Source organism: Hoplias malabaricus, chromosome 17, assembly GCF_029633855.1.
Source record: "Hoplias malabaricus isolate fHopMal1 chromosome 17, fHopMal1.hap1, whole genome shotgun sequence".
NCBI lineage: Eukaryota > Metazoa > Chordata > Actinopteri > Characiformes > Erythrinidae > Hoplias > Hoplias malabaricus.
In genome coordinates, this window is record NC_089816.1 from 11,520,180 (window position 1) to 11,664,358 (window position 144,179).

General features: G+C 40.4%; 7 protein-coding genes across 19 annotated transcripts in view; 4 read left to right on the forward strand and 3 right to left on the reverse strand.

Annotated features, from left to right (window-relative positions):
• Nucleotides 1–12,637: 12,637 nt before the first annotated feature.
• cxcl14 (chemokine (C-X-C motif) ligand 14) lies at nt 12,638–19,192 on the forward strand. The gene is made up of 4 exons (XM_066649505.1): nt 12,638–12,982; nt 13,871–13,976; nt 16,094–16,207; nt 17,625–19,192. Exons 1-4 carry the CDS (start codon nt 12,916–12,918, stop codon nt 17,638–17,640), a joined length of 303 nt encoding a protein of 100 aa, XP_066505602.1. The 5' UTR covers nt 12,638–12,915; the 3' UTR covers nt 17,641–19,192.
• A 4,922-nt stretch (nt 19,193–24,114) lies between these two features.
• fam13b (family with sequence similarity 13 member B) lies at nt 24,115–59,915 on the forward strand. 6 transcript variants are annotated; one of them, XM_066648880.1, is made up of 24 exons: nt 24,115–24,288; nt 28,650–28,811; nt 29,337–29,517; nt 32,061–32,273; nt 33,378–33,555; nt 33,742–33,886; nt 37,296–37,411; nt 45,976–46,017; nt 48,618–48,737; nt 48,932–49,049; nt 49,887–49,993; nt 50,431–50,485; nt 50,565–50,685; nt 51,299–51,364; nt 52,851–53,061; nt 53,284–53,422; nt 53,616–53,697; nt 54,036–54,179; nt 54,802–55,019; nt 55,314–55,397; nt 55,581–55,676; nt 56,003–56,289; nt 57,079–57,180; nt 57,544–59,915. In XM_066648880.1, exons 3-24 carry the CDS (start codon nt 29,367–29,369, stop codon nt 57,665–57,667), a joined length of 2,919 nt encoding a protein of 972 aa, XP_066504977.1. In that variant the 5' UTR covers nt 24,115–24,288; nt 28,650–28,811; nt 29,337–29,366; the 3' UTR covers nt 57,668–59,915. The 6 variants fall into 6 exon arrangements, with proteins under 6 accessions (XP_066504977.1, XP_066504978.1, XP_066504981.1 ...); XM_066648881.1 differs by having other exon boundaries at nt 50,568–50,685; XM_066648884.1 differs by lacking the exon at nt 55,581–55,676.
• An 870-nt stretch (nt 59,916–60,785) lies between these two features.
• klhl3 (kelch-like family member 3) lies at nt 60,786–75,097 on the reverse strand. Of its 2 annotated transcripts, XM_066648866.1 has the most exons (15): nt 74,717–75,092; nt 73,760–73,879; nt 73,066–73,172; nt 72,606–72,727; nt 68,839–69,001; nt 68,639–68,748; nt 68,096–68,212; nt 67,827–67,976; nt 67,050–67,167; nt 66,777–66,974; nt 64,686–64,787; nt 63,619–63,747; nt 63,381–63,521; nt 63,024–63,167; nt 60,786–62,592 (listed from the first exon to the last, which is right to left on the reverse strand). In XM_066648866.1, exons 1-15 carry the CDS (start codon nt 74,728–74,730, stop codon nt 62,564–62,566), a joined length of 1,764 nt encoding a protein of 587 aa, XP_066504963.1. In that variant the 5' UTR covers nt 74,731–75,092; the 3' UTR covers nt 60,786–62,563. The 2 variants fall into 2 exon arrangements, with proteins under 2 accessions (XP_066504963.1, XP_066504964.1); XM_066648867.1 differs by lacking the exon at nt 60,786–62,592 and having other exon boundaries at nt 63,027–63,167; nt 63,415–63,521; nt 74,717–75,097.
• A 3,200-nt stretch (nt 75,098–78,297) lies between these two features.
• On the reverse strand, nt 78,298–81,813 carry hnrnpa0a (heterogeneous nuclear ribonucleoprotein A0a). Of its 3 annotated transcripts, none has more exons than XM_066648875.1 (4): nt 80,923–81,813; nt 78,711–78,809; nt 78,562–78,629; nt 78,298–78,440 (listed from the first exon to the last, which is right to left on the reverse strand). In XM_066648875.1, exons 1-2 carry the CDS (start codon nt 81,743–81,745, stop codon nt 78,751–78,753), a joined length of 882 nt encoding a protein of 293 aa, XP_066504972.1. In that variant the 5' UTR covers nt 81,746–81,813; the 3' UTR covers nt 78,298–78,440; nt 78,562–78,629; nt 78,711–78,750. The 3 variants fall into 3 exon arrangements, with proteins under 3 accessions (XP_066504972.1, XP_066504971.1, XP_066504970.1); XM_066648874.1 differs by having other exon boundaries at nt 79,197–81,813; XM_066648873.1 differs by having other exon boundaries at nt 78,711–81,813.
• Nucleotides 81,814–81,899: 86 nt separating this feature from the next.
• Nucleotides 81,900–87,561, forward strand: dpf2l (D4, zinc and double PHD fingers family 2, like). 4 transcript variants are annotated; one of them, XM_066648872.1, is made up of 11 exons: nt 82,571–82,709; nt 83,318–83,478; nt 83,576–83,683; nt 83,794–83,990; nt 84,078–84,167; nt 84,259–84,343; nt 84,431–84,562; nt 84,752–84,883; nt 85,065–85,177; nt 85,288–85,369; nt 86,595–87,561. In XM_066648872.1, exons 1-11 carry the CDS (start codon nt 82,678–82,680, stop codon nt 86,675–86,677), a joined length of 1,215 nt encoding a protein of 404 aa, XP_066504969.1. In that variant the 5' UTR covers nt 82,571–82,677; the 3' UTR covers nt 86,678–87,561. The 4 variants fall into 4 exon arrangements, with proteins under 4 accessions (XP_066504967.1, XP_066504966.1, XP_066504969.1 ...); XM_066648870.1 differs by lacking the exon at nt 82,571–82,709 and adding an exon at nt 81,900–82,268 and having other exon boundaries at nt 84,259–84,562; XM_066648869.1 differs by having other exon boundaries at nt 82,570–82,709; nt 84,259–84,562.
• A 743-nt stretch (nt 87,562–88,304) lies between these two features.
• On the reverse strand, nt 88,305–94,430 carry chrm1a (cholinergic receptor, muscarinic 1a). Its single transcript, XM_066648868.1, has 2 exons — nt 93,579–94,430; nt 88,305–89,406 (listed from the first exon to the last, which is right to left on the reverse strand). The coding sequence occupies exons 1-2, from the start codon at nt 94,302–94,304 to the stop codon at nt 88,669–88,671; spliced, it is 1,464 nt and encodes a 487-aa protein (XP_066504965.1). The 5' UTR covers nt 94,305–94,430; the 3' UTR covers nt 88,305–88,668.
• A 23,152-nt stretch (nt 94,431–117,582) lies between these two features.
• psd2 (pleckstrin and Sec7 domain containing 2) overlaps nt 117,583–144,179 on the forward strand; it is a 41,421-nt gene continuing 14,824 nt past the window's right edge. The window contains exons 1-3 of one of the 2 annotated variants that reach the window (XM_066648855.1): nt 117,583–117,692; nt 131,212–131,771; nt 133,177–133,884. In XM_066648855.1, the coding sequence (XP_066504952.1) occupies nt 131,299–131,771; nt 133,177–133,884 (1,181 nt within the window). In that variant the 5' untranslated portion in view covers nt 117,583–117,692; nt 131,212–131,298. Of the gene's footprint in view, nt 117,693–131,211; nt 131,772–133,176; nt 133,885–141,456; nt 141,765–144,179 lie in introns of those variants that run through there. The other variant, XM_066648856.1, reaches the window with a different exon arrangement.

The window sequence follows — 144,179 nt, forward strand, 5'->3', positions numbered from 1 at the left end:
AACTTTACCGTCACATCTCCATGCCGTAAACCAAATTATCTGAGTGAGTATCTGTCTGTTGTTTATGCATGTTATTTCCAAAATGATACTTTTCTAATTAGTGTGTTCAACTGATTTAAAGTGCATCTACAGTCTGCATATAAAAGTGTCGCTAATAAAACGAGACACTCGGGTCCCCATGCCCAGTGCCAAGTGTTATTCCAAGGGGTGTCAACTACCCATCACTGGGATGTGCTGCACCATTCTGACTGTGTTAATGCCCTTGTGACTGAATGTAATACCTTCTCCAAAGCACAGAATCTGATGTTGCAGGCAAAAAAGGAGAACAGATTCCCTATATATACCCTTAATTTCAGAAGAAACACTGGATAAGTAGGTGTCTACAAACTCTTGGGCACAGTGTTTGTGATGAGTTTGCAGCACTGTACCATAAAAGGATTACGCTGACTCTCTCAGCAACCGCTGAATTGCAGCCACCGCCATATGCTGTGTGAACTGACTATGAGTGTAAAGCACTTCAAAAAAGGTTTAAAAATAGCTTCTCTCATTAAGAAGTCCAATTTATCCCCTCAACAACTCATAAGGCTTATTACATCCTAAGAATTATTATTCAGAAAGCACATGGACTACAATGCAATTCATAAGGTTATTATTTTGTTTGCAGGTTTATGAACTGACTTGGACCTTTATGGACTTTGGGTGGCTAATTGAATATAATTTGGTGCATCTTCAACAGGGAACAAACTTAACTATGAATAAACTTTAAAAAGCTGAATCATAAATGTAGTAGAAGCATATTTATGTTTGCTTTCCAGTTTGTTGAATCCAGACCCCTTTGTCTATGGTGCACTTGGTGGGTCATGTTTCTGAATGTTGTGTGTTGTATTGAGAAACGTTGTTTGTTTTCTTATTTAGGATTACTTTGAAATATGTTGTTCCACAGCTCTACTAACCACATAGAGGCTTCAGGCCAAACAGCTCTGTTCTGCTTAACTAAGCCCTTTTTTGTGGTTATGATTATGATGGTTATAACTAAATCACAAGAACCGGTTTTAAATTGAGCCTTACCTGTGGTTCAATGTTGAGAGGAATGTGCCAGTTGTGATTGGTGTTTGGTGCATCATGCTAAATGTCAGTGTTACCTGAGGGAAGCTGAATTCTTCTAATGAGCTGGAACTGATCTTGGTTCAGCAATGCTGACCTTTCCCTCTTAAAGCCACTGATGTGCTTTTCAAAGCAAAGGGTGTACCATGAACTTTAGATTAGCAGTTAACAATTATCCAGTAACGCACTCATCATATCACAACCCAGGCCTTCTGCTGTTTTCCTAAATAGAAGATTGACTTGTCTTGGATAATTATGAGTTATATTATGTGAACATAATTTTATACCTGCACATCATCTCCTTTCAGATCACAGATCAAAACTGGGAGGGGTTTTTGTGACCAGCAGATGGGATGTCTACTGCTGAAAGTGTTACACTCAAAGCAGGATTGATGAATTCCAGTGTTTATAGGGAAGCCAGTGCTTCCTGAAATTGGAGGATTGGGGGGACTGGTTGCATGATCTTCAGGGCTCCAGATGGTAAGGACAATGCTTCAGGCTTTACAGAAGTCTAACTATATTCTGTATCGTACCACAGTTAATCCCACATTTATTTCAAATTAACCTGCACTATCCTGCACACTAATTTCATTGCTGGCCCACATTTTCATTCCGCAGGAGTGTCTTCTGACTCAGCAGCTCTTTTCCCTTTTTTATAGATTGTGCAATATCACCTCTTGCTACATAACACCATTCTGAAGCCTCCAAGTTAAGCCTAAGGATAAGCTGTGGTTAAGTGCCTCCACATATCTCCGCTCAGAAGATTTTAACACCTCTCCACTCAAAACTAAACCACGAAAAAGAAGAGTCCTACAGTACCTGCCCATTTACAAAAAAAGCAAGAGCTATCTTTGGTGGCTATGAGGTTGCGCTGGTTTTCCAAAGGTATTTGGTGAGATAAGACATATGTTTTGTGTGTGAGGTTTTCTTCTTAGATTTGTCTCCAACTGTGCTGTGATGTTGTATTTTGTGTTACGTCGTTTCTGATAAAGTATGTCAATTATCTACATGTGAACAGAAGTAGAGTCTAAATCATCATGATGAAGAGAGTAAGCATGAATTCTGTGATTGACATTTGATATAATGGCAAATTCAATGGAGGATGCATGGTCCATAGAGGGTCCTCTAGACTTTTGCTCATGAGCCAAGCTCCAACATTCGGAGTCGCTTTGTTGTTGCAGCTCTACTTTTATTTTCCCATATCTTGAGAATGGGAACCAGGGCATTTGCACATCCACGCCATGCATGGAAGGAGTAATTAGCTTCCTACAGCGGATGCTGGCTTTGAGGGAGCCTCCCCTGCTGTGTGCAAGAGGGTATGAATGTCCTGACTCCTTGCCCACCTCTCCATATTCTAATGAAACTGTGTCTCTACTGTGCCTGTCTCCTGCTGTCTGGCCTACATTTTTATTGCCTTTATTGCTAGAGTCAGTGAAACATAGTTCTGTGTAGGTCAGTGCTACTGGCTTCAGTTGCACATGTTTTGTTTGAAATATGTTAATCCTAAACTGATGGATAATCTATATACAGCAGCAGAGATGATCCCTTACTGTGGTTGCCATTCTTTTGATGTTTCATTTCAAACTTGTATGAGAGCTTTCCAGTGCATTTCTACGTCTCCATGACGTGTTTCTTTTGTCTGAGTGGAGAAGGACCATGTCCTACCCCTCAGTTCAACTGTCTACCTCTTTGTCTGTGATTTCTCCACCTGTGACTTTCTGTTGCCAATGGAAAATTGCTCGCTCTCTGCCAGAATAACTGGGAACAATATTCGTCCTGACCACTGTAAGACAATACTGGTGAAGAGAGGGATTAGTGTAGGCCTTGGCTTTTTGATGGAAGCTGCAGCAGTTTGACATGATGAAAGAGTTGACTCCCCATATCCCCTCCCAAACCCACAGGACCAGGTGTGGCCATTACGCATGAGAAAAACAATTTGTGTCTAAACACCACACCTTTTTAATACAAGACAACTACCACATACAGACTCAGTTAAACTGCAATGTAGTGAAACTTGAGACTGCAGTGAGAACTGAGGTAAATTCTGCCTTAACTTTTTACCTAAATACTCATGACCTGACATGTGAGTGATTCAGTGTTAAACGTTGATGTAAATATGTTGTGGGTAAATATGTGTCCTAGGCATGTGAGGTTTTGTACTTCTTTTAAATTCCTCCATTGAACCTGGAAAACATTCAGTTGGCTTGCCTTTGAAGTTCTCTGTTGTCAAGCTTGAGGCAAGCTGTGACGCACGGTTTCAAAGAGACAAAGTCTCTAGCGGTGACTAATGGAATGCAGCATCTCAGTTCTGTATTGTTATCTAGGCAGTTACATGGATTACGCAGCTCTCCAAACCGGAAGAAATCTCCATTGTCTTTTCATTGTGTCTTTTCACAGGCTATGAGCGTCAGATCTCTACCTCATAGTTGTTGTTTTTTCTTGATCCAAATCACAAAAAAAATCTTATTTCACGTAATCTTAGGGAAATGAATCCTGACTCATTCAATAAGAGGATTACAGCTAGTAAAGCTAATTACTGACTAAACCCCTGTGACAGTCCCTCAGTGCATTGATTTAGACAAGACGATGTCCTTCTTTTGATTTTTCTAAGTGACAGAGACGTTTTTTTCCTCATCCCAAACGCAAGGGAAATCAACCAGGAAACAACAGGTGTCTGTTATTTTAGTTTAATAACTGGAGATATGATATTAACAAAAACACAAAGGTGAATACAGTAATATTTGAACAGATAGGCAGGAAAATGCTAACAAAAACTGGTAATCTGTCATTATCTGTCATTTATTGTCACATTTAACATTAAAGCCTTCAGATTTTCATTTAATCACCAGCTGTCCAGCGCTGTTGTTGTATTATAGCGAACAGGATTAGGAAATAAAAAGTCATCATTGCAGTCAAAGCTGCAATGGCTTTATCTTCTAAGTGACAGCATCTGGCTTTATCTTCTGAGTGACAGTAGAGAAAGCTTTGTTTGCTGTCACCTTTTCTCCTACAATTATTTTTTGAAGGTATGTATGTGCATGTGTCTGTGAATGTAGCAGATTTAAATACATTAGTAGTTTTAAGGTGGGTTATTACCTCTCATGTAACACCTGGTTACTACTAGTTTCAAGGGTACTACTAACAGATTTACTTGTGCTTTCTGATATTGTAGTGCACACTGTTACTTCATTCATTCATTATCTGTAACCCTTATCCAATTCAGGGTTGTGGGGGATCAAGAGCCTACCTGGAATCATTGGGCGCATGGCGGGAATACACCCTGGAGGGGGCGCCAGTCCTTCACAGGGCATACTGTTACTTATAAACATAAAATGGTCATTAATAAGGACAGCATTTTAGTTTTAAGGCAGTGGCTACAACTGGTTTTGACTAAATAAAGATCTGTCGTTCATTTTAATGACTGATTTGTTATGGAAGCGTTTAAATTTGTTATTGAAAAAATTTGTACTCCTCCACACCAGGATCTGATGTCAAGATCAGACTCTTCCACAGCGCCGAATTGATAGCTTTCTTGCATTTTTAGAATAGGTATTCAGATGTCTTATTCATTCCTTCCTGTACTGCGAATGTTTCACGCAGTACTGTCCATAATGAGGGGAATATTTTGTGACTTCACAGACGTCAGAACCTCCTCTCAGTTGTAATAAATAGCCCTTTGTCTTGTAGTTATGTTTCCTACAATTTTCCTTTCATAGCGTAGCTGTGATTACACCGTAAAACGAGCTGTGTCTCTGGATGATTGGGCTGATGTTTCATGACTTATAGTCAGGGAAGTTGAACATAACCTAGAGAAATCAGGTCATTTGGAATTTCATCGGAATAAAATGTTTCATTACTTGTAATCATCATGAAGTGCCGGTGAAAATGTACAAAGACTGCACGTACTCAAATTATGCAATAGTTGTGTCTAAGTTTATGACAGTGGCATGCTGCTGTGGGTGCAATTACACCAGTTGGCATCTGCTTTCTTCCCCGTGCCACCCATTCCAAGTAGGCTTCCCCAGGCCTGGAGATGAGTGCACAAAGCTGCCATTATAGCTTACGAAGAAATGGCCCTCCACCCTGGACGCAAACTTGTCTTTGGATTTGTGTCTCATTCACAAATAGTTTCCGCAGCAGGTCAATGGCAGTTGCTAAGATCCTGTTCTGGCTGCCCATTAGCACTGCTACGTCTCGGCCAAGGTCAGACTCAGAGCTGAAAGAAAAGGTGCATGCTTTTTATTGCCCATGCAGAAATGCTTCATTTTAGTGGATGTTTTTTATTAATTTTTTTACCTGTGCTCTAGATAATCACATTGTAATTGATTATTATAGAAGAGTCATACTTTCATCTGTTGAAAGTTGAAGGGAACCATTCACACAGGATACAGGAGAAGCACGTGGACATAGCAATTCAGAGATGCGTGGCATCATGACAAATTAGTAATGGTATAGCAGAGTCAAGTGACAAAAGCCCACAAAAAGGGCTGCCTTACACACTGCAGTGTTGTCAAAAATAGCTCCAGGCGAGAGAGGTTGGACAAGGAGAAGGACTTTAAAAATTTACCACTTTCATGCATAGCCAATGAACGACGAGCTGAATGCACAGCCAGGAGCAGTTTATTTGAATGGCAGCACATATTCTTTGAGTTGTATACCTTACACAGGCAATCCCCATACTGCCACAGTCCTTTCAGGGATATCCATTTACATGTCACCTTAACTATTCAAGACTTTAGTCACGTTTCCCTTGTGTTGTCTGGAAAATAAAATGTTATTGACCCATATTCTATTCACAGTTTACGGTGCTTTAATTTCAGGACTTTTCAGTATTGCATTTCAGTAGTTAAATCCCTATCAAATGTAAAGTAGCCTATACTTAAAAATGCAGATACCAAAATACAGAACTTATAAGTAATTGATTTTTGTCAAGAAATATATATGAAAAAAAAAAAGAACAGCATTCTGAAGCTGTTCAATTGGGTTATTAGAGCTTATTGTCACAGCTGGTTTCCAGTGACCAAATGGCAAATGACAAATTCCTTAAAATGTGAAGCTTCTTTTATGCCACTAATTGAGTATGTTGTCACAGAGTGATCCACCACCAAACAAAACAGGTCTTTTGAGATGATTTCCCAGTGACAGAACTGTGTTTATGTGGGAGAAAGCAAGACTCTTGTGTATAGAAGGCTGAGCCCAGTGAGATTAATCAGGTTTTTAACCGCTGTTTATTTACACTGCAGTGTGATGATGTTCTGGGCTGCCTCTCTGACAGCTAAAACCTGCAGGGCTTCCTTTCCCACAAGCTTCACTAAGCTCATGACACATGCAGACTGGATTATTGTGGGCCTCTCTCCAATAAAGCAAAGGCCTGCAAAGGGCAATCTGCCTCCAGGCCCTTCTTAGGCCAAGAATCTATTGCAGCGTGCCGGTGCTTTTGACGAGAGCAGAGTTTGAAGTTTGAATTGCAGGTTTTGAACACAGATGGCTTTATTACACCATTCCAATGGATTGCATCATGCCTGTATCATTCCGATAAATGTTTTTTGGTATTAACAGGTTTAAACTGAGAGATGTTCCCGATCAGGAGTCATCTTAATCTGTTGGCCAGATTTACAGAGCACAAGAAAAAAAGTTGACAGTTTCCCTTCAGCTCCTACCTGCCTCCTCTTGTAAAAAACCTCTGGTACCCTGACATTACATTAGTGCTGTATATAAATGGCATGAACCTAACATTCCTCAGCAGTATAGTTTAAAGTTATGTGCAGTCCCAGAGCACTCCAGTCTCAGGAGGCTTATCATAGCTCTTTGGCTGACTGCTGATAGAATGGCAGGGATATAATACCACAAGTGGGAATTGAGGGGTAGAATTATCATGGGAAAAATTACCCAGTGCAGGTTCTGCATGAAAGCATCCATTGTTGCCCCCCTCCCCCTGCCCTTCTCTATTACATGATTAATGAAAGCTGATTGTCTTCCATGATAATGCAAGGCCTGATATCAAAGGTAAGTTTTAGTATCATTATATTTCCTTTGTAAACATCAGCTGATCAAGTGCCTGATTTATCTTCTCTTTCCAGATGAGCCTTAAAATTCCCATACTCTCTGGGTCCATTTTTAGATGTGCTCGATGTTGAGCCAACTTATGTAACAACAGCAGTGAACCTGCGCTGACAAACACGGAAATACCTTCAGAAAAAAAATTTGATCCATGAGCTGAGACGTGATGATTAGTTCCACAGTGGCTAAATCTGTGGTTACATAACGTTATCAGTGATTAGCGTCTTCATCCTTGCGCATTAACCCACTCAGTAACAGGAAAACTAAAAGTAATAATAAAAAAACAGAAATGGACAAGATGTACAGAAATCGGCCAGTGCAATGCAGTGTAGATGTAGGTGGCTGTCTTCTAATGCTCCTTCTGGTTGTGTGTCAGATGAGTTGTGGGAACTGTGTGGTTATGTCTGCAATCTAAATGGTGGGCCCTGAAATAAACTGTTATGTAGACCAAAATATATTGGTAATTGCAAAAAAAAGCCTTGAAAGTGAAGGTTATTGTCGTAAACAGAGATCCGTCTGCAATTTGCCATTGCACACATACGTGTGCAGAACACCGAAAGTGTCTTGAGTTAAGAATTTGTCATGAATGCCATTTCAAATGCATGTCATCCTCAGTGCTTTCACACATGAAATTCCTCACTGGCAGCTGTTGCCAAGCAAAATCAAATAAAAGGAAAGAATCTCACAGCCTATGGGCTATATTGCCTCGCCAGAGCTAAAATCATTATGTGCAATTAACTCACATCACCTGCTTAACACAGGTGCCTTGTGCTGACATGTTTGATGGGAAGGAACTTAGCTTCTGTGATATTTTTCAACTGAACTTTGAAGTTTGGTCTGTATGCTTATTTTAACATTGAAGTGGATGTTATATTTCAGTAGTTAATTCCGTAGACCAGAAGAATGGATTTTCGTATAGATGCACCAACCTGAAACTACTACTTGTCATTGTATAGCATATCGTTACTGTCCAATAATAATAGAACATGTATCACCATTCTTGTGGATGTTTATTTTGCTACATCATTTAAACCCAGCAGCTGTCTGTGTTGATGAATGATGTTGAATGAACCAATAGAAATGCTCCAAAATTACTTGGAATTAAATTTTTGACTTACATTGAAACTTAAGATGGTTTTTTGCTAAAACTAAAGTTGCTACTTTGGGAGATGCCATGTTTTAATTGGACAGTGATTATATGAAAATGCACCCTTAAAGCTCTAGTAAACTAATTTCAATACGCTGCAGTGAACCAAGTTGTTTGCTCTGGTGTAGCTAGTCTCAAGATGAATTGGGGGTGTTAGAACAGGGGAAACATTACTGTTGCTTGGCTGTCCTTGGCTGTCCAGATGGATAGAGCTGTTTATCAAAGAGAGACACCATCACTAGGTCATTCTGGACATTAGAGTGACATGCCAACAAAGCTGATGGGAAAATTACTGTTTCACATGCTTAAACGTCTAATTACCAGAGAGGACAATCTATGGTTCCCCTTGCTCAGGCTAATTAGGAGGGCATAGGAATTGCTTAAAATCAGTGGTATTTGCCAAGATCAGCACTGGCGCAGTTCATGCCTGATTTTGACAATTATCTCTGACAGACTTGCCAAAACACACCTCGGTACTGTCCCATTAAAAGTTCCTCACTTTAACTGTTCAACACTTATGAGTTGGCAGTGTCTTACTCATAGTCACCAGCTGAGCTGAAATGATTAGCATCTCATGGGACAGAGTGGGAGTCTGCTGCATTTCCTCGGTCATAGACGAGACGTCAGACAATGGGCTCTCGACCAGCAGCAAAGGTGGCAGTAATCAGTGGTCAGTTCTTGGTGGCTTTCGTGTGCAGAAGAAAAACTCAGTGGACAGGAATTGTGACATTAATCACATATTTTGAAATGCAGAATTTGACAAAGCTTAGAGCTCTGACAAGGACAAGGATCATGAATTCATCTTCTGTAACAGCTACATCTTGATCAGGGTCACAGTGAGTCAGGAGCATGCATGGAATTGCTGGAAAGGCAGGAACACACACACACACACACACACACACCTGTGGACAATTTCACATTGCCAGTCCTCCGATCAGTATGTTTTTGGATTGAGGGAAGGAACCAGAGCACCTAGAGGAAACTCGTTCACACTGAACCGACCCTGGACCCTCGTGGTGACCACATGCAAATTCCAAACATCTTTGTACAAATGACCACATAATTTTGTCACAAGGACTGATCCTTCACTATAATAAGAGGTTTTGACAGGAGTTTTCGTTTTCTTTCATTGCACAAAACCCTTCAGTATTATGGGCAGAACATAGCACTAAAAGTAATAATACATTGTAGAAAAAGAGGAAATATTCAGACTTACAGTAAGTTTGTATATTGAATATAAAATTTGCTAGCTAGCCTTATAGCTATTTATTAGTAAAAGATTAGTTGTTATGTAGATCTAATAATCTAGTGTAATAGATTGGTTTATATGTATGCTAGCTACCTAGAATAGTAAAACTGCCTCCTTTAAACACCATAAATAGCGTCCAAACATTCAGACTGAAGGATTTCCTTTAACGAAAGGCCCCTTATTTAATACTGCAGTAAACCTGTTTTAGAAGGTGTCATTTTGTGTGCTAAGAATATATAACAATTCAAACTGAGACAAGTTTAGGAAAACAGATGTGTGTGGAAAACCTTAACCTAATATACAGGTTTTTAATTTTAATTTTCTGTATTTATTTTAAAGACCTGCTGTGTATATGAAGTGGTGGCACCATGGCGCAGCAGGTGGTGTTACAGTCACACAGCTCCAGGGACCTGGAGGAGTTGGTGTGTTCTCCCCGTGTCCGCGTGGGTTTCCTCCCGCAGTTCAAAAACACACGTTGGTAGGTGGATTGGCGACTCAGAAGTGTTTGTAGGTGTGAGTGTGTGTGTGTTGCCCTGTGAAGGACTGGCGCCCACTCCAGGGTGTATTCCCGCCTTGCGCCCAATGATTCCAGGTAGACTCTGGACCCACCGCGACCCTGAACTGGAAAAGGGTTACAGATAATGAATGAATGTGTATATGAATCCATTTAACATTGTTCCCTTTCCAAAACTCCAAAATGACTTAATCAATGAGAAAGCTGCAGTGAACTGCCTTTGTGTTTTGAATATTGTGAATTGACAGTTCAAGTTTATTGGGTTTTGCTGAAGTAGTGTAGCTGTCTGTTAACATTACACATCCATAAAACTCAAATTTTTTTGCTTGGCTTTTGATGGCTGCCCAAAATTGCACCCATCATGAGGGTCAGACTGTGAGTAGTATGGAGCTTCACATTGAATTATAATGCTTTAAATTTCAGCCAGAGATTGGCCAAAGACAGGTGTCTGATGGGCTGTGGCTTGGCTGTGGACAGCTGGGCTAAGGGTTTGGCTGCAGACCTAGGCAATGGAACAGTGTGCCCGGATGATTCAATCTTGTGCCTCTTATTATCAAGGCAGGAGCAGTGAGGCACATTTTTCTCAGGGCTATCTTTTACAGGGAGGAATTCTGCTAAAGACACATGAGAAAAAACATAACGGCTTCACTCAGGGTTAACCATTGTCCTTTACTTGCTTCGAGAAAGGAAACTGGCATCAGTGAAAAAGGCATATATTACAGGTTCATGCTCTAAATCTGTGCCGCATTGAACGTGGATTGCTCGGGGATAAGGCTCAGTGCTACTGAAATGATCTGACATCTGACAATAGTCAAGTCCTGCCATCGAGATTTACGTAACCGGATTAAAAGATAACCGATCACTTTGCAAATCTGTGCCACCTACAATTGGCTCAGTTTTGCCCCATAATTGTCCCATTTAACTATTTTCACACACTCATGAATAAACACAATATTCCTAAACCTTTTTCTAGGGCCTGTTTACAGAGGCTGTTTTTCTTTAATCCATTAATTGGTATGAACTCAAATGAACTAAACATCACATGATACATTATTTTAAGCTAGCACCAGGTACTCACACACTTGAAACAGGGCAGTTATGATGCACTTGCAACTGTTTCCTAATCATTACAGCAGTTCAAACAATCTGTACGACAAATGCCAGCGATGACTCAGTGGAAGGGTGGAAAGATTACTGTCAACTCTGCACAATAGACAGCCATGGTGCCAGTGTGTAGGCTGACAGTTTTATATTTACAGCAGTCAGATGTACAGCATAAGGGATGTGGGACAATCAGCTGTGACTACAGGTGAATTTTGCAGCACATTGTTTTATAAACCACACTTCTGTTAGTTAGATAACAAAACAGGGTGAAAGCGTAAGACTGTAAAATGTAAAATATGAGCTGTTGAATAAAATATCCATAATATAATTTATGGTAATGTTTGCAACTTATCTGGACTGGTTGTCACCCTGATCAGGATGATGTTAAAGATAATGCATGAATGAAGTATTGTGTATTTTATGCTGAAAAATGTGAATCAATCATCAACAGCTTTTTTTTTTACCCAATAAACATTTAGCCTTGATTCAACGTTGAAATAATGTAATGACTGCAGTCTAATCAACGTTCTCTTAAGGTTGAAAATGAAAGTTGAAAAGACGTCCAAACACAGACATTGAAAAGACGACTATTAGACGTATTTTGGACGTCCATTGACGTTATTAACTGGTCCCGAAATAAATTACTTGTATAAAACGTATATTGGACGTCCACTGACGTTATCGATTGGTCACCACTTAACTAACTTATTAAGATGGAATTTGGACATCCATTGACGTTTAAAATATGTTCTTGACGGACAGACTACTTTTAGACCTATTTTGAACGTCCAGGGACATTCCTTGTTTACTGGGTAACCTTTATTATTGCAATCGATTTTAGATTAAGCAAATATTGGCACTGCTTCGAGAATTACAAAATTAAGTGTTAAACAATTTAATTTGTATGTGTAATTTTAGCATTTTATATATGCTATAAATATTTATAGGACAATAGCTTGGGACTCAGGCCTGTGGACTCAGGCTGTTGACATGTGAATCCAGGTCACAACAAAAGTGGGAGTCCTTAATTATATTAGCAAGTATACATCAAATTAGCTTAAGCTGTTTTAAAGACTGTTTGTTGGGGAACACGTTGATTCTGAAACAGGTTTCGCGTTGTCCATCAGTCAACTGTGGTGTCCTACTGTCCCCACGAATCCAGAATGCGCCAAACCACCAGCGCACGTAATGAGAGTCTGAATCGAGCTGAGTGAAATGTGTGAGGCAACAAAAAGGCGTAAAATCCTATCTAATTATCTCCCCTAACAACGAGCTAACTCCTACAGTGAACTTTTAAATTCAATTTCACTGCTTTTCTCCCTCCTCTTACTGCGCTCGTCACTGTGAGAAATATAGCCGCCGAACTCGTCGGTTAGCTCTGAATATTAATGAGGCGCGAGGAGCTTTTTTAAAAGCTAAGCGCTCAGCGGCGTTCCCTCACACTGCGCGCGCACACACACACGCAGATACACATACTTCTCTCTCTCTCTCTCTCGCTCTCTCACACACATCGACATACACGCACACTCGTGTACACATTCTCACAGACGGCGAGCAGTGTCTTTAACCTGCCCGACCAACTCACTGGATCTCAAAGAGCTCCGAGAGAAGTGAGAAAGTCACCTTTTTGGAGGGATATCGACACTTTAACGCATATTGAACTGTATTTTTAAGTGAAACTGAACATTACCTCAGTTCCGAGGAGCTCCCTCAACATCAACTTCAACATCTGCTGGGATGATGAATCGCTGCACAGCCGCCTTAATTTTGTTGGTCATTGCTATATACTCTCTGAACACAGAAGGTAGATGTGTTTTATTTTTGCCTCCGCTTCTTATCTTACTTTTTTTAACCCAAATGTTTTACCAAGAGCGAAACGGTGTGTTTTCCTCTGGGAACTCTGGTGTCCTCTGCTTGTAGGTGTTTTTGAGTATATTACACCAGCACCTCTAACGGTTGTGGAATAACGCCTGAGACGGTTAGGGCTGATTTCAGATCAGTCTAAACCATTATTTGTTGCTGTTGTTGATGATGATGTTCTGAGAACTTAGTGGTACTGAAGTTAGCCGGCTGTAGTGAGTGGTAGGAGAAAGGCTTTGTTTGGGTTCAGTTGTGCTTCGATTTCTGGACGATGTCTGAAGGGAACAGGAGAAGGTTTTTATGAAGTTTAAGATGTATGGCACACATCAGCGCCTTTTATTTTCAGAAACACACACAGCCGCTCACATTCCACTTGGTCTCATGACGGAAGGTGCTAGAAAGCGTTAAAAGGTTTTTTTCAGTGACGGAGTGTGGCTGGTAGTGTCCTGTTCCCTCTGTCAACTCTCTCTCTCTCTCACACACACACACACACACACACACACACAACAACAACAACAACAAAGAACAATTTTTAATTTTATTACCACCAAAACACGATGGAACGTTTGGGAAATTTAGACACAGGAAAGGACAGCAAAAACTCATAAAAATCGTCAAGAGAAAACGTTTAAAAACGTTAGCGTATGTTTATAGCAGCTTAGAAAAACATATTAGGTTCCAGATTTTGCCTCTATGCCGCCAACTTGTAGCCTATTTGTTCAATTTAACAAGCAGTAGCTCTGCATTTTTACATTCTGCCTGGAAAAACTTATAAATAAATAAATTCTGTTTGATTGTGTACCTCATAGAGTTGTGTTTTCTTTTTTTGCAGCCTACAAGTGCAGATGTACAAGGAAAGGCCCAAAGATACGGTATAAGGATGTGCAGAAGCTTGAGATTAAGCCCAAACATCCATTCTGCCAAGAGAAAATGATATTGTAAGTTCTCTCTCTCTCTCTCTCTCTCTCTCTCTCTGCCTCTCTGTCCATTTCATATCCAACTCCGTTTCCTTCATTTTTTTCCCGTGTTTATAAAAACAATACAAGACAACACTACAATGCACCCTGTTAACCCAGTCAGTTAATGTGAGTTTGCTGTTAATGGCAACAAAATGGCCATCTGCATCACTCAGAGCTGTGAAACTTTGAGAGGTGCTGCTTACCACATTTATTATTGATGTGACAGTACAGTGAAGTTACTGAGACGCCAAATGGGATGACCTTAGACCTTCAGATTTACTATACAGTTGGTAGAAACAATTAAGCCATCTATTTCACTGTGAGCTACAAAACAAATGCACTTTTGCATTATTTCTGTTGTGCAGTTAGGATTAATTAGATTTATTCTAGACATTGGTGCGTATTAATAGGAATGGTCTATTCATCTAAACACCAAGATGCTTTTCTGCCTTTGTTTACATTCAGCACATAGGCTAGATGTGAATAGAAGGATATCTATTGAGAACATTACTCTTATCCTTTAATAAGAATGTGCACACCGCTGCCACCTGCTGTTTATGGAAAGAATTATAATGGAATAACAAACATTAAAATTAGCAACAGTTGTTACATATTTAAGACATTTATACCTATGGCATTGTTATAGATAACTTCAAACATAATGTATATTTTTATAATATACTTGTGCTGTAGAATGAACTAAATATTATATATATATATATATATATATATATATATATATATATATATATATATATATATATATATGTGTATATATATATATATGTCTTAAAATACCTTAAATGTACCTACATATGGATTTCTTATGAAACTCTTCAGTACATTTAATACACAAAAATGTGCCCAAGAACATAATATTCCATTTGTAAATTATTCAAAAGTCAAAACAGTCCAAATAGCAGACCTCTTAAAGTCAGGAAAATCATATAAATTCAGGAAATTGCTGCCATTTTCCTCGTGATTAGCGGCTTATCGTGTAGCGTAGTACTGATAATCATATTTATTAATAATTATAATTAGTGTAAATACAAACAAGTCCATAACAGAGTTGGCTGAAAACAATTAGAAGATGAATTTAAAGTGTAAATGAAAACGTTTTAAATCTTGTAACAGTTAAACTTTACAAGCTTAATTTGTCTATCTTGTTTTTTCTCGACGTTTTAATTTACATGTATGAGATGATAGGCTCTGTTCAGAGAGGAAAAACAATCCTGCAGACTGCAGAAAGAGAGCTTTTCTCTGTGTGTGTATCTGGCAGCAGGCTCTCTCTCAAAGTTTAGCATTCTGGAAGCCTCCTCAGCCCCATATTAGTGCACTCTCTGCTCTCCAAATCTAGGCATGGTTTGGAGTCAACAGAATGCCCTTCTGGTTTACAGGTGAATGATTTCAGTAACAGACACAATAACATGAGTTTAAGCCTCTAATCATGTGAAAGAGGGCAGCAATTTTCTGACTTCTATAACTTTTTATAAGTCAGCTATTTGGATTGCTTTGATTTTGAATCATTTAAAAATAAAATATTATGTTCTTGGCCACTACTATGGATAGCAACTGTTAAGCAATGTTTACTGTACCAGTCTGAGGACATAGTGGAGTACCTTTGCACTACTTGGAAAATAGCCAGCTTTAACTACATTCTTTGCAGGCCTCCGTTGGTCTGTTTGATGTCCTTCAGAGTCTCACCATTGCTTGTCATAAATCATGTGCGCAACAATCTCACATAACTTCATACTTCAGTAAAGGACTGGGGACTGAGCACACTATATCACTGCTTCTCAACAAGAATATAGGTCTCCAATGCAGTAATTTTATGGGAGGAAGGAAAAAACAATGTATGGTTTTGTCCCATGTCATTTTATTCCAAATGATTTTGGGCTTTCTATATTAGTCAGTTCATCAAGACATATAAAACCAAAAACATGACAAGTCTTCATAATACAATATCAATAATCAATAATGAAATATGCATTCGCAAATAATATTGCAGTTTGTGGTCGGTATAAATTCTTTGTTTTTTTCTCTCACTTGTGTTTCTTACATTTTTCTTACTCTCGCTCTCTCTCTCTGTTACTTAGCGTCACCATGGAGAATGTGTCCCGTTTCAAAGGTCAGGAATATTGCCTGCATCCCAGACTCCAGAGCACTAAGAACCTGGTAAAGTGGTTCAGAATCTGGAAGGACAAGCACAGGTAAGCTACACCAGCAACAGGAGAATGTCAGAGGTTCAGTGCATTTGCCCTTGGCTAGACTACCTTGCCCCACCTCAAAAAAATACTATACTTTTCATTGTATTTATGCCAATGTGTTAGCTTTTTGAAAGTATCCTACTCGTACATGCACATGCTTATTTTTCATAGTTAGAAATATTAAAGCTACTCATGCAAATTTAGCACAAACTGTTCTGTAAATGTACACTTCAGAAAAGATTCCTAAAAAATTCATATTGATGAATAAGTGCGGCATAGTGTCGTCACACAGCTCCAGGGTGCTAGGGTTGTGGGCTTGAGCCCTGCTCCAGGTGACTGTCTGTGTTCTCCTCGCGTTTGCCAAAACACACGTTGTTAGGTGGATTTCAGATTTAAAAGTGTACATAGGTGTGAGTGAGTGTGTGTCACCCTGCGATGGACTGCCGCCCCCTCTAGGGTGTGTCCCTGTCTGGCGCCCAGTGAATTCGGGTAGGCTCTGGACTTACCACGACCCTTAAGTGGATAAGAAGTTACAGACAATAAATCAATGAATGAATATTGAGCAATAAAATTTCTTGGTTAACCCCATTATCTGTAGTTTCACAAGTAAAAATAGAACCTGTTACTTAAAGAAGCATAGATTCCCTACAGGCTAAAGTCTATCAACTGCATAAGCACACTGTTATGTATATAATAACTGCAGGGTTTTATGTTGTTTTACTATTTCATTCTTCATTCATTCATTCATTATCTGTAAGCGCTTATCCAATTCAGGGTCGCGGTGGGTCCAGAGCCTACCTGGAATCATTGGGCGCAAGGCGGGAATACACCCTGGAGGGGGCGCCAGTCCTTCACAGGGCAACACAGACACACACACATTCACGGACACTTTTGAGTCACCAATCCACCTACCAACGTGTGTTTTTGGACTGTGGGAGGAAACCGGAGCACCCGGAGGAAACCCACACGGACACGGGGAGAACACACCAACTCCTCACAGACAGTCACCCGGAGCGGGAATCGACCCCACAACCTCCAGGTCCCTGAAGCTGTGTGACTGCGACACTACCTGCTGCGCCACCGTGCCGCCCTATTTCATTCTTCATTAACTGTAATATCTTTATATTTGGGTTTGGGTTTGGGTCCATCAAACACTGCTTGAGTTGCATTTACAAGAACGTGTATTTGAATGTCTAACAGTCTGCGAGGGTTAAACTTGTCAACACTAAATCCCTAACACATCAGTTAGCTTTTTATTACCATTATTTGTAACTAAGGCTTGCAGCCTTTGATTTTATAGAAACAGAGGTATTTAAAATATGAGGCATTAAATATTTAATGAGAATATACTGTACATTTTATATAGATAAAGGTGAATTTTTAATCTCTTATTAGACCTGTTAACTCCTTTGTTTCTTAGGGTGTATGAGGCCTAAAGTGCCACGGTGTGAAGACCTAGAGGCTGTAAACGCTGTGGACTGTACAACACCACCAGTGGAACTGTGGATCAGAAGGAGACCAGCTTTCAGAGAATTATGAGTCATTTACTCAGAAAAGCTTAACAAGCACAAAAGACCTTCTCTTCAGGAATAATGTCTAGAAAGACTTCTGTACAAAATACCATTACCTATATTTCAAACATAAACGTGGTCAAAAACAAGAGCTATGTATTTATTCGAAGTGTTAGACTTGCAAATGTGACAGCGTAAGGAAGTCAGAGTGAATCAGATTTAGATGCAGAATGACCACTATGTTTTAAGATGGAACATGTCATCACCGTGATGTGTCACTGTTCTTGGTCTGATTCACCGTATTGTGGCATGTAAAAGGATTCTACAACACACTACTTCACCATCCCAGAGATGCTGATGTACTGTAGTGTGCTCTCCACATAGTTCCACCAATGAATCAGAAAGGATTGTTTTCCTTTTTTCAACAATTATTTTATCTCTGAGTAAAGCTTTTTTCAGTTGTGGTATATAACATTTGAATCATCCTAGGGGTAACCTGAGAAAATGATGCTCTTGCGAGGGCATACCGTGTGCTATGTCAACATTGAGCTGATTACAGAAGTCAGAATGCAGTTTTCTGTGCTTTATTTTGTTTAGCTAAGAACATCTATCCAGATTTATTAACTCCTCTAGTTATCCCCATTTTTGTAGCTTTGATCTCCTGATCTTTTCTTGATGAACAAGATTCTCTCTGATATTCTACACAGTTATGAAAACTGGAATGGCACTTCATTTTGCAGATGGTTTAGTTGCAGTATGAAAAGCAACATGTGTCGATGGCACTCATGTTTGTCCTAGAAACACTACAATGGTTTACTCCTGTTTACATGGGTTCTGAAAGAAGACGAGCTGAACTTTTAGACACCTGCAGTAAGTCTGATGATTTACCTTGAAATTTACTCAGTAGTAATTTTCCTCCACAATATGGTATTCACAGACACCTTCTGAGGAGTGATACAGTTTTGCTGTATTTGGAATGAAAAGTGTCTTTTTTCCACTCATTTTAATCTGTTTGATGTGTAAATCATCTGCCTAAGCCTGTGGTGGTCTATTCTGGTCCTGAAGTATCCTTTGCCCTTTGGTAGTTTTATTTGCCCCTCACATTCCTGATTTGTCTAGTCACATAAGATACTTATCCAAAAAAAACAAAAAAACAAAAAAAAAAAAACACAATAGGTAAATTCCATAGGACAGGGGTTCCTCTGGATCAGGGATTGAAAACTGTATACGCGAACACTTAAATGTATTGTAAATACAGAACATTTTGTCTAGATGAGTTAATTAGATTTTCATAGTCAAGCTATATACTGTATTACAGCATTGTTATATCACTATTTAAATATTCTGTAATGTTTATTAAAATAAATTAAAATAATATGAATGTTTGTGTTTGGGTTTACCCAGAAAACATTGCTTCTGTTGCATTCCAAGGAGTGTATTCTACACTCCTTGGCACAGCAATAACAGCAATCAAAAAAGCACAGCAATAAAAAAAATTGAATAAGTGTGGATTTGTATTCATTGATTAGTGTGTTTGTGAATTTTTCTTTAACACATCTTACCTCAAGAGACAGCAGGTGGCTGTTTACAGGCTGCATGCAAAACAGCATACCGTCATATTACAGAATATCAGAAGAGTATACCATCATTATTATAGAATTCAATGTATACTATAAAGGTTCTTCCTGTATTTAACCTGCCTTCCTAGAGCATGGGTGGAGCACCAAAATGTGAGGAAGCTTTAAAATGGGAGCCTAATAACGGGCTGCCTATAAAAGCGTGTGTTTTCAAAGCGGCGGATCCTTAAAATGGGTGCCTCATAACGGTGTGACTAAAAAGGGCAGTGGTGCTAAAATTAGTGAGAAACTTATACAGGTGTATAACAAAGGCTTGCCCAAACATGGGTATGGTATCAGAACAGGGAGGAAACAGGTGGAGCCTAAAAACCCTTTTAAAGGCATCACCCATTTCAGGCTCCAACTATTTTAAGGCACCACCCATTTTCGGGTTTTTGAAGTCGCCACACAGTTTAAGGCTCCACCCGTTATGGGGCTGCCCTTCATTTTGGTACCACACCGATTTTCAGGCACCCTCTTTTATGAGGCACCTGTGATAACGCTCCTCCCTCTTTTGGAACCACACCCATTTTAAGGTTCCCCTCATTATGTGAACACACCTGGTTTTAGGCACCCAATTGAAGGCTCCCCCTGTCTTAAAAACAACAGCAGTTATTAGGTTCCCCCTCCAGTGGTGTGCCTGTTTTAGAGATTTCCACCTATTTTGTTATCACACCTATTTTTAGGCATCTTTGTTCTAAGCCACCCGTGTTAAGGTTTCCCACCTATTTTTGTACCACACCCATTTTATGGCACCGCCTGTTATGAGGCACCTGTTTTAAGGCTCTTCCTGGTTTTAAAACCACACCCATTTTAGGCACCCACTTTGGGTTCCAACCTTAAGCTTCCCCTCATTCTGGCACTACACCCAATTATTGGCACCCCCTGATGTTAGGCGATACTGGCAATACTTCCCAATCATGTGAGACTTGAGTGGTTAAAGAGATTTCTTGATGAGCAGGTAACTGAATGCAGGTGTGTTGTTATGGGAACCCTGTCAAAACTCTGGAGATCCTGACCTCTGCTGGCCAGTTCGGGGTGTACACTAAGGGGAAGGTGAGCCCCAGCACTCCTATGGCATGACAGGTACTACACCCATTCTTGTGCAGCACTATTTTTAAGGCTCTCACTAATTTGGAACCACACCCCTTTTCAGGCACCCAATTTGTGCACCAACTTTAAGGTTCCCCTCATTCTGGTACCACACCTGTTTTTTGGCACCCTCCATTATTAGACAGAGCCAAAAGGTCAAAGCCAAACAACACAGTCCAAAAAACAGACCAAAAGTACCAGCACAAAAAGCAGACTCAACAGGCAGGCAAAACGTCAAAAGCCTGAGCACCAAAAACCACAGACACCCATTTTAGGCACGCCCTGCCATAGTGCACCCATTTTAAGGTTCCCCTTGTAATTTGGTACCACACTGTTTTTTGTTTGTTTGTTTGTTTGTTTTGGCACCCCTTGTTATAAGGCACCCATTTCAAGACTCCTCCCTGTTTTGGAATCACACCCACTTTCAAGCACCCCATGATATGCTGCACCTGTTTTGAGGCTCCCCTTCATATTAGTATCAACGCAGTGGTATCAAGTGGGTGCCCCTTAACATGAGATAACTATGAAAGGGTGTGGTTCCAAAAGAGGGAAAACTCTAAAACAGGAGCTTCATAATAAGGGATCCCTGAAATGGATGTGTTACAAAAAATGCAGAAGAGATTAATAAACTTAAACATGTTATCAAACAGGTGCTAAATAATGGTGTGCATAAAAAGGGTATGTTAATAAAATAGGAATGAACTTTAAAACAGGTGCCTCATAACAGTGGGGTGCCTAAAAATGGGTGTGGTACCAAAATGAGGGGGAACCTTACAATGGGTGCCTCATGACGGGGTGACTGAAAACAGGTGTGGTACTAAAAGGAGGGGACGCCTCAAAACAGCTGCTTCATAAGAGTGGGTGCCAAAAAAACAATGTGGTACTGAATTAGGAGGAGCTTTAAATGGGTGCCTCATAGTTGTCAGTGCCTAAAAACTGGTGTGGTACAATAACGAGGGGAACATATTATGGTTGTACAATAGCGGGTGGTTCCTAAAGATGGATGTGGTTCCAAAACAGGGAGGAGCCATTAAATGAGTGTCTCATAACAAGGGGGTGCCTAAACATGAGTACGTGGGTAAACAAGTGGAGCCCCCTTGAAGCACCTCTTCCTATAAGGCCACCCTACTGGTGCCACACCCATTTTAGATCCCTCATTATGTGAGGTACACATATCACCACCCCTATTTTGGTACGGCAAACATTTTTGAGGCAAACATTTTGGTGCCACACATGGATTTAGGCACCCCCTGTTCGGGCACTAGTTTTAAGGCTTCCCCCTTAATATTGTAACACACCAATTTTTTAGCAAACCCCTCGTAATTTTGGCACCCCTTGTTATTAGGCACCCACTTCAAGAATCCTCCCTGTTTTAGAATAACACCCATTTTCAGGAACACACTTTTTTGAGGCACCCATTATAAGGCTCATCCTTGTTTTGAAATCACACCCATTTTAGGCACGCTTGTTTTTATATTAAAAAAATATATAGATATATATATGCTTGTACTTATAGGTTTAAGCGCTTATTCCACGCCCTGCTTTGATGAACCCATTTTAATGTTGCCCTCGTATTTTGGTACCACATTATTTATTTGGCACCCCTTGTTATTAGGCACAAATTTCAAGGCTCCTCCCTGTTTTGGAACCACACCCATTTTCAAGCACCTCATGATATGCTACACTCGTTTTGAGGCTCCCCTTCATATTAGTACTATCTCAGGGTTCAGGCACCCCCTTTTATGAGGTATCCGTTTTAAAATTCCCCCTCGTTTTGTATTACACCCATTTTTAGGTATACCCTGTTCTGAGGCACCCATTTTAAAGCTCACCTTTCTATTGGAACCACAGACACCCCTGTCATAAGTCTCCTGTTGTAAAGCTCCACTCTATGTTTTGGTGCTACACCTGTTTTTAGGCACTACATCTATGAGGCACATGCTTTGGTGCTACACCCGTGTTTAGCCACACCCTTTTATGAAACAACTGTTTACAGGCTTCACTCATCCCTTTAGTAGCACACTAAGGCACCTCTGTTATGATCCTCCCTTATTAAGTTTCCTCATTTAGGTTCTAGCCTCTTTTTGGGCGAGCCTTTTTAGTGGCTGGCAATACTTCCCAATCATGTGAGACTTGAGTGGTTAAAGAGATTTCGTGATGAGCAGGTAACTGAATGAAGATGTGTTGTTATGGGAACCCTGTCAGAACTCTGGAGACCCTGACCTCTGCTGGCCAGTTCGGGTTGTACACCGAGGGGTAGGTGAGCCCCAACTCCCTTTTATGAAACAACTGTTTAAAGGCATCACCCCTTTGGTACCATACTAAGCCACTCCCTGTTATGATTCTGCCTTATTATGTTTCCTCCTCATTTGTGGTGTTAACCTTGTTTTAAGCGAGCCTTTTTATGTGGCACTTGTTTCAAGGTTAGACACACACTCATTTTTAGGCACCCTCTGTTATGAACCACCTGTCTTAAGGCACACCCTTTTTCTGTCATCCCGTTATAATGCACTCGTTATAAAGCTCCCTTCTCTATTTTTACTGGGCGAAGCCTGAAAACGACATATGCCGAGAAACAACAACAAAGAGGCGGGGCAGTAAAATGAGCGGAGTCTGAAAACGGGTGAAGCCTCAAAACAGGTGGAGCCTTAAAACGGGCGGAACCCGAAAAATGTGTGCCTCACACCACTTGGTGCCTAAACATCGTTGTGGTACCAAAGCGTGTTGAAAGAGTGATTAGACACATCTTCCTCGTTGGTCCACTTTGTAGATGTAAAGTAAGAGAGTTCATCTGTTGCTGCACAGTTTGCGTGGTTCGTCCTCTAGTCCTCCATCAGTGAACACAGGACGCCCGTTGATTAGTTTTGGTTGGTTGACTACTCTTAGTCCAACAGTAGCAGTAGAAAGTCCACCACCCGAATAATACTCGGTGTGCTCGGTGGTGGTCCTAACAATGACGAGCAGGGCGAAATGGGGATAAAGAAGCAACTATCTGTAATTGTAGAACTACAAACTGCCCCTGTAGAGCTGATAAAATGGACGAATACAAGGTAAGCGTTCTTAATCCAGTAATCATTCAGTGCAGGATGTCGCATGTTTATTTTGATATAAGACATCTCAGTGTTCATCTACAGTACTGGAGGCTGCAGTTTGAAGATCGCAATTCTAGAACCATGTGTTCGCAACACTGCCCTCTACCAAAAAGAATGATACATATATTTACTTACTTTTTAATGCATTTATATATTCAAAAAAATATATTGTTCTATCAATAAAAATTGAAATTATTCCACCCCAAATATATAATACATTGTTTATTTATAACTTTGTAAAATTATACATACTACTTTATCTTGGAATTCAACTCAAAGGGACTTAAGGGAAATATAGAGTGTAAATGATAGAAAATGGTTTTCCACGTTTGCTCGTAAGACCTATACATTTGAATGAGAACACATTTTGCAACGTCAAATCCGTTCTTACGTGTCCATTGGTTTTGCTGTGTATAATGAATATAAAGATATTTATGTGCTCAGGGTTAGCGACATTTCTAGAAACTGAGAGAGAGAGAGAGAGAGAGAGAGAGAGAGAGAGAGAGAGAGAGAGGCGTGGTTAGAATGAGTTTTTCTGGCAGCTCTAATGCCGTTGTGGGTGTGTAGGACTCAACTGTACGCTACTCGGTTCCGCGACGAGCTCCGGAGCTTTATCTCCATTTTTAACGAAGGAAGAAACAGCCAATGCTACTCAGTATGACATCCGACTGCCGGAGCTAGTACTTTCCCTCTCTATCTTTTGTAGAGGACCTTCTGCGGACAGGGTCGCAGATTACATTAATCGCTCTGGATTGGTGTCGGATTTTTTTCTGGTGAGTATGTCTCTCGGTTCTCGGAGGAGGACTAGCTAGCTCTGTGGCTAACGCTAGCCGCTGGTGGCGCTAGCATGCTAAGCTTTCGACTTGAATGACGAATTAAAGTAAAACGACAGGCTTTTAGCGTCATCTTGTTTTTAGACAATTATCTAGTTTTTAGATAATTAACCAGTTAAACAAATAAAGGGTTTTCTTTTGCCTTTTAGCTGCGACTGTGCAGTGTTTGAATGTTGCTTGGTGTCTTTTAGCGCTGCGAGAAACTGAAACTGACATTTTTCAAACATCTAAAAACCGACTTCGAATCCCACGTTAACTGTTTATAGTGAACAACACCTAAACAATTCAGAGGAACAGAGAATTGCAGAATTATTTATCGGGCTTTTAACGGTTCGTTAACAGAGCTACTATATATATTTATATATATGAAACCATTAGTGATATATAACCACCAGGGCAGCAGATATCTGGACGCATCTAAACTGGAATTTATCTCCTGCCATCAGTAACTCACAAAAAGCCTAAGGATCTGGGGCTGGCTAGGTGTGCTGTACACTGAAAACATGACGGGTTTTCGTTTGACGCTGTCTGATTTCTGCAGGGAAATACTAAATTTGTGTAAATATAGAAATTACGTGTTGTAAGTTAGGAGCAAATATGGCACGTACATGTATACCAGTAGATCCGTTTAAAGCTCATAAAAGGCCCAAAATAGATTTTAAAAGATTCTGAAATTTATTTTTGAAAAGTTATGTGATCTGTTGTCACTAAAGGAAGAACTGAACTGGTCTGGCACACTGAAAAAACTGCCCGTATTTGCTGTATTTTATTTTTATATGTGTTGTGTGTTAGTGATTATTTTATTTTTCTGCTTTGTTAATGTCAATTTTCTAAAGACACTAATTTTTAAAATTCTGTTTAAACCTTGACATTATCTTTGTGCAGATGAAGTTGTATTTGGAGAAATCATACTATTTGAAATCATTATACAGTTATATTTCCTTAATTAAACAGGCTGGTGAAAATCCCACACCCTATGTCTGAAACCTAACAGGTAACCTAAGTATTAGAGGTCATAGTTTATTTTGTCTGCTTGCTTGTTTCATTTCTTAGTTTATTTATTAATGAATTAAGAGCGTTTATTCAAGTTTGTTCACCCACCAACCCACCACCCTGGTTTAGTTTCTTGTGAAAGATATTTGTATTCTAATACCCAGAAGCCAAACAATCAGCCAAAATCCCCTGTTGAGCCAAGGACAGAATGTCTGAAAGACTAGACAAACTCATGCATTCACAGCAGCATGAGAGCGGCTCACTTCCCAAAACAGAACTGCGGATGATAGAATAACTACTTCTTGGAGACGATGAGTGTAGGGGGTGGATACTGTCCTGATGCCTGTAGCAGATGCTAGTCAAAGGTGTGCTGTCCTTTCAAACCTGCTGAATGTGTCTTATAGAGATTAGCGCTAAAGCCAACTCTCCTTGAGAAGATTCCACTTACTTGGCTCAGATGCTGGCCTTCTCACCAACTGACAGATTCTCTTCAGACTCATCTCACCGTCTGCCATGGAAACAGTTGGAGTACCATATGGTTGTGTGCTAGATAAGGGTTAGCTGTTTTCTAAGATAATGATATTCAAATGAATACTAACGATTCTAAGTTAGCTGGTACTATTTGAATGTAGCAATAAAACCTGTATATATTGCTGCAGAAAATGGCAGTCTTTATCTGTCACCTCAATGTTGTCAAATTATTTTCCAAATAATGAAAGTGAAATATGACCATACTACATGTTATCTATGGGAGAATATTTTCTTGCCTGCTGTTCCATGGCATTATAAGGAGATACACTGCCAAAAGAACTGATCAGAATAGAGCATTGTTTGACTCTCTTGACTTGCACACCTGCTTATGCAAAAGAAAAATAATCACATTAATGAAACAATTTTAGTGATGTAACTCCATGATTAGTCTTGTATGGACATCAGGACATTATTTTTTTTTAAATGTTAGACAACAGGTATATGTTTTCACCTGCGATGTTTAATGTGCAGAGTTCTACACAAAGATGGCACAGTTATGATCTGTCTTCCCAGCATCTTCCTGGTTAACATGACTCAGCTTTCCCTGATAGAAACTATTCAAATGGGACTTCCCAAATAACCCTAGTCACAAATACATATGTTCTGATTTGCATGGGAATCAAACACAACCTTTTTGTGTCCGTTCACAGTTTTTCACTGTCAAAAGCAAAATGTTTATCTCCAATATAATTACTTTATAGGAGAAGGGAAAACATTAATCAATTTTAATGTTATTATTTTTTTTATTGCAAGTAATTTTGGAGCATTTCTATTGCTCCAATTATCTATTAATTTTCACACAATGTGAAGGACAGCTGTTGTGTTCAAATTATGTAGTTAACTTAAACTAAACAAAAATGAAGATACATGTTTTTCTTTGGAAATTGTTGATATATTTATATATTAATATTTAATACATATGGTACTTGTCTGAGCATTACATGCACTCTAAAACCCTGTGTTGTCTATAGGCCTCTATAAACCACAGCAAATATGAATGTGAAAATGATTTACAGAGAAAGGTACAAGCGAAGTCTGACATCCAGTTAAAAAAAAAAAGGAAAAAAAAGTTAATGTAATATAAAAACAACAAACACCAGACCAATTATATTTCTGATTTCATTTAGCACTGGAGATCAACTTGTTAAATATACCACTTATAAAAAATTTTTTTGCCTTGCATAACTAAGCTGTTAAATTGAACACATTTAATTGTGTTTTCTCTTAAGTGTTAGTGTAAGTATGAAATACCTTTTCAGATAACCTTCCCAATTTCCTGTTTATTGATTGCTTTCCTCTGCTGTTCTCTTTGTGGCCTGAATGCTGTCAGAAAATGATCAGCAAAATTTCCCTGCTTCTATTGCTTGCATACTAATATTAGTGTTTAATTCTGTGTTGCCAGGGACCACCATAGTGCCAATTTGGGCTCTTTGCTGCATAGTCTGAGCAGGGGTCAGTGCAACAGTCTGGAAATTTCCATGTACTGTGTAGCAATTCTACCAATCAATCTTATGAATGTCACTGTATAGGCAAGCTCAGGTGATGCGTTTACATGTCAGAATTCATCTGAGGTGTGATGAGTTTGATTTAAGGAAAATTGTGTTCTATACTTATTTGTTTATGGATCTGCTTTGCGTTTACTTTATCAAACCAAATAAAATCAGTTTGTTGTCACATCACATTAACATGCGAAAATTTAAGTGAAAAAGGCGCACACTTCTTTGCGCTAGCAAATACTCTATCTATCTGTCGATCTATTTTTTTTTCTTTTTTGTGTCCTTTGTTTAAAGAATCTGTCATAGTTGCTCATCTGAAATCTCTTTCAGCATGACAGGAGTTGGACGTTCTTTACACATGGCACCTTCACTATAGAAAACAAGTTTAGCATACATTCAGTTCTGAGCACATCAGTACATATTACCTCTCCTAGTGTGTGTCACATGCTTTGCTCTGTTATAGCAGGCTTGCTCTTGGAAGAGATCCATAGTTACTAATTAATTACTGGCATGCGAGATATGGTCTCTATTGGAGGCATGGTTGAATTCAACTATTTGAAGTCAGTGGGTAAATGGGGGGTAGAACTCCATGGCCTTGGAACAAGGCTGGAAATCTTTAATAGTATTGTTAGTTTGTTTCTATAAATTACATTGAACAGGCACAGAAACAATAAATTAACAGTGTAAAATCCACTGGCATACTGTCAGCCTCCTGAACTTCTACAACAATAGCTGACATTGTGAACTAAAAGGTCATTGCATGGCATGTGTGGGCTTAGTAGCAGTGCAAATCTCTGTTGCCAGAAAGCCAAGATGTTTGCTCGTATGGGTCAGTTCACACATCTTTCCATTTAATTTTAGGGAACATTCTGTCCTATGTTTCAAATGCTGATACTGAAGAGCTAATGGCTTACAATGAAAAGGAATGATCTACCCATAACCAAACTGAAATGTGTATTTAAGTCATTTGTATGCATGTGCTATGGGATATTTGATTAAAGAACAGAAACTTGTTTGAAGACGGGAGTAATTTAGTAGCTAAGAGAGTGAAACGTAGGCAGTATTCCAGAAGTTGAGAATGTCCAGTCATTCCGGCTGGGCTCCAGAATGGAAAAATGAACACAAAGCAGATTTAATACATTAACTTATTTTGAATTTATTTTTCTCAAAATTTTATTATTGAATTAGTGGATGTTGAATGTAGCAGAAGTTATGATGGTTTAATGTGTCTGTGCTTTAAAGCACATTTTAATTTTTTATTTTTTTGTTTTTAATTTTCAGCTTTACTACTGAAGTCCTGAACAGGATTTGCGGTCCGTCAATGAGGAACTACAGGCTCATTTTTTGCCATAACCTGAAGCAGCCATAGATGATCCTTCAATTCACTGCTAGTGTGTGGAGCAGGAGATAAGTTGAACTTCTGGGCATTTGAAGTAAAACACAGTGAGTAATGTTGTATTTCACATATCTATTTATCTTTATTTATTTATATATTTATTTAACTTGCATTTTAAAATGATAATTCAAAACCAGATATTCTTGGCGCTCTGGTAGAACAAGTCAGTATCTTTATGGAGCATGATGTGTTTCATACGTACTGTCCTCTGATGGATTGCAATTTTACACATTTATCTTTTATGTAATATCTGATAGTATCTAATAGTGATTTGTCATGATATGACCATTAGGCCTGCAGTCTGTCCTGGCCTGTTAGGTTCATCTAAAGTGCCCTACATACCCTGTCACTTTTTTACTCATGACGATCACCTCACTTATGTAACCCTTCTGTCGTGGACTCTAGGCAAGATAAGAAGTCCAGCTCCCAGGATGGGAGTGGCCCCTGTCCAGTTCCAGCTTGTTTGGTTTTCTCTTTTGTGTTTGTAGTGTTTGCTGTGCCCCGCCTGCCGTGGCGAGTACATGTTGGTGGGCTCATTGGTGTGACTGTATTCTGTGTTTTTGCACATGCAGAGCGACTGAAGCAGCCTGGCTGTGGAAGCGATGAGGAAGAGCCTCTCTCCTTCTCTCACCGACTCCCTCAACACAGCCAGGGTGTTCGGCATCCCCTTGGAGGAGGTGCAGCAGAGCGGTCAGCCAGGGCAAGAGGTCCCCCTACTGGTCAGGACAATTGTAGAGTACATAGAGGAGCATGGTGAGTGCTGTTATGAATTCTAATAGACAGCAATGGCAGTGTTTTTAAAATTTTGATGAACAAGGGTTCATATGTTGGGTTGTAATTGTCAAGAAAATCTCCACCCCCTCGACGCTCAAGTGCAAATTTATTTGTACATTATACAGTTGTTTTATTATTGTCACGTTATTTACTAATTGATCAGAGGAGTAGGCTATGTTTTTGAATACTTTGCACTTGTGAAATAACCAAAAATGTTATTTGCTGTAGATATCAGATAAGCAAGGCCTCACACAATGTCCTTCTCTCCAGTGTAACATTGCTCCAGTGTTAGATTCTTCTTATCATGAAAGCATGACCAGGCTAAGAACAGGCCTGTTTTGTTGCCATAGTACCTGGTGTATATGCTTAAAAATTATGGTTCTACAAGGATTCTTTATTAAAGTAAATGGTTCTATATATATCCCTGAATACTCAAAAGAACCAAAAGCAATTCCTTTATTGATACAGGCTTAACATCATAACAATAAAGAAACTGTTTTTGGTGCCATATACAACAATTTTCTAAAAGGTGCTTTATAGAACCATCACATTGTCCATTAAATTGACAAACTCTTTAATAATGCAAAATGTTCTTCAAGTGTTCTGGGTTCTATATAGAACAATTTTCTTTACCAAAGAACCTTTGTAGATCCCTCATTTTTAAGTGTTTACTTCACTTTTGATGGTCTCTGAATGAACAATACTTTAGATGTCATGCTGGTGGCTTTTATACTTTGAAGCTGACTTAAGGATTAGCCTATGTTTTTAAGAGTCCTGTGTCAAAATAGATATACACTCATATTATAATAATAGCATTGGAATAGTTTTTCTCTAAGAAATCTTTAACTTTAAGAATGGTGCTTAATTTGACTTTAAAAATGGATTATGGCATGGCCTAGTAATGGAGGGAGTTGACACCTGTGCTGTTTCTTCCACCTGTGATTTTTAAAGCAGTTAAATCTATTCTCAAATAATAAGCCTATTGCAAGGCGAAGTGTTGTATACTGCCACTGTATAAATGTATCTTAGTTTCTTGTAATGGAGAAGCAAAAACTTCCCGCATCATCAGCAGTGCATTGTTTTTCAGGTGTCCACATAAGTGACGTTATCTCTTTGTGGTATCTGGAATATGAGGAAGCACCTGCTGCATAAGCTAAATACTTTCTGCAAGCCAATTATAATTCAGTTCATACTGTTTGAATACCTGAATCTGAGACCCAGCAGAAGCATTGTAAAGAAAGCTTTTATGTTTGAAATAAAAACTTAAGTCTTTACTGTCAAATGTGTTCAACCAAACTTAAAACCAGTTATATTCAGGCATTCTAGGCACTTGCACATGTTGAGGGCTAGTTTCTGAAAATGCAGGCTGATTTATTATATGTATATTTTGGTCTTAAATTCAACTGTTGGTATACGATTAGTATTTAACAAATGATTAAAAGCTGCTTGGTGTTTAATAGCAGTGTGCCATGCTCTGTCCATATTCAGGTTGGCCAGTGTCATGTTTTATTGATAACGTTATACTATTTCAAACAATATTGCAGTATAAAGTATTATTTCATGGCACTTCAAGGTGAATGTTGTTTTTTGGAGCTCATTGAGCGAGTTTTAATCGCATCAGGGTGGCTTGCCAAGTCAGTTTTAATCACGCTGGGTAGGTTTTGCAGAGATGGTGCAGCAAGTTTTAATCTCCTGGGGTGATTGCAGAGCTGGGAGAATATAAATCAATAGCACTGGGGCAGCTCACTGAGTGAGATGTAATTGCACTTGTGAGGCATGCATACCTCGCTGAGCCAGATTTAATTGCACCATGGCAGCTTGAGGAGCTTGCCAAGCAACCTATATTGTGTGGAATTTGTTAGCAAAATTTCTCTAGCCGTTTTTCCCCCCTGTTAAAATCAACATGTGGCACCACCAGTAGGGAAGACAGCAGTTGTGTTCCATTTCATCTATTACCCCACTAGATAGCGTGCCAATTAGAAGTACATAATTTAGTATAGCATGTAAAGTAAAGAAATACATTTTTTGGGATTCAGCCAACTCATTTTTGCTGTAGGTGTTCCTTTCTTACTTTGAGCCAATAATTATAGAGCAGGGCATTTCTGTTGGGATGTTCTTGACTTATAGGTACACCATTTACTACCGTGTACTAGATTAATATAGAACAGAAATGTGTGTTTATAATTTCTGTATACAATCATCATTTTCAATTCCAATAACTTTTTTTATGAATAATGCATGATACAGTATTTTAAGTGACTTCAGTGTCATCATGAAAAATCAGGTTTTGTTTTGTTTCTGGTAGAAATGCTGTTAACAGGCTGATGTTGGAACAGTGCTTAATAATAATATTTATATGCTAAAGCCAACTTATGTTATCCATACATGTGATGCAATGTAAATGAATTTCACTCCTCCTGTCTTTGATTGAGAGTTTAGAAATTCCAGCATTGTATAGCAGCAAAGAGATAAAAAGAAATGGGAATGTAATGTGCATGAATGCGTTTTTGTATGCATTGTAGGGGGTCTGGACTTAGAGGGTCTGTTCCTGGTGAATGGAAACGCTGAGCATGTGGAGTGGCTGCGGCAGCGTTATGACAGTGGTGAGCAGGTGAATTTGGAGAAGGAGGCAGACCTTGCCTCAGCCGTCAGCCTGCTGCGTCTCTTCCTTCAAGAGCTCCCAGAGCCTGTAATACCCAAGGGCCTGCAGACACGCATACGGCAACTTTACCAGGGTAAAGACCTTTTATTTTTTCTTCCTAAATGTTTCCCTAGCTTCATTATTGCATTAATACCACTAAGGCTGGCTTTACAGTGTGAAACTTTCAAACAGGTTGCTCATAATTTCCATGATTCAAGTTCAATTTTGTTTGCATATAATGAAGCATTTTGCAACATTTTATGGAGCAGATGTTTTTTCAAAATGCCAATGCATCATATTCCTATAAAAAATAGTATTAGATGACTGCTCAGTGTGGTCAATGGATGAGAAAAATCAAATGATTAACGAGAACATCCTCCTGACTTATTGGTAATTTAAGACGTTGTCAGATACATGAGCCATGACAACCAACCATCTTGATTTCTTTGCTGCCAATGTTTCTGTAACAAACTGGATTAACTGGCTAGCAATCAGTAACCTACATCAGTGTATACAGTTGATCTTTTCTTGATGCTACCTAATTTCATGCCACATGCAGATTACTCTGAAAATCAAAAATAAAAGCTACAGATTTATAGAAAAGCATACATAGAGATTATGCAAATATAAATAATGTGCCACAGATGATGCATCAAAAATGAGGTTTTTATTTGGCTAAATATTTGTCTACGGTTTTTAGATTGCTTTGTCCACATGCCAGACTGCACAGAAATTATTTCATGGAATTAGTTGCATGGAAGTGTAAAGTGAAAAGTCAGCATATTATTTATTTTAATGACACTGAGAAATTGAAATGAAAAGCTTCATGCAAGTCTTTAGGGATTAAGGTGTGTGCCTCTTACACCAACTCTCTGGCTTATTGTGATTTAAACTGTTTAAAATTTCTCCTGCCATTTTGGTCATGTATATCATTTATTAATCATCATGTAAAATGTGGTACAGTCTTAAATATTCTCTATTCCATGTCTCTGACTTATGATTTCCATTGTGTGTTATGATTTGTCGCTGTTTCTCTTTGCATGTTGATCTTACATCATGTGTCATACCCGTCCGTTCATATCCTTTCATCAGCAGTTTAGCACATTCCTATTCAAAATCTCCCCAGATCTCTCTGAAGAATTTGTATTTCATGTGACTTTTATTCTCAGTCTGATCTCTGTGTTTGGTCTCTGTTTAGAATATAGCAGCGAGGAGGAACTTGCTAGAAACATGAAGTACTTCCTGCAGCAACTTCCGCAGGTCAACTACAGCCTCCTTCGCTTCCTTTGCCGTTTCTTGTCCAGCGTAGCCTCTCTTCAGGAAGAGAGCTGGAGCGTCGGTGCTCTAGCTGCTGTCTTCGGTCCCGACATTTTTCAGTATGACTATAAACAAATCTTAAATTCTCTCTGTGCTTTAAATGATTACTGTCACAACCTTGCTATAATTTGCACCAATAAACAGTGTTTTGCTATAGCTTCCAGTGAAACAGTGATGTTCTCCATTAGCTAGTTTTGAAGGATTTGACTGAGGTGGGCTCTAATAGTCCCTTTCTTGCACTACAGTTTAGATACAGATGTGGAGGACCTTAGAGAACAAGAGTCAGTGAGTCGCATCCTGGCTGAGCTGCTGGAGAACCAAGAGGATTTCTTTGACACAGAGGATGATGATATATCCACCACCAATGATTACAGCTCTATTAACGAACAGGTAAGAATTGTGACCCTGACAAAATATTCACCTGATTCCACAATGGTTTTTTTTTTCCCTCTTCTCTCACCCTCTCTCACTGTATCAAAGTGTTCTCCTCTGTAATTCCACTACAGCTGGTGCTGTTGGTTGCAGTTAATTCATTTGATCTGAGTTCACAAATTTGCCTTAAGAGCCTTTATAATTGTCACTATTGCAGGCTAAGCCTGTTTTAGTGAACTAAATGATTCAGGGAGTCTTAGAAAATATTTGTTTGGTGCACCAATTGCAGTGCTTTCATAAACTTTTTCTACATTTGCTTTGAGACCAGACTGAAGTAGGATTAAACCCAGACGGATATTGTGCAGCAGGACAAAAACAAAGGCAGTATTAGAAGGTTATTATATTTGTAGGCTTATGTAACACTCCTCCCAAACCTTTGAGTAGCATCCAAAGGTGTGTCTCTCTAATGTCTGTTTTGCAAAGTATTGCAGTCTGCAGCCTGGACATTCTCTCATACTTGTGGAATGACACATGTTTTGACTCTCAATTGCCTTCTATTGCCATTCCATTTCTTTTGTGCCTCTCTTGTGTGGCTGTCGCATATATGCCATATCTTGGGAAATGTAGACCTTTTAAAACAAGATGACTTTTAGACTGGTCAGAAAAAGAAAGTGTTAGGAAATGAAGAAAATGAACATAAACTGATATAATCAGCTTGTGGAAAGATAAACCTGCCACCTGCACATATCTATAAACACACGTCATTTGCGTAAGGAACTAAAGGTTTTTAAAATTCTTTACCACTCTGCTGCTCTGCCAAGCTCGGGCAGTCTGTGCCACTCAGCGAGCCTGGTCTAGATGAACAGAAACTCAGGTCTGCAGTCAGATGAACACTCATGGGCCTGAATGAGCTTTTGTATTTGTCATGTTTCAAGGTCACAGATTTTACTGAAGCCGTCTTCACTTTCCTGGGGTGCTTCAGGTCATACTGCAGTATGCTCAGAAAGAGGGAGCGTGTGTGCACATAGTGAGTTGTCCCATGTAGGTTCAGGCCAGAGACTTAAGTTTGCATCAGCTTTTAAATGGTTAGCTGTAAGGATAAATCTTGAGCTCCTGTATCTTTATCTTTGGGGACTGTCCCAGTACATCTAACATTCCTTATATTCAATTCTCCAACAGCCAAATCTCTTTAAAATATAAAGGGGAATTTCACAAATGTTTTTATTGCTTTTTACTTCTGAGATGAAAAGTAAGGAGTAAATTGTACTTGAAAGTACTTTGAGATGTGATATTGGTCATTTTAAAATATTGGTACTGCATTTAACTTTCAACAGTATTTTTTTAATAGTGCCACATATAAAGGTATGGTTATGTTCCACCTAAAGTATATTTTTGTTGATTCCATGTTTCTTTATGGCCGTGATCTGATTTACTGCTGCTCAACTTTCGTAATTGATTGACCTAGTGTTTCCAGTGGAGTTTAAACACGTGCTTCAAAGTGGGGTTTTGGGTGGGGTTGTGTAAATAAGGCAGAGCAGGTGATTGCTTTTGTTGCTGTTGTGGTGGATGTTGCAAACCATGTATTTTTTTGGTTTAGGGGCATTTAGGTAATCGTGAAATTCAGATACCCCTCTATTTAAAATCACCTTTCAAGTTCTGCTCTTACCATTACGTTGGTGCTCTAGCTGGTCTTCTTTGAGGCACTAATCCTATGTTCAGACTTGATGGATGAAACAAGCCCTTCTAAGGAATGGTGCAAACATTGCTGAGTGCTGCCCAGGCTCCGATCTCCCTGGCAACTTCTTGCCGGTTCTTTTCCCAATTTGGGCAACTGCAAAAAGCCATGCCCCTTTGTTCCTCACATTCTTAGCACTTCCCACTTGCTTGCTGTGGCTAAGCTCACAAAGACAGAGAGAGTGCACTTTCTTTTTCATTTTTTCTTTATCAAAAAAGAAAGAAATAGGTCACCCACCAGTGCCACTGGAACTTTCCACACATGCACGCAGGCAGCACAGCCTGCTCTTCCATCCCTCAGAGAGCTAGAGCACTACAGCCTGTGTTTGTGTGGGTTATTCCTGTTTGCTTGACAGCATTTTCCACATTCACTGTTGAGAGTCCTTAATTAATCACTGCAACTCATAATTAGAAGGCGAAGCTGCTGTCTCTGCCTTATCTTTAATGCAGATGTTGCATAATTGAAAGTTTTACACACACCATAACACTGCCTCTCAAGCCATAAGAAATTTAGTCTCTCCAACCTGTGACTGTTTGCAAGAACCTACATGTAATTAACCTTTGTCAGAGGTTTTCTTGCAGGTCAGATATTTTACAGTACTCTGGTCTATTGTCTTGAAGTATTGGAAGAATAGTAGCATGTTCAATTTAGGATTGTGCATTTGAATTTCTTTCTTATTAGTATCCAGATGAATGTTGGAAAGGACATAATGGATAATCACATCTGAATTATCCATAACCCTAACGCTGACCTAATTACATTAATGCAGCAGCACAGAACTTGAGAATGATTGAATGCCAAATATTCAAACTATATTCATCTTATACTTTACCTAGCTAAATAGCAGGGAGAGTGAAGGAATCTGAAAAAAAAAAAATACTCACAGCTAGACTGATTTGGTAATGGCTGTAATCCTATAGAACCTTGTGTTTTCCCTTTCCCAAGCCCACCCATTACACTCACCACATATGACTCATATCTGCTTACATGATGTGCAGCAACCACGCTCAGCCAATGAGAAGCTGCCAGAGTAGTCACCATGGCAACCTGCTGGTGACACTGCAGCAGATGTAGAGGACGAAGCAGAAGCGTTCAACCAGACTGTTGGGGCTTTGTTACATACACACACAAGGCTTTATACTCTCTTTTTCTTTGATTGTCATACAAGAGCTGATCATTGGTGAATTATCATCAATTCTGTATATTTTAGACTTCATTGCAGATGTTATGTAACCTACCACAGCTATGCAGTCATAGCTAATTCATGTAAAAGAGATGAAAGGTTAATGTTAGAAAAGCATTTTAATATGAAAAAAAGGGAATACATTTGCAATGCTTTTTATTGTGTACATATTTTGAAGATTTAATGGAACATACAGGTTTACTTCATGTTTATTATGTAGTAATAGATTGAACAAAAAACTGTTTGTTGTGTTACAAACAGCAATACATATGAAATTGTTCTGCAGAAATAAATTTTAAAAGTTTGATAAATATGTAGCGTAATAAAAATTCTAAAATGCCCTGGTAGGTGAATAAAAAGATTGATAATAAAGAAAGCTGCTAAACATTACATATTATTTTGTCTTGTATCTTTAAAACATTTACTATGTGGACTGAAATTCTTTATAAGGTGTTTTACAGATGAAGTCTTATAAAACTCAGGGCTAAATGTGTCCCTTTCTAATGTAGATCACTGAGCTCCTGGATGATGAGAAATTAGAAACCTGTGAGGAGCTTCCACAGGATGGCGAGGATGGCCCTTCTTCAGTATCCCCTAAACACCCCCATATTACCCCCTCTTCCAGGTAAGAGCACTTATTTCAGGGCTAGAGGATATATGATGCAACATAATTATCACTATAAATTAATATAATAATTGTTTCTGGCAAATTTGTTCTACTTGAAGAACAGTGATGCACTTTAATGTAAAAAGAAGTGGTATATTTGGCTAAGGTTTTGCTCTATTATCAGGAGATTCTGTTTATGTTTGATACTAAGATCTTTTCATCCACACTCTAGATCACCCATATTGTTTGCATCTCTATCCTGTTGGCCATTCAATGTTTGTTATGAATTAGGACAATGAAATATGGGAAGTGACTCTATCAGATGGCTTTCTTATGTTTGTGCTCCCCATTTAGAACTATAGTACAAGTAAGGTAAAGCAATTTCAGCATCATCTAAAAAGTATATAAAAAAAAAACATTATACCTGAGAATCCCATACAGTGACACTGCAAGCATTCCATGCTACATGATGGAAACTAGGCAATCCTAGTTTTGCTGGACCACCATTAGCCATACAGTCATTGTCACAGAGGTGTTTCTGGCATTTCAAAAACAGGAAAGCTATACCTTTGTCATTAGAAGGTCTGGAGAAGCTTTGGTGCTTCATGTAATGTGTTTGTTTACATGTGGTTTTCATTATGTGATTATATTGTACAGAAAATATGGAGTAATAAATACAGAAATGAAAAAAGAAGCACAAAGTTGTGTTCATATAACGCAGAACAAGTGTTTTTCTTGGTCATTTTATTTTAAAATAAATACTAGATGATCCAAGCTGAGCTTGTGAACAGCAGAGAAACGTAACCAACTCTGGCCAACGTGAATGGTGTCGCGCCAAACACAATCCCAGAAACACACACAAACAGAGTATGTTCTTGTCTTATTTCCTATTATTTATTTATATGAAATTTTGTAAATTACCCCGTCCAACCTTATTGGACGATAACTCTACATTTGAGGCTCTGAGCTCTTTCTTGGGTTACTGAACCTCGACACACCCATGACCAAAGCCATGGTTTGTACAAGGAGAAACTCCAGCTGGAAACAAACTTTTCTGGTTTGCGAACCCATTTATGTCAGTGGAAACACACCAAACAGTTCCAAATTTAGTTTATGAACTGGAACCGTTCCTGAATTTAAGTATGGCTGAAATAACCACAGATGGTGTAGTAACAGCACAAATTGTCTCTGTGATATATGATGGAACTAACTGCAGAAGGAATAATGTTCCTACTTGCGCATTAGCCTTTCAACATTAGCAGTCAGTCAGTAAGAGAAATAGCCAAACAACATTATGAAAAGTGTAGTCCATTGTTAAAAAAATACATTTCATTGCCTAGTTTTAGTGTAAAATGATAAATTACAATTATGAATTAATGGATATACTTGCTTGTCCATACATACATGGACATTATTTTGTTATTTTGGGAAGAGAAGAAGGGGGACTCCCACACAAACAGAAGGTGTTTTTGTAATTTTTAATATTTCTTGCCTCAGTCCAGTTTGATAGGTCTACATGCTCTCTCTATTTACCCCCTGTGTAACCCAATATGACCAACTGAATGTTTTATTGATAGAGGTCACTGACACAGATGTTGCTTTCAGAGACATCCCCTTCATATGTATGTCACATTCCACACCATCTGACTTGGCCTCCTGTTGATGTTTTCTCTCTGATCATTCCAGTATTGGAGACCTCTTGTTTGTTAGCTTATAACCAGTGCAGTCAACCAGAATCATTTTGTCATTTGTTTTCATTTTCTAAACACTGCCGCAGGCATATGAAGGACACATTTTTTTATGGAGAGAAAGCTTTGCTGCTTTCTTATTGCTGTATCTGAGCTAGTTGCTTTTCCACTGTCAAAACTCCTTTGATCCTTAACAGGGCTAAAGGGATGTGATCTTGTTAAGAAGTGGGTTGATGCCTGGAGGTCTAGACCAGAACAAATCTGTTGGATGTCTGGGCCCTGATCTGTGTTACCTTTTGTTCCTCTCCTCCTGTTCCCGCTGTGATGGCAGGTGAGCAGTCTGGACCTTTTGAGATTTGCTCCAGACTGCCTTGTCCTAAATGTCAAGCTGCCGTTATGTGAGAGTAATGTTAAATCATTAAGAGCATGTATATGAGAGGCCGGTTTGAATAGGAAAGATTTTCACATTTATATGTTTTATGGGTCTGTTTTTAATAATGCTTCAAAATGTGAAAATGTTTGAAAAAAAAAAAAACAGGGACAATACAGACTGAGGCTCAGGTTAATTTTATTACTGCCGTGCACAAGAGTTAAACAGATAATGTATTAATTGCATTTTTGATTCTTGTATGAACACAGGGACATTATTTTCCATGTCATCATTTGTAGCCCACACTGTTAATGGGCAGGAGTGGGTTGCGGCCTTTTCCTTCTCATTCTTAATATTATTTGGTTCTCAGAAAAATGTTTTGAGCTCATAAATTAATTAAATTTGGATAAGTTAGTGTTATAAAAATCTACAAGACTGCAGTAAGTTTCTACAAATCTACTACACCTTCTCTAGTGCTACAACATCAAAGTATGAACCAGTGACTGTTTAAGGTGATTAAGTGCATTAATCCTTAATCTGCACAAACAGGTTTGTGTAAGTGCTGCCTGGGAGGCTGTAAAATTTGTTCTATTTTAGAAAGCTCATTTTTGATATTTTATTTTACTTCTTACGAACTATTGTTTAATCTCTGAACGTCTCTTTCTGCATTATATTGCTGTAGTTTGTTTATGAGCATGGTTAATACCATAAGACTTATGGAATAATAACTATGGAAGTGGCTTACAGTGCTTGAACAAACAGTTTTTGTTCATTTTCATTGTTTAGTAGTGAAAGGCATGGATTATAATGTTATGCATATTTGTGGTAGTCCCTTTGATCTTTGTATTTGAGGAGTAGTATGAGGAGTTAATTAAGAATGCCCTTACGAAGGTGTAGATTTAGGTGGCAGCTGCTGCAGAATTAGGGCCCAGACAGGCTCATGTATTCAGTATTATCTGCCTTAATCAGTGCTGGTGGGACACTGGGACGACCCAGCTTAACTCTTAATGGGGGATTTAAAACTAAATGCCAGGTCTGCTTTTAAAATTTCTATATTAGTGTAGTACCATTAGAGATTAGATGTTAACTTTTACTTTTTAGTACCAAAGCTGCTCTTGATTGAATAATAAAATGTAAGAATTTGCAATAAGTACTAGAACTTGACATCAGATCAGTTTAAGATGTCTTTAGTCCAGCAGCAGTTTTCAGTCTTGGTCAAAAAAAACTCTTTACAGGTACTTAAACTTGCTCAATTAACAATAATTCATGTGTTGAATGATTATGATCTCCTTTCTGCCATGCAGCATAATCAAGGTTAACTGTTCAGAACAGTTTCTGAAGGTTTTTTATTTTTATTTTTTTTTGTGAGTTTTGAACAAAGAGACATTTTATTCTCCTGACACTATTGCCTGTTTGAATAGAAAAAGATTTTTAATATATTTGGGGAAAAAAGTCTCAGAAACACATGCTTGTTGTTAGAATACATGGGATCATGCTTCTACCCAATGACTGTAGAAAACAACAATGTGAAATTTGAAGTCAGAACAGGTCGAGTGCCTTTTCTGGCTGGGTATAGTAGTTGCATGTACCTCCATATGTTTTCTGTGCAGTCACAGAATGAATTTAGCCTCTTTTTAGAACTCTCCCTTCCACCTTAAGATATGCAGCAGTTAGTGGTGTGTACCAAATTTTCTTTCCCACTTAAATGGTACAGCAATGACACTCTGGCATCCCATCTTTTCTCTTCACCTTAAATAGTGCAGTAGTTATATTCTGGTGACTACAGAGCTTTCCATTCTGCCTTAAAGGGAGCAGAAATGACTTGAGCAGTGGTAAAGATATACCTTAAAGGCTGAAGGATTTATAATGTGCTACAAGTTGCAGCTGTATCTTATATGTGAAATAGTTTAGTAACCATTCGTTCATTCATTCATTGTCTGTAAGCGCTTATCCAATTCAGGGTTGCGGTGGGTCCAGAGCCTACCTGGAATCATTGGGCGCAAGGCAGGAATACACCCTGGAGGGGGCCACACAGACACACACACACACACACACACACACACACATTCACTCACACACTCACACCTACGGACACTTTTGAGTCGCCAATCCACCTACCAACGTGTGTTTTTGGACTGTGGGAGGAAACCGAAGCACCCGGAGGAAACCCACATGGACACGGGGAGAACACACCAACTCCTCACAGACAGTTACCCGGAGCGGGTATCGAATCTACAATCTCCAGGTCCCTGGAGCTGTGTGACAGCGACACTACCTGCTGCGCCACCATGCTGCCCGTTTAGTAACCATTTAATATTAAATGGAACATATCACACAATGAATTTCAGCCTTGTGGGGTTTTGTTTATCAAATATGTAATCTTTGTTTTTTTTTTTTTTTTGTTTTTTTTTTTTTTTTTTTGTGATGTTTGAAGGGCTTAGTTAATTTTAATGCCAATCCCTAAAAATGCTACTTGCATTACGATATCTAAAATGGCTTCTGAAGCAGTAAGTAAAATTTCAGTTTTAAGTATTTCAGGAAAGTAGAACTTAGCTGGACAGGCTTGTTTTTGTCCATGTCCAACAGCCCTCCTCTTTTGTGCCCCTTTAGAATTTGACAGGCCAACACACTTCAAAGCTAAATTTAAGCCCCAACATATATCCCTTTCGCATGCTATGGAAAGTATTTTTCATCTATCCTCAAAATAAACAGAGGGATGTTGACGCGTGTTCTTGAGACTTTTTGTTGGCTGTGACCCGGCTGTCGGAATGTGTGAACAGCTGTTTCTGAAAAGGTAGCTGTTTGTGAGAGTTAAAGTGGTCACTGATTCACACTTGCACCATATAGCAGATTTACAATAGCACAATGGATCTGCCGTCATAGTAAAAGTCACAGGGCTTTTTAAGTTCTCAGTGAGTCCATAAACTGAACAGTAAATTACTTTATGGCTTTATTTATGTAAGGAATGTGTAACATGCATGCTCGGTTAGCTTCTGTACCAAATGTCACTCTCCTTTCATATAAGTTGAAACCCAACCTCCATCATGATCCCCCTTCTCAGACTGAAATGTTTTTAACAGCTTGCTGTTCAGCCACCTGATCATATGTTGGGTCATCAAAACATAATTTTTCTTGGCCCAACATTTGTGCCCCTGGATCCTATGTACAGCCATGGACTGATAGCTGGTAATTTATGTCCACTCGTCATTTTTCATGTCATGTTCATGTCTGACTCACATGTCTTCCTCACACTTCTCATGTAACTTGGTGTCCATGTGACAGTACATGCCACAGCATATGTTGCATGTGTCCTACATAGAAATACTTATGTAGCATTATCTCTGAACCATCAATAGAAAATAATCTATAATTACTTTATTGCTTTGTTTCCTTTAAGTAGCAACGATTGTATGCTTTTAGTATAATTCACTCTATCTGAAGGAAGCAACTGTTGCAATGATAAGTGAGTCATTGGAAGTGAAAGCAGATTTGTGCTAGTCTTTAGTTTTATATGCATACTCACGTACATTTTAGGGCTCTTGGGAAAGGACAGGAACTTTCTGATCTGCCTTAGGTGACTTGGGCTTTAAATAAGAATTACTGTATTACCAAAATAATGTGGTAATACATGTTCTTGTTTGGTTATATGTTTAAACACCACAGGAAATGGTGGGTTGAGTGTCAGAAAAATGATGACGCTCCATTTAAGGGGTTAACATTGTGTGATACCCAGGTGCCAGACAGATCTTTTGGTGATGAGCAGGTTATATAAAATGGTTAGCCTGACAGGTGCTGGATTTTGTGGCTTTGGGATTTCTGCAATATGGAGCTACACTGAGTGGAGGAGGCTGAAAGAGTGCCCTCCTTAAGGGTGTGGCCATTGGCCTAGAGGGCTTCTATCAGAGCTGCGTCACACAGCCCTGTATATGAGCAAGGGTCCTGCTTGTTTACTGCAGCACTTTTCCAGGATAAGTGCCGAGCCCCACACACAGGCAGCCAGCACAGACTGGAGTCTGCAGGATGAGCACCGGCAGCCTGTGTATACTGTTTGACCTCCTCATACAGACTCTAGCTCCACAGAGCGCTCAGTCCGGATAACCAGAGGCTCTGCTGAAAACAGCTACAAATCCAGAAACGCCTCACGCGTGCAGAGCAAACCACTGAAAATGGCTTGTGAAGTCCTACTGCACAGGTATTCTGTCAGTGAAGCTGCGGATTGGGGAATGGGATTCTCAAGAGAGAATGGCTCTTACGTAAGCGTGCTGAATTACTTCTGAGGGGCTGTGGATATTGAAGTAGAGTTTTATTCAGAGCACTATTCTCTGGAGCGTGTTCATTTATAGCTTCTTATTGTTGTCAATGTCTTGGCCGTAGCTTGCTGATTTATCTGTTTTTGCCAGGGGTTCAGGTGAAGTTTGAATCAGATGTGCTGTTATCCACTAGCCTAGCTTCGCAGTCAATAACAGCTGTTTTTTTTTCATGCATGACAACATAAACAGCACCAAAAGACGTAGCATGTGAGAATAAGTATCTTGATCATGTATATTTTGGTGAATGAATTTATTACTGATTTTTTGCTAAGCTACTTCATAGACTACACTGGTAGCATTTGTAAAATTGCTGAATCATTACTAGCTTTTGATCTGACTGCTTTATGCCACACACAAACATTTTTTGACAGTGTATGTAGGTTTACTAAAGTGCAGAGTCAGAGGAATCCTTTTCTTCCAAATGCTCATTCATTCTGCCTTTAGAGACTGTAACAGGGAAACAGCAGCTCTTTGAAGACAAAACCAGAATTGAATATTAGCCTAGTGTTTTGACATCCAGGAAAAGAGAAATATACCTCTCCACAGAGCGGTTTTTATTTTATTTATTTATTTTTTTTGTTCTTCCTAGAGACAGAGATTTGTCTCTATAGTTTTCACTGGTTAATAATTTACTCTTGATTATATGAGCATAATATGTTCTGAATGTTAAGGTCATTACTGAGGCAACATCATCTGAATATTCGATTCGATTTTTGAGTTCTAAACCTGATATTTGCAGAGTTTAAATGCATTAAAAACATTAACAGTTAATTTATATATCTCTGCTTTTAAAGAACAAATCAATGGGATATTTGTGTTCCTGTTTTATTTTAAATTATTGTTTTCTTACTCATATTTCTTAATGTTTTATTTTTGTGCTTGTATTGCATTTTCTTGTTTTTATTTGTGTTGATTCTATGTCTTATTATTCCTTTTTACCTTACGATTGTCCTTTGTCACTTGCCAGACCACCATGTAAAAATATAATGGCCTACCTGGTTAAATAAAACTTTTCGTGTAAGATTTTCCAGTAATTTGACCTCTTAGTTAATTAACTGGTGATGATCTCCTGGTTGTTTTTGATAGAAAAGAGATTTGTTTTGTTTTAATTGGGGGATCAGAAGTATATGAATCAAAATCACTAGAATGAACATGTTTATATGGCATCATGTAACGGTCATCTGACCATAAATCAGCACTTCTATTCTGAGATGTTCCAGAGTAGATCAAATTTCTTTGAGTAATTCATTAACCAAAGGCAAAAGGTTAAAGGAATCCATCTTCAACTTCCAAATTAGTGTTATTAAATCTATTAAAATGGGTCTTTTTTTATTGCAAAGCTTACCAAGAATTCTCTATCTTCACATTGTTCTTCACATTGTTCTTCACAACATACATAAACTAATAGTTCAACCAGCCTGTGCCACCAAACTCTCAACTCTGAGTAATTTTGTGTTGGTTGTTTCATTCTTTTTCCATTTATAATCATCCACTTGGTAGGTGAGAATTTTAATTTGCTTATATGGTATTTATTAGTGATATACACATCTCCAATATGTTTATGGTTGAAATAATTGTGTTAATTAAGGCCTAAACTTTCTTAATCATGTCAGAATATATATTCTTGCAATATATTTACACAAGTGTTTATTTGTGTGACCTTTGGAAATTGCAGTGATCCCCGGTGTCATGGCTGGTTTTAGAACTCTTGGCCTGTCTGCAGGCGGCCTTGTTTTTCCCCCCTCTGGGAACCACAATCCAAATTCAGGCACCAACATCAGCTCAGCTGTTAGTTATGTAAGCAGCATTCCACATGCCAGACCATGTTAATAGGATAGGGAGGACTGCTGAATCACTCATATCCCCTACACTTCCTGTAAGACATCTTCTTCTTGGTCTGTTTACTGTCCACTGTGACATTTTCATGTACACGAAATGGGAAAGGACAAAATATGGTGTGTTCTGAACAGCCTACCCCTGGTGGCAAGAGTATGTGTTTATAGCTGTCTGTGAAGGAGTTCATGAGTGGTGTCTGTCTTTAGGGGCACTATCCTTCAACAGCAGCAATTGCACTCTCAACCCTGTCAAAATGTTATATAACAAGGCTTGGTCAAGTACTGGTACAACATAAGGTCAAGGTCCTCTTTCACACACAGATATGCAAAGGCATTGTGTTGTGACATTGTTTCAACATTTGCCTTTTTTCTTTTTCAGCTCACATATCTCCTCCATCAGCATTCTTCCAGGATCTGCAGAGTAAGTGCTCATTAATCCTGTTTTTTTACACAGCAGCACCAACTGTGTAGTGGGTCATTTAAAAAAAGATACTCTGACACTTTATCGAAAAGCTTTATAATACAAAATTGAAATGCATTTGTTTAAAAATATATATGATTCAAAAAGCAACAAATTTTAACCACAAATTTCATTTATGACCTTGATCAAATCAAGACTAAACTTTTTTTAAAAACTTGTGGTGCTTATTAAAAACATTTTTAGAAAGCTTGGTTATACACAAGGGGCATAAAGGCGTTTAATCAAATGGAAATCACAAGTAACTTAAATGGTAATTATGTTAGAGAAGTAGACAAATGTAGCATTATGAGCCTTGTTGAGGGACTCTCTCTTTACAACATGGTGTGCTCACCTGTGTTGGGAATCAAGCCCCATCTTGTCTTGTAGACAGCAGTAGTGTTACCCACTATAGTATATGAACCACTGTAACAAGAATAAAATATAGAAATGCCTCATACAGTAACTTTTTTATAGGATATCCCAATTTTTTGTTCCACAGAAATAAAATACCAGTGTGAAACTAAATATCTTCCCAAAAAAAGAAAACTCAAAGCTTAAATAGTGGTAACAGATTTTACAAATGGTACAAAAAATGGTAGTAACAGAGTTTAATTCTAGGAGTAATCAAAAGCTTCATAATTTCATATTTTAGCACAAATAAGAAAAATGAACAGTTATCTCTTGCATATTTTTCACAGCTTAATTATGCCGAGACTAAATGACAATGTTGATTTTAAGTATTGCAATGTTAGAGATTCATAGCAGACCATAAACTCTCCTACTGGGTTGATGGGAAGTGAGATGAAGCAGAATAAATGAGATTATAGGCCTTAACCCAGATTACCTCAGGCTTTTTATCATACTGGCATGGGACTGGAGAGAGTTTCAGTGCTGTAAAACCAAGAGGGTATTGTGGTTGTAGTTAGTTCAGCAAGAAAACTGAAAACTAAAATGCATTCAACAGCACAGAATTGTATTCTTTGACCTTTTCTACAGTACAAGGTCAAAATAAATCGGTTTTGCCAACAAAGGGAGGGAAGTCACTGTAGTAAAAAGTATGGCAAGTAAGTAATGGTTAACAACATAAAGGTAGATGTGTTTATTTTAAGGGCTGGTTTTGATTTTAAGGGCTGCTATTGTATGTGCAAGGTTTCATATGCTGTCTGTGTGGTGTTGCTGCATAGCAACAAACCAGAACAGTGAACAATTGAGTGCTGCTACTGATATATTGTTTTCCAAGAGGGAGATTGCCGTTATTACACTGTCACAGCAGGGAGTATATTACTGTTTCAGCTGGACTGTGCCATCGGTGCGGACAGTGCATTAATCTTGTAACTGGTGTAGAGGTACAGCATACAGTGTGGCTTAAGGCAAAGCCCATGGATCTGACCCTGAGTTTGGGCAGCGCTGCATGAATGTATAAGAGGCCTGGGCCATGCTGGCCTGGGACCAGGACTTTAGTGATTGCCACAGCAATACAATCGGTAAACAAAGCCCCTTTTGAGAGATGAGTAATGATTTATGCCGTGGGCCTTTTGGCATGCAAAATGACAGCATGACCCACTTTGGGCCAACTTGGACATGTATGTCTTTGAGACCAGGGGGCCTGCTGGGGTTTGCGAGTTCTGTCCAAAGACCGGGAGAACTCGTGACCGGCCCACAGCCAGGTCCATGCCTCACTTTGCAGCTGTGCAGATCACTGCCCTAAATGGGCAGTTTGAGTTTCAAACACTTGGCTGTGAACTTTGTGAAAGTGTAGCATGCCCAAAATACACTCATTGCCAGGCACATTAGAGCGAGTTGCTTCAGACGGTTTGTTATTGAGGAGTTGAGGTTCAGCTGACATGACTTCTTACTTAACTTGATAGTAAAGCCCTCTTTTTAAATCTAATAATCATATATTCCAGCCTAGACCTGAAAGTGTGGTTTTAACATACATATTACTACAACAGTCTTGAGTGTCTTAATTACATCGGTCTTGAGTGTCTTTTAATCAAAGAACTTAACTAACCATGTCCAAGTGTCATGCTCAGATTTTTCACTGTCTGAGTCAATGGATCGGTCCCCAAACCTAGTGAGCTGCCTAGGTAGGCACTGACTACAGAGGCAGATGTTTAAGTACACAGTGTTCTAACATCTGTTCTCATGAGGCTGATTATTGAGATGCTCTAGTTAGAGAGCATTTGAATCACAGCTTATCCCACTACATGCGACTGTTGTTTACTAACCTCAGCTGCTAGTGGTGCCTCAGCATTTCAGTGTAATGGATTCTGCTCTTCCAGTATTTATCTGGATTTTTAATAATTTTTTGCAAGAGCAAAATAGATGGGAGTTGGGCTTGCATTGCATCATGGGATTGCCTTCACGGCTGAGGAATGGTTTGATGCTGCCTTAAAATCTGGCCTTCAAATCTTCTAAATGTAGCTTTAGAAGATTTGCTCTAGGGTACATGTTGTTCAGTTTTTGCGACTGTATTTTGAAACAGATGGATACCCACCACTTTTGGAACCGTGTGCTTTAATGGACATACATTTATGATGGCTTTGTTTCTGTTTCTGCAGGATCCTCCAGAGGACCATCCGTGCTGCAGTCGAGCAGCACTTGCTGGATCTGCAGAGCTCAATAGACCAGGGCCTCAACAGCTATGAGAGCCAGAGCTCATCCTGCCACACTGATCAGGGGTGAGTGTGTACAGACACATGCAATAAAAAAAACACACTCTAGCAGAGCATGACCTGTTTACTTATTTCTGTCAGTGTAAACCCTTGAGTGGGATTAGGACAATATGTGAGGGTAACTGTTTTCCTTGGCAGGTGCTTATCTCAGGCCTCTGTGGATGTAAGAGTGTTTGACTATAATGTATTTGCCTCCACAGAGATGGAGCTGGTGAGAAAATGACAAGGTCAGAAGAGCATGAAGAAGATCAGGCTGAAGCTAGCACTTCAGCTGCTACAGAGGCAGACCTGTCTGCAGAAGGCAATGAGGGTTGTCAGGTGGGTTCTTTTTTAAGTTTGTTTGTGTGTGTGTATGCATGTGTTAATGCTCGTATTGATGGTTAATACGAGCAGAAGCCTAACCAGTGCTCATCACAGCCAAAATCTGTACATCGGTTGTTAGTTTTATGATGGCACAAATTGAAGGCCTAGCTCTAAAAGCCTCTGGTTTGCTACTTGTGCTTGAATCACAGCAGCACAGAAGTCATGATGTTTGAGGGTCAGACACACATCCAGTTTCAAGCAGTGTTGCACAGTAGCCACAGTGTCTTACCAATAGATGTTCTCTATGAGCACAGCTTAGCCTTATCTCAGTATACAACAAAGATGTTCCTCATGCAGGCCTTCAGAGGAGAGTGAAGCAAGAAAGATTTTGTCAGACAAACAGGCCACATGCTGTTTTCAGCAGGCAAATGGAAGCTTGGAAAACATTATAATGCTGTTTCTTTGCTCTCTACACCACCACCAAACCTGTGGAATGCCTCCAGGTCTACACATCCGTTAATTGGGTCACCCTCTTTTAATAGACCAACCCAAGAAATGACAGCAGCATGTGCACAGCAGCACCACATAGACACACTAAGGTTCATAACACTAGAGCCTTCTAATAATAAGTTGACCATGAAAACTTGCAATGACACTTGCTCAGTTTTGTCTTATCCCCTTTATTTACAGTACACTTGGAACAGTTTGCCTTGAACTCTTCTTGAAATCTTCTGTGTACTCATTGTTTGTGTAAATCCTATAAAGTCACCCAAGCATTCAGTCCTGATTCCTGCTTAAGCTTTCAGAAATACACATCTTTATACACAAAGCACAATCTTTTTTTTCCTGTAGGTGTTTCTGGGCTGCCAGACCAGCAGGATTGCAGCAGAGGACAGTTCCATAATGGACACTGACCCAGAGTTTCTGGTAGATGCTGAGAACAACATCAAAACTCCAAGGTTAACTGTTACCTTTGAAGTATTAGTATTAGGAATCGCTTTAGGAACTGCAGTAGTCTTTAGAAGCTTAGACTTTGGTTTTATATCTTCTAAAAGAAGGCTTGATTTTGAGGAGGCTAATCTCCACAATCCCGAATCCAAAAAGTATGTAACTTTGGTAAGGTCTTTATAGGGAACAACAATGCTGGTTTGTTTATAATATAACAGTATTCAGATTCTCTGAAAAAAAAAAAACTCTATTTGAATAGAGCTGTGAACCTCAATGGTGGTTTCCTTAGTATTGAGCTACTGTGAACATTCTTATGACATAAATGTTTGGGAGTGGAATGAAATGAAAGTGTGCAAAGTGACCAACGTGCAGAATGTAGGATTATTAAAAAAAATAAACATACACATATGATAAATGTTTTTAAAAGTGTTCTTTTTACTTCACATAGACTAGAAACCTACCCAGAGTGTGAACACATGGACCAGACTAATGTTACCAACTTTGTAAGTATACTGTCAGACTTTAGGCTAGCCCTTATTATGTGGCTTGATCCCATGACTAAATCAAATTTCTCCTCCTTAGCAGTCTGCTCTTGATGTGCGTGATCCGAACGCAAACACAGAGACCACACAGGAGTCCAGCCAGGACAACAGCATCAACCATCTAGAGCTCAGCTCTGTTTTCACCGATGGAGAGTGGGAAGGTAAATAAGCTTGTGTAGCTAGTGATGTTTATGAACATCAGTCCTGCTTTTGTTAGTTGATGATTAGGTTTAATGGAAATTCCCTTATGGAAAAATGCCTTTTCTTCAGGTTTGATTTGAACAGCACTTATGCAAAGTGCAAATTCATGCCATTTTAGTTTACACATTGTCTTGTGACGAGATTAGCTAGGCTGTGTATTTTTTGCACCTGCCCGTTAGAGAAGGTGACACTGGAACGTTAAACATGTAGAACAAGTAGATTTAATGGATCAGCTATTAATGGGTGAAGGGCAGTTTTTATTAGCTAGTTGAGACAGTTACTTAATGTTTCCCTGCTTAATATCTGAATAATTTTAACAATGACTACAGGTAGCACATGCCCATACTCTGGGCGTAAAAAACGGTCATTTTCATTTTATTCATATTTCCATGCCATTACATACATACATATTTATATGTGTATGCATGCTTGTGTGTATGTGGCCTGGGGGTGTTAGATGGCGAAGCATAAAGCTCACCATGGTATTCTTTGCTATCTTTTTTTCTCTCTCTCTTTTTCTCGCTATCTTTTTTTATTTTTATTTTCTTTATCCCCTCACCCATGCCTGACCAGCACCATGCCCCAACACTTTACCCCTCATAGACTTCACATGTATGCACCTGCAGAGGGAAGGGCACGGTAAGTAGTAGCTCCACAGCCACTTTCCTCTTCTCATTCCTCTCATCTTCATAAAGAGTGTTAATCACTCCTCTGAGATCACCACTAACTGTGCCCCTCTCTGCTCCTCTCAAACCCTGTTAATGTTGTTGTTTCCCACTGATTTCAGACTGCCCTCCGTAAACCCATCAACCTTCCCCTAATGAATAGTCCACCTAGGACATGGAAACTGTTAAGTGGACTGACTAAGTTTCCATAGTGGTGGGCTGCCCGCCAGTGCATTCTCTCTGTTCAGGGAAGCTCTAGGGGCCTCTCAATCTCTGGCAGAGAATCTAGCTCTAGATCTCCCTGCTTGCCAATGTGACAGGGTTAGCATGCTTCACTCACCTCGTGCTCAATAGCAGCAGTTGTCCAACCATTCCATTATGATGAATGCTGAAGCCCTCTGCTGGCACTGATTTTTCTAACCTCGCTGATTTGTTTGTATGGTTTTTGTGTCACCATATATTTTACAGGATGATTTTTGTAGTTTTAGCTTATGGGTGAAATGTGTGACTAATATATTGGGGAGAAATTTGGGTAAAACTAAAATTAATCACTCTAAATATATGTATTTAAACATATATTTAGAGTGATGGGTGAGGGCGGCACGGTGTCGCAGTTGCACAGATCCAGGGACCTGGAGGTTGTGGGTTCCTGCGACAGTCTGTGAACAGTTTGGTGTGTTCTCCCCGTGTCCGTGTGGGTTTCCTCTGGGTGCTCTGGTTTCCTCCCACAGTCAAAAAACACACATTGGTAGGTTAATTGGCGACTCATAAGTGTCCATAGGTGTGACTGTGTGAGTGGGTGTGTGTGTCGCCCTGTGAAGGACTGGCGCCCCCTCCATGATGTGTTCCTAGGTAGGCTCCGGACCTACCACAACCCTGAACTGGATAAGCAGTTACAGACAATGAAAGTATGAATGAGTTGTGGGCTATGATTTCTCATTAGGTCGAATTTAACACTTTGAACGTGGCTTCCCAACTCTCATACATTTTTGGGTGCAGCATGGATAGGTTTATTGAATAAAGATTTATTTTAATATGTAAATCATTGCTGTTGTTTCTTTTAGTGCAGTGCAGTTATCCAAATAATCCATGGCCTTCAAGTCCCAACCCACTCCTTGACTCTTTTCTCCAGGGTAGCCTGTTTGGGTTGTGTTTCCAGCAAATGTTCTCAGTGGACTCTTTGTTCCACCTGATGGCCTTGTCCTTGTGTTGTCCTGGCCCTTAATGCCCTTACCTCCTGCTCAATAAGTTATCCACAGTGGCTCTAAAGCAGTGAATCCCCACACCCTCCTTTGACTCCCTACCTGGGGCTTTGCATGCAAGCTGTACATTAGTGCCTTTGTGTATCCATGCAAAACATTAAAAAAAATGTTTTTCTGTTTGAGCTTGCTAACTCATTTTAACAATGACTTTTTATTTGATTGCAACTGAATTTGTCTGTCAATCTATTTGTGCTATAGATCCTGTGCCAGTGTTCATGTCATGGCAAGAGGAGAGTGAGTCTGGGGAGGCGCAGCTGTCTCCGTTGGCAGGTCGCATGCTGCCACTACCTCTAGAAGAGGACACTCAACCGCTGCTGGCCCGACGCTTCCTGGACTTTGGCCACAGCCAGCGCTTCCTGCAGCAGGATTCTGATGCCACTTCCCCCACCAAAGCACTGTCTTGTGGGAGGTAGAAACCATTCAGAATTTATAGACAAGTCTAATTATTCAGATATATACAGTTCATAGATAGCCTTCACTATTCCCATACTTATCATCCGTAGACAACCTTCACTGTTCAGCCTTCACTGTCGATAAACAGTCCTTGGGTTTTCAGACTCTGATCCTTCTGAATTTTCACTTTAAATAATGTTAACTGTTTAGGTGACCCTTTGTCTTCATTCTGTTTCAGGCCTCGCAGGGCCTCCTTCAGTTCCAAAGAGAGTGTGAAGGGAGACACTGTCTCTCAGCAGCTCACCAAGAAACTCCAGAACCTCAAGAAAAAGATCAAGCAGTTTGAGGAGCAGTTTGAGAAAGACAAGAACTATATGGTTGGTACTGTTATATTTATTAGCCTCTATTCTTTTAATAATCAATATTTGAAGTTTAGCACATTAGTTATCCTTTCAAAATGCAGAAAGTGTGTTTTCTTTGGAGAATGCATACTTATTTTCAGTTCTTGAAGGTAATTTCACTGTCTCAGTCCATAGAGTGTTAAAGCTTATTTCAACCATTCGTTTTCAGCCGTCTCATGCCGACAAGGCAGCTAATCCCAAGGTCCTGAAGTGGATGACTGACCTCACCAAAATCCGCAAACAGCTTAAAGGTAAGCCATGAGAGAGTAAGCAAGTATGTGTATATGTGTGTGCACGTGTTTAGAGCAAGAGGGGTGCTGGGTCTCGAGTTGGTGCTCGGGTAGGTGATTAACAGTAGTGTGTTGTCAGTGGGCAGTGTGATCCTCAGACAGAGCGGAGTGGTCTCCCCATCACTGCTTCATCTCACACTGGACCCACCCACTCGCACATGTGTTCGTCCATTGTGATTGGCCCCCCTCCAACCCTTTCCATTATCCATTTCCATTTGACGCCCCCATGTCAGGTGCACTGCCGAATAAGTTTCTCTCTCTCTTTAACTAAACTCCTCTCGGACGATCCCCATCGGCAGGACGACAGCACCTCTTACCCAAAGGGTCCTTGAGGCACCAGGCAGTGCTTCAGTCACACAGACGTCACTACTCCTCAGCCCCGAACACACCCCATTTTACACTGTCACGCCCCCTCACTGCCTCTAGACAGGCACCCCACTTCTGTAAGTACTTTCAAGCAGCAGTAAGTAGACATGAGACCTTGCCTTATTGAGCTTTTTGTGGCCTTCTCTGCTGTTCTTTTCCTTGCTTTTGTTTTTGACCACGGCTTCATAGAACAGTTCCCTGCATGGGAACTTGGCCACGTGTCACAGTTTCTTTAGTCCAATGTGAAGAAAGCTTCTTCTTTTCTTCTTTTTTTGTGTTTTCCTCTTTTTCTATGGGAGTGGGTTTTAATGGCTCCCCCTCCGTCTTTTTACTTAACATCAGAGTGCCACTGTTGAATAATAACAATGTTAAAGTGCACTTGAATGTTGTTATTTTTCAGCAGTGGCACTGCAGCCTGAGACAGTACTATAGAACTATTAAGTTAAAACTGTATTCTACACTTATCCTGGCTGCCTACGCCATTTCTCATTACTTCAAACATAGCTTACCCAGCTCTCTCTCTCTCTCTCTCTCTCTCTCTCTCTCTCTCTCTCTCTCTCTCTCTCTCTCTCTCTCTCTCTCTCTCTCTCTCTCTCTCTCTCTCTCTCTCTCTCTCTCTCTCTCTCTCTCTCTCTCTCTCTCTCTCTCTCTCTCTCTCTCTCTCTCTCTCTATCTATCTATCTATTAATCATGGCACAGATGCCAAACACAAGACCGACAGCGAGCTAACTCCACAAATAAGGCCTCGCAGCAACACGCTGCCTAAAAGCTTTGGATCCACACTGGCTCCTGGGGGTTTTGTGGATAAGGAGGGAGAGCCAAGGGGGCTGCAGCCCACACGTGAAGAGACACTCGATCTCGTCCAGCGACGTATCAAAAGCAAGAGAGAGGAGAATGGATATCCAGAAGACGTCAGAGTGAGTACCAACACATTGCTCCACACATGCTTTATGCCCAATGTGTGGCATTTAATAGGTTATTTTGTCGAAATATGGCTGTGCTTTACTAAAAATAATAGTATTGGTAGTGAGTTCACTCTCCTGATAGCTGCTGTCTAAATGACATCAAATCATTATTGATATTAACAGGGGCATGAACCTAAAGGTTGAGTAAAGTAAAATATGATTAAAGAAAAAATAAGTAAAGAAAAATGTGTATTCGTGGCATTTTGTGCAATACGTGTTTATGGAGATTTGGATTTTCTTTGACAGAAAATGACCAAAGAACATCTAGCCTGTGAGAAGACTGTTTTACAGAAGAACCTGCTGTATTACGAAGGATTGCATGGTCGTCCTGTAAGTTTGCGTCTGTCTGTTTGTCTCTCTCTCTCTCCCTCATGTGCAGAGGGAGGAGTTCTATCTAGCACAAAAACATTTTACTTAATGACACACACGTTCTCTTAAAATGAATCCTGCAGTTCATGTACAGTAATCTCTGTAGGTCAGTTCTGATCCGTGCATATATATGTATTTCTGTAGGTGACTCGTGAAGAACGTCTGATAGTCAAACCTTTGTATGACAGATACCGGCTGGTGAAACAGATGCTCACCCGCGTCAGCATCACACCAATCATCGTAAGGCTCTCTTCTCCCTGTCTACATTTACATACATACATCTCAACAGATTTAAGCTATTTTTGGATATTTGCTTAAGTACATTTTGAAATCACACTGGTTTTAAAAGAAACAGAGAGTGGACAGTGTCTGTCCCTCTGATTTATTTACAGGCAGTTATAAAAACACCTGCTGTCTTGCTGAATGTGTAGCTGAAACCTCTGATGATCTTCCAAAATTAAAATAGTTCCAGTGATGCTTTATAACACAATTTGAATCTCACGTTAGCTGCCTTGGGGCCTTTAAAACGAGCTGTTTTATCCCTACCCCCCTCTTTTTCTTTCCAGGTGTCCCCCTCCAGTAAGAGACGCAACCAGACCCTGCAACCCATCATTGAGGGCGAGACTGCCCATTTCTGCGATGAGATCAAGGAGGAAGAGGAAGAAGATGTTGAAGAAGATCAAGAGATTGGAGAAATACCGAATGAGGAGTCAGAGATCATCCTTGCCTTGGACCCAGGCCGTCCCAGCTCCCAGCAGCCTCAGCTCGAGGGCATCCTGAGGCCCAAAATGGAGGAGAGCTCAGGAAAGTTGACCCTGGATCTACGTCTATCCAGTTCCAATGCATCATCCATGTAAGTGCAAAGACCCGCATGGACCCACAGTCGTTTCATTTTGATCCTTAACTAAATTGTTAATGATTAAAGCAAGATGCAGCTTATCATTTTTAAATCTGCTTAGCTTTTGCTTTTACTACATGTAGCTCCACTGTAATGAGAAGCAGTTTATGAGGCAAAAGCTGCAATCCTCTTGCACACACATCATATGACACAGATCTGGTGGTTGCTAAGAGTCACTGACCTCAAAGCCTCAAGCTGGATAAGGCAATAATCCCTTTAAAAGGAAATGGACTACATGGGCTGTAAGACCTCCAGGCTGCTTCAGGTGCCACACAACCTTGTCACCTGCTTATCCTCATACAGCACTACCGCTCACTCTTTGACCTTATTTGCCACCCATATAGTGCTGAGTGAGTAAGAGGTCCTGCTGCGTTCTGCTCAGTACGACATAGTTTCCAGCCTGAGCCCACACTTCCTGCAGCTTTGACACTAGGTTTAAGATACAACATCACAACAAATGTTCACACCAAGTTTGACAAATGTCATTTATTGGGTTCTACGGCATATTTCCTGTTTGCTACAAAAGTGAAGTGAAAAATGACTGAAAAAGTACTACACTATCTTAATGATAATATTAATAATGCATTACCAAAGCCACAGACCACATGTTTCTTCCTTTTGTCCACCTTTTTGGTGAAAATGAATAAAAATGGTCTACCATTATTTCCCAGAAGCTAAATAAGCTGAGCATTGCGTAGGAACTAAACATTTAATTATTAATGTAACTCCTCCTGTGTCTCTCAGGCCTGAGCTCCTGGAGCAGCTGTGGAAAGCCAGAGCAGAGAAAAAGAAGCTGAGGAGGACCATCCGTGAGTTTGAGGATGCGTTTTATCAACAGAATGGAAGGTATGTTTCAGGTCCTCTGTCCAGAGGGTGCTCAGAGTTGTACGGGTTTGAATCTGGGTTTCATCACAGCCAGAACATTCTCGCAGAATTTAGGGCTTCTTCTCACACACAACACCACACACAAGCTTTAACCTCTGGTGCGGAAAGTGTCAGTTCATTGTGTCATTTTACAGTTCAAAATTGGTTGATGTACCTCCACTTCTGAAAGGCTTTAATTTTTGGTTTTAACGTCTGACAGGGTGTCTTTTTTTTTGCATACAAGTATGTTTGTAGTCTGAGCGATCGAATGCAGAACTGTATTTAGTGCTGCATCAGCCCCCAGTGTGTATGCCATCATTCAACTAGACCCTGCTCTTTCGACAGGAACGTACAGAAGGAAGACCGCATGCCCATGATGGATGAGTACAAGGAGTATAAACGCATCAAAGCCAAGCTACGTCTGCTTGAGGTCCTCATCAGCAAGCAGGACTCCTCTAAATCCATCTAGAACCCAGGGAGCCAACTCTGCTGCATCAGTTAAGACTTTATGCCGTCCTCCAAACACCCATCTCAACAAAATCTCCTTAATACCGAGGATCTGCCATCATCTAATCCCCTTAACACAGAACCTCTCTGTCTTCCCTTTGTGCAAGAAATTCAACGTTTTCTCTGGATCTGCCTCCATTCCACATTGGATCTTCAGACTTTAGGTTCTTTCTGTCTCTTATCACATTGACTTATTTCTTTTGAAGCAGAGAAACTCTGACTGGAAGTCAGTCTATCGTTGAAACAGAACTTACGACCGCAGTAATGGTCAGCACCTTTCAGACTCATGTCTGGATTTACGCTACCTCTCCGATCATCGGGGAGCTTTTATGGAACTTGGAGTTGGTTCTTTTGGACAGAGCTGTGTGTCTCTTCACTTGTGTAAACTCATACTGTATGTATGCATAATATATTTGTGTTACAGTATGTCCTTTTTTCTTCAATAAGAAGTTACTGACAGACACGGTACTGTAAATGAATGTCTGTTATAATTGTTTCTTGGCTTTTCTGTATCATATAAAAACAAAAGGATAAGCTGGTGCTCATTTTTAGTTTTAACGTACGTGTGTTCTTAGTCACCCAAGCGTTTGAGCAGAAAAAGAGAAACAGTCTGATAAGACTATTATATAGTAGACTAACAATGTTTCATTAGATGTATATTTATTTCATGTCCTTTGTTTGTTTGTTCAGATTCCGATTTCTGTTGGATCTGTTTATGACTTTAATGGACTACTGACTGTTTAGAAACATGAATATGCCAAATGTGCAGGTGCAGATGGCATGAGGATGATGATTAGGAGAAGGGGAGAGTCACAGTCAGTCAGGGAATTATTTTGCAGTGAGTTTAACTTTGTTGCTAATAAATTTGCCTGGAGAGTTAAAGCCACATGGCTGCACTTAAAGTGTAGAGCAGAGTGGTGTAGTTTGGTACAGAGCAGCTTTACTAACCCAGTACTCAGTAAACACTCTCAGCCCTGGTTAATGTCAGGACTTGGCTCTGGAACGTCATGCTGAAGAATTTGGTCATTTAACACAAACTGGCCCAACAGTCAGATCCTTAAAGAGTCACAGGTGTCATCCAATGACATAAACCTACATTCCATCAACATTATATAAGCTAAGTGAGAGTGTAACACATCACCATGACTGCATGACATGTCCTGATGTTCTGGTTTTGTTTTGTCTTGTTTTTTTCCTCACTTCTGCTTTGTATAATGGAGATGTGTTGAGAGTCTGCCTTCCCCTGGAGGAGAGTGTGTACAGATCAGAGGCAAGGTTTCCGCAGTTTCAGTGAAACTCCAGCTAAGGGGAAGATCCTCTAATTTCACTATATCTTTTTACTGTAATTTGCTGCTTGGAGGCCGTAAGGCTGTAAGTAAGTAAACACGAATTCACAGCCTTGGTAGGACAGCAGTCATTTATCACATTGTCAGTTAAATCATCAGCCATGAATATAGAGCTGTTCATGTGTAAACTTTCTGTGCTCGACTTTAAAATGAAGGGTACTGTTGATAATCTCATATCAAGCTCTGGGCATTATGTGAAGAGACAGAAGGCACTTGTAATAGCAGTGAATCTGGGGAAATGTGGTTGAACAATTGAGTTTGCTAAGACATCTGTGAGAGTGATCTGTGTAGTCGGGTAGAAATGCGGCCAGCTTTACCCCGGCTGTTTTTTTTTTTGTTTGTTTGTTTTTTTTAAATATTTGTAGCTGTTCTACCCTGTTACAGCCCGAGTCTGTTTCAGAATGTTGCTTTAAGGTGAGAGGAAACAGGATGAGAGGAGGAAGGCTTTGGAAGCTAATGAACGCTAATTGCACAGCATTCTGAGAATGCAGCCCATTTTTTGTGTATTAAAGTTATCTTGTGAACTGAAGCACTTCTGCGTCTGAAGAATGTGTTTGTGATTTCATGCATGTCAAGCCCCTGTTGTATCACTGTGATGGTCCTATGAGGATGTTCTTTTTTTGTAATGAGCATTATTTTATACTCATTTTTTAAACCTTCACTTTCAGCGATACATATACACAGTGTAGTACCTGTATTTGCTAAGCCTCTGCTTGTTGTTTTGTAAATGCTTGTCAGTAGTGAGTTTGCATGGCAGAAACTTGTATTTCAGATTTTTGTGCCATAAAAAAGCAATAATTAGCACTGAGGTCTTCATCAATGGAACGAGAGGCCTTCTGTAATCCAGTATGTGCATTTTCAATAAATGGCTTGTGATTCACTTCTCTTTTCATTCTTTTATATATATTTCTTAACCCTTTGATGATACCAAAGCTGGAAAAAATGCAACAACTGTTTTTGATGTTGTTGGGTTTTTTCTGCTTAACGTATAGAATGATTGGAGTCGACGTGGCATTGTGTAGTTTTGTATGACTTGCAAATAAATAAACAGGGACACAGCTAAAGGAAGTGGGATCTAAAGTGAGGAGAGATGTAATTCTAATACAGGGGTGGCACAGTGGTGCTGTACGTCATGTCACTTGAACGCACAAGCCCTGGAACTGCAGCATGACCTACACCACCATGCGACCCCTGTTCTAGAATTATCCACGAGAGTAAGCAGTTTGCTGTGTTTTTTCCCATGTCTGTGTCACTTTACTCTGGTTTCCTCCCACAGTCCATGAAAGGTGCTGGTAGACGGACTGGCCATAATTTTGGGTATTTTAGGATGTCTCACCCTTTAGTGATTCAGATTTATTCATAAATGGAGGACCATCTATTAAAAATAAATAAAGACACCACATATGATTGTTGGATTTTCAAAAAGTGAAATAAGAATAATTCAGTTAAGTTTCAGAGCCTGAGCTCTGGGGTTTATCATTTGTAACTCTAAGTATGCTATTTAATCTTTGCTTAAGTCTTTTTATTTTGGCAAAACTTGTAAAATTAATGAAACATTCATTTTTTACAATTCTCTCGCGCTGCTGTTTCATGATGAAACTCAACTGGCTGCTGCCCTCTAGCGGCCCGCAGCGGAGAGGACATAGAGATTCATTTCAAGGCATTAATATACTGAACATTGCATTGGAGAAGAGAAGGATGAAGTGAATAATGAATTCTTCAGGCAAAGCTTTTAATCATTTATTTAATGATAATGGTTTAGAAATACAATAAAATCTATTGTGCACAAAACCTAAGACTGCAATCCAGAAACCATAGATTACACACCGTAATGTCATATACAGAACTGTGAAGCTTCTGAAAATTGAGTTTAAAAACCCTGTTACACTCACTATCAGTACTGCATAGTCTTCCTGTGCTGAAAAAGGAAGGACTGAGATATTAATGCTGCTTCTCAAATAATTAAAGAGATTAATGCATATTGCAGAAGGAATTACGACTTCAAAAACCTATCAATGTGTTCCAGTCACGTAATCTCGTAAAGATTAAATTCTTCAGTGCACTTAAATAAATTAATGTGGTTTTGAGTGAATTAAACTGCATCATTTAAGTAACTGTATACCGGTCTGTAAAAAAACAAACTATGCAAATCCGATATTGTAGTGATCTAAAATCTCTGGAACTCTAGAGCTCACCAGTGAACTTCAACTTCCAAATCCTCCCTAGTGTTACCACTGCAACTCCACAAACCCAAACCCTGTTTCCACAGAAAACCAGCTTGTTTGAAGTACATTAAATGCTGAACCAACGCCTGACAGAACCTACAGGCAAAAAAGAAATGCATGATATCACAAAGTTAACTGTGCTTCCTCTACTTTTCACTGACTTGTTTAGCTAGACTGATTTTATTGCCATTAAAAAATACTGGCTTCATCAAATTCACATAGAAATGAAATTAGTGCAATATACTCAGTCACTGCTGCTCAGTTCGTCAATCAATGAGTGAGCCCTCAACTCAAAACAGAGATCTGGACCCAGAAATATGTGCATCAAATGTATGAAATCTAGACCAAGCATTTTCGATTACTGACAGCATCACAAAAGTGCTTCTGTGCAGTCGGAGTTTTAAAATCCATGTTATATTTGGCACATTTCCCATATTTATGAGTTGTTCCCAGTGCATTAAATACATATGGCACCAAAAGCAGCTAGCTTGGCTTAAGCCGCTCTCCAGTTTGTGTGTTTCTTTGCAGTGTCGTTCCTACAGTACGTCTTCTTAAAAACCCTGTTACCAATGAGTCAAACACAGCCTCAGAGAAAGAAAGAAAAGGATAAACCCCATTGTGAGAATACAAACAGAGCAATAGTAGTGAATTTGTATTCTGGTCCAGTTTGGTCGTATTACTGCAATGATCCAGTGACACATTCTGCTGCTGCTGACTGAGCAGGCGACAAATATTGTGGCTGCAGAAAAATAACGTATTGCTCTGTTGATCACATGAACCCGTTTGAGGCTGACCTTGAATGCCCACCCAACTTTTATAACTGGATGAGTGTAGCAGCTTCCTCAGTGTGATACAAATCAGTAGTAGAGCAGGGACTGAGTTGACATGCTGTGTAGCAGCATCAATCCAGCCCCAGCCGTCTCATTTCATTTAGAGCATCCGATCCAGTCACTCGGGACACTTTATCTGAGAACTCGTTCAGTCGGACACGGAGGTCTTGAAAAAAGAGCAGGGGTGGCATGTGGCCTCTCAGATAATCATTGTCGGCTAATGGCACCATTAGAAGAGGCCACAGGGCTCCGCGTGTGAGCTTCTGCTTGCGTTTCGGCAGTCGGTCTGCATGATGGCGTTTTGCAGTTTTTATGGTGAGCACAGGGTCAGCGTGACCAGAGCAGGGAGAACATGTTCTCAGCACTTCTGTCCCACAGACCAGCTTCAAATGACTGTATGTCTACCACAGCCGTTCTCTTCACTTGTCAGAGGGGCCCTGCTCACCAGGGCCCTTAGTCATAACGGCTTGTCAATAACTGATACCCCTACAACGAGAGTAAAAATGTGAGAATATACAAACAGCTGGCTTTGTTCAGCCTCATCTCAGACTGCAATTACATAACTGGTCCATTATTTAAATTACAGTATGTACGTGTGAATATGAATGACACCATCATTATGAATATAGTGAAATGAAACAATCATTTAGGCCCTTAGTGTACGTTCACTGAATATATCCCATTCACATTCACACGGCCCCTTTAGACTTTTAGAGAGCACCATATTCATGAAGAGAGAATATAGAGATGGCAATAAATGAGATCATCATGCTTGCAGTTATTTCTCAAGGTGTTATGGTCTGTTAGCGGTAATAAAACAACACATACAGGCTTACATAAAGCCTCCAGTTAAATAATATTACAAGTGTAGAAAACTGAATTTAACATACAGTATTTTTTTTTTAAGTGAAACTGACCTGCATAGCTGCGCCCGTTGCTCATGTTGGTGGGAATGAGGCTCCATTTATCTGTGGTAGGGTTGTAGTACTCCACTGACGACAGGTTACAGGAACCATCGTCTCCTCCAATCACATACAGCAGACCATTTATGGCACATACTCCTACATATAAAAACATAGCTAATCAAAACACTGTTCCTGGACCTGTTCAGTTTGCTTAAAACATTCACTGTAGCTTCATACGTATGATTAACGTTGGCTACCTGTTTAGACGGAGCTCAGTGTTGGACTGACTATACTTTCCTTGAGTTTCTAAATTATGCAAATAATTTCCTGGCTATTTCCTGATCTATTCATCAAGGTGAAAGTCCTCACCTGCATTCCTCCGACACATGTTCATGTCACACACCTGTCTCCAGGTGTTAGTTGCTGGCTCGTACACCTCTACACTCTTTCTCACCAGGGGACCATCATGGCCTCCTGCAGCATACAACTGCCCATTCAGCACTCCAACTCCTGCACACACAACAAAAATTGTATACACATGTCCAAAGTCAGATCCAGACCGCTGGAGGATATATACATGACACAATCATGAATTAGCAGGACATACCTGCTCCACTCCGCCTGGTACTCATGTCAGCGACATAGCCCCATTTATTACTGACCGGATTGTACTCTTCCACAGTGCTTAAACACTGCCTGGATGCCCCATCATAACCCCCCACTGCATACAGCTTCCCTGCAAACACAAGCATAATCAATATAATGTTTATCACAGCACAAGATACATTCATCTCCATGGCATCAATTTTGTGTTAATAAACTTTAAAGCATTTTGGAAAAAACTATGACACAAGTCAGTGCCTTAGAAGGCGGCACTTTGAAAATAAGATATTTGTAACTGAGTGACATTATAGAAGGTTTCAACAGCAGCAATATGTCAGCAATATTGCCAAGACAATTGTGATGGAAATTTGTTTATAGAAATGATTCATAATCAATAGAGATATTTTAATCAGCAATGACCGCGCATGCTTGTGTAAACTGAAATTGTTTTATTCCTAATTCTCTGTGTGAGACAGCAGACTTGTGTGTGTGTGTGTTTCAAATAACATATCGACACCTTCCCTTCAATCAACTCCCTTTGTCTCCAGACCACAGAGGTAGAGGGGGAGGCACAGGGCACGTCTGGAAAGGTGTTAGAAATACAAGAGAGAGTGGAAAACAAATGGTGGGAAACTCAGAGTTTTGGGAACAGGATACAGTGAAAGATGACTGAAATGTAAAAGGGCGAACAGATGATGAACTACAAAGGGTTTTCCAAGTATAAAGACGCTGATCAAGAAATGGTCAGCAGAGAGGTGAAAAACAACGTTGCCCGCACGTCCCTCTCTCACGTTAATTAATAAAAATTGATAAGACTCAATAGCTGTCTTATTTTCTGTCATAATTTTCCAACACACATTGTACACTAATGCTCCCTCACCAGAATTATTACAACTTATATTACAAAGCAAAAACATACAGGGTGTTGTACAAGCATTCAATGCAGACATGACTCGAAGCCTTCCTCCCTCAATATACTGCTTTGGTAGATAGAATTCCAGTCATTCCAGACACATACAGAGTCTACTTTATATGGTTAGAACTGAATTTACAGTTAAAACATGTGCTTACCGTCAACCACTCCGACACCCACACTGCTTCGCCGGGTATTCATGGGAGCCACAAACACCCACTCATTAGTCTTGGGACTGTATGCCTCCACTGAGGATAAGCCTGGAGAAAGAGCATACAGATAAAAGCAGCTGTATTTAAGGCTTAGACAAACAGATAAATCATATCAGTAAGAGCAGTAGTATCAATAACATTTTAATAGAACCCACAACATATGGGCTGGTTCTGCTGATTTTGTATGCAATATGTAACAGTATAGAATAGAATTTCTTTATTTTGTTATTGTAACATGTACAACATTCATTCATTCATTATCTGTAAGCACTTATCCAGTTCAGGGTCGCAGTGGGTCCAGAGCCTATCTGGAATCATTGGACGCAAGACAGGAATACACCCTGGAGGGGGCGCCAGTCCTTCACAGGGCAACACACACACACACACACACACACACACACACACACACACACACACACACACACACACACACACACATTCACATTCACTCACACCTACGGACACTTTTGAGTCGCCAATCCACCTACCAACGTGTGTTTTTGGACTGTGGGAGGAAACCGGAGCACCCGGAGGAAACCCACGCGAACACGGGGAGAACACACCAACTCCTCACAGACAGTCACCCGGAGCGGGAATCGAACCCACAGCCTCCAGGTCCCTGGAGCTGTGTGACTGCAACACTACCTGCTGCGCCACCATGCCGCCCACATGTACAACAATATTCAACAAAAATAATAAAAAACTATACAAAGCAAAAGACAACACACACAAGGAAAGCTACATTCCGACAATAACATTGCACAGGTCCAAAGCCTAACTGTAATCCACAAAGAAGAGCCTAGCACAGCTCCCCTGTTGTTCCAGGTTGGTCACTACCACTTCCTCCATAGAGCTGTCTGCTTTGTATGCACAATGATATAGGTCAATGGTGGGGAGTAAGAATAAGATTTGGCCCCATACCAGTTTCTCAAAGCACTTCATTCCCACGGGGGTGAGTGCAACCAGCCGGTAGTCATTAGGCCAGGAATGGAGGATCTTATTGGCAGAGGAAATGTGGTTGACATCTTCAGTCAGGATATGGTAGGATAAAGACCTACTAAAGATGCTAGGTAAGATCCGTTCCGATTGCTTTGCAGTACTCCTCCACAGTAAGAGTGAAGTTGGAGTTGCTGTAGGCTGCTGGGCATGGTGTTGATGTTTCTTGGGACTCTCAAAGAGGGCAAGAAAGAGGTTCAACTCCTCTGCTAGTGTGGCGTCGCCCCCAGCAGCTCGGGGACTGCTCTAAAAATTGGTGAGGTTCTATAAAGCCTGCCAAACCTGCCTGCTGCTTTTGTTATCCAGCTGGTCATGAATCCTCCTCGTATAATCAGCCTTGACCTAACCGAGGCCTCTTTTCAGGTTGGTATGTGCTGTGCTGTATAGAGCAACACCGCCAGACCTGAATGCTGTGTTTCTTTCCTTTAGCAGCTGTTGAACCTATTAAAACATTAAGTCCTGACGTTGCTGAGAGGCTCCATCAGGCCAGATTTTAACAGTTCTGGTCATGATATGGATAGTTTGCCTGAGGGGCGGTATATGCTAGGATTGAACGCAAGGACATATGATCAGACTGACACCGGTGGGGTAGTGGTCTAGCCCTACTAGAAATGAGGAAATTAGGGAGCACTGCTTTTAAAATCTACATAATCCAACATGTCAGGATACATGTTCTGTTGTTAACTAACATTACTATGCAATTGTCAGAGAGCTGGGTTAACTGTAGCATCCAGGGGAAATGTACACAGCAGTTATCATGACCACAGTAAATACCCCGGGAATGTAGAACGGTCTGTAACTCCAAGTCCAAGTTGCACTGACCAGCTACACATACTATATTTCTACACCATTTATTATGAATGTACGAACAAAGCCCTCCTCCTTTGCTCTTACTTGAGCAAATAACATATATGGCGATATTAGTTCAATTAAATAAATGAATATATGCAATATATACACAAACATTTGTAGGGGGGAAAAGTGCAGGTTTACAGGTCTAATAAAGCTGGGAAAGGCAGGAGAAAACAAATCTAGCTGTACCTGTGCTGCCATCAAACCCCCCAACAGCATAGAGAAGGTCCCCAAGCACAGCTGCCCCAAGAGTACTCCTGCGCTCCTGCATGCTGGGAACTGCACTCCATTGGTCCCTCACACCATCATACACATCCACTGTCCTGACACGCAGAGAGCCATTGAATCCCCCTACTGCATACACTTTACCTGCCATGAACACCACACCTGTACAACATAAACACACATAATATTAGCGTAACATAAAACCATATACGGAAGGACAAGAAAAAGGCCACTCACCTGCTCGGCACCGTCTAGAGGGAAGGTCAGCCACCTGGTACCAACGATCCTCCTGGAAGTCATAACACTCAACACTGCGGATGGCTTTAGGGGCCTGACCACCCACCACAATCATTACCTGACAGAAGGAAAAGTATTCCAATGCTTCAATGCACAAGAGACAAGTATAAATTAAAGTCATTATCAATTGAAATGGCCACAATGTCCACCAAGGTTATTAATGTGGTCACCAACATTACACATTTGTGGCCAGATTAACAGAAACATGCTTAATGTATATATTGCATTTACAATAAATAAAGCATTCTTCATCACCAAATGCAAACAGTAAGACAGTTTGTTTAAAGTTTTATGAGTAATAAAGTGGCTGATGTGGAAACTATGATGGTCTCCCCTAACAATCTGATCTGTCTGGACATTATTCAATCTATGTCATTAGGTACAGTTTACCTACAGTGTTTTATTTTAAAAGGCAGCTTATTTAACCTCTTTAAGAAAGTCAGGCCTCCCACTGGAAATATTTAACTTAACTGCAAGAAAACGCTCTACATTATTCTAATACCTGACTAAACCGGAATGCAAAAATCTCAAAGACAAACACCCACTGTGAAACACTGTGGCCTAGGAGCCCTGCTCTTCGGAAGCCCTGATGAGAAGTATTTAAAAGTGGTTGAACTGCGATTGGACTAATCTTTATATGTGGCTAAGCTTGTTAATGTTATTATCTTTAAATTGTATATTCTGACCAAAGGAACAATCAAACACAATATTTCACACCTTAGGCAGACTGACTGGGGTGCGTGGCCGTGTCCTGTCTGTCTTTATCAGGTGTCGTTGATCAGCAGGTAATAGGTGGTACTTCATAGCTTCAATAAGAAAGTCCTTACAAGTGTTGTTATTCTTGATCAAAGCCTCCTCCTCTACTATCTGCTCAGACACATGTCAAAGTATAAGAGCAGGGACAACTGCACTACACTTCTAGAATTCTAAAGAGAAAATTTTAATAATGGACATGTCAGAGAAAAACTTAGATTAAATAAGCCTACCTGAACCAAATAATCTCTGGATAAAAGCGGCAGCCGAACATGCTCCATGAGCTTTGGCATGTGCTCCAAACGTGCCTCCTTATCATGCTTTATCCATGAAACCATCGCTTCAAAAACCTGTGGAAGCATAGACAGACAAGCTTAAAGCTTCAGCATTCTCAGCTCCATGACACAAGAGTTACTGAGCTGGCCCTGACAGCATATGGCAGCTGGCAGGAGCTGAGTCTGTGAACTTTCGAGGCGAGACATGGAGCAGCTAATGATGTGTGAGGGCTCGGACTGACGCACAACTCTTCTCCTTCTGCATCACAGCAGCTCACTGGCTTGAGTCAGACTTTTTATGACACTCAGCTGTCTACTCAAAAAACTACTTATATCAACAAATAGTCGCTGACTGATATCATCACCAGCATAAGCTCTAGGCTATAGCAATGTTGCTAGTAATATTATTTATTATTATATAATTCATCTTAGCAGACTGGGCTGTTTTTATGATAATGATATATATATATATATAAATTCAAATATTAAAATTAAGGTTACCTTCTCTTCAGTGGACACAGTCAGTTTGTCACTAGAGATGAGACTGCACACTTGCTGTAAAGAAAGACCCATGAACTCCTCTCCGAGCATGACTTCTGAGAAATGCTGCTCTGTTCAACAAACACATAAGTACATAAATATTACTCAAATGCTCAATTCTATAGCTCCATTCCCACAAAACAGAAATAAAAACCGCTCACCAGCATAGGCGTGGGCATGGTTTAGCAAGTCTGTGCAGGCGTGCAGATCAGCAAAGGCACGAATGCCCAGGCAGTTGGTGGGGTGGAGCTGAGTCTGCAGAAACTCACAGCACACTTGCCTTACATCCATGAGCTGCAATAAACTGGCTGCTGGCAACAGAACCTGGACAGAAATATTATACAATATGTGGCTTGGCTTAGTGCACCACCAGTTTTATTTATAAGCATAGGATTTAGGTGAAAAATGAATAGATGGCCCCAAAGTTTCCAGAATTCAAAAATGATAAAAATGTGTGGCCAGAAAACAAGAACACACAGTGATTGAAAGGACTACAAAAGAACTATGCAGATTTCAAAAGAAAATCAAATTTTATTATCTTTACAGAGGAAACCGAGACACTGATTATCTTGCAGAACAAGAAACATCCGTCTTTACATCATAATAGGCAAAGAGAAATAACACAATGGTCATTAACAACCACTGTACAATTTGTATAGACAAATATGTCAAAAAGCAGACACTGCAATATTTTTTGACATATTAATTTAATTCATTTGCAACAGACGATTTAAATAGTTTTGGGATGATTTTGTAAGGTAGTGCATCTAATAATATTAATGACAAAACCGCTGAAATTACTTTTTCAAGTGTGAACTTGAATGTGAAATTTTAATTTATAATTTGTTTCAATGAATCAAAAAAAAAAAAAAAAAAAAGCAGGTGAGCAATGTGTCTGCTCTTCTAAGGTGACTTTGGATGGGAACATTAGGGAGTTTAATACTCTGGTCTATTCACCATGACCCTATTTTATTCATATAATCCTCTTCTATCAATTACACTGAAGTACACTGATGAAGAAAGATTTTGGTTTGCTGAGAATGCAGAGCTTGCAAGTCACTCGCAATCAACTAACTCAGTGTACATCTTGAAACTGGAGTAAATTATTTAATGCCAGTCTGGCGTCTCTTGTAAATCAGTCATGGAAAATGAGAACCACATGAATTTTCCTGTTGCAAAAAAACGCTGTTGCATGACATATTTTATATAATTTACTTGACCTGGGTATGCATTTCCTGCTATGTGACTATGGGAAATATGCACATTACCTTGACAATGCTGAAACTGCATGTTGTGCTTATAAACAACAGCACTACAGTTAAAACTGAAAGAATCAGTACTGATCAGCAGGACTGAAGTGCAATAAAGACTTGAAGATTCTAATGGTTGAAGGGAAGAAACAACTTCTGAACTGACTTGCTTTAACAATCTAGCATGAAATGTTATATTTTTGAATTCCAAAAACTAGGTTTTATTTTTGTTTGTTTTTTTTTTACTTTGGGAGATAGAGGTGTAATTAGATCAAGTTTCAGCATGTAGTAAGTCCTGTTGATAAGATGATTGATCACTTCCTGACCTCAATAATAATGGAGTCATCCGCATGTTTGTAAAACCAGAAAGACACGTTTTGTCTGTTTTATCTGTTTGTGAAAAAAAAATAAGGGGTGGGGGGGGGCGGAAGCAACAGAACAGAACCTCTGGGGTGTTACTGAGTGATTGAACAAAACTCTATCACTCAGTACTAAAATCTAAAATCTGTAAAGCATTCTTCATATTCAGGTACAGGAGTCTAAAAATAATTTGAACATGTGCATACGGTGCTCATACATTCATGACCAGTGAGGTAAGGATGCAGTAGTTAGATCATTCATTCATTCATTATGTGTAACCGCTTTTCCAGTTCAGGGTCGCGCTTCACAGGGCAACTAGTTAGATCATGACTAATTTATTTATTTATTTTGGAGAAAAATGTTGCAAAGCACTGTCTCAAAAGCTTTTTCAAAGTCTCATGCGAAGAGGCTAACATGTCAGCATAGCAATAGTTTTGAAGGTGAGAGTTGTTTGTTTAGCCAACTGAAATCCTCAATCTCTGAAATAATAAATAGTGAAGGCAAATGTGGCAGAAGAAAATTGGAGAAAGCATAATTTTTTTTTGCAAGGAACAAAAATTATTGAGCTCACCTATGATCAAAAGTGTTGCTTTTCCATACCGCTCTGTAGTTATTATCAGCAGAATTATTTACCAGTAACACGGAAAAGAGCATTAAAAAAATCTGCACCAGATTTCCATTAACTTTAAAATCCCAAGGCCACTTGTGCTCATAGCTTCACTCACTAGCCTCTCTTAAGGGCATAGTTTATGCACGAGTTAACTAGTGCTTCGTGGGTGTAGTCTAACTGGAAGTACGAAGCTTAGAATATGAACTGTGACATCACCACACTTTGTTGTAAGTAGTACGGTTTTAAAAGAGGAGGAATATATTGTTACATTGTTTTGTTTCTATTGTACAATGACTTTCATGTTGAAGAGCCTGAATACAAGTGGAGTAGGGGGTTTCCAGGAGCAGAGCAGAGGGCTGTGATTTTAGCTGTTTGTGCAGGAAGTGGATATTGATTCTTCTAGCCGTGCTTATCTCTGTTTTCAACAAATTAAAAATAAAACAGCTTCTCTACTGTAATTTTGAGTCATCATAGTTTTTCTTAGGAATATTGAATGTTGCAATTTGTTTCCAGCCCTAGTAATTTAACAGTGTTTCAACAATTTTCTGTTGAAAGTTTGGGAATGAAGTAGCAGATAGTAAAATGGCCCAGAACAGCTAACTGAAGCTACAGAATTTGTGGAGAATTATAATTAACATTTTCTGACTTATTCATTCATTCATTGTCTGAAACCGCTTGTCCAGTTCAGAGTCATGGTGGACCCGGAGCCTACTCAGAATCACTGGGCGCCACACACACTCACACCTACCAACTTGTGTTTTTGGACCGTGGGAGGAAACCAGAGCACCCGGAGGAAACACACACAGACATGGGGAGAACACACCAAACTCAGACACAATCACCCAGAGCAGGACTCAAACCTACAACCTCCAAGTCCCTGGAGCCGTCTGACTGTGACACTACATGCTGCGCCACTGTGCTGCACATTTTTGACTTAGTAAGACATTAATAAATAAACTCTACATAATTAAAACTGAATGAAAACATAATTCATGTACAGACCAGAAATGAACAGCCTAATCTTCAGACAAAAAAGTTACCTTTGTGAAATTGGGAACAGTTATATTCTACACAACAATAAAGATAGTAAATTAATATAAAGACACTCTAGACACATTGTTGTTCAAAAGCCCATAGACACATTCAGCCTTGCTCACTAACAGCTACAGCTCCCACTGTTGCATTTCTGCATAGTGTAAGGACAAATGTAGGTCACTTAGCTTGGATTGACAAAGCCTTTACAACTATTTTATGATACATTTAAATCTCAAGAGACACATTCATGTGGCCTTTCAGAACATCTGTTCTCTACAGATGTAGTGCCTGTAGCAAAACAACTCTTTTTTTAAATAAAATATAAAATCGAATGACACCCAAGAGAGTATTATATGGTTTTATATTGCCATCATGCTTATGAACAACCAACACACAAGACCAACCATGGTAAATAGAGGCAGGACTTTCCTTTACTCTTTACACGTTTCCCCTGTTAATAATGACAGGAAATACCATGCCTCAAACAGCATAAAGCCAGCACAGCCAGAGAACTTCTGCACAACAAAACTTCAAATGTATTTATGAATTAATGGGTAGGTTTTGTGTAAATCTTATAGCAGAGTTACATTATGTATAAAATTATTCTGAATTAGTTTTTAAGAAACAGTAAAAAATTGAAAGCTAATAAAACACTTCTATTTTTTAGACTCACTTGAACATTGTCTTCAGATACGTCAATCTGTGCCGTATAGATATAGTCCACCAGTTTCTTGAGCGTAAGTCCATCAACGTCCCTTATTTCAACTCGTGGGGCCTTACTTTCACTCATCTCGCCTAGGCACAACAAACACAACACAGACTCAACAAACTTCTGTGAAAGGTCATATTTTATAGCCAATGAAATATAACTGAAATTCACCCTGATACACATTATATACAGAACGCCCATTTCACATTAAAACACTTGTCTAGGGTTTAACAAGCAAGAATTAAGTATATTAACTTACAGTAGACAAACAAACCTTTTTTGAAATAAATGGGATAATTCTATGCATAGGCCTAAGTACGAAATCTTAACCTACTTCAATGGTTTGGCTCATCATATTTGTACATATATAGAATTATTTAAATTAATTTCATATATGTCCTACAGCTCCAAGTGTGCAGAATACCTGTGAACATAGCGCAGAAGTAGGGACTACAGGAAGCTAGAACCACTTTATGTGCAGAAATCTCCACTTCTCCAGCTACTAGCAGCACATCACAGAGCATCTTCCTGCTGTGGTCATGAGTGAAAATAATAACATACGTTCTATTATTGAACAAAACAACTGAACCCTGAAATAACAAACATTCAAAGGACATTTGTCTGTGAGATATACGTAAAACACTTTCCAAAATCTTGTAAACCTTACACAGAAAATGTAATACTACTAAAAACTACTTTCCTGGCAAACATGGAATCATCACACTTACAGGATGTTCACATTGTATTTTACTTATAATATACATAATATATAAACATAAATATATAAAATAATTTTTGTTTTACAGCTCAACATTCTGGCTTTTCATTAACTACGTCCATAATTCTTCCCATACAGGATCTGGGAACAATCAAACCATTAATTCAAACAATATAATTTAATTTAACTTGCCTGGGGTATGTTTTATGAAGTCAGAAATAACAAATATTAAACAAATTATGTTTTGTGTCATACCTGTCATTTGTCTAAATAATACAATATAAAAGAGCTATCTACCTTTATCGTTGTCTGGGGTTAGTAAATTTTGCCATGGTACTTATTCATCTCATAAAAATCTTAGTCATTTTTGTAAGTGGCCAATCACTTGCCATGTATTTACCTTCTCAGGTCATTCATTAGCCTGAAAGCTTTCCTCATATGCACATGAGTGAAGGTGTGGATTCCAGCATCTCTACTTTCTTCCTCTGAATCAAATCCTGATAAGGATGTAGCTCGGCTCCTAGTGATGACATGATCAATGCTGTAAATTTGTGTTATCTTCTATACATTGCAATAGAGCATTAGTCAAGGAGACCTCCAATGGCCAAGGAGGCAAACCACAAACAAATACAGCAATTCCTAGGCCACACTTCTTATTTTCAAAGTGATTTCCTCAGGAAGAGAACTAATTTGTGCTGAAGGCATTGGTAAAATAACTGTATTTAAATCATATTCTTCATATTTTACAGTTAGTTTATACTAGTCAAATCAAGACAAATACAAGACAAATTTATTTCTATACTTGAAATACAAATAAACCCTCTCGTGCACATGTAAACTTTTTCCGCAAAAGCAGTGTTGCCCTAATGAGTAATTTAATCAACTGAGAAAACTGCTAAAGCACTTATTAAAGCGACATGTTTTACGCAAAGTACAGCTGTGTGTGGAATGACAAATACGCCCATATAATTTTCCGTGCTTTAAAAGTGTTAATGATGATGTGAAGTCAATTTAACTGTTCAGTGTTTTGCAGGGAACAATTGTTAGGCTCCTGAATGTATGGGTTAAACATAAAGCCGGTTTTATATTTAGGCGGGAGCGGGCTGAGGGGATATAGTAGAGTATTTCACCATTGTAGTTTGGAATGCAGACTGATAATGCGGAGGTCTCTACAAACACAGCTGGTACCGAGTTAGCTGACTGAGCTAATGTTAGCTGCGCTCGGTCAAATAACGCTTCCTCATGAAGTTGTTCAAAGAGGGGTTAGGGGTTAGTGTTCCGTTACTTTCAGAATGAATTCGTTAGGACACGTTTATCGATGAGAAGCAGTGTTCATACTCTCCGCGTAAGCACTTACCCAACAAATTCCATGTTTCCGGGCTCCTACCCACAGAGCCGAGCGGCTAACGGTGGAGAGAGAGAGCGAGCTAGCGAGCTACATGGCTCAGCCCGCCGCGGCTCCGAGGCCCATTCCGCCGCCCGTTCGCCCTCTCTCCGCCCGGAATGACCGCCCTGAAATCACAGAACACTCCACTCTGCCTGTACAGTAGCAGCGATCCGTGTGTTTGTTTATGAGCTCCTGGACAGTGTGCGATTAATCTCTCTCTCTCTCTCTCTCTCTCTCCTCTGCGTTCTCTGTACACTCTCTCTCTCTCTCTCTCCTCTGCGTTCTCTGTACTCTCTCTCTCTCTCTCTCTCTCTCTCCTCTGCGTTCTCTGTTCTCTGTACACTCTCTCTCCTCTGCGTTCTCTGTACACCGTCCCAATCTGCGCGTGCCCGCGTTGTCAGGTAACATACGGCCATCTCCCGGGAAACGGAGCGCGTAGGATGCTGAGGTGAAAACATGGATGATGATCTTCTCCAGAACACAGCACTAAAACTTTGGCCGAATATAAGATAACCTCGACTTTTTACGTACTGCATCGTGCAAATCTTGCAATAAGGACTTGTACACTCACATGCTGTATTATATGTCGAGGCCCAAGCTTAAGCTTATAATGTTATATGTTATAATTATAACTCCTTATCTAACATTTAATGAACTGCCTGGATGTTTCATGACCTGTCTGTCGCACCAAAGAGAGTTAGGAGCCGTTTGATATTCAGCCTTCTGCAGTCTCCTTCAGGAAAAGCAAAGGGCAGAAGGAAAATGCAGAAAGGGGTAATCTACAACAATATACAGTCGAATAAAAAAGTTTAAACACAAATGGACAAATATTTAGTTGGTTTTCTAAATGAACATAAAATATAAATGAAAAATAACAGCTTATTTGACATACTGGGAAATCACGCTTCCTGGCCAAAACAAAAAATATTCTAATGGGACACATCACTTCTGTCAGCCTTTGAAAAGTAGAAGCAGGTGGGTGGTGAGCACCGATGTGCTTTAAAACTTTGGGGTTTTTTAACTTTAAATTTTTACATCCAAGCAAACTTATCCAAGTATAAAATGTGAAATAGGTTGGTGTATTTAGCTTGATATTAGCATGTTTTGGTAAGATAGCTTGTTTATTTCCAAAATGGTGGCAATGGGATAAAGTGAGCCAAATGCTGTGGGGAAAACTGATCCAGTGGAGTGATGCGCTATAGAATCTACAGCAATCTTTATCATTTATAAGCCATATATTTAGAACCCTTTGTCATAGATGCATTCTGATCATTTGATTTTATAGGCAATATCAGATTAGACTGTAACCCTGCCTCGTTTTGTCTTAAAGACTACATAAGTAGAATGTCCTTCTCCCCACTAGTATTTAAAAACTCCAGCATCACTGCTGTGTCTGATCTACTACCAGGGCAGTACTGAGAAATCTACAACCTAAATATTACCTGCTTTATCCTGGTCATTAAACTCAGAAAGCTAAGAAAAATAGGAAGAGCAACAGATAAGCTAATTGAAATAAAAAGTTCCCCTTTATGGCCACAGGGAGCTGCTAATATGAATGTGTAGGATATTAGCATGCAACACTTTTTTGGCCAGGCTTTCGCGCAGGGCTTTTTTTGGTAAGACTATAAAACAGCCCGTGTTTTACAGTGTACTTACATGATACATCTGTATCTACCAGTGTTTTAGAGTGTACTTTCCTGGTACTTATGGTGTAATTTCAGCATTTTACAGTTGTAACTTTCCATATTTTTGTGTATTTTTCAGGTACTTACAGTGTAACTGTATTATGTTACACAATTCTATTTTTAATCACAAAATAATGAGGCATGTAGGGATTGATAAAAAAATATATATTTTTAATCATTATTTACACAAAAAGGACAAGTGTGCGTAGATAAGTCTTTCTATGTAAGTGTGGCAGTGAAATGTGGTTAAACTCTGCTATTAAGGAATTCTATTTTGAAATCATTAAGGGTTCATTTCCAGAGTAAACCACGGTGAACAGCGTATTTGTTTACTTTTGTGTGTGTGTGGTGATTGTATTAAGGGTTTTTCCTTTTTATCACTGAGTTAAGGGGAAGAAAAATACGAAATAAATAAATAAACTAGCTGTCAAAATGGGCGGAGTCTTAATAGCCTTTCCTTGTAGGAAGTAGGCCGTTTCCCCGCCTCTCCTTAAGAAAACACGAGAGAAGGTATGGCGCAGCTCTGTAATATTAGGGCTGAAAATGCATCCTATGTTCTAATTATCGACATAAAGCACTTTAATCCATCCTCAGTTCTTTCGTTGTACGTACGGTGTGAGAAGGATAAAAAACACCTACTTTGTGGTCTCTATAGTTGAATAAAAACATTTGTATAAAATTTTGCATCCCTTATTATTGACCTGGGAGGACATTTCATGTACAGAGCCAATGCACATTATGTATTAGAAGCTTAATAGTCTCTGAAATATGAGTGAAGCCTGCCTGCTGAATAAACTCATAAAACAAAATCCCCAATTGTTAAAGTACCCGTAGGAACTGGTAAGTATCTTATATATACTAATTCTTATAAATCTTAATCTGTATGTTATGGGACCAGATTAATTCCAGACACTGAGAAGATGCACTGTAAGTGTCAGGAAAGTACAGGATAAAAAAGCAGGCTGATAAGTATTTTAGATGCACTGAGGTTATAGGAAGGTATACTATTAATATCAGGTAAATACAGTGTAAAAATGCAAGAATATGCACTGCAAATATTTCTGAAGTATTTGTAAATACACAGACGGGCAAATATTATGGTAAGGTACACTGTAAATACACTAAAACATGTGAAGACACACTGCAAGTGCCAGGTAAGTACATAGCTGCAGACTGTTTTATAAAGCACTCCACCCACCCAAACAGAAATGCAGCAAATAAACTGCAGCTACATTTGTATACTATGCACAATGTTATCTGTATGGGAGATAAATTGTCTAAACCAAAAACACATTGCAAATTGTCAGCATTGGTGCATTTGAGAACATCCCAAACACTATATTTTTCTATTTTAAAAGGCTTTACAGGGTAGCACACCATTGTAAAAATTTATAAAAGCTTGTATTGCTTGTGATATTTCCCATTAAAGGACCCCATACCATTTTAGTCATTTAAAGTGCAGCTTTGTAAATGCAATGTGTCAAATAATTTATTAGTGCGCTTGCACACTACTGTATTATATATTTAACAAATATCATTCAGTACAGATTAGCAGTTTTATGCTGAGCTAATATTGCATTGGGATTTTGTAATGGCATTTATTCCTTCAACCCTTGGCCAAATCCCAAATAATAGCTATGGGGACAGCAAACTGTACTCACCCCCTCAAACTAATAACAAATTCATTAAGCCATGTTGAGTTTTGGGAGTAATAATTTGAAGACTGATTTAAACGACCAATAAACAAATTCATTATGTTGCCTCACGACTTACAGGCCATATAAGTGGTACACAACCAATACAAGAGTAAAATGGTATCAGCTGTTCTGGATGCATTTCTCAATAAACAGGCAACCAAGTACTCTTTCAGTTACTTTATTAAAAGATGTAAAAATACAGTTCTATGTAAACTATAAATCAGCTTCAGAACTCAGTCGAAGGGATCAGTCACAACCTTTGCTGTTCTTCACCACCGTGCCAGATTGTGTAGATCAACTGGCAGTCAAGCCCTGTGGTCAGAAATAAACAAGAAAAGGTAAAGCAATCTGCATGTATCTGCCCTCTGGTTTTTCTACTGTCTTGAACAGAAGTTACACACCATAGTAATATTTAAATGTAAAATGAATTTACCATTACTGTGTTCAGTAATCTTCAATTGGGTGGGAACAACTGCCTTTGAAGACTGCATTTACTAGACTCTAATTCAAGGGAAAGAAAAGAGCTTTAATTAGTAAGCAGTTATATTTTAATGTTATACCCATAAATATATAGGCCCTCACCTTACTCGCTGACAGATTTCCATATCAGGTCAATCAAACTTCATCCACCAGCAGGATTTAAAACCAAGAAAGTACTTATTCCCAGCAGTTTTGCCATTTCTGCAGGGAAAAAGACAAAAGAAGTAGGTGTTATTATATGATCTGATAAACTAATTAAATAGTTTATTAAAATAGGCCTATGTGCCAAACCCATTAAGTCATTCCTTCAGGGCAATTGTAACTTCTTTTACATCATGGAAGGGAGGTAAAATGCAAGTTGTTTTTCTTTGACAATTGCACATTCACAGTTCAACAGGCCAGACCAATGCTGATTAACACTACTCAAAAAGCCATAAAAAAAAAAGTTTACTATTTTAACGCACATAACAATATCCAAGTCCGTTCAGTGAGCCATTAATGTATTTGGACAAAACACAAGCAAAACACCGAGATGATGAGGGAGGGGGGTATTGATAAGATGTAAAGTAAATAACTGAAGCCACAAACCTTGCTTAAAAATGCTGATCTCCTTGCATTTGGTGTCAATAATATCTGGAACTAATGCATCAAGTAAACAGGAACTCTAAGCCCCACACTCCGGTAAGACCTTAAACTGGAAATTGTCTAAAATATTGGATTAAGACATAACTAAAACGTAGTACCACAGCTTCACACACATTCAACCACACAATGATCTAATTACCACTTTAGTAATTCACATTGTTCTAACATGAACTGTTGATGAGTTTATATTAAAAAGATGCTTTAACTTATTTTGCATGCACGCATTATTGGATCATCTAGCAATTACCTGAAATAAGTTCAGTTGTTCCAGGTGGATCCATATGGTGTTTAAGACACAATGTAATGTCTTGTGTATAAAGTATTTCTACAAACCTGAAACCTGGTGGGTATATCCTATGGACTTTCAGCTGGGTTTCTACAGCTCTGGAGTACCCCTGGAGAATCCAATGACGTAGTAGTGGACACAGCTAAGGTATAGATCCGTCTTATTTGATCACTAAAAGTATTGGAACAGAGCTCTAGACATATTTTAAAGTAAAAGACAACACTTATTTAATGCCTGGGGAAATATTACAAATCCCCACTCAATGGATGTAGAAATTACCAGAATACAAGACAGTTTGAGCCCAGACTAGGCTCAATTACTGAGGTGGCAACTAAACTAATGCGTTTAGTCTATTGAAAATCACCAAATGAGGCTCATCGTGTGAATAAAACAATGGCTAGTGGATTTTTTATTCATAGAAATACATACAGTAATTGTAACTGAAAAACAATTTTAATAGGTCAATACCTTTCAGTAATACAATGAGACAAAGCATTTGAATGGATTTAAGTCCTCTTTTGAATTAGAAAAACCGGCCAAAATCAAAATCAAATCTACCAGGCTGTTTAACTAAAACAGGATCACTTGAACATATTTGACAATATTTTCATAATAACGGCTCAACTATGTGACATTAATTGGGAAGTACATGTCAGTCACTATAACGGATGAGTAGAGTATCTGATGAACGAACACGAGAATGAACCATGACCAGGTTCTTCTACATGCGACCAGATCAGATCCGTGATTGAAAACGACTTCATTCATCCGTCACCTCTAGTGACCATCACACCTAATTAAAGCAGAACTAAGGACTACAGAGTTGACTGCACGGGCATTGACATGACTAAGTCGGTTCAAAATAAACAAAAACAAAGTAACACTTTATAAACTTAGGTAAAAAAGGGTAGAAATAAAAGACACAAGATACAATACAATATGCTAAGAGAGGAAACATGCCTAATCTAACAAGCAAGTGGACTAGTCTTTAACTTAATTCAGACAAAGCTTGTTAAAGAGTTCTCCGACAGGTAACCTGGCCCTGCCACTCACAGGGAGTCAGATAGAATAAAGTAAAGATCCAGTAGTAGTCCTATTGACTTGCTGTAAATCCGCCTAGTGAGTTAGGGAAGAGCTCGATGGACTGATGTAAGAACTTGATCGCTGGATTTAATCGTATAGGCACGCCCTAACGTTACCTATATTGAGCTAGGCTGGATTAGTTGAAGATTCTTGTATGAATGGAGTTCGGGTCCTGGGGAAGGGAGCAGCTCTTAATCTAAAAACACGCTCTTTAATACGAGCCTCCGTAACCCCCCCTTCCGTAACCCCCACCACCACCACCGCGGGAGTAAGGAGCGCTGCTTCTGCCCGAGTAATTACCTTTCATTGGCCCATAGCCAGAGGACTGCTGGCCATAGCCGCTTCCAAAGTCATTGTAGCCGTTACCGCCGCCGTAGCCGCCCATTTGGTCCCCGTAGCCTCCCCCATACCCGCCACCATAGCCGCCGCCTCCGTAGCCACCACCATAGCCGCCGTCGTTGCCTCCGTAGCCACCTCCATAGCCCCCGCCGTATCCGCCGCCTCGTCCTCCTCCGTAGCCATTTTGAGGCCTACCCATGCCGCGTCCACCTCTTCCTCCGCGGCCGCCGCCGCGCCCGCCCGCCGTCTGCATTTCCTGTTTGGTCAGGGCCTTCTTCACCTCCACTTTGTGACCATTGATGGTGTGAAATTTGAGCACCACCGCTTTGTCCGCTGAGTCGTTATCGTCGAAGTAGACGAATCCGAAGCCGCGCTTCTTGCCGGTCTCTTTGTCTGTGATCACCTCGGCCTTCTCCACCGCTCCAAACTGGGAGAAGCACTCGATCAAATGGGTGTCTTCGATGTCGTCTTTCAGACCGCCGACGAAGATTTTCTTCACTTTAGCGAGAGCTTCTGGTTTCCCTGCGTCCTCCCGGGCTACAGCGCGCTTGATCTCCACATTGTTTCCATCGAGGACGTGCGGCCTAGCCGCCATAGCGGAGTCTGCCTCCTCCGGAGAGCTGTAGGTCACGAAGCCGAAGCAGCGCGAACGTTTCAGTTGCTGGTTCTGTACGACCACGCAGTCCGTCAGCTTCCCGAACTGCTCGAAGTGTTTACGGAGGCCTTCATCAGTTGTCTGCACGTTGAGGCCGCCGACGAAAAGCTTACACAGTTGATTCTCCATGTCCGCCACGCTGTGATCAGAGAGCTGCTGCAATCCGTTTATCTAAAATGGCGGCTGCGCTGCTAATAAATGGCGGCGAAAAGAAGGCGGGCATAGAGAATGGCGATGACGTCACCTGAGATCAAGCCCTGCCCCGATTTTTAAAAAATTACAACTCGTACCTTCCTCACAGAAACACGAGTATATACGGAGAGTTTATAACCTCTATAATAACGCCAACACTAAACCTATCAGTCGTATATACGTGCAGAGAATCACCAGTACTTCCTTTAGTGATGCTCCCTGATATATATATGCTAACCGATCAGATTACAGTTTGAAACCATCCATACATTTAAAAAGATTAGTTTATGTTGCCATAATGTCTTGAGCAGATAACATTAGTTGTGTAAAGTCTGTGGCATTAAACAGCTTTGTGAGGGACGTTTTCATGATAACGTTTCTTTTTCTTTGTCGAGGAGCTGTTCGAGAAGGAGGCGGCTGCCATGATTCACACCGAACAACCTTTTTGTTGAATTGCCTGGTTGGTCGTTTATTTATAAATTCATTTATTGTGCGGAGTAAAGGTGGGGATGATATTAAATCAAAAGCCTGTTTGAATAGTTGAAATAACCGACTCTAATTAGGGAGCTGAGGAATTTAGCTCATGTGATTCAGAGAAATCCCGTCATTATTGTGCACTTACAGTACAAATTTCAGTTTCATCATATTCCACTTAGGTTCGTGTGACTTGCGCCACAATTTGATGACAACCCACAGGAACCAATGTTTCTCTTATTAGAGGGTTTCTGTGAGGAAAATAGTGTTTTTATGAACAAAGAGCTCAGCGGAGGGGAGGTTGCGCTTGAACAGAGCGGGGGTGCTCACTCGGTCAGGTCCAATAATACAGCGCGCATGCGCAGTATCCACATAACACACAGTTACGGCAAAAAATGGCGGCCGCCGTTGAGAATGTTGTTAAAGTGTGAGTTTAAAACCCTTTTTTTGAGCATTTGGGTAAATGTTCACTAGTAGTAATCCTCTTAAGAGTTAACGCTTTAATAGTACAGTAAACAGAGCAAAGCTTCATGTAAACGAGTGGGAATCGGAGTAGGTTAATTACACATTTAAGATTGTCTTGTTAACGAGCGACTCCATTCATTGTTTCTATAAGAAGCAAACCGTTCTGTTGGTGTTACAAACCGCTCTTTGTCTGTATCAATGTGTTGTAGTAGTCAGTCTTTAGCAATTAGTAATACTTACTATGTTTAGTTCCGTTGTTAATGTTGTTTTCATATTTGCGTGTAGGAGCTGTGGTCATTTAGCTATTGTGTGCCTGCAGTGCGTGCCTTTTGTTTATTGGTGATGGCACATGTAAGATTATAGATCATGGAAAACTAAATGTAAAGTGCCCCCTTACCACAGATATATTTGATGAACTCCGTTTGCTTTTTATGTTTGTCAGTTTAGCTACGCGGCTAATGATATAGAGACTTGTGTAATTAAGTTGTAAGATGTAACAATTCGATTGAATTTTCCTTTTGCTTTGGCTTGTTTAAATCTCTCCTCCTTTTTTTATGTATTTTGCCATAGGCTGGGGGAGCAGTACTACAAAGATGCTATGGAGCAATGCCACAACTACAATGCCCGGTTGTGTGCAGAGAGAAGTATCCTCATGCCCTTTCTGGATTCCCAGACTGGAGTGGCCCAAAGTAACTGTTACATCTGGATGGAAAAAAGACACAGAAGTGCAGGTTTGATTAGCTTTCTGTTGTTAAGTTCCTTTTTTTGTCACATTGTCACAATGACGTCCACTAGTTTCTTACTACATTCTTTGTCTCTGATTATTAGGCATAGCACCGGGCCAGTTGTATACATACCCTGCTCGTCGCTGGAGAAAGAAGAGGCGAGCCCACCCACCAGAAGACCCTGCTTTAGTTTTTCCTCCACTCAGAGCAGGTATTTAATCAAAATTTAAGCATTAAAAAAGTCTGCATTAAAAACAAATGTCACAAAATTTATGTTTTGTGCTATTGTCTCCTATGTGTCTTTCTGCCATATTCTCAAAGCGGAGCTGGAATTAGGGATAAAGAAAGATGTGTTGGGGTCACTGGATGGTAGCAGCCTGGAGGCCTTGCTGAAAGGTGAACCACTGGATAAGAGAGCTGCTCCAGAACTCAGGGGTCCAGAGGAAGACTCCAGTCTTGCAGAAGTAACAGCGGCAACTGGGGCCACTAGCCACAGCGGTTCCACAAGAGTTAGAAAGGTATGCATTCATTCATTTTATGTAATATATGTTCTTAACATGTATTTTTTAGGTGTTTGTGGATTACTTTTTTTTTCTTTTTAATAGAGAATCCTTGAACCTGAAGATTATCTGGATGACCTGGATGATGAAGATTTTGAAGAGGAGACTCCAAAAAGGAGAAAAGGAAAATCCAAGGTCACTTGTGATATGACACTGCAGATGTTTTGTTTGATGATGGAAAGTTGTTTGTCTGAACAGGAGTGAGCTGATGTGCTTTGTTCGTTAGGGTCGTGGAGTGGGAAATGGGAAGAAAAAATTGGAAGCTGCTGCAGCAGCACTGGAAGACCGTGATAAACCTTATGCCTGCGATAGTGAGTTATTTTTGTTCTTATTAAAATATTTAGATTTGTCTCTTTATGAATCTTTTACATTTATGTGGAATAACTTTATTTATGTAGTCTGTGGAAAGCGCTATAAGAATAGGCCAGGCTTGAGTTACCACTACACCCACTCTCACCTGGCTGATGAAGAGGGAGAGGACAAAGAGGAGGTTGAGATTCACACTCCTGCACCACAGGAGGAGACCAAGAGTAAGTGTTCTCAGCCATATGCAGATTTTTTGATTGACGCCTATTGTTGGATAATTGTTTGACCTTTATAACTGTTAGAATGCAAATGCAAATTGAGCTTTCAAAAGTGTCAGACCCTAGTCTACAATTGTTGTGGTAAAGAGGTCAAACCATTTTATAAAGCTTTTAAGTAAACTCTTTTATTCTCAGCTCCTAAGAAAGGACCCAATGGTTTGGCACCTCCAAATGATTACTGTGATTTCTGCCTGGGTGATTCTAACATGAACCAGAAGACCGGCCAGTCAGAGGAGCTTGTGTCCTGTTCTGACTGTGGACGTTCAGGTAGTCTAGTTTCTCATAACCACAAACATTCCAGGGACATATTTATTATGATTTGTTTATTGGCCTTGTGGTGGGGACGGTTGTCCTTTTTAATTGTCTGGACAATTATGGTACAGTGTATGAATATTTTGGACTGTTTACTGCTTTGTTTAAGAAATGTATTATGTATTCTCTTGAACAGGTCATCCTTCTTGCTTGCAATTCACAGCTGTAATGATGGCAGCAGTGAAAACATATCGCTGGCAATGCATTGAATGCAAGTGCTGCAATGTTTGTGGCACATCTGAGAATGACGTAAGTTGGCACGTCCCCATTTCTTGCATTATTCATGTAAAGTATTTAATCTCAAAATTAAATTAGTTAATATTTATTTGGCTTGGTCTTTTGTGTTTATGCTAATTCAGGACCAACTCCTGTTTTGTGACGACTGTGACAGAGGTTACCATATGTACTGCCTCACTCCCCCCATGTCAGACCCTCCAGAAGGTAAACTGAACTCACAGTCAATATGAACAAACTGATAGCTGTATCAAGCATAAAATATATTAGCCAAAAGGTTATTTTGATTCCTAGTATAATGTGCTAACTATCACAATATATTATGAACTTATGTAAAGTTAAAAAGTTTCTTAATGTTTTTGTTACAAATATTTTCAAAACTGTATGTGTTTTCAATTTTGTATAAAGGGAAATCTTAACAAACAGACTTAATAAACTCTTCTTACAGCAGTTACAAATAAACCACACCCAGTATGAGAATACACTGTGGATAACTGCTCAGTTCTGAGATAGGATTTTTAAATGTTTCTTTCAAAGCTTAAGAGGCATTCTGATGATCAAGATCTTCTGATTAATCTGCCATACATTAGCCAGACGTGATTAACCGTTTTTCTATTGTGGTTTCTTATTCATCAACCGAAATTAAAACCATTAACACTAATGTGCTGATACTGATTTGTGATGCTAATGAACTACATATGCCTTAGAAGCTGTTTGCTTAGTTTTGGTAAACCTTCAAGTGATAGAAACACTTTGTAGCTTTTTCATGATTCTAAAATGGTAGAACAAGCATCACAGTGAACAATCTAGCAGATAAAATGATCTTAATATTTAAAGGGAACGTCTATGATTGTGGTCACTAGCAGTTGTCTCTGGTTGTTTACCCTCCGAAGATTGTGTGGGGAAAGAGGGAAGGGGAAAAAGTAGGGGAAAAAGTTTGAAGGGGAAAAAGTATTTGTAAGTGGATGTTTAACTTGTCTGTAAGTTTTTATTCACAGTTTGACTTACCACAGAAACTCATATGTAACTCAAGTTGTTTCGTGTTTTAGCACATTCAGTAATGCAGTTAGTCATCTCCTGAATTTGGAGTCATTTCCACCTTAAGTAATTCAAAACAGCAAGTATAAGTCTATATTACACACTTGAAAGAGAGAGACCGTTTTACTCATTTACAGACCATGGGACGCCTTTAAGATCCATTTGGGAAACTGGGCTCTGCTTAATTTTAAATGTGTAATTAAACTTATTGTAATTAATTAGGTTGTTTCTGCGGCCTACCCACAACCCTTCGACTTCAAGTCAGTGCTGTTCAGTGTTCCAGAACTGTTTGCTTGAAGATAAAACCCTAGTTAGTTGTTCTTGATATCCATGTTGTGGTGTCCACATTTTAAGTGAGCTTACATGGTTGTTGCTTGTGTTTTTGTACATATAGGAAGTTGGAGTTGTCGCTTGTGTCTGGATCTTCTGAAAGACAAGGCTTCTATCTACCAAAGCCAGAATGCACCAATGGAGTGACCATCAGCACAGAACTACCCCTGAAACCACACAAGAACACACATTCCCTATACACACAATAATTGTCCTTATTTGTACACTACGTGATCTACATAGCCCTCACTTCACAACACCTTTATCAGTCACTGGCCTGAGGTATGGCATTGCTGAAGTGATTGTGCAGTAGCTGAGGGAGTTTGGTGCAAGGCTACGGGGTGGGAAACAAAAAATTCGTTTTGGATACAAAGGCTCCATGACCTTCACCTCTTCTCTGTCTCAGTGTGCTTCTCTGACTGTTAAACATTTCTACGAATCGTGAGTGGTTTGAGTGGACTGAGCACACTAAGAAAAGGAATAAAATTGATTATTTTCATAAAGTTCCCTCTTAACTGGATATTAGAGCTGATTATTTGATTAAGCATCTGTTTTGTCTGTTGCCAATATTTTTTTGGCTCATTTACAATGCATGTCATTGAACAAAATACATGGCCTTATTCCACGATATGATGGATTTTATTATCTATATGTATCTGAAGTATACCTCTGTTGTTGTAATCTTTCCTTGCAGGAACTCATGGTGCCAAGGTCCTAATTCACAAAGCAGCTTAGTTTTTGTTTCTATTTCTTTTAAGTATTTGGAAGAGTAAATGTCAAATATTGCTTCTACTCTGGATGTGTATGATGGGCAGTATGCAGCTATTATTAAAAAATAAATAATTCAATCATATGATTATGAGCATATGATGTGTTATCTCATGCACACCCCAATGGGTACATTTCTGAAGGCTTATCTTTTTAGTACAGTTTTGTACATTATATACATTATAGCTGGTATACTATCCATATTTAATGATTGTGTATGGTATTCATTTTGTATTTGGTTCTGTGTTTTTTTTTTTTTTTTTTTTGTTTTTTTTTTTGTTTTTTTTTTTTTTTTAATATAACAGTGGAACTTTGTTAGCGTTTGGTAATGAATGTAATGCTGTTGTCTTTTTGTATTTCCCTTTCCTCAATAAATATACATGTAATACATAAGTGTTGAAAATTTACAAAACAGCTCAGATGCAGCGTTCATAAATATAGTGATAAAAGCTTCAGTACTTCTTGCATGTGTGTCCTGGTCAAAGACCTTTTTTTGAAACTGGCAAGCAGGATTAATCAATATATCAACCACATATATAAAAATCAAGTTCCAAAGGAGACAAGACCTTTCTGACACTAAATAGCAATACTGAATCTTTAATGTCAGCTGATACCAATCCTGTATATGAAACAAATAGACTTCTATAAAGTCTAAGTACATGCTGGTGAGAAGTTTTGCTGACCAGTGGTTTGTTAAAAAATATTTTTAATTGTTAAATTGGCTTTCTTACCCAAAAAGCCTTTAATATTATTTAATAAAGAAAATAATGTATAATTTTTGCGGTTTTTGTCAATATTCTTTGACTACAATACCATTGTACAACTGCTGAGGCTCATTTCCCTGGTCATTAAAGAAATGCACAGAGACAAGTAAATATAGTTATTTGGCTTCTCAGAACTAATATTTTATGTTTTTATGTAATATTGCAAATGCATCCATTCCAAAACATCTGTAGGTTTAAGAAATGTTACCCACTTTAAATGTACAGGTAGTTAGCATGTGACAATCTTAAGTGTAACAGATTTGTTGCAAAATGTATCTTCGGAAAGTCTCTGAAAATATTTCAGTGGGCTTGTATTTGTCACGTCACTGGATGGTTTCCTAAAGGAAACATATTCATTACCTGGTGTTAGAGAAACACATTTCTCGAACATTTCAATCTGATTTGCATTCATTTCATATAGTCCATTTCAACCATGCAGTTATTTTTTTCTGTTTCTATTTTGAAAAGCGTTGTAATGAAAACTGTTGTACTTTTGGTGCTACATTCACACTGTTTGTACTTTTAATGAACAAAATCCTCCAAAACCAGTACTATTCTTTATATAAAAAAAAAGCTGCAGAATTTTATAGGTCTCCTGTGAGATGACTAGCTTCCCCGTGAAAATGTCCACCTAGTCCCCTTCCTTTGCTCCTTCCATCTGCAGAGCAGCAGGGCTTTGAATGTGAGCCGAAATTGCTTGTTACAGAGAGCATAGCAGACAGGGTTCACCGTGCTGTTGACATAGCACAGCCAGTAGCCCAGATGCCACAGGCTCTCAGGAACACACTGCTCACAGAATGTGGACACTAGTACCATGATATTGTAGGGTGTCCAGGTCACTATAAAGGCCAGGAGAATGGCAGAAAGGGTCCGAGCTGCTTTCTTTTCTCTGATCAGAGACCAGCTGCGAGGCTTACGGCTTCTCTGCACCACTCCCTGTGAAAGAGAAGCTCCAGTGTCCATGTCTGGAAAAGAGCCACTAGACTGACCAATGGACTGTTGGCTGTCTGATCGACAGTTAGACACTTGGGCATCAGACTCAATATCAGAATCATTGACTGAATCCAGCCGTTTACTCAGTCGAACCAGCGGAATGTATGCTGTGTTTTTCTCCTCATCTTTATTATTACAGAGGCTGCTGTTGTTGTCCATGGCTGTATCCGTTTGTGGGAAGCTGCTCGTGAGGGCAGTGTGTGAGGGAGGATTGACAAAGTGTTCCCTTTTCTTCTTCCACCATGCAGCAGTGCAGTGCGTGATGGAGGGACACAGGTTTGTGGAGGTGGGTTCTCCATTCTGCTGGGTGGTGTCCTGAAGCCTGGATTGAACCTCATGCTGAGAGGATCTCTGGAAAAAAGAAAGAAATACAATATGTAAAATATTGCTATCTAATACCTACCATTAAGCACAAGTTGGTCTACTTATTTGTGCAGCCTCATTTAACACTTGCCACCATTTGCAATTTTATCTTTTCAGTGGCCTGTAGTATAAGTAGCCCAGCAGTCCCCATAGGATAAACAAAATAATTTGTTGCACGAGTAGATCAGATGTACGTGACATATTAAATCTCAGTTGAAGAAATAATTAATTATTTTAAGACCCTAAGACCTATGTTTGACAAAACTAGGCAACATGCTGCCAGAAACATTCTCTGAAAAGGGGGAGGGGGCATTAAGTTCTAGTGCCGGTTTGATAATAGAAAGGGGAATCAGTATCAATGAGCAGGACATTAACATCTTAACACCATTCAAGGTGAGAATGGTCTTGCTCTTTCTATAGGTGTGTAAAATGCTCAACAATGTCACACACATCAGGAAGACGTTTTGCTTAATGGGTTTCTTCTTTCTTTCATGAGGGACATTTTAGAGGATTTTAAAAGTTTCAGCATCTGGTTCTGGTCACTAACAATGTGAATAACTCTAATTTGAAGAGGAATACAGTGCATGGCTGTATCACTAAACATACGCATTCACTTGAATTGTATTTGTTTATGCTTTTATGATTTATTAATCAAGATATTTGGGAAAAAACACGTGGATCTGACTTTTAAGGCATGATATCTAAGTATGAAGGAATCAAGAACCATCCTGTATTTATTTTTTTGACTCTCTGTATGGTGTCTTCCTAATTCACATGTCCTACAATACAGCTGTAACGTCCTCTCATGTCATTTTCCTGACACAGTTTCACTGATTCCATCATTTTTCTGGTAATTATAACTTTGTCCAGATATGGCCCTTGTTCAGTCAATCTCTGGCTTCTGTTCATTCATTATCACTCAGTTTAGTGCTGTTAATTTACAGAGCAAACACATCAGTCAACAATGTGGCCAACCAGGATTCTGATGACCTCCTGATGGCCCAGAGACTTCAGCCCAGAGTTCTGTCAGAACACTTCATAGCATTCATAACGTGCTTGACTGAAAAAAAGTAGCTATAACTGACATAGTTAATTTTATAATTTGGTACCCGCTTTTGTGGTTTGCTTCATAAATAAAGCAGTAGATATGGGGAAGCAGAGGAAATATAACATTAACATGTAATTGATATCTAAATATTCTTTTTATTGTTGTCTTATATTTATCTCTGTTTTTTATGTCTTGGTTAATTTTCATTTATTTCTTTATATTAACATTTTAGTACTATTATTTTTCTTATCAGTTTACTTATCTTTGCTTTTTGTTATTGTTTTAATTTGGTTTGTTGTATGTAGTGATTAAGAAATAGAGGTGTGATCAAAGTATGTTGTGATTAAGAAATATAATTATAAATGTAATTTATAATATTAGAATTAGAGACATTATTTGCACAACTACTAATAGTACAAACCGGATTCCAAAAAAGTTGGGACACTAAACAAATTGTGAATAAAAACTGAATGCAATGATGAGGAGGTGCCAACATCTAATATTTTATTCAGAATAGAACACAAATCACAGATCAAAAGTTTAAACTGAGAGAATGTATCATTTTAAGGGAAAAATATGTTCTTTCAAAATTTCATGGCATCAACAAATCCCCAAAAAGTTGGGACAAGGCTATTTTTTACCACTGTGTCGTATCCCCCCTTCTTCTTACAACACTCCGACGTCTGGGGACAGAGGAGACCAGTTTCTCAAGTTTAGAAATAGGAACGCTCTCCCATTCATGTCTAATACAGGCCTCTAACTGTTCAATCGTCTTCGGCCTTCTTTGTCACACCTTCCTCTTTATGATGCGCCAAATGTTCTCTATAGGTGAAAGATGCATTAATGGTGCCTTTCCAGACATGCAAGCTGCCCATTGAGCTACCCTCTGAGAAGCTCTTTTTATACCCAATCATGTTGTCAATTGACCTAATTAGTGTTAATTGGTCCTCCAGCTGTTCGTTATATGCTCAATTTCCTTTTTCCAGCCACTTATTGCTACTTGTCCCAACTTTTTGGGGATTTGTTGACACTGTGAAATTTTGAATCAACATATTTTTCCTTTAAAATATTACATTTACTCAGATTAAACTTTTGATCTGTCATCTATGTTCTATTACGAATAAAATATTGACATTTGCCATCTCCAAATCATTGCATTCAGCACTATTTCTACTATTGCAGATAATAATAATAATAATAATAATAAATTAATTAATTAAAAAGAGTGTATATGTCATTCTAGTTAAACACACATTCAAAAAAAGTATAGGTCATTTTCACTCCCACACACACACACACACACACACACACACACACACACACACACACACTGGGGAAGGTCAGGTTCCGGGGCAGTGACAGTTACCTAAAGCCTAATGCTCAAATATTCTGTCTTCTGCAATATCTGTAAGTTTCAAATTCCTATTTTAAACGTCTACTTTTTATAATACAGACTATATTTAATTACTAAAACACATAATAGCTCCACCGCGAATCTGAAATGGAGAAGCGGAAAAGAAAATGTATGTATGTATGTACATAATAGCTACAATTTCAAGAAGAAAGCATGAGTTATTCCATGTAGTGTGGGTGAGTAACCTGAAGAGCCAAATCATGTCCTCACAGACCAACGTTTGATGGCCCTGCAGAGATAAGTGCTAACCTTCAGACAAAATACACCTGTTATGACCCTCTCAACATCAATTGCTCTGTGGTTCCTACAATGGGGTCATTTATGTTTATTACTACATAATAAACCACAGCCTCAAAACACAAGCGAATATATTTTTTTCTGATGAAAAATATCTTAAAGAGATGTAAGTTGTGACCGTGATGATTCAGTTCTACACAATGATTATCAAAGCCATCCTCACATCATCTTTAACTGTGTGGTTATAGAATTATCCTCCTCAGAGGAATGGGGGGATCATAATCAAAACAATGGACAAGGTCTTCAAAATACTTTAGATCATATGTAAAATATAAAATATCAATACATTCACTAATAAGAGAAAAACAATTATCCTCCTTTATATTTCTGTAGTTTCTTAAGGACAACGGTTACACAGATATGTATCTGTTCTTCAGTTTAACAAATACGTCACTGAAATTACACATGCACATATTTGTCAAGGTAATAATGTGCAGCTCAAACCCTCACCTCTCCTTTATCTGTTTTGTGTCATGTTTCTTTTTGAATAGTGCTCTTTCTTATAAAAAGAATTATAAGGAATTTCAGGAAAATCAGCACTGAACCATTTTAGAATAGAATTTGGTGAATATAATTCAGTGCCATCATGGCCACAAGAACTTTAATGAAGTGAGCGATACCACTTTAGAATAAGACTACACTTGTAAAGGTCTATTAACAGCTTATCAGTCGTGTAGTTATAGTTATTAATTAGGTTGTAAACACATCAAAAGTAATCAATAATCATTTATAACACAGAGATGGAAATGGCAACCATGACCTGTTGTTTGCCAAATAGTGAACTCACACTCATCAACACTGTTGACAACCTAATAATTGACCATGTAATAAACAGACTTTTGAATGTTTATAAATGTAGTCTAATATTAAAGTGGTACCATGTTGGCAACTGATGTTTGAAGATTAATTTTTTAATCACAAAAGGCACTCAAACTCATCCAAAACTATTAAACACTATTAGCTCAATTTTCCAGAGAACGTAGTTCCACTGCTTCACAGCTGGGGGGCTTCATAACCCTATCCAATGCTTGAGATTTGTTATGGTATCCTTAGGTTTATGTGCAGCTGTTGCACACTGTCCCATTCATTGTTTATTGCATTTGTATGCAGAATATATTATAAGTTATAAATTGTTTATAAATCATTTAGCACTTTAAAATAACTATAAATATGACAGATGACATTTTTGACAATGTTGCAAAAATTTTATTATGTTGTCGATATCCAAAAAAACATGTTTCTCCATTTATTTCTTTGTCATTTGAACACAGGAGACATAATCAAATTGCAAACAAAGTGAGTGATATAAAGATGTTTAAGCTTTCATGTGTAAAGTTGCCATTTTGGAGATATCTGATTTATTCAGGACAGTGACTATATAGTATATTAGTATTATCTCACCTGTGAGGACTTCTTAGTATCAGCAACTGGAGATGCAATTAATCCTGCCAGCTGCTGTGAGCGTTTCTCTGTCTCTCTGTACACCTTCCAGTACAAAGCCACCATCACACAGACCGGCAGGTAGAATGCCGCAATGGCCGTCCCAAACGTGATCACAGGCACTGACAGGAACTGGACTGAGCACTGGTCTTCTGGAACCATCCTTTTGCCCACAATGTCCTGCCAGAAAAGGATGGCTGGTGCCCAAAGGATGAAGGACACGCCCCAGGCCAGGGCGATCAACAGTGCTGCCCTCTTTGTGGTCCGCCTGGCTCTATAGGTCAAAGGGCGCGTGACAGACAGGTAGCGGTCAAAGCTGATGGCCAGCAGGTTCATGACAGAGGCATTGCTGGCCACATAATCCACAGCCAACCAGACATCGCATGCCAGATTCCCCAATGTCCAGCGGCCAATCAGGATGTAGGTGGTGTAGAGGTTCATTGAGATGGTGCCCAGGATGAGGTCAGCCACAGCCAAGCTCAAAAGGAAATAGTTACTGACCGTTCTGAGGAGTGGGTTGACCCTGAAGGCGACTATGACCAGAACATTGCCAATGATGGTAATGGCTGAGAGCGGGACAGTAATCAGTGTAATCATCGCCATCCTCCAGGTGATGGAACCCTCTGCAGCCTCCGCAGTGTCATTGCATGAACTGGACAGAGTAAACGAGGCTGTCGTAACGTTCATTATGACGCAGTGGTCGAGAAGATTAACTTGATTCACTGGACTCCATGGTCTTCATAACCATCACTGCCAACTGTATTGTTTTGCATATTAATGCTACACTCTTCTTGCCCCCTGTGTGGGCCAGCAACTTTTATCTGTATCAGGAACATACAAGAACTGTTATACATCTGAGACAGGGTTACGCATAGATGTAGCCAAACAAAAACTATGTAGTCTTTTGTAGTCAACTCTGCAAGGTGAAATGGACATTGAAAGTACTGCTTGTCTTTCTTATGCTACCATAAGCTCTTATCTAATCAAGTGTACTTTGTGATTAAATGTTTTGAAAGGCTGTGCTGGTATTGTGACGTGCTGTTCAAGGAAGGTGAAACTCTTCAGAGCTGTACACATGTGCGCACCAAAGCACTGAAAAGATTGTTTTTGAAAGCCTTTTACATTCAGTTCAACAGTCACAGTATGATATAGGTTTTAAAGTGAAATATATGATTTACATGAGATGTAACCGTTCATGGGATGAAAATGCAACCAAATTGTAAGGCTGAATTTCGGAGCTGTAGAAATACATTTCAGATTTCTTTGAAAAAAATGAAAATGTGTGCTGAAAGAATTAATATACTTAAGTACAAATACAAAAAGGAGACACTAACTTAGGAATATTTTAAAAGTTATATTAAGTTGCTGAGAACTCCTACGTAATTCTTTTCCAAGGGTCAGGTAAAGTAATTGCATTCTAATTACACACGTTTATTCCTGAGATATGAGGCTATACAGAGTCATAAAATCTATCCACCCTTAGGCTGTAGATATTGCATGACTCCTTTAAGAACTCCTTTAAGAAAGTCAATATCCTGATCCTTAAGTCAACTCTAGGGTGGAATTATTTCTGCTTTGTTTATGCAACAGCAGATTGTCATTTTGTTATAAACTGGAACTAGAATTATATATATATATATATATATATATCCACACTGTTATTTAAACAGTATTGTATTTAGTTTTAAAGCCTAAACTGCACAGACATTCTGAAGTGAATATACACTGGACGTTAAAAATAATTTCTGAGGTTAGAAATAGACATAGTACAAAAGAAATACATCTCTTCTGAGGTATATCATCATATATCAAAGTCTGAAGGACTTAAGTCTTTAAAAACACTTGCCTCTTGGTCCACGGATACAGATCCTTGTCCAGAACTCAGCAGCTAATCCCCTAGTGCCAGTACCTCGTCACGAACAGTCATCATTCAGAAACACACAACACTTACTCCACCCTTAATGGCAAACTACAGCATTCAAATAAAGCATAAGGAAGAAAGAAGAGGAAAAAGTGGGTCAGCGTGGACCATGCCACTTCTACTGTTTTCTTTCGTCCATCAATCCATCATCCAGCTTTGCAAAGTCTAAAGGTTTGCAAAACATTTGCAGTTCACATTGAATTCAAGTCCTTGAGATGTTTTCAGGACAATATTGACAAAGAAATGTTTTCAGTTAGGATTTAGACCCTCTGACAAATGAAGGAAAAACACAAATTCTTAAAGGTCACATTTTGGTTGATACATTATAACAGATCAAATGAAACATGAAGAGGAAATATAGTTTATGTGTACGTAGAGTGTAATTATTTAGCTGTATATGTAGATATACTGATATACCGTAGATGAGTAATTCAGTATCAGAACTATTCATCCATAGCATTAAAATTACCTCCTTATTTGTAAATCATTGTTCATTTTTACATTTACAAACTGTAATCCATCTCTTACTCTGCAAACTGTTAGACAAGCAGTTTATGTGTGATGTTGGGCCACCTTGTAGATGCGTAGTCAGAAAAGTTGCACTCTTAAAAATAAAGGTGTTATGAAAGGTTCTTTGAGCGATGCCATAGAAGAACTACTAGCTAAAGAGATGTGAGTGAGAAGTACCTTTCAAAAGGTTTAAAAAATCTATCACTCAGTCTTAAGGGTTTTACCCATTTAAATACATTAGCAAAAATGTTTATATATGAAACCAAAATGGCTCTTTGAATTGCGAAAACAACCCTTATTGTTGCAGGTGTTTAATAATTCCAGCAGCACTGCTGTGTCTGATCCATTTATAACAGCACAACACACACATGAACAGCACCACAGCACGTTAGTGTCACTGCAGTGCCCACCACTCAAGTCATACCCGCTCTGTGGTAGTCCTGATCATTATAGAACAGGATGAAAGCAGGTTGACAGTATATACAGAATAACAACTAGACCGCAGTCTCCACTTGTAGAACCACAAACTGCAACTATAGTGTAGCTGATAACATGGAAAATGAATGTAGAAATGAGGTTATGTTAATGTTCTGGCTGGATGGTGTACAGTAACAATCACACATCATACATGGACCAAATAATAATAATAATAATAAAAAACTATTCAGGTCTGAAGTGTGAGTTTAACATTTTAAACTCCTTTGGAAATTGTTCAATGATTTTCTTCCCCTCTCCTTATGCAAGCGAATTACATAGAACTATGATATATCTCCTGAAAAATGATTAACCAGTACTTATTGGACATTTTGATTTCAATTAAATAAATGAAGGGTAATATTTGCCTGTTGCACAGTATCTTATATCTTCCGTATGTACATTGATGTTAAGATCATGTGAAATATATCACTGGCTATCATCACCTCCAGCTCCACATGCTTTTCTTCTTCTTTCATCCACACCACAATCACCAAAAGTTGTAATGTATGACAGCACTGGCATTTGTGCCACTGGTTTGATATTAAAGGAACCAGGAAAATGTCATTGGTTGTAGGACTGAGTGAGGTGTGATCAAATAAAAATTCCAGCGCTGACAAAACCTTTTCATTCTATTCAGTTTCTTTCTTTTCTTTAACTTACATCATTTAAAATTGTGAAGAAACGTCTGAAACTTCAATAAATCAGATCACCGTGGGTTCTATCAAACACAGTTCATATAGCACTGTAATTTGACACCTTCGTTATCTGTTATTGAAACATGAATATTTCTGTATGTTTTTAGCCCGTTACCTGGTAACAAGAAACTAGACACAAAACTTGGCAAAAAAATTAAAGGAACCTACCTTAAAGTAGCGTTACATAGCAGACAGACTCTGATGTGTCTCTGTAGTGCAGAGTGAAGGTGCTCAGGCGATACTGCCCCACCTGCAGAGCTCCTGGAGCTTATCAAAGCCTCAAACACAGGAGGGAGACATGTGCGGCCTGTGCTGTTATGAGTAAGCTGGTGTTGGACCTAATGCAATATTTTGCCACTCCAAATGCATGTAACCACACCTACAAAGTTGTGTATGAGCCACTACGTTCTACTTTTTTGTGATTCAAACACATGCAGTCTCATAGAAATATTCATGGTGTTCTGATACAATCTCACAACTTGTAAATTTGTAACACCATTGTTTAGACAACAGTATTTTGTCCACAATATTTTCATCTGCCTCCACCTCTAATGGGAACTGTGAACTGTGGGTATGAGAAAGCACTATATTAATTAAATGCAATAACAACAACAACAACAATGAAAATAAAATATCAGAACTTGGCTGCAAATTTCTTTATTTCTATGTTACCAACTTCAAGCAAGTGCTTTACCTATTTAAGGAGCATGATTCTGCATAATATTTGCTAGCTAATTGTGAGGAAGGAATCTCATACTGAGAAAAAGTTTCTGACAAAAATTAGCATTCACTTTACCATGTAGCTGTAGAGGCCCAAATTCTCTTCACCCAAATCTCCAGTTTGAATCTTGCCTGTTTAGTTCTGAACTGGCAGCAAATGTTGAACCAATTCCCTGTCAGGCGTCTCAATATTTGTCTCATGCCTAGGGTGACCAGATCTAGGGGGGGGTGGGGGGTCCTTTACACCTTTATTTGCTACACAAAACATGGGAATTTCTTTTTTAATTCATCCGAGAAGTTACATTTACGTTTCATCATAGCTGCTCGAGATGAGGGTAGCTTGAGATGTGCTTTGCCTGAGGTAAACAAGGGCTACTGACGTGCAGACTGACCAATTAAATGTTTACAGAGAAGGTTATCGATCAATAACGGTAACTCTACAGTCAGACCGTCCAATCAGAAGATTTTAGGCTACTTCACCACGCCCCCTTCTCACTCAAGCGAACCAATCGGAGTAGGAGAGGGCTAGTTTGTGAACGAAACGCTTCTCGAGGTTCTATGTAAACTCTAGAAAAACTAAATCCCGGACGTTTGTGAAATTCTGCCCGGACATTTATTTAAGTCTAAAAAAGAGTACATGTCCGGGTAAAAGAGGACGTCTGGTCACCCTACTCATGCCTTATGTGGACAACCATGTATGAAATAAAGGCACCTTACTATTCATGTTAGAATAACTTTAAACTGAAATGAGCAGTAACACTAAACCACAAGAAAATATGTTCTCTGGTTTGGATATTGTATCAGTATACATATTAAGGCCTACACTACTGTACCTAACTGCACCTGTTTGTAACTAAACGTGCCAGTGTCCACACACAGCTGAGCTTGCGTTGATGTAAACAACACCGTTATCACAGGGAGCTAAATCAACCTTGTTTGAAATTGAACAGCATTTGAATGGGAGCGTTAGGTTATGTCGGCATGTAAAAGACGTAGGCCCCCTCACCTCATCTCCTCAAATTAGTGTGCATTCACAGGTACATTTATACATTTCTGTGACTTCCACAGGGAATGAAACTGTAAGGGAGCGGGCTGGGCGGGAAAGTAAAGGCGTCCAGCAGGTGGCGCTGTTGTCCAGGTTGAGTGTGACCTCTTCATGACTTGATTGTAGGTCATTGACACTGCTTTTGCTTAGGCCATTGTGTATTTCGGTAGAAATAACCCGATTGAAATAACTTGTAGTTATGTTTTGTTGTTGTTGTTGTTGTTGTTGTTGTTGTTGTTGTTGGTGGTGGTGGTGGTGGTGTTTTTTTTTTTGTGTGGTTGTTTTTAAACGAATTAATTTTGAACTTTTCTTTCATTGATTCTGTTCAAATGTCAAGTTATGTTATATAACAGTGTATTAAATAGCCTCCAATCTTAAAGAGTTTAGTATTGAGACAAAATATTTTGAAAGCTATAGAACCATTCAAAAAAGCGTTCTTTAAAGAATTATTCATAAATATGCTTGAACACTTCTTTCTTTCCAATTACATAATTGCCAGTGCCACACTTTTTCTGTTTTCCCCATTGATCAAACGTTAAGAATGTTAGCACATGCTTTATGCAAGTAATATGAAGCAGTCACTGCTTTTTATTTGCCATTAGAACATCACTGGGCAGCTTGGAGAGCACTGACAGATCATGGGGAAAGAGAATCTAGTGAAGTGGGTACTTCATATTTAGAGCTCATTTAAAGATGATGTTGTACAAATTAGGGACGAAAATGTCTTGACTGAAAGAAGGAAACAGTGGTTGAAATGAATGGTAAATAAAACAAAAGTAAAAGTTTACCCAGGCATTCAACATTAAAGAACATTTAAAGCAGGCAATCCTTTACAGTTTTTGGGCAGCAACATAAAAATCTCTGTGGATTTTAGTCAAGAATATGGAATGGCTAACAACTGATTGGAGGATCTTTAAAAGAGGAACATTCTACTCAACCAGAAAAGAAAAGATCCATTTAAACATTCAAATAAACTTCTTTGGGTTTTTGCCCAGTAGTGTTTTAATGGTGTATTTGTAGAAGAAAAAAAATGGTTAAAATTTATTTAGAAATAAATAGTCACGTTTGTGGGTGGCACAGCGGTGCAGCAGGTAGTGTTGCAGTCACACAGCTCCAGGGACCTGGAGGTTGTGGGTTTGAGCCCCGCTCCAGGTGACTGTCTGCGAGGAGTTTGGTGTGTTCTCCCTGTGTCTGCGTGGGTTTCCTCCGGGTGACTGTCTGTGAGGAGTGTAGTGTGTTCTCCCTGTGTCTGCGTGGGTTTCCTCCGGGTGACTGTCTGTGAGGAGTGTGGTGTGTTCTCCCTGTGTCTGCGTGGGTTTCCTCCGGGTGACTGTCTGCGAGGAGTTTGGTGTGTTCACCCTGTGTCTGCGTGGGTTTCCTCCGGGTGACTGTCTGTGAGGAGTTTGGTGTGTTCTCCCTGTGTCTGCGTGGGTTTCCTCCGGGTGACTGTCTGTGAGGAGTTTGGTGTGTTCACCCTGTGTCTGCGTGGGTTTCCTCCGGGTGACTGTCTGTGAGGAGTTTGGTGTGTTCACCCTGTGTCTGCGTGGGTTTCCTCCGGGTGACTGTCTGCGAGGAGTTTTGTGTGTTTTCCCTGTGTCTGCGTGGGTTTCCTCCGGGTGACTGTCTGTGAGGAGTTTGGTGTGTTCACCCTGTGTCTGCGTGGGTTTCCTCCGGGTGACTGTCTGTGAGGAGTTTGGTGTGTTCACCCTGTGTCTGCATGGGCTTCCTCCGGGTGACTGTCTGTGAGGAGTGTGGTGTGTTCACCATGTGTCTGCGTGGGTTTCCTCCGGGTGACTGTCTGTGAGGAGTTTGGTGTGTTCACCCTGTGTCTGCGTGGGTTTCCTCCGGGTGACTGTCTGTGAGGAGTTTGGTGTGTTCACCCTGTGTCTGCATGGGCTTCCTCCGGGTGACTGTCTGTGAGGAGTGTGGTGTGTTCACCCTGTGTCTGCGTGGGTTTCCTCCGGGTGACTGTCTGCGAGGAGTTTTGTGTGTTCACCCTGTGTCTGCGTGGGTTTCCTCCGGGTGACTGTCTGTGAGGAGTTTGGTGTGTTCACCCTGTGTCTGCGTGGGTTTCCTCCGGGTGACTGTCTGTGAGGAGTTTGGTGTGTTCACCCTGTGTCTGCGTGGGTTTCCTCCGGGTGACTGTCTGTGAGGAGTTTGGTGTGTTCACCCTGTGTCTGCGTGGGTTTCCTCCGGGTGCTCCGGTTTCCTCCCACAGTCCAAAAACACATTGGTAGGTGGATTGGCAACTCAAAAGTTTCTGTAGGTGTGAGTGAATGTGAGAATGTATGTGTTGCCCTGTGAAGGAGTGGCGCCCCTTACAGGGTGTATTCCTGCCTTGTGCCCAATGATTCCAGGTTGGCTCCGGACCCACTGTGACCCTGAACTGGATAAGCGCTTACAGACAATGAATGAATGAAGTAAAAAACAAAATGAAATATGTATACAAAGTCACAGTGATGATAGCATTTATTCAGCTAATATTTTTCAAAAAATATTTTTCTCATATACACAGTGTCATTTAAATAATTCTACAACATAAATTCCTTTTGCCTGGATGTTACACTGATTATTCTTAAACTGACCTGTGTGAAAATCATTGTGTTCTGAGAAGAGGAGGAAGGACAATAATCTAAATTAAGCACATCAAACTGCAGCTTTTTCCAACATCCCTCTAAGTGTTCTCTCTAACATGCTGCTTCAGTTTAAGTGAACAGTGTAGGTCTCACCTTTCCCAGCTATAGGGTTTGTTAAACTTCTTCTTCTAAAGCCTAGAATGTCCACAGTTATGCATGGACTCATTCTCCTCTGAGCTTTCAGAGAGGAAAACAAACTGCCTCCTCCTCCTCCTTTATTGTCAGGCAGGCAGCCAAAAACAGCAAAATCCCCTATTATCATTCTGGTTATCCAGTCACTATGCCATGTTTTTAGTATTCTTGCCTCTATTTCCTTCCATTGTAAGGTAACATTTTGTAATACTAGCCAAACTTTCATTTTTTAGGAACACGACATCCTGTCCCATATGAAATGTGACACCCATGCGTGAGCTATGTAAAATATGATGTCTGTAAGTCATTCAGTCATTCATTGATAGTCTGTAACCGCTTATCCAGTTCAGGGATGCCATGGGTCGGGTGACTACCCGGAATCACTGGGCACAAGGAACACAGGAACACACCCTAGAGGTTCTGACAAAAATCCTTCGCAGGGCGACACACATTCACTCACACCTATGGACGCTGTTGAGTCACCAGTCCACCTACGAATGTGGGAGGAAACTGGAGCACCTGGAGGAAACCCACACAGATATGGGGCAAACACACCAAACTCAGAAAGTCACCCAGAGTGGGGCTCAAACCCACAACCCCAGACCCATGGCCCTGGAGCTGTGTGACAGCAACAGTAACTGTTGTGCCCCCATACCACCATAATATATAATGTATGTATGTAAAATAAATCAAACTATCCATCATGTAATTTCCACATTGCTTTAAATTATCATCAATGCAAAGCAACTGGCTGCCAGTTATCATTCCAGTTTAAAAGGCCAATGTCCTACATTTTATGCACTTTACACACTATGTCTTAAAGGAACACTAGGTAAGCTCCTCTTTTTTCTGATCCAAAACAAACCATCCAGTATTGGTATCGGCTCTTAATGCTGCAAAAGAGGACAACTAAATATTCATTCATTCATTATCTGTAACCGCTTATCCAATTGGGTGGATCCAGAGTCTACCTGGAATCATTGGGCGCAAGGCGGGGAATACACCCTGGAGGGGGCGCCAGTCCTTCACAGGGCAACACAGACACACACACACACTTGCACTCACACACTCACACCTACGGACACTTTTGAGTCACTAATCCACCTACCAACGTGTGTTTTTGGACTGTGGGAGGAAACCTGAGCACCCGGAGGAAACCCACGCGGACACGGAAACCCGGAGGAAACCCACGCGGACACGGGGAGAACACACCAACTCCTCACAGACAGTCACCTGGAGTCGGAATCAAACCCACAACCTCCAGGTCCCTGGAGCTGTGTGACTGCGACGCTACCTGCTGCACCACCATGCCGCCCACAACTATATATTAATAATTAATTTCTGAAGGAGGTTTGGATAAATCCACAGTTTTGGCCTGTAATATAGCTCTGAATGACTCTCGGGATGGAAATATGCCCAAGGGCAGTGGCAGTGATTGAGTTAGAAGTCTATATCATGCTCTAAATCTCAGGTGTAGAGAGGAGAGGGTTTTTTCTTTTCTTTTTTACATAGGCACTGCAGAACTGAGTGTCCCTGCTGTTCAAGGTTAAAGGAATACTTCAGTGTTCTTCAAACTAATCACTATCTGCTGACTCTAGAGGGGACAATCGATTAGCACAGACAATAACTTTGATTTTTTTTAACTTTGATTTGTGCAGTATTTCCCTGCACTTAGAAAAAAAAAACCCACCAAAAGCCCAATGATTTGGAGCACAATAATAACAGAAGACATTGGGCAGATGTTGCATTAAAGCATTTTATGTGAAACACTTTTTTGAAGGGTATTTTTCCTGTTACCACCACCGAGAACAACTCTATACGTTTCTCTAGAACACAGCACACCAACTAAACCACTCTCTGGGAATTTGTTTAGATCTTGATCATTTCATTATGCAGAACACAACTGGATGAATTCCACTTCAGTACCTGACCTACGTACTTCTCTAGGTGGAGTTTCTGCAGGTTCCTTGAGTAAACATCTGCACTCCTACAGTGATTCAACTGCTCATTTCTGCAGTAACGGTGGAGCCTGATTAAGCCAATGTACTCTGCAGCTGTACTGGCTGTTTGCAGTGTTGCAGTAAGTTGCAGTGTTCATGAAGGATGCAATGGAGGTGTTTTTTAGGGATCGTAGCTGGTAAAAGTGAGGCCTTCTCCCCACCCCTTCCCCCCACTGGTCACAGTGCCAACTCAACAGCCTGCGAACTCCAGAGGGGCTACGTCCGGATACACACCAGTGTGTGTGTGTGTGTGTGTGTGTGCGCATGTGTCTGTCTGTTTGTTTTAGTAGCTTCTTCACCCACCAGCTGGCAAGGTCAATATTCATTATTTCATCTCTCTCTCTCTGTCTGTCTGTCTTTCTGTTTCTCTCTTGACCTCTCCTTTTCATTTTCTCTTTTTCTCTCTTCATCACCTCTCTTTGTCTACCTCTTCCTCTCTATCTTTCTTTCTCTGACCCTCTGTCTGTGTCACTCTTTCCCTGTCTCCATCTCTGTATCTCCCTCTCCCTCCTTCTTTCTTTCTCTCACCCCCTCCCTGTCTCAGGCTCACTGTCCCTCCCCCTCCCTCACTCTTCTGTCCCCTGTGTTATGATATGAGGTTATGAATAGGTTATGATTATTATGAAGTATTATGATGTCATGAAGCTTTGTCACACTCATAATTCTATTGTTTCTCTGTTCAGTGGGGGATTGTCATAGGTTTCTCTCTGCACTGCTCTCTGCTCTGCCTCTCCTCTAGGATTTGATCCAGTCATCAGGTGATGAATTTTAAAGAATAGAGAAACAGGGCTTCCTGTATTGCTTGTATTGACCTTATGAGCAGAGTCAAATCCTCCAGGAGTTCACAAGGAGTTGATCAAGAAGTCTAAATAATATGTTATTGCCAGCCTAGTCTGGTGTTAGTACAGACATGAGGAGCTCCCTCTGTTGAAGGTAAGATGATGAAACCCTTTTCAGCTCCCAGTAAATCACTCAGTGTGTTTAATTCACCAATGTCATAAAGTCTCAGAAACTGTTGTGAGATCAAAGTGAAGCAAAAACATTCCCATGTATTGTTGTCTCAGTTGGCACTGATGTGGAGTAGTACAGAGTATGTGTGTGTGTGTGTGTGTGTGTGTGTGTGTGTGTGTGTGTGGGAGAAATGGAAGGGGCGAGACCAAGGGGTTGCATCATGGTTCCTATGATGCGCTGGTGCCTTCTCATTTAGTAATTTAGGAGTTTTTCGTGTGTTTACTAGCGTTGTTTATGACTGTTTTGTTGTATTGTGTTGTGTTTTTTTATCCACTTTTATGATGCTTTGTGCCCCCCGAGGTCACCCCCTCCACTATTAGGCTAAAAGTTAGTTCTTGTTACCTGTCAGCACTGTAATGAGGATAACCATTAAAGAGCGAGTGTGATGGAAAACCTGCTGCCTGCCTCAATGTCTTCTTTCAAAATCTCATAAAGCTCATTAATGTGCACAATACAGTGAACACAATTGACTTTTTTTTTGACCAGCCTAACTTTCAAATAGTCAACTCACATACTGAAAAATGATCTCCAAACTGACTGGAGTTCATAAAAACTTATTATAAAGACACAGACGTGTGTGATAGTAGCTCATGCAAGGTGCTGCCAGCCAACAAAACACCAGGTCGAAATATAACTGGTAGCCGGGTCACATGTCTCAGAGGAAGCATATGCCGACCTTCACTGTCACAGCTTGTTGCCGTGCAGCTTGGGGCTATTGGCAATAACTAAAAACTGGGAGAAGATAAGGTTTTAAAAAATCAAGAGACAGAGAAAAGATGACTCCTAACAATCTTGTAAGTAGACCGCCAGAACTGTCACTACCTGACAAAACAGTGTATGGAATCTAATAGAATACACTACAACTGTAGAAGGCATGGAGTAAGAGAGTCCAGACTGCAGCATCATTGAGTTATCTTAGTCGGATTGTAAGGATTATGTCATTTTTGGGATCACTCAAACACCTGAATACTTTAAAAAATGACAGTGACAAATTGCAGGTCGGATTCTCATATCCGTATTATGACACCGTGGGGCTAAAGGACAGGAAAATGAATGCCTTTATGTCAGGGAACGCAAAAAAGTATCTCCTTTATAGCTGGGTGTGACCCACATGCTTACCTGACTGTTACATTGTAATAACTCCTCTAGATAAACAGTAAGTCAGATGTGGTGGATGGGGTGGGGAGTAATAATAGGTGGGTAATACTCTCTCTCTCTCTCTCTCTCTCTCTCTCTCTCCTGGCTGCTGGTGGATTTAATTACACAGATAAGTCTACGGTGTCAGACATGCTTATTCTTGCGCTTGATAATAACTATTGCTGACTGGTTAATTACTGGACGTGCAAAGTGCCTGTGCTGTCTGGCCCCGTACAGAGGGGACTTGAATAGGTTTTGTTTCACTCTCTCTCTCTCTCTCTCTCTCTCTCTCTCTTTCTGCTAAGCTCCACATTTCTGTTTTTCTTTTCAATTTCAGCATGTCAGGCTGTGTGTGACATCTTTATCATTACGTATCCAATATTAGGTAAGAGCATGGCAGCTTACTGACTGCAATCATGTGTAAATGTCTCATGCTAGAGGCAGAAAAATCTTGCAGGAGATTTACACTGTCTCCCTGTCTTTCTTTCTCTTTCTCTGTCCTTCATTAGCTCACTGCCTCATGCTCATTTTCACTATTATTGCTTTCTGTCTCTTGCCTTGTTACAGTTGTATAATAGACACAAACTTTAATAGTGTATTAAATTCAGAAGTTGAATATAATCAAACATCCAACAAACATGGACAGTGATGTCCCACAGGGCATTCATTCATTCATTATCTGTAAGCACTTATCCAGTTCAGGGTCGCGGTGGGTCCAGAGCCTACATGGAATCATTGGGCACAAGGCGAGAACACACCCTGGAGGGGGCACCAGTCCTTCACAGGGCAACACAGACACACACACATTCACTCACACCTACGGACACTTTTGAGTCGCCAATCCACCTACCAACGTGTGTTTTTTGGACTGTGGGAGGAAACCGGAGCACCCGGAGGAAACCCACGCGGACAAGGGGAGAACACACCAAACTCCTCACAGACAGTCACCCAGAGCGGGAATCGAACCCACAACCCCCAGGCCCCTGGAGCTGTGTGACTGCGGCACTACCTGCTGCACCACCGTGCCGTCCTCCCACAGGGCAATGGAAGGAAATGTGATACAATGAACGCTTAAAGGGTTACTGTACAGGTTTAGCACAATTTCAGAATGTCGGTAAAATGTAATGCTGAGTCATTCAGAGTGGACTGTGAAATACTTCATTGTGGATATGTTGTATGATGTCTGAGACACTGTTCTTTACATTTAGGCCTATAGATGCATAGTTACACTTAATACACTGTTAAAAATAAGTTTTGTTTTGTTTTGAGTGATGCCATATAAAAACACTTTTGGCGTCATTTTGTAAATACATTTAAGTGGGTAAAGAACTTTAAAATCGAGTGATGGATTTTTAATCCTGTAAAAGGTTCTTCACACTCACACATTCTTTAAAAAACGTGGTTATTTACGGAACCAAAAGTGCAACCCTTTGTAGCACCTATATATATGACTGGTCCTCCAATACTTTATTTCAGCTCTGTCACTATTTTATTAACCCATCCATGGCAGTGAACACACACACTTGTGCAGTAGAGGCAGTCAGCACACAAACACCCGGAGTAGCTGATAGTCATCTCTGCACCTGTGGAACAGTTGGATGTAAGCTCCTCAGCCGTGGATTCCCCCATCCCCCAATTTCCTGTTAATCACGGGGATGGAGCTGGTGACATTCCAGTCCCAAGACTGCTTCTCTAAACATTAGGCCATGATTTTTCAGGGGGAGTTGCTGTCCCCAACTACCAGAAATTATGCAGTCCAAGTTCCCACATTTAGGGAATTTGAAAGGGTCAGCACAGCTAGATTTGGATGGCTGACTGGACCCCTGATTCTATCACATTTTTAGCTTTTTATGGTTGAGTTTACATTTGGGATAGAGCATCAGTTTTTATTGATTTATTTACATCAGTTTAAGTTCTGTTCGTATATATTTATGTACAACTCTATGCTAAATGCTTGCACAAGCATGTTCAGTGGAGGTTCATGGGTAAATACACACGTCTGCAGTTGTAAAGGTAGGAGATGTCTAGTCGACATAAAGCTGAGAGGTGCAGCCAGATCAATTTTTTAGAATTTCTTTTTCTTATTCTAGCACAGTCAGCAGTCTGAGAGACCCAAGCACACACACCCAAACACACTCTCTCTCTCTCTCTCTCTCTCGCTCACACACACACACACACACACACACACACACACACACACACACACACACACACACACATACACACTGCACCAATTCAGCACATAAGCATGTGCATGCTGACTGTGAGAACATACACACATGCACAAACTCACTCTCAAATGCAAACACAATTACACACGTTTTCACAAACACACAAACACAGTAACAGATGCTGCTCTCTCTCTGTCTCTCTCTCTCTTTCTCTCTCTCTCTCTCTCCCTCTCTTTCTCTCATATACACAGAAACACACACTCACAGAAAGCATACTTAAGCACAAGTCCATTGTTTTTTGCCCGTCTATTATGGGTGAAACTGTAGCTATAGGAACTGTCACTGTCTTTGTTTGGTCTTTTTCCTCTATTGCTGCTCAATTCTCTGACCTTTCCATTTGCCATTACTGTCATTGCTCATTATAAATATAATGTGGACCTGAGTGTGGAGATATTTAAACCTCAAAGGGCTTTCATTTCCTTGTGTCTTATTAGATTCACTGGGAATAATGCTGTCTTTTTTTAACATGACCTACAGAACTATGGATATGCTCAAAAGCCCGTGTTTAGTCATCTATTTGATGGGTCATTTTCTGGCTTGTGTAGCATAACAATAAGCCCTAGTTAATTATAATCGCTGTCATGCCAAATTATAATTTTATTTTATTATTATTATTTTTTAAACTTTTATTTTATTCACAGTTTGAAAGCTCTAGCTGGCCCTTAGGATCTCTAAGGAACACAATGAAATGGTCCAATGACAGAGAATAAATCTGGTACATTAACATACATTATATTATATTATATTATGTCATTGATGTACTTTAAAACCTTGTTTTTCTTCTTCAGTAACGCTATGGAGTCTTGGACTAATTTGCTGCACTAAGGTGAATCACTATAAGAAATTCTTATAGTCTGGGTTGAGAATTAATATGTGTCCCACCCACATAACCACCCACACATACACACACACACACACACACACACACACACACACACAAGCTTGCTGAGGACATTATCATCCAGTCAAAGGTTACTGCATGACCGGTGCCTGAGCTATGAGAGAAACCTGTTCAGTATGACCAGTTTCCCCTCCCCCATTATCCACCATTCTCACTCTCCTGCCTCTTCACTCACTCTCTCCTCCCCCTGCGAACATGAATGCCAGCCAACTCATCCATCCATCCATCCATCCGTTCATCCAGCAGAATCCACCCCAGCACCCCCGTATTCCCTTAGTCTTACCCATAGCCAACAGTGCCCTAGTCTTTCCTATCCTTGCCATTCCAAACCCAAAGCCAAGCTGGCCTGAGGGCACACTGGACCATTCTGCCATTCACCCATCCATTACTGCTGCTGGACTTACCCCCCAGGCCCCAATTCCATCACATGCACCCTCTCCTTATGCATTTTATAGGCCCATACAGCCAAGTCCAGTCCTAGTGAATGTGTGTGTGTGTGTCAACCTCATGATGCCTGATTCTCTAAGCAGGACCATCCCCATGGGCCTCGCCCACAGCCTCTGGCCCTGCATCCCTCCCCCAACATTAAGATACAAACCCCCACTGCTAACCAGCTCTCTGAGCACCCCTCCTTCTCTCTGTGCCGTTTCCTGCTGTAAGAGTCTGCGGTATATGTGTTCATATATGCTCTTATAAACAAAGGTGATCAAAAGGGTTCACTAAAGGCATCAAATCACACCCTAAAATACCTTCTAATCATGGATGACTACTTAAATAATCATAAGTATAAACAGAAGGAAGCATGTAGCACCCTTTACATACAATGCATTCTTAAATATAAGGGTCCTAAACTGTTGTTGGCTTAGAGCATAAAGCCGTCCCAGAAAAACAGAGGCTGTTACTGTAAATAGGGACACATTCCATGTGGGAAGGAGATAATGAGTGTGTAGGCGTCCGCATACTTTTGGCATTTTGTGAGTATTCATCTAATTATATAATCATTTATCACCCCCGCCAATCGATTAATTCATCAAATCATCCATCATTTATACACCAGTGGTACTGACATCACACTTTCACTTTTTTATGAAGATTTGTAGCTCCATTTCAGTTCTATCCATTCATCCATCCATCCATCCATCCATCTAGGTGATTTAGACACCTCTTTTTAAAGGCTTTACACAATGGCCTTCGTTCAGTTTCCACAGGGCTGTAGAGAGTGGAGAATATTCAGAGCTGGACATTAGAGAAGATATGGATCAAACTTCCTAATAAGTGCTGGCTGAAAATTGGCTCTTAAACACCATTATATCATAAAAGAGCTGATCCCAGATCAGCACTGTCCCTCTCAGACACACACACAGCTCAGATACCATCGCTTTCCTTCCTGGACTCAACACACATGAGCAATCACGTTCCATCTCTCTGTCTACATCCTCAGTGTTCCTGCATCTTGTGTTACTCTGGCCACTCTCTCTCTCTCTCTCTCTCTCTCTTCTCCGATCTCTCTCACTCTCTTCTCTGGTCTCTCTTCCTTCTTCCCTATACCTATTGTCTTCCATGCACTGATGCAGCATTACTTGAGAAGCCTGTATCCTTCAGCTGAGCATTTATCACGCCTACATCTGCAAACACATCCATCCCCATCCCATTCGTCCATCCATCTATCCATCCATCCATCCATCCATCAGACTGTCATTCATGAACCAGTTTTTATTTATCTATACCCATTGATTCATCTATTAATCCTTACTTCTGTCAATCCATCAATATCCATCCAATCATCCATCCATCCATCATTTGTACTCCCTACAACTGTTTTCCATCCATTTAAACCCACTGTCACCACACCTTATTTCTCACCACAAGCCCCCCCCGTCCCCACCCCCACCTCATCTCCATCAGGACGCAATCTACCCCATCACACCTCTCTTCTGCACCCTCCCCCACTTTATCACCTATTCCTTCGTTCTTCCTCCGTCCATCATACCCAACAAACAACGCCCTTCAGACGCCAGACCAGCACAACACTCCTCTTTCCCCACCCCTCCGCCTCTGTCTCAAGGGAAGGACAGCTAGACGGAGGGAGGAGGGCTAATGAATAAGTGATTAAGATTGACATGTCCGGCCCCCAGCATCTGGGGGTCTCCTCTGGCCTTGCTGCCTTTGTGGGTCCAAGGCTTGGCCTCTACTCCGATCTCTGTTCCTGTTTACATTATTTTCCTTTTCCTGAATTTTAACACAACATGGCATCTGCAGCCCACACTCCCCTCTTCATAAAAGTGCCAAGGAGGTTCTAAGAATGGAAACAGGGAAGAATAACCAATATCTGCATATCATACCTGTTTTTCCATTTTACCACTTAATGAAACGTCTGTGACATGCTTTGGTCAAAATACCACAAAGATCAATCAATAAAGCACTTTTCTTGCTCAGTCTAAACAGTCCTGTTCAGAATGACCAGCTTGAGCCACTGTTGAGAACGAGCAACTGGATAGACACAGACCAGTCCTGCGCTGTGACTGAAGAGACACAGACCGGTCCTGCGCTGTGACTGAAGAGACACAGACCGGTCCTGCGCTGTGACTGAAGAGACACAGACCGGTCCTGCGCTGTGACTGAAGAGACACAGACGGGTCCTGTGCTGTGACTGAAAAGACACAGACCGGTCCTGCGCTGTGACTGAAGGGACACAGACCGGTCCTGCGCTGTGACTGAAGAGACACAGACCGGTCCTGCGCTGTGACTGAAGAGACACAGACCGGTCCTGCGCTGTGACTGAAGAGAGACAGACCGGTACTGCGCTGTGACTGAAGAGACACAGACCGGTCCTGCGCTGTGACTGAAGAGAGACAGACCGGTCCTGCGCTGTGACTGAAGAGAGACAGACCGGTCCTGCGCTGTGACTGAAGAGAGACAGACCGGTCCTGCGCTGTGACTGAAGAGACACAGACCGGTCCTGCGCTGTGACTGAAGAGAGACAGACCGGTCCTGCGCTGTGACTGAAGAGACACAGACCGGTCCTGCGCTGTGACTGAAGAGAGACAGACCGGTCCTGCGCTGTGACTGAAGAGACACAGACCGGTCCTGCGCTGTGACTGAAGAGACACAGACCGGTCCTGCGCTGTGACTGAAGAGACACAGACCGGTCCTGCGCTGTGACTGAAGAGACACAGACGGGTCCTGTGCTGTGACTGAAGAGACACAGACCGGTCCTGCGCTGTGACTGAAGGGACACAGACCGGTCCTGCGCTGTGACTGAAGAGACACAGACCGGTCCTGCGCTGTGACTGAAGAGACACAGACCGGTCCTGCGCTGTGACAGAAGAGACACAGACCGGTCCTGCGCTGTGACTGAAGAGAGACAGACCGGTCCTGCGCTGTGACTGAAGAGAGACAGACCGGTCCTGCGCTGTGACTGAAGAGACACAGACCGGTCCTGCGCTGTGACTGAAGAGAGACAGACCGGTCCTGCGCTGTGACTAAAGAGACACAGACCGGTCCTGCGCTGTGACTGAAGAGAGACAGACCGGTCCTGCGCTGTGACTGAAGAGACACAGACCGGTCCTGCGCTGTGACTGAAGAGACACAGACGGGTCCTGTGCTGTGACTGAAGAGACACAGACCGGTCCTGCGCTGTGACTGAAGAGACACAGACCGGTCCTGCGCTGTGACTGAAGAGAAACAGACTGGTCCTGCGCTGTGACTGAAGAGAAACAGACAGGTCCTGCGCTGTGACTGAAGAGACACAGACCGGTCCTGCGCTGTGACTGAAGAGACACAGACTGGTCCTGCGCTGTGACTGAAGAGAAACAGACAGGTCCTGCGCTGTGACTGAAGAGACACAGACCGGTCCTGCGCTGTGACTGAAGAGACACAGACCGGTCCTGCGCTGTGACTGAAGAGACACAGACGGGTCCTGTGCTGTGACTGAAGAGACACAGACCGGTCCTGCGCTGTGACTGAAGGGACACAGACCGGTCCTGCGCTGTGACTGAAGAGACACAGACCGGTCCTGCGCTGTGACTGAAGAGACACAGACGGGTCCTGCGCTGTGACTGAAGAGACACAGACCGGTCCTGCGCTGTGACTGAAGAGACACAGACCGGTCCTGCGCTGCGACTGAAGAGACACAGACCGGTCCTGCGCTGCGACTGAAGAGACACAGACCGGTCCTGCGCTGCGACTGAAGAGACACAGACCGGTCCTGCGCTGCGACTGAAGAGACACAGACCGGTCCTGCGCTGCGACTGAAGAGACACAGGCGGGTCCTGCGCTGCGACTGAAGAGACACAGGCCGGTCCTGCGCTGCGACTGAAGAGACACAGGCCGGTCCTGCGCTGCGACTGAAGAGACACAGGCCGGTCCTGCGCTGCGACTGAAGAGACACAGGCCGGTCCTGCGCTGCGACTGAAGAGACACAGGCCGGTCCTGCGCTGCGACTGAAGAGACACAGGCCGGTCCTGCGCTGCGACTGAAGAGACACAGGCTGGTCCTGCGCTGTGACTGAAGAGAAGCAGACTGGTCCTGCGCTGTGACTGAAGAGAAACAGACTGGTCCTGCGCTGTGACTGAAGAGAGACAGACCGGTCCTGCGCTGTGACTGAAGAGAGACAGACCGGTCCTGCGCTGTGACTGAAGAGAGACAGACCGGTCCTGCGCTGTGACTGAAGAGACACAGACCGGTCCTGCGCGGTGACTGAAGAGACACAGACCGGTCCTGCGCTGTGACTGAAGAGAGACAGACCGGTCCTGCGCTGTGACTGAAGAGACACAGACCGGTCCTGCGCGGTGACTGAAGAGACACAGACCGGTCCTGCGCTGTGACTGAAGAGAGACAGACCGGTCCTGCGCTGTGACTGAAGAGAGACAGACCGGTCCTGCGCTGTGACTGAAGAGACACAGACCGGTCCTGCGCTGTGACTGAAGAGACACAGACCGGTCCTGCGCTGTGACTGAAGAGAGACAGACCGGTCCTGCGCTGTGACTGAAGAGACACAGACCGGTCCTGCGCGGTGACTGAAGAGACACAGACCGGTCCTGCGCGGTGACTGAAGAGACACAGACCGGTCCTGCGCTGTGACTGAAGAGAAACAGACTGGTCCTGTGCTGTGACTGAAGAGAATACCACACATCACTAATGGTTTTCTGTCTGAGTGCAGTCAAATCCTCATCGACATCATGGTTGCAGAGGGGTCAAACTCCCTATTAATACCCTTAGCTTCAGAAGCAATTTTGGATGAGCAGGTGTCCACAAACCACTAACAATATAGTGTACTGTCTCTGTCCAATTAAAAATATGTATCTTCATTTTTGTGAATTTGTCCTTGACATTGGGTGAATTTAATGATTAATGGACCAATCGAAATGCTCCAAAATGACTTGTAATGCAATCTCTTTATATTCATTTCCATTGAAAGTAAAGAATGTTTTTGCCTTCTCCCATAAAGTTACTATTTGGGAGATACATGTTTTTAATTAAACCGTCACAATACATTTCCTTGTAATTGGAGAGTCAAAACTATCGGATCCGACACAAAATTATGTAGTAATGAATTATGTCTTAATGAATTCTTTAGCAATTTTCTTTCAAATCTCTTTGTGCTGCATCTTTGCTGTAGTTTCTTATCACAGACAGAGGATTCCCTGTAATTTTCTTGTACTACAGAAACCCCATTGGTATTAACAGGCAAACATATGAATACGGATTTAGCGGATAAAGATTAAATTGAAAACGGCTGGAGTATTCCTTTAAAGGGACATTCATTGGCAGGTTCTTTAGGGATCCAAAGGTTGTTTTACTATGTCATCACTCCAAAGAAACCTTTGTTTTTATAAAAGACAGAACCTGGGGTCCTTGAGGTGTCATTAGCAGAAGACAAAGTGCACTGGTCTTCATACACTGACCTCAGAGGCTTATTCCATATTACAAGGGACTTCTGCTCCAGCTGTGGGTCAGGGTGCACCTTGAGCATCTTCAACCGTCAGACAGTTTATCCTCCTCCATTATTTATTTCTATTCCTGTGGGCCTGTCTTTGTCCGCAGTAATTACTGTCTGTAGGTCTGTTACCAAGGCAATTCTCTTTTTTTATTACAACAGTTTCATCTTTGGAGCACATATACACTTTCATAAGCTTTGATGTTCTGCCACACCATATAGTGTGATCCAACTGATTAAGAGTTCTTTCACCCCTCTTGTTTCCCTCATGCTCGATTGAAAGAAGTGGTGGTGCAATCAAAAAGCATAAGCATTCCCTTGAAGCCCATCGCAAGGCGTATAATTTATAATTGATGCAGAAAAGACAGAAAACATCAGGGACAAGTAGCAGTTTTGCAGGGGTTTAGTTAAATGAGTGGCACAGTTTGGCCACTGCATTGAATTAAACTATTTAAATAAAGAAAATGAAAATTATTGGTGTGAATTAATTGCAGATATTGGCTTTAGGTGTATTCTCAAAGCTGACTACCATTTACTGCAGATGTCTAAACTGCACCAAGTCTATATTACACACATTGTACAAGCACAAACCTCGGCTGATGTAGAAACAAATGTTCCATGTAATGAATTTGTCGCTCTTATTGTTCATGAAAAGACATTCTAGGAGACTAAAGCATTTGGCTGTTTTAACTGCCTTAGCGTGCTTAAGAAATATAAATGTAACCTATGCGTTTGCAGTGTCAGGGACATTTGCCAGATGTGAGAATGTGTTGCTACCCACTATGTTGCTAACAGACCAAAACAGAGTCTATTTCCACTGTATGCCAGCAACTAAATTTCCCTTTTTTGAAGCCAATCAAAACTGGTGCAGGTTGTTCCCACGTCAGTGCTCAAAAACTGAGGGCCATGAAGAAGAGGACAGACTGTATCCTGGCAGTAATACATTGGAAACGTATTAATCGGTTTATGCCTTTAAAAATGCTGTGATTTAAATAAGTGTGTTAGCTTCTTAGCTTGCATTTCTGCAGAAGAATATTTTGTCTCATGTAAAAGATTACATTACATAATGTACAGAATTCACATCTTAATGTGATGTTTTTATTAGAAGATATATATGTAAATTAAGTGGTCTACACCGTAGCTGAACACTATAGCTCTGAAACGGCAGTGTTTCAATGACAGGCTCAAAGAGTCTCCATATGTTGAAAATAATGAAAAGAGATGAGGATATTGCCTTATTCCTGCTCCATATGTGGGTAATAAACACTTTTTTTTACTGTTTGAGATTACTTAAAGTGGTATTCACTCTAAATTAAGGAGCGCGCTAACTGCATGAAAGTAAACACAGACCTTCAGTGCTACAAAAATACAAAACAATAAATTTCAAGCAAACAACAACAAAAAAAAAAAAAAAACAGGCAAATTAAACCTCAGCCACATACGGACAACATTTGTTTTTTTCACCTCGTATATACCATCCCACCTTAAAAGACACTGACCTTCTAAATATAAACAAACCAAATAAAACTGCAGTTCCCCAGATTGATTAATGTTGCCTTTAAAGGGGACAATCATGATGGTGATCAAAAACACTTTTTATAAAATTCAGAAAATGTGTCCTCACAGTTTGCTAGCTTTCAGGTATGCTAGCGTGCTCAAAACCAGTCTGGTATGTTTATGAAGCCCCAGTGTCAGTAAATGGCTAACAAAATGGTGTCTCGTCCAGTATGCTAGGCTTTCTCTCTCTCTCTCTCTCTCTCTCTCTCTCTGGAGAGAACACCAAGCGTTGAAAAACGAACAAAGATTAGGACAATGCTCTATTTCTGCTCCAGGGGGTTAATATTGACTTATTTTTGGTTTTGGTCTTTGGTTTCAGATTACTTAAAGTACTTAAACTTTCAAATGAGGTTCTCTGGTAGTTTAGTGTAAACTTACAGACAAGTTAAGCTTCAGTCACATACAAAAAATAGTTATTTTTTCCTCAGACATACCATTCCACCTTAAAAGGCTCAGAGATTCTGAACGTAAAATAAAATATAGAGAACTGCAGGTCCTCGGCATTGTTGATGTTTCTTTTAGGTGGAGTCTTTAATAGACTGAAAAATCGACAATAAAAGATGGATGCTGACAGTGTTAGATGTTTGATCTATAGTCATTGGGACATATTGGGCAAATGAATGCGTATGCAGTGTAGATCAGGCTTGGGATTTCCCAGCGAAAAGCTAAAACACAAAAATACACATGCTGCCCATGGGGCTTTAAGATCAAGTTTAAGGTGGAATTGTTAGTTAGTGTATAACTATTCAAACGGCTTTATAATTCTTTATGTTTTAACACCATGTGATTAGTTAATATCCAACTTTGTCCTGCAAACAGCCTAATTAGTTCTGTGTCACTCCAGGTCTAAAATCCTGGAAAAGCCACTGGCTCCCATTTACACTCATGCAGCGCGAGGAGAGGCGCGCGACAGCCGCCCCCCTCCCAACACTCACACACACACACACACGCACGCAGAGAGAGAGAGAGAGAGAGAGAGAGAGAGAGAGAGAGAGACAGATAGATCCCCATCACCCAGGCGGAGGCAGTCGGGACTGCCGGACCTGCTGCGTGTGATCTGGTCGCGCGCGGGTGGGAGGACGCGCGTGGACTGCTTCTGCAAATAAAGAGAAAGGGATTCGTTTGTGAAACGATTTTGGCGCTGGACGCGAGCTCCTTTTGCAGGTGAGCCCAATGATGCATTCACGTTCCGCCTGCCTGTCCTCCTGAAGCCGCTGGAAGCTACTGCATAAAACAGTCTGCTTTCACGAGCAGTGCATGAAGCATTTCGCTGCATTTCATCGCATTCTGGGATTTCCATTCGTTCTCGCGCTGGTTCTTCTGGCATCTCAGTAGCACGCTACGCTGTAGCCAGCAGTATCTGTACCGGCAGTTTTTTTCTTGCTCTCTCTCTCTCTCTCTCTCTCTCTTTTATTCCTCGGACTGCTTGTATCAATACATTGCAATCAATATGCAACGTGCGCGCGGCTCCGGGTCGTGCTGGACCGTTTTCACCCTCTTTTCTTCCCACTGCTGTGCTGATTTATATGGGGGACGGCAAGCTCTTTAAAAGGATCCCAAGCTCTATTTTGGAAAAAATAGAGAAGCAGCAGCACCAGCAGCACAGAGGGTCCCCCAACCATGCTGTTGCCATGGTTACTGCGCGGGGAGGCCGGCCTAACATGGCTGAGGCTCAGAGAGGTTTACTCCACCATGCTTAACACAACGGCTCCCTGTGTGTCCCTGTGTGTCTGTGAGACTCTCTCTCTCTCTCTCTCTCTCTCTCTCTCTTTCTCTCTCTCTCTCTCTCTATCTTCTCTCTCTCTCTCTCTCTCTCTCTCTCTCTCTCTCTCTCTCTCTCTCTCACTGCATCTCCATCTCTTTTGTTTTCCTGTCTTTTTCTCTCTCGCCTAATTTATACATATTTTCTTATCTATGTATTTCCCTGCCTCTCCACACAGCGCTCTCTCTCTCTCTCTCTCTCTCTCTGTCTCTCTCTCTTTCTCTCTCGCTCTCTTTCTTTCTCTGTCTCCATTCTCACAAAAACACACACAAACACATACACAGTCATGCCAAAGTGCCTGCTGTTTTAGGCAAAGCCCCAGATGAGCAGCTCCAAGCAGGTGTGCGGCAGAAACCCATCATTGTAGGTGGGCTCCAAACTCCCAGTCAAAACACAGTTGCTCTTCCAGCATTTTCCACCAAACCACTGCTATTCTCTGAGCCTCAGGCACTATATGCTGGGATTAGACCGAGTCGCAGACTATATCTCTGCTCAGGAAACTGGTCCCGTGTGTCCAAATGTTTGTAGACACCAGCTTATCCAATCTTTTTTCTGTCAGGTTATTAAGAGGGACTTTGTCACCCCTTTACTGCAATAATTGCCTCTACTTTTCTGACAAGACCTAATACTGGATGCTGGATCATCTTGGTGATTTGACTGCAGCCAAGAGCATTAGTGTGGACCAGATATTAATGCTGGATTGGGTTCAAACACCACTCCCACTCATCCTTAAGGTTTTTGATGGTATTTGAGCAGACATTGCTCCAGAAAACACTGATCTACTGCTTAAAGGTATAGCAAAGACTCATATAATATACTGAGATTATACAACATAATATATTGTGTTATATTTTGACTGCAATATGTACTCTATTGTGAATATACAATCTTTGCATGTGCAACTCGGTATATGTCAACACTGAGTGTAGCATAAAGGCTCACACCCATGTCACAGGAGTGCTTATTCAGCTTACAGCTGCATTGTGAGTTTTCTGGTTTAAAGGCCTAGAAAATAAATCCACACTGATTACAAATGTTGAAATTCAAAGTGAACAGACTCCCATTGTGGGACGCATAAATACTTGATAAAGGAAAAGTAACAAAGCTTGTCAGCCAACTGATGGTAAGGCTAGAATGCAAATGCTAGCTAGTATTTATTATGTTACATTTACATTACCACAAAGTGAAACTAACTGAGTGCTGTCCACTTTCTGGGCGTGTGACAAAAATACAATAAGGTGTAGCTTTATGCACAGAGGGCTAGGCTAGTTCTGTGTTCCAATGAAATTTAGTGAACTTAAATATATGTAAATATCTACTCCATTGTTCATCAAAACTATTTTCTGTGTGTTTGCCTAAATGTGGCTGTGGCACATGATGTGAAGAACTGGTGCATTAAGATATATCTAATTGCCTAATAAGTTCAATCGCTGGTGATTCCACAGCTGGCCTGGATTACAAGAAATCTCTGTTGTCCTGTCTCTCTGAGTGGGAAGAATGGACACTCTCCTCCAGACTACTCTAGTGCTTTACCACTGCATGGTACCCACACTATCCTAATCTACTTGTCTTTTTGTTTTTTGTTTTTTTTTGTTTTGTTTTTTTATAAGGCAAATTTTGTACCTGCTACCTACAACCAGGTATTCTTTTAGTACCTGCTTGGTCATGGCTCTAAGTGATCAGAGTAGGGACTAAACTGTGACGTGTAAACCATGCAGAGTGGTGACTGGCCAGACAGACTTGTCACTCTACCTCTACTCGGATTGACGCAGACCTTCCAGCTCGTAAAATTAAATTAAATCAAATCAAATCAAATTTTATTTATATAGCGCTTTTCACAACAAAAAGTCATCACAAAGCAGCTTTACAGAGCTCCGGGTCCAAGCCTCCTGTGAGCAAGCCAGGGGCAACAGTGGCAAGGAAAAACTCCCTCAGCACACGAGGAAGAAACCTTGGAAGGAACCAAGACTCATACGGGGAACCCATCCTCCTCGAGTCGACACCGGAGACACAACAGAAAACAGAACAGAAGTAAAAGTGAAATGATGACAGATGAAGGGGTTATAGTAATGTGAATGTAGTATATTAGTGATGTATGAGTCTGAGGAAGGAGGAGGCCATGGTCTTTTTATATATGGTACAAACATTTGTTTTGATTGGTGGACGATGCAAGAATGAATGAAAACCCACTGCTGCTCTACCTGAACTGATGTACGGAGTTGTGTTCTGTCCCAAAGAAAAAAAAAACAACACGTGAACTTTTAACCTCTTAACATTACCTCCTTCATTGTGGTTTCCAAAGCCTGCTGTTCCAATTAGTGACAGTGTTTTGTGATATTTCCCAGCTATGTTTTGAGCAGGGGGTAGTGGTAGCGGATAACAAACAAGGTTCCATGTACCAAAAAGTGTATAGAGTCAAGTAGAGAAAAGTCAAGTAGTGTAGGTACCATGCAGTGGAAAAGCACCATACAATGCTAGCCAATCTGTGTATGTTAGCTGACATAACAGATCTGGGCAGTTGGTGTTCTCCTGCAAGCATGTTGAACTGTCCAGTGACAATCTGATGGTCATGTTGGAAATGTATCTAACTGGTAGATGTGGCAGTAATTATCCTCAGGGGGAGAATCCTTTTGGCTACAGCCTGACAAAACTCAATTCTCATCTACCTAAAGTTGAGAAGCTTTTTATCACTTTCTCTGAGCGTCACCTCATTGCTGCTGCCACAGTGCCCTACACACAGCAGCTGACTGAGATGAATGAGAAGTGAAATGAAAATCATTCTCATGGAGTATAAAGCAGCACAATCTAATGAGACTGAGGCAAGCAAAGCTGCACTGCATCACACTCTATTTTTCAACATTTTCTCATTTTTTTCATCCAATATTTCTTTTGAAATGAAGGGTAGCAATAGAGAATATGTCCACTTTTGCTGAAGTAAAAGTCTCTATTTTTCTGGGAAGACTTTCTGCTAGGCATTGGAACATCTCTGTGAGAATCTGATTGTATTCAAGCATGAAAACAAAAGCTATTGAATGGCACTCCATCACTCCAGAGAATGATGCTCCTCAGCACATAGCTGGGGGTTTGATACCCATCTGGTCTACACTTGGTATCGAGCACGGTGAACTTTGGCTCATGTGTGGCTGCTCAAATCATTTTATTTCTTTCATGCTTTGCTATACAGAGTATACACGCTGCTTTGCTTAGATAAGCTGAATTCATTAATGAGTGGAGGAGGGGGGGGGGTATCTACAAACAATTGGACACATAGTGTGGTTCATTTATTCATCCATTTCCCATAATCGCTTCATCCTGGTCAGGGTCACAGTGGGTCAATGTCATAAGAAAGACAGTAACACACCACAGACAAGGTAGAGCATAAATTGACTGACTAGAAGGGATGGCTGGATACATTTGAACAGCTCTGTGTTGTTAGAGCTTCAGGTGAGGTGCTCAGAAAGCGCCCACTGCTTAAGGGTTGGTTGGCAATTCATTCTCAATGGGAGCCGTGCGTGTGCTAAGCTAGGCCATGTGCGCGACACTTAATTTAGTCGGAATAAAGGCGTCAGACTCACAGACAGAGCAGCGCCAGACCAGACATGAGACACCACCCCCCTCCCTCTCCTCATCTCTCTCGTGCAGGGTGACTCTACCGATAGTAGAGCAGCTGTAGAGGATGAGCTTTAATAAGATTTATCCTAGAGAATGATTTAAGTGAAGACGTTGTAAGTGATACAACGACGATCCAACACGACGTTTGACCTTGAAAGCAGTGGAAGTGACAGAACGGGGTGATTTAACACGGCTGGCTGCTTCACACTCGCCTGCTAGTCTGCTGATATGTCACAAGTGGAAGAAAAAAAGAGAGAAAAAAGCCCCTGCCTCAGTTTAACCCGCTCTCAGTGCTGTTTCAACTGTCCATTAGTCACTGCTCTGTTTGTGAACCATGCACTGAGCTGTTTGTGCATGTAAGGACTATAGAGTGCAGATTGAAAGGTGATTGTACCTAATATGTGCTAATACACCTTTGTGTGCGTGTGGGTGTTAATGCGCGTGTGTGTGTGTGGGGGGGGTTTGGGGGGTGGGGGGGCTGCCTGCATTGTCTTAAGTTTGAAAAGGGTTAGTGGGTCAAAAACGAGACCTGACTACATGCAGTGTGTGTCAGAGATGTCGAAGGAGGGAGGGAGAGAGGGAGAGGTGTGTGTGTGTGTGTGTGGAGCTGACCTGTAAGAATACCATGTCTCATCAAATTCAGACGCCTCGCTGGACAGTGCTTGCCAGTATTAAAGGCCACATATCATTGAAAACTGAATAAAATAATTGGTTGTATTAAAACAAGTTTCACAATTAACTATTTAATGTCCATATTGTCCATGCAGATACAGAGTGAAAAGCCACTCATTTATATCCATCTGCTCATAGAGAACATAGGGATTTTTGAGAACTGCTTATTTGTTATACATTTTCAAATGGTTCAACGGCCTACATTTCTTTCCCTACAAGTTTGTTTTTAGGAATTAACCATGATACTCCAAATTATCATTAAATAATCATTCAAAGAGAATTGTTAGTCACAAGGAAATGCAGACATCCAGCACAAACTAGATATTTGTAAAAACTCCAAGCTACAGTAGTGATCACATTTGTTTTTATCAGACCCACAATTGCAGCTCAACGTATTGTTCTGTGTTTATGAAGAGATTCACATATTCCTTGGATTGCTGGGTAATGAAATACTCCAGTGAGAGCTGGATGGTGCAACAAGGAATAAAATCCTTTACTGATCGGTCTGAACTGGGGCACAGAGCCAACCTGTACCAGGGACCAAACAGAGTGTAGAGCTGAAACAAGTCGAGTAGGTACCATGCAGTGGAAAAGGAAGCCACATTTTAAGTAAACATAAAAATCATTGACATTAATAATGTATTCCCATGGTTGTGGTCTTTGAAAAATGCTAAAGTGTTTTACTTTAAGCCTCATTTCCTCTTCACTGGTTTCTGCCAGACTGGGGTATATTTCATCTTCTTAAGCACCAATCTTCGGCCCAAAAGTAGAGTGCTGCTTCCTCTGCTGATTCTCGATGATAAACCTTTTGGTAGGTCTAATTAGCTGTGTGGTAATGCTTTCCTTTTCTAGTGGTGAAGCCCAGACTCTTATCTCAGAGAATAATCCTTCACTCAGAGTGGCTGATTAAGCTAGTTCATATTGCTGTATCAGTCTGTCCACCCCCCACCCACCACCACCCCCCACCTCCCCACCCCCATTGCTCTGGGACACTTCTGGCTTGCTTTGTTTGTCTTGTTAGTCATTCACCACATAGCAGAGCCCTTTTGCTATCCCTAAGGAAATGGCGCCTTGTTTTAATACGATCAATAAGGAGTCGGGCCTGAAGAAAGTGTGAGTGGGCGACATCAAGGAAGAGAGAGAGAGAAAGAGAGAGAGAGAGAGAGAGAGAGAGAGAGAGAGAGAGAGAGAGCACAAGCCTGGAGAGTAGACAACATAAAACGTGTAGTACACTACACTAAGTAGACTACCTATTTATTGCTTGTTTAGAAATGTGGTGTTATGTTGGTCCCAGAGTGGTAGCAAGTGAAAGTAAATTAACCAAACTCCCAAACACTCAATGGAAAAGCACCGATAGCAGAACAAGCAGAACATAAGAACAAGTGTAAGCCATTCAGTAGGCAGAGTATAGTGTTTTCCTCATAAAATGGGTCCCACACATTGGAGGCCATGATTGGTTGACTCCATTGTAAGTTTCTGGTGTTGATGTTGATCTGATGCCTAAAGCCTTCAGTTCAGCTTCTGAAGTCCTAACCATAAGACAGCTTTATTGACTTTATCTACTGAGATATCTCTGAGGGAAAAACATATTGAATTTGAGTGTGTCCAGTATAGGGCCCTTTTTAGCTGACAATGGAAGTATGATGATAATTGCTGAGCTAAAAGTCAACAAGCATGATGATCATATAAAAAAAAAAGCTAAATTCTAAAAGCATGGAGGACACTATGGATTTCTTCACAAGGTCAAGATTGTCTGCCATTGTATAATTCAAAAGGCCCGTATTCTCTACACTTTGGCTATAATATATTCCTTATCATTCCTTTATGAAGTTTGTTTAAAAAATGAAAAAAACTTGTTTTAACATGTTCAAGTTATTGAGGCTAAAATGCTGGAGAATTAAAAAATAAAAACAATGGATTCATAACATGTTAGATGTTATGAAGAGGAGTGAATAGATATAGGTTTTTGAAACATATCTCACCTAAAAGTCATCCTGTATAATATTAAATGGCAAACAAGCTTTACGTCTTCTGATATGGGCTCTTGAAAGTTATAACACATTTCTGCAGTAAAATTAAAATGTGAAATGAAGGCTGTGGATAAATAGCCTCATTAAATGATACTGGATGTTTCTTATTATGTTGGATGTAAAGTGTTTAGGACTGAGTGCATTTACAAGGTTCTGTGTTGGTGTGTTTATAACTCACTAGTGTGTGTGTGTGTGTGTGTGTGTGTGTGCATACCTGTTTTCAATAAGGTTGTGATCACAGGCTATGGTAAAGGTTAGGGCTGGATTAGGGTCATGGTTAGATAACTGTCAGGGTTAGGCTAGTAGTGTAAGGTAAGAATAAGTCTCCACAAAATGAATGGAGCTCTATGATATTTCCCCAGGATGCATGAAAACAAACTTGTGTGTGAGTGTTTGCTGGTATTTTTACAGTACAGAGAATCTCTGTGGCAAGTTGACTTAAAGTAATTAAGGAAAATTGATCATTCCTTAAGCGTGCTCTGTTCTGCTGACAGCACTGGAATTCACACACACACACACACACACACACACACACAGAGAGATAGAGAGTGCAGTGTTTATGGTTGCACTTCAGTTTTCTCCTTATGTTCTTCCTGATGAAACGAAGCCATTTAAAACGTGCTGTCATTCCTCACTTGCAGATTGTTACACATAACTTTATCTTCATCCCTCTTTCATGTGCTGTGCCAGAATAATAATTCTTCCCCTTTATTTATGACTCTCTCTTTTTCTGTGTCTGTCTGTTTTTCTCTCTGTCAGATTCTCCCTATTCATCTCTTCATGTTGCACAATAATATATGATCCCTTTATTATATTATATCTCTATTTTTGGCAGCCTTTCTTCTCTCTTACACTGAGTGTCTGCCACGCTTTCTCTCTCTCGCGCTCTCTCTCTCTTTCTCTCTCTCTCTCTCTCTCTCTCTCTCTCTCTCTCTCATGTATTCTGCCTGTAATATATTTCAATCTCTTTATTTCTATTCCCCTCTTCCATGGAGGCTAGTTAGCAGCGGTGATTGGGAGGCTGGTCTGTGGTGCAGATTCTGGGTTCTCTGTTTAGGAACATCTGTCAGCCGCCCAGCACTGGGACCCTTAGTAATGCTCCAAATAACAGCCCGCCTTTCTGCAGAAAATTGGCCTGCATGTGTGTGAGTGTCGTATCATAACCTCAAAGCAAATCAGTTTTTATCTTTTACGCCATTTGAAAATTGCAGCTATCCTTGTTAAATCATATGAACATTTCTTATGGACCAGTAGTAACCGTTCAGAAGCCTTGGATTAATGGATTAAATTATAGTTATATTATTGCACATTAGTTTAAGTTCAGAGACCACCCTTCATTAATTTCCACTCAAATCGGTTTTACATTGCATTTACTTCCACTCAAAGACTTTTGCAGAAGATAGTTCTGAGGCTATTATTTATAAGATTATTCACTCACATATGGTTCTGGAAAGTCAGTGGAAATATATGTAAAAAAAAAAAAGCAAAAGATTCCAAAATTGGATTTTAAAAAATGGTTCAATGATACAGAGGAAGCGGAACTCCTAACAATCATTGAAGATCTGGTAGACCCCCCCAGAGCTTCAGCAGGAGGCAGCCAGCACCTCCACCGTGAGACAGCTGAATGCGGTGGGTCTGAATGATGCTGAAAAGTGCTCTCTTGGATATCCCAGCCTCAGGTGTCTGATGCATCTCCAGAGAAAGAACTGCTGATCTCTCAATGAAAGGGACATTGCTTAGACTGCTGTCCACATGAAAGACATACAACCTCCAACTTCAAAGACATTTTTTTTTTAAAAACTGCATTCTGCATTTACCAGACTGAATGGAAACTGTAATAAAGGCAAAGGGTGGATACAATAAAAACAGATATTACAGGACCAGTCAAAAGTTTGGACACTTCTTCTCATTAGTCATAGGTGGAATAGGGCTATTCACTGTATACAACTGTGTACCAGCCTCTGCACAAGTTACCCAAGTTATAACCCAAGTTATGGTCTCAAACACAGTTCTACAAATTAACTCTTGACGAGGCCACAGCTGTTCACTGAAAACCATCCCAGGTGACAACCTCATGAAGCCGACTGATAGAATGCACAGAGTGTGCAACGCAAAAGGGGGCTACTTTGAAGAATCTAAATAATAAAACATATTCTGGTTTGTTTAACACTTTTTGTTTACTACATAATTCCATATATGTTCCTTCATAATTTTAATGTCTTCCATATTCTTATAAAATATAGAATATAATAAAAATCTAAGAAAAATTATCCAAACTTTTGACTGGTACTTTGCATTCAAAATATGTGGAAAATGGACCAAAACAAAGGAAGCCTTCCTTGAGTTAAAACATTTGACTGCTACTGTATATTTAAATTATACTTCACAAAATGGTTTTGAGTACCTTTTTTGCTTTTTTTCTTGACACTCTTAAGAGTAACCTACTTAATGAATGATTTAACTGGAAATTAAGTACACGATGAGTAATCTGTGACCTTACACAATACTGTACATTACAGTTAAGGAGGCTTTTTCTTCGCTTATATCACATTTCCAAAGTCTGACCCCTGGGCAAATCTGGTCCACAGACAGATTTTGATTTGCCTTCAGCTTTTCTTTTAGAATGCATTAGAGCCGGCCCTTAGGCCTGCAATATGCTGCAATTTCTTTTTACCTAATGGTGTCTGTCACTGTATATTGACCATGTGCAACACAGCTAACTAAACTAGGAGGTTTTATTTTCTGGCTAGAGCTGCCAGATTAATACATTTTATATTGTATAATGCTTGTGTGTGTTAATGAGAATGACTTTAAAGGGAATACAGCTTTAAGCTCTGCATCTTTTAAGGTGGAACAGTGTGTTTGAAGAAAAATAATGACTGTTGTTTGTACGTGGCTGAAATTTGAACTTGTCTGTAAGATCACTGTTTGAATTACCACAGAAATTCATTTGTAACTCGAGCTGTTTATTTTTTAGCACTTTTGGACAGTTAGTCGTCTCCCGAGTTTGGAGACATTTCCTCATTTCGGTTTGTGGTTTTCAATGTTTTGAGTTCTGTCCATTGTCTAATAACTGTAGATGCCCTTGCCATGGGGAGAGAGAGAGAGAGAGAGAGAGAGAGAGAGAGAGAGAGAGAGAGAGAGAGAGAGAGAGAGAGAGAGAGACAGAGAGAGACTAGTATAACGGACCGAGCCAGTTTGTTTTTCTTCTGGAGAGCAGCAAATGGTGAGGAAGCATCTTCTCAATTTTACACAATTGTGAACTATGTCTTTAATGGTTTAAAGAAACAGTACTTTTTAGCACACAGCAGAGTTATTATTGTCCTAAACTGTAGTAAACATTCATAATGTATTAGTATTTCAATTTGTGTTTTTATGTAATTAATTGTATCCCCTCAGGTATTTTGATGATTCAGCATTTCCACTTGTGAAAAACAAGTTTGGACACACTTAATTTATGAAGTTATGTTTTTTTTTCATGTGTGTGTGTGTGTGTGTGTGTGAGAGAGAGAGAGAGACCTCTCACAGTGGTCCTTAAATGTCATATGAAAGCACTCTGTCTTACAGAGAGAGAGACTGCTTAAGTCATAATCTAGATTCCTGAAGGTCAAAGGGTACAATAGCACACAGACACCTGGCCACTCTGCTTACACACTGGGGGACACACCTCAAGCACCATAGGCTTGATTCAATCAAACTGTCCTATAAGCTCTATCATGCCAAACATGTGCCAACAGAGAGGTAACACTAAACAGATTTCATTTCCTGGTTAATACAATGGACGTTTCCACATAGGGCTCGGACTGAGAGGGAGCTGCAGTTTTATGGCTGTTTGATTGAATTACACCCTAGGCTTTAGATATTCTTAAACTGCAGCATGTGCGTCAGAGCTGGAGAAGAAAGCTGTAGCTTCTCTACCGACCCAGCAAGCTGCTGGAGAAGAGACGAGAGGAGAGGAGTGGAGAGATTTCCTCTCTCTTCTCCAGACATTGAGAGGGATTACATCATCTTTCACATGCTATGTCATTTATATCACATTGTGTTTTAATCTCTTTCTTATGAAATAGATTTGATCTCATTGTTTCATGTGTCTCTTCCTCATCAAAATGCATACACATTTGTGCATAAATTACCACACTTTAATGCTGACAATTGTACTGTCAATAATAGTATATAAGTATTGGTATCACATACAGTGTTGTTGTAATGGTCTTTAGGGGTGGTTTCCTGTTATTAATGGCTGCCAAACCACCAGAGGGCCACATGAGAACGTCATTATGTTAAAATATAATTTTTAACAAAATGCATTGAGTCAGCATTTAGACGTTCCAGCCCTGCATTCACATTAGCTTGCCGCAAAGTAAAATACAACATAAGAATGGGTATTTTGTAGCATTTTTACATTTATGGCTTTGGCACCCAGTCTCTTCTGTGACTTAGCATTTTTATCATGTTACAGAGGTGGGCTGTTTAGCATTAGAAATCTTCTAAATGGAGTCTTAATGCTGTAGTGTAGTTAACCTATATGAGCTGAGAATTGAAGACTAACGTGAGGAGGGCAGCAGCGTCTTCCACCACATGCTATCAACCTCTTGACAGCGTACAGCTAATTCTTTAGAACAGTCATAGACACAGATATGTCCCAGGTCCCCAGTCACTTAGTTTTTATTCCTAGCAGCATTTAATTCCTGTGATAACATTGTCACATCCTGTGTTTGTTTTTCTAGCCATGTGCTCATTTAGCACATGGCTCTGTTTATTCTTCCTTTCTCCGCCCTAGTCCCACCTTAGCTCCGCCCTCTCATCAGAGTCTCCTTGGTAGTCCTGCCCTCTCGTTATTGTCCCCAGGTGTTCCTTGTCAGTGGTCTGTGTATATATAATCCCTTTGTTTCAGTGTTCCCTTGTTGGTTCTTGTGTGTGTAGATGTGTTTCTTTGTCTGTTTTCTTTCACATTACCACCAGTTCACAGTTATGTTCCTGTCCTAGTTTTGTTCCTCTGAGTTCTAGTTTGTTTTCTTGCCTCCCTGCTCCTGTTAGTTTGTTGTGTTTGCCTTGGTTTGGTTTAAATAAATCTTCCTTGCGTGTACGTTCACCTCCTCATCCTCCTTCAACTGTGACAAACATTGAGGTGCCCAATTAGACAGACCAGCAGTGTTGCTAATAAATACCAGCAGTCACAAACTGTTTAGGAATCTCAGCTGCCACTGTTACTAAAAAAGTTAGAAAGCTATGCCTTTTATTTATATGAATTTTCCCCCTGACACTTAGCATGGAAGCTTTGGGCTCAGGAAAGGTTAGGTTTAGGGTTTAGTTTTTAAAGATAGTTTAATAAGTTTAATAAAGCAGACGTAAAAAAACATGATCTAATATCATGATATTGTGATATATTTGTGAAACAGTGATCCTGATATTGTCCAAACTGATTAACCGTGTAAGACATAAGGTGTCAGAAATGTGCGAACTCAGCTTCGTACAGCAGCAAAGTGCTGGAAAGCTGCAGGACTTATATCAGAGACCAGAGCCAAGTCGCAGAGTTTAATCCTGCCACAGTTCTGCTTCCAACGGCATTCAAGCATTACTTCACCTATTGTGTATTTCAGTGCTTTGATCTTGTATCCCACCTGCATTTACTCACTCCCAAGTCTGCTGTAATTCTCATTCAATTTTGAAGTGCTAAGAGAATTCATAATTTTTCATTCACTGTGGTAAACACTGAACGATCATCGGATTAAGAACACCTACTTTATATCTACACTCATTGCCCATTTAATCTGCTCCATTGAACATATAGCAGCATTTTGTATTTCTACAATTAAAGACAATGGTCCAAACATTTCTCTGTATACTTTCTTATCCCCATTTTACTCTGCTCTTTAATGATCAGGACCCCCACAGGGCCATCACAGAGCAGGTATGATTCTTTTCAGCGCTGCAGTGACATTAACATGGAGGTGATGTGTTAGTGTGTGTTGTGCTGGTCCAATGGAACAGACAAAGCAGTGCTTCTCAAGCTTTTAGTTATATACATAATTTAAAACGTATATTGTGACTGCCAAAACAAAACCTTTCAATTTCAATTGTTTTAATTGAATGCTGTAGTCTATTTCAGTTAATCTCAACCTCATGAATTTTACTTCTTCACTTTTTTTTTCAAAGGTATTGTCAATGGGAAACTTGGGCTATTAAAAAAAATTCTTGTTTTTCATCAGTGGTAACCCCCGGACATTGACTCTTTAGAGGTTTCAGAACCCAAAGATATTGAAATCATATAGAAAAGATTAATAGAAAAAACAATTATCACACAACATGTTGGTTTTTGTTTGGCAAAATCCTCTGCTGCTTTGTTTAAATACTTACCCCATAGACACTGTGCCCCCTTCAGATGCTGATCACATCAGTTCTAGTCTGTAGTTAGTGGTAATGCACTCTAACAGCAAGGTTAGAGTATAGCTCTGCAGGAGGACAGCTATATAGGAAGAGGATTACAGGTATTTACCATAGAGGAAAATGCAAGGTCACTACATGTTAATGGTGCACAGAAGAAGCTTTACATGTATAATCACTCACCTTTACTTTTATCTAATACATTTCATGTCTCTCCCCACAGAGCTGTAATCTTTAACCCTTAAACCTGGTGCTGTTTTCTGACCTTGTGACCCTGGACTGCCCACTCACTCTGACTGAAGAGGCCGCCATGAGCCAGGAGGGGCAGGGTGACCCCCTCCATGCACAAACCTCACCTCCAGACACACCTGCAGAGTCCCAAGTGGAGGCAGACAGCCCTGAGACTGGAGATGTGAAGCAGGAGAAGGTGGAGAATGACACTAAGAGCATGAATGATTCAGACTGTGGAGCAGAAGCACAGGCAAATGTTGATGAAGGAGAAACAGAGGTCGTTTCAGAAGAAGCAAGGCCAGAAGAAGAACAAAACGGGGATGTGCTGACTAACGGGCAGGAGGAAGTGGCGAGCACCAAAGATGACAGACAGATCAAGGTCAACTCTATAAAGAACGGAGACAACGGAAGCTGCTCTTCGCAGGCAGAGATTGACCAGAGCAATGGAGACAGGGTCAATGCCCCCAGCTCTGAATATGGAGATCATGACATCTCCCCACCTCCACTGGACCAAGCCGCAGAGGATTCAGCAGAGCCACTGCACACTGTGAGGTCAGTAATCTAATGATTTGAATCAGCCTCCCGAAGAACAGATTAGGATTAGCCTACAAAATAAATCTAAATCATACAAATCAAAATTGTTCAGAGAGAGTAAGAGAGAGGGAAAGAGATCATTTGAAGGTCAGTCCTGTCAAAAGCATGTTTCTCCAGAGCCTTTTTCAAGAAATGGTATGCACTAATGCGTTATGCTTTCTTTAATCTGAGAAAGAACCCAGTAGGATATACAGAAGGATCACTGGATTTGACTTTGTATCTACGCTCATTATCCATTTTATCAGTTCCACTGACCATGCAGGAGCATTTTGTAGATCTACAATTACAGACTGCAGTCCACCTGTTTCTCTGCATACATTTTAGCCCCATTTCACCCTGTTTTTAATGGCCAGGACCCCCAATGGTGTGACTCATTCTCAGCTCTGCAGTGACATGGACGTGCTGGTGGCGTTTTAGTGTGTGTTCGGCTGGTACGAGTGGATCAGGCACAGCAGTGCTGCTCGAGGATTTAAACACTGTATCCACTGACTGTCAACTCTGTTAGACACACCAGTCTTGTTGGTCCACCTTATAGATGTCAAACACAATAGCTTATTTGTTGCTGCGCAGTTTGCGTTGGTTGTATTCTGGTCCTTCGTCAATGGACGCTGTTGGCTGGAAACTTTTGGTTGGTGGACCATTTGGTTGGTGGACCCCAAGACACACTAACACACAACACCACGTCAGTGTCGCTGCAACGCTGGGTATGATCCACCTCCCAAATAATGACCTGTTCTGTGGGGGTCCTGATCATTGAAGAGCAGGGTGAAATTAGGGTAAGATAGTATGTAGAGGAACAGGTGGACTACTGACTGAAGTGCTGCTGTATGGTCAGTGGAGCTGATAAAATGGATAATGAGTGAAGATGCAAGGTCTGTGTTCCTAATTCAATGATTCTTCAGTGTATATTACTGTGTATATTTCCATTTATGCATATTTATATTGAACAGCAAGAGCAGGAATGTGCTGTGGGGAATATTTCAGGGTTCCTCGGAGGGGACAGTAGTTGTGGGGTATCTGTGTGCTTCAGTAAAGGCAGTGCAGCATTGTCAGAGGTGGGCTGTAACAGCAAAAAGGAGGGAGATATTTTGGGGCTGAGTGGCAGGGGAGCTGTCCTGGATGAAGCGCTGCTCTGCTGGGATTCTGCTGCTCCAGTCTTGATGCATGAGTGTGACAGTCGCACAGCTATAGTTAGAAGAGTTATGAATACACCATCCAGCTCTACTGCACTAGCCACCTGCTCTACTGTTTGCATAAAGCTGTAAAGTAGTGTGTGCAGGTTTCATGTATTGTGTGGTTGTTAGGGAGGCACTGTGGATTCTGCTGTTAGTGGATGCACTAATCAGGGTGCATGTGCACACAGGGTACAAAACGGCACTGGTGAGGACAGCGAAGGGCAGGAGGAAGACGAAGGCTGTGACGAAGAGCCGGCTCAGGGGAACCTGGACACATTCAGCTCCACATTTGAGCTCTCGGTGGAAGAAGCAGATGCAGAAGTAGAGGAGGAAGAGGAGGCACAGAACCAGGACAGCTTCAGTTCAGCCTTCGAGCGCATTGTTGAAAAAGCCGGAGGATCCACGACTATTGAGGACGAGGAGGAAGAAGAGGACGGTGGGGAGGAAGAGCGGGATAGGACCAAGGAGAGCCAGGACGGCTTCAGCTCCACCTTTGAACGCATTGTGGAGTCGGAGTTGCTGCGAGGGGGCACCTGCTACAGCAGCTTGGATTCACTGGACGTGCTCTCGCTCACGGACGAGACGGACAGCTGCGTGAGTTTCGAGGCCCCCCTCACGCCCCTCATCCAGCAGAGGGCACTGGTGGGACCTGAGCCTCCAGAGCTGGAACTGGAGACTGTGCAGGAGGGAGCTGAGACCCAGGAGGGAGAGGGGGAAGGGGAGCTGGACTACGGAAGGAACGAAGCAGGCTCTGGAAGCCCCCTCCGAACCTCCATTCCGGGCAGCAGGTCTGAAAATGTCCTGAGCCAGCCAGCACAATGGTGCATTCCCAATGGATTTCACAATGAGCTGTCAGGCAATGGCGAGAGGCCAGGGATCTTCCCCAGCTCTGTAAGGTAAGAGTGATGCAAGGCGACCCTTCGTTTCAATTCAGGTAGACTGTGCTCTACTCTTACAATATACACATTGTAGTTCACATATGTAGTGCCAGACCAGACCCTGTTTTATGGTAAATATTAGTGACTTCACTGAATTTCTCATGGCTCCCATCAAAGGCATACTTTTGGTTTAAGCAGCTGAGAGACCACAAAGACGTTGCAGATTCTTATTTCAGAGGCTTAGTCTGTTTTGTGTATTTTAGCAACTGCTTCATGTTATTCTGTTTCTATAATCCAGATCAGAGGTCTTCCCATCTGGGGTTTTACAATTGCCAGCCAATATGATGCTATGTCTGGCTAGTCAGGTGCATTAACAGTTGCAGCTATTCTGTAATACCAGCCAGCCATTTTAAAATCCCAGGCTGGGACCTGGATCCAAGATCTGGATTTAAAGGAACTAGATCTAGGTAAGACCCGCCCCACTGGAATTCATATTCATTGTACTGAAGTCTGTGAGGAGGGGGATGGTTTCCTACCCTCCTCCACAATTACATAGTGCATTTTCTGCAGTGCTGAGTAAATTAGGACACCTGGGCAGTGAGACGAATCCTGTTTCGAGATTCCTCTTTGCAAGTCTTTCCTCTTAACTTAGTTTGCACGTTAAGAAGAGAACCAAAAATACATTTGGAGAAGTGTGTCCCTATCTGTAATGGACACTACACCTGTTAAGTCAGTACAAATATCTGAGAGTTTTGAAAGAAGAAGGAGTATAGCAGCAATTTAGGTTGACACAATTTAGAACATTACTCTTCCTGTTTGTCCTTGTATGGAACCCTATGACCACTGTGATCTCTGCAAAACCTGTGCAACATCACACACATTTCAGCATTTCTGATTCAAATTTTAATTGACTCTGATATCTTGGTCTGATGTTAAATTGAGCCCAGGGAGTTTATGTTCAGGCTTGACACAATCTGATTTAGAGCACTCCAACATATGTTTGACCTCAGCCTGAACCTGATGATGAACCAGAACTGATGCCTATATGTTCATCATCTAAATAAACCTGATATTTCTAATGATAGTGATTGTTAGATGGTTAACAATACTTGACAGCTTTTAGCTATATGGATAGCTGACTTTTTATGATGAAACAAATACAATAGTGTTGTTAAATAATTTATATAAAGAACTAATCTATCAAAAATGAATATAAAAAAACTCTCTTGAACATATACAGTACTATGCAAACGTGGATCATATGTTCTTCATAAAGGCACAATTTAAACCGTCCCGTGGGTAGGCCACTAGACAGAATATTAGACATGGCTTTTGTACCAGCAGTGTCACCAATGCTGACTTTTGACCAATTTGGCCAGCAGGTGGCACACAGAGCTCAGGTTCTATTATGGTTGCTTATTCTGTCCAATTTACAGCATTTTGTTGCTTTTTAGCAAGGTACTTGTGTGGAAATATGCAGATATAAACCTATTAAGATATTAAGACTTTACAGCTTTGTAGACGAATTGAAAGCTGGAGCATATGGTAGATATTTAACTTCAAAAGCACATTTTGTACATCAACATTTGAGCTTAATGTTCTCTCCTGCTGTGTTGGGGCTGCAGAGCCTGGGATGTAGGTTACTGCTGTCTTTAGACTGCCTGATTTTGACTCAGAGCCAATATCCGTACGGAAAGTATTCCATTGCTTAGGGACAGAGGTGGACAGGGCCTTGGTCTTTAATAGATGTCTCTGTCTCAGAAAGATTTTTTGTCCAACATCTGTCTTGGTTTTCTCAATGGGGTCTCCCCTTCCTCTGTTCTCTGTCTCAATCTCTGCCTTTCTAATGTGAGTATCCGTTTTTCTCTTCCCCTTCCTCTCTCTCTCTCTCTCTCTCTCTCTCTCTCTCTCTCTTTCTCCCTCTCTCTCCCTCTCTCTCCCTCTCTTGCTCTCTCTCTGTCCGTCTGGAATGCAAAGCAGCAGATGTTGTGATTTTTTTTCTCCTCCACTTTTAAATGACTAGCAGCTTCCTGCCCCCCAGTGTGGCTGAATGAAGCATTGTTTTAGGAGAGTGACATCATTGCCTTTGGCTTTCCTCTTACACGGCGGGAGCTTTTCTCCAGATTTCACTCACATTGTTGAGCCCAAAGTGCTGCTAGCCTCATCAGTATATTACCCTTCATTACTTCATTACTCCACTGGATGTCATTTGTTCAGCTGTCATTGACTGTGGTCAGCTAAGGATACATTAGCAATGTAGCATTGTTGGATACATCACCTGTGCAGTGGAGGCATGAAAAATGCTATTAATTAAAATGCCTTTCTCTGGGCTAGTGGCTAACATCATTAGCCGGTGGTCCATTAGAGGCCCGTAACACTACAATGGCCACATGTGCTTCTCATTAGCAGACTTTTGATGCATTAGCGCAGCATGGGGGCTATATGGTGGATAAACTGCAGGGGGGATAGCTTCCTGTCTTTGGTGATTGTAACGCTGCACAGTTCATAGCTCTCCATTGCTCTAAAACACATGATTCAACTCATTCAGCCCTTTGTGAGATGTATCAGCTGTGTTGGAAAGGGAAGACATTAAAGTGTGAAATGTTGTGGTCCTCTGGGCCTAAGGCTGTCCACCTCTGCTCTGCAGTTTCTTTCGTTTACAAGCATGTGGTGTTCGCTAGCAAATGCACAGATACTTGGGAGCATTTCTCAGAGAAGTTTCATACAGATCCTTAAATGAAGCCAACTACATCATGGTCCTGAAAAACTATAGCATAAAGTATCCCCCAATAGATTATTTACATATTGCTGAGTTGAGCACACAAGACCCTTACTGAACTCTCAGCCATGTCTCTTATGATAAAGTAATATAATATATAATATACTAGGGCTGTCGCAATAACCACAATATTGCAAGGAACTGTCACAACCACGATGTGTACGTGTTTTTCCCCTTTTTTTTGCAAGGTCTTTCTTGTTCTATACTTTAGTGCAAAATGAATGTTTTAAGTAAATTTGTTTCACAAATCATGAAAAATCAGTGAGTGTAAGTTTTCCCAACTGTTGGTATCTGAACTGCTGCGGTTGAATGGCTGAGTGTTAGTCTTCTTTTATAAAATGGACACAATGGTAGCAAACCTAGTTGCAAAACCAAATGCAATATTGCCAGTTTGGGAGAAAAACGAGGCAATATGCAAAATCTCTGCCAGAAAGGTCACTGTGAAACTGGGAAATGCATCAAATTTGAGATCTCATCTAGCTACCTGTCATCTAGCTATCGAATCCCTACTGCCTCCACAAGCACCAAGTCATGGAGCAGCCTCAAAACAAACAGTTCAGGCCAGTTCCAACTGACAATTGGGAGTATAGCACCAGAATCTGGATAAATGAAGTAATTTGGGGGCAGTAATATCGCATTCCGCAGGAATGAGCCCCATTAAATCACTGCACGGAAAATTCTTTCACAGCAACAGCCCTATATAATATTAATATTTATTATATATTATATAATATATAATGCTAGTATAATGTGCCTATAAGCAGCTGGTTTCAATCTTGATTGTTTATCTGTCTTCTCTGTATGCTGCAGTATGGTGTTTATGGGAAAAATGTGTTTACACAAAATCTGAAGCAGACTTCAGACTGTGTGGGAACCAAAATAGTGTGAGGGCTGTTAATTTGGCAGTCTCTTGGTTCCCTGAGTTTTGGAAGAATCACAAACTGTTTATCAATTCTTTATTCTTTTCAAAGTGAATTTACACTGTGTGTGTGTGTGTGTGCATGCTTCAAGCTTCAAACTATTAAAGCTAGTTTTTAAATTAAAAATCATAAAAAAATAATAAAAATCAAGTAAAAAAATACTACTATGATGCTTATTTCTGCTAGCACCTCTATGGAATTTGGGTAGTGTGTGTGTGTGAGTGTGTGTGTTTACAACTGTACTCTCTGTCGATGATTTCCCATTAGAGATCCTTGCCGCAGAAACCACCAACACCCCCCTCCTATCATCTTAAGATCAATCTGTGCATTTTCAGAGACTTGAAAAGTTCTCTCTACACTTCATTACCCTTCAATTGGAATTGACCTCTGAGTGTAGATTAAATTAGTCTGTACAACAAAGAGTGCATCAAACATATGAGACTGCATTCAGAAAGGACTGTCAGTCACTTCACCCTACACTTCATCTGCTTTATGCAGATACGTTTTATCTGTTTGGCTGCTCATCCTAAACTATTTAACTTTTCTTCTCTTTGATATGTCTGTTCTCCTTCTCTTCTCTTTTCTGCAATTATCTTCTCTTCTCTTCTCTTCTCTTCTCTTCTCTTCTCTCCTCTTCTCTTCTCTTCTCTTCACTTCAGTGTGATTTTGGAAGCCATTCCATATATAATCCGTTCCCCCCCTCTGTCTGTCTGTGTTGTTCATGCGTAGTGACATACACTCATACTCCCTATCTCTCTCTCTCACTCTTTCTCACTCTCTCTCTCTCTCTCACTCTTTCTCACTCTCTCTCTCTCTCTCTCTCTCTCTCTCTTTATCACACACACACACACACACACACGCTTCCTATCTGGATTTGCCCATCCTGGTTGTATGTATGCAGAGCACTAGTGGGTCAGATTTTAGTTCAGCTGATGATATTTTTTTCCTACAGGATGCAGGCAGTGTTTGTGTTAATTACTCTTTACACAGATATATTATATATTGATTTTCTTTTTAGCAAATATCTCATACTCCCATACTTTATTCAAAGGCACTGAGCCTTCTGAAACTACAACAAAACTAATGGGACATAATTATTCAATCCATTCATGGGTTAGACACCACCTATATACTGATACTGACAGGTTTTGCCATTGCTGATGGATTGGGAGTGATGCTGTGGTGGCCTGTGAACCTTGACCACAGGCCTATGAGTATCTCCCTTAATCCTGCTATCTTCTCTAAGTCCTGCATTAGCGTTTGTGTTGAATCTCTTTTTAGCTCTGTCAGATGTATGTGTTTGTGTGTGTGTGTGTGTGTGTGTGTGAGAGAGAGAGAGAGAGAGAGAGAGAGAGAGAGTGAGTGTTTTGATGAGGATGTACACAGAGCTTCAGAGGAAGCAAGGAACGCTGCAGAGAACCAGAGTGAGATGAAAGTGAGATGAGCCTGAGATGATGGTGAGCCGTGTGAAAAAGCAGAGGAGCAGAATCTCCAGGGGGGAGCATTAATCTCCTGTCTACACGGTGACAGGGCCTGTCCTGAAAGATGTTAGAAACTGAGGGTGTGTTAAGGGGTGAGAAGGTGTGTGTGTGTGTGTGTGTGTGGTAGGTAGACCTTGAACATCTGCTGTATAAGTATGTGTGAGTGTGAGTGTTGTAAATGTATTCCTGCTGTTAAATCCTCTCAGTTTTGTATCACTCTCTCTGCTGTGGGTTTAGACTCAGTCTAATAATAGCCCTTCCTCTACCTCACACACATTGTTGCTGCATTACAGCATCACTGTGCTGCAAAGTGGAACAAGGAACAGGGCCCAAGACCCAGGTATAGACAGCGTTATGCAGCTAAGAGAGTAAAAACATCTCAGGCCACCTGAGGAAATCATATTTAAAGCTATTTTTTGCTATGAACAGAAACACACACACACACACACACACACACACAAACAGAATAAATAAATCTATTACTTTATAATGAAAACAAATAAAATATATCTTCATATCCCCAAAATTTTTTTCACTGTAATCAGGTTTATTTGTATGTGTTTATTGTCTGCTTTCGGGGTGTTAATGAGGTTAGGTATTTTCAGACTAACTTTTATACAGCCCTCTCTCTGTAGAAACAAGTTGCACATTCTGTGTGCTGATAATGGTGATGATGATGATGATGATGATGGTGATTACAAGAAAGAAAAGCATGTGTACGATTATAAAGAATATAAATATAACTGTGCAATGACAAATGATGATGATGATGATGATAGTTAATGAAATCAAAGCTGATAATAAAGGCACCGATGATCAGATCACTGATGTGTTGTTTGTGAAAGAGAGGTGAAGTGTATTGTGACTTCGGTTTACTGGAGCATGTAAATACCAGACACTAAAAGTCTCCAGTCTAGTGGTGGCCTTTATTTTAGGACTTGCCAAAAATTCTTTTTTGGCTTCTCTATTGTAGCCCTGTTCTCTACCACTCACCCTCTATCCAACTCTGTCCAACTCTGTGTTCATATACAGACCAAAGCAATGAAAGGATTTTAAAACATGGGAGCATGTCAGGATGTGTCACACATTGATAGACATCAGATATTGTCTGTGTGTGTGTGTGTTATTGTAGGCAAGCTTGTGTGTACAGGCAATATCTAAATCTCTAGATGAGTAGTTACAACGGAAGAAACACACAAAATATGGCCATGGTTGAAAGACACACATAAACACACACACACACACACACACACACAGAATGAAACTAGGCATGATGAATTTCAAAGACATGAATTTTTCAAGAAAATAAATCATTATTCTGGCAAAATAAATTAATATTTTGAGAAAATAAATATTTCAAGCGAATAAGAAATAGAATTAGAATTACTTTAATGGCCACTGTGTTTGCACACAGAGGAATTTTTTCTTTGCATTTAACCCAATTCCTGCAGTGAACACACATTTACTTACACACTAGTGAACACTAGGGGGCAGGGGGCAGTGAGCACATATGCCCAGAGCGGTGTGCAGCCCTAGCCATGGTGCCTGAGGAGCAGTTGGGGGTTAGGTGCCTTGCTCAAAGGCACTTCAGTCATGACCTGCTGGCTCTGGGGAGTGAACTGGCAGGCTTCCGGTTACCAAGCTTGGTTCCCTAACCACCAGGCCACGGCTGGCCCTTTGAGGAAAATAAGCCATAGTTATTAAGGGTTTTCAAAATTATGGTTTAGCATCTAATAGCTATGACTTGTTATCTTGTAATAATGGGGTTTGTGTCTCATCATTTTGACTCATTCATTCATTCAATTTCTGTAAATGTGTCATTCTGATCAGGGTCATAATGGCTCCAGGGCCCAGTGAGGATCATTCGGCACAAGCCAGCAACCCACACTGTTCATTAGGGCACCACACACTTACCCAGTCCCTCACACCTGTGGATAGTTTCAACTAACCAGCCAACTTAACAAAACATGCTTTAGGTTATCTGAGTAAATCCACCTGGACACAGAGAAAACACAAAACTTCTCACAGTCATGGGCCCAGGGTGAGGATCAAACCCAGGACACAGAGACTAATCAGTTAAGTTGCTCTTGCTAAATCACAATCATGTAATTCTTTGGTGATTTTCTGTACCAGAAATGAGGATTTATAACAAAATGGTTTTCATTCTAATGTAAAGGAAAACAGGCATTCAGTGAGTGTGTGGCTGGCCTACAGACGGCAGTGTGTGGTAATGGACTTTCTGGCCTCTGTGATGAAAAGCCCTGCCTTGCTGACCTCTTTGATCCCGGGCTCCGGTCCAGGTCCGCACTTAAACACTGGAAATATGAAGAGATATTCACTGAACGCTGATTGGCTGTCCGGCCCGGAGCCCCGCCTCCTTCCTCTGTGAGGACTTGCGGTGAGTTTAGGGTTTAGCTTAGCTGAGTCCGAGTCTTAGTTCAGCCGGATAAAAAGAAGTGTTGGAAATTCAGAACTCAGGACCTCGGTTGTTTCTTTTTTTTAAGGCCGTGAGTTCTTCACGGAGAGATAGAAAGCGTTTAGAGCCCGTTTTTCCACATTAATGCCGAATGAAACAGACTGTCTAATGCTGAGCGGCGGATTTGTCGGTTTCTGGTGAAAATGTCTCGCCGCGCGCGGGCAGATGTGTGATCTCCGCGGGAAGGGGACGATGTGGAAGGAGGAGTATGATGTTCATTTCCACTTTCTGCTCGAACTTCTGTAAGTGCCGTCTACACGACTTCAGTAAACTTTAAAAGGATTAAACTTGCTGCTTCTGGAACTCAGAAGAGTGGACAGAACAGCACACATTAGTCCTAGACCGTTACATTTACTGTTACATGTACTATATTCACATTATATTGTGCTGAGATTTAAATCATGATACGTCTGCTCAAATTTTGAGGAAATTAATTTACTTTTACTCTTATTTTGGCATCTCTTTTTGAGTTTCCATTATGTTGTGTTGGGTCAGTTATGACTGGTCACTCCTCTTTAATATCATTTCATTGTGGACCCAAAGGATCCAGAAAGAAGAAGAAAAAACCTCTCTTATGGTAATAAATGGTGGATGTATTAGAAAGTTTCACTACGCTGTACTATATAGCTAGTTCCACTAGTTTTTCTTGTTTACTTCGCTTCTGTAAATCATTAGTTATACAGACTAACACTGGTTTGTCTGCTCTAAAATAAATATTTGCTTGAACTAAAAGATACTGTCTAGTCTGGAGCAAAATATTCTGAACTGACAGGGCTCCAGTCCATCACAGGGCATCACACACTCACGGATCTGTGGGGGGGACTACCCAGAAGAAACCCATGCAGACACAAGGAGAATACACTAAACTCCTTACAGCCACAGACCTGAGGTGGGGATCACACTGGGTTTGATCCCTCTTCAGGTCACTGTCTGTGAGGAGTTTAGCGTGATCTTACTGTATTTATGTGTTTTCCCCTTCAATCTAGAACACATGTCAGTAGGTGAACTGGCTGTGAGAAACTGTCCGTGGGCGAGTGTGCGATGCCCTGTGATGGACTGGAGCAATGTCGAGGGTTTTTTCCTAAACAACAAAAAAAGAAAAGTTGGCTCGACTTAATGTGTTTTGCTCCAGATTTTCTGTACTTTTTGGGTACAACAAATATTTATATGTCAGCTCAAACGTGTTACAGAGCCGACATGTCTGGGTTAGTCTATGTAACTAGTGATTTGTAAAAGTTGTGTAAACAAGAATATATAGGGCAAAGTGGTGCTAAGATATATATATATATATATATTGTGTCAGCACCATAAGTTACTTAAGTTGCTTAACACAGAACTTAATTTTTTGAGCTAAAAACATAAATATTTACTTTTCATTACAGTTACCTCAAATACATCCTCAGGTCCAAGCAAATATATCTCACTAAAAACAACCTGAGTTAAATGTTTTTGAGTTTTAAAAAACTGTATCAGAGTCTCTCAGGGCGTCCAGATTCTTTCAGAATAAGAAGTGAAGTTTGTCAATGTTTATTCTCAAATTCAAATTCCCCCAAAGCACACTTGGTGTATGTACAACATTTGTCATTTAAAAATACTCATAAAGTGTAAAGATCTATTGAAATAGTACATACTACTCTACTTCAGACTGGGTAAACAGACCTTGAGCTGAGTTTATATGAATTTAATTTAGATTAAAAAAAGATGGACACAGGTCAACACCATATTTTTACATAATACATGCAATAAAAGTAGGAGCTGCCTGCTCTTGTAAATTGTTAAAGATTGATAAGAACATTTGACCCTGATGTATGCAGCTGTCCATTGCTCATCTATTTAACATTAAACAAACTCCTGCTTTAACCTTGTTTTCACTCGGCAGTACGGATGGGTATTATGGTAAAATATACATTATCACAATACCTGTGGATATTTTCATAATACATGATATGTATGTCGTTATTTGTTTTTTCTGATGTTTAGTAAGTTATAATAGAGAGAATACAGCTGCAAGGTCCAATTTTAAAACACTTAAAAAACTATAATGTTTTAAATTCAGAATTTCACTTAAGTGCACTTGGTCAGTGTTTTGTGAGCGATGACTATGTCCATTCAGAGTGTATACTGTATACTGTGGTGTACTGTGGTGTAATTTATCACACTGCATTTAGATTTCCTACCCTTCCTCTGCAGTCCACTTTCTGAAACGTATACACTCATAACTATCACTGCTCTACATATTTCTGCTTTCTTTAAGAAGTTGTAACTTTGCTGCCAGGCAATTTTCCTTGAGAATTTATGATATACACACAAACACACACACACACACACACACACACACACACAGTGATTTTCGCAGCATAAAAGGACATGCTATCCTCCACACCTTCATCACTGACACACCTCTTGCTGAGGAGCTTATTCATAACAAGTTGGCAACATGAGGGCACGCTGCCTGGCTGCCGTGAGTCATTAGACAGGCGGCCTCATGTTTAAATTTGTAGACACAGGCACGTTCCTAGATAAGAGTATTACATTTTGGGAAGACTTCACTGGAGGAAATAGGGGCAGGTTAGGACTTTAACTGTTTTGTGTTCATTGTTCTACTAGAGTACTAGTTTAATCATTTTCAGAAATATTGCAGTATACGATATCACAGT

Excerpts from the sequence above, each read along its gene's own strand:
- cxcl14 (XM_066649505.1), top strand. The coding sequence starts at position 12,916 with ATGATGAATCGCTGCACAGCCGCCTTAATTTTGTTGGTCATTGCTATA. Across the intron at positions 12,983-13,870 it reads ATACTCTCTGAACACAGAAG|CCTACAAGTGCAGATGTACA; the intron begins GTAGATGTGTTT and ends CTTTTTTTGCAG. Across the intron at positions 13,977-16,093 it reads TGCCAAGAGAAAATGATATT|CGTCACCATGGAGAATGTGT; the intron begins GTAAGTTCTCTC and ends TCTGTTACTTAG.
- fam13b (XM_066648880.1), top strand. The coding sequence starts at position 29,367 with ATGAGGAAGAGCCTCTCTCCTTCTCTCACCGACTCCCTCAACACAGCC. Across the intron at positions 49,994-50,430 it reads AACAACATCAAAACTCCAAG|ACTAGAAACCTACCCAGAGT; the intron begins GTTAACTGTTAC and ends TACTTCACATAG. Across the intron at positions 53,698-54,035 it reads AATCCGCAAACAGCTTAAAG|GACGACAGCACCTCTTACCC; the intron begins GTAAGCCATGAG and ends CCCCATCGGCAG.
- klhl3 (XM_066648866.1), bottom strand. Across the intron at positions 63,168-63,380 it reads CATGTGTCGGAGGAATGCAG|GAGTATGTGCCATAAATGGT; the intron begins GTGAGGACTTTC and ends TTTTATATGTAG. Across the intron at positions 62,593-63,023 it reads CAACGGGCGCAGCTATGCAG|GGGTATCAGTTATTGACAAG; the intron begins GTCAGTTTCACT and ends CTCTCGTTGTAG.
- hnrnpa0a (XM_066648874.1), bottom strand. The coding sequence starts at position 81,745 with ATGGAGAATCAACTGTGTAAGCTTTTCGTCGGCGGCCTCAACGTGCAG.
- dpf2l (XM_066648869.1), top strand. The coding sequence starts at position 82,678 with ATGGCGGCCGCCGTTGAGAATGTTGTTAAAGT. Across the intron at positions 83,991-84,077 it reads GTTCCACAAGAGTTAGAAAG|AGAATCCTTGAACCTGAAGA; the intron begins GTATGCATTCAT and ends TCTTTTTAATAG. Across the intron at positions 84,563-84,751 it reads ACCACAGGAGGAGACCAAGA|CTCCTAAGAAAGGACCCAAT; the intron begins GTAAGTGTTCTC and ends TTTTATTCTCAG.
- chrm1a (XM_066648868.1), bottom strand. The coding sequence starts at position 94,304 with ATGAACGTTACGACAGCCTCGTTTACTCTGTCCAGTTCATGCAATGAC. Across the intron at positions 89,407-93,578 it reads ATACTAAGAAGTCCTCACAG|AGATCCTCTCAGCATGAGGT; the intron begins GTGAGATAATAC and ends TCTTTTTTCCAG.